The sequence below is a fragment of the Triticum urartu genome, chromosome 7 (assembly GCF_003073215.2).
Source record: "Triticum urartu cultivar G1812 chromosome 7, Tu2.1, whole genome shotgun sequence".
Taxonomy (NCBI): Eukaryota; Viridiplantae; Streptophyta; class Magnoliopsida; order Poales; family Poaceae; genus Triticum; species Triticum urartu.
This window is the reverse complement of record NC_053028.1, coordinates 464,523,923-464,668,101: the sequence shown is the minus strand read 5'-3', so window position 1 is coordinate 464,668,101 and position 144,179 is coordinate 464,523,923.

Sequence of the window (144,179 nt, the reverse complement as noted above, 5' to 3'; positions counted from 1 at the left end):
AAACAAGTCTCGACTTAAACCATTATTATGCAACCTTCATGCAACAATGCCCCCCCAAGTTATATTGTTTATCTCCTAAAATAGCACTCTTGAGAACACTAAGGTCAGGAACACACATGTGACATGCCTCATCCTTACCGTTTATGCATCTACCTATAAATAGAGAAAAATAATGTATAGCAAAAAAATGAATGCTCCCTATGGTAGCTTGTGTTATTTCCCTAGATTTCCCCACAGTGATACTAGCAAGGAAATCTTTAAACTCAGATTTGCGAGGTTCACTCGCACTACCCCACTGCGGAAGTTTACAAGCAGTATTAAAATCCTCTAAGTCCATAGTATAAGATTTACCATATATATCAAATAGGACAGTGTGAGAATTACGTGAAGATGAAAATTTGAACCTTCTCACAAAGGAATCAGTTAGGTGGTAATACTGAGGGCACTTATCTAGCATGAAGCCCTGAGTTCAGCATTACGCACATATGCGTCAAATTCCTCCTTAATTCCTGCTCGAACCATGAAATCTTCTGACGGCCACTCACGAGGCCGCACTTGAGCTTCTCTTGGTGGTTCATAGTCCGGCTCACGCATTGTGGGCCTGGGTCCCTGCTTCCTTGAAGAACCACCTTGGTATATTTTCCTAAACATATTTCTTCCTCTGAAAATTTTAGTAACTCAAAATAAAAGTCAAACTCAACAATATTGATAGCAACTACTCCCACAAGTGCCCAGAGACTATATCATGCATTAGAACTACTTGGGACCATATAAATTTGACATGCAAGCTCAAGAATAGGGTCACCTAGGCAGCAAAAATTTGCAATGAATAAAGCACTCAAACAAAAACTAATTGGACCATTGGAGGAGTCACATACCGAAGAACAATCCCCCAAAGCAGTTTTGTGAGTGGAGCTTTGAGCAAGGATATCGAGAATCGCAGCAAGATGAGCTAGAACTCGTGCTTGAGTTGGTTGGTGATTTTTTCGGAGGAACAAGGAGTGTGTGGTGGCTGGAATAAGTGGAGGGGGGCCACCAGGGGCCCACGAGGTAGGGGGCGCACCCTGGACCCTCGTGGCGAGGTGCTTGCTCCCCCTGATGTGTTCTCGGTGCCAGATATTCTCAAATATTCCAGGAAAAATCATATTTCATTTTCAGGGCATTTGGAGAACTTTTATTTTCGGTTTTTTTTATTGCACGGATAATTCACAAAACTGACAGAAAATACTATTTTTGCTTTATTTAATCTGAATAACAGAAAGTAAAAGGAGGGTACAGAAGGTTGTGCTTTCTAACTTCATCCATCTCATGCTCATCAAAAGGAATCCACTAAAAATGTTGATCAAGTCTTGTTAACAAACTCTTTTCGAATAACATGGAACCGGAGAAATTTCGAATAACACTAGGTTACCTCAACGGGGATATGCACATCCCCAACAATAAGAATATCATATCTCTTCTTGACAGTAGGAAGAGGAAATTCAAAACCTCCGATAATAATTGATGGAATTTTTCCAATAGAATTGATACTGTGGACTTGAGGTTGTTTCCTCGGAAAGTGTACCGTATGCTCATTACCATTAACATGAAAAGTGACATTGCCTTTGTTGCAATCAATAACAGCCCCTGCAGTATTCAAAAAAGGTCTACCAAGGATAATCGACATACTATCGTCCTCGGGAATATCAAGAATAACGAAGTCCGTTAGAATAGTAACGTTTGCAACCACAACAGGCACATCCTCACAAATACCGACAGGTATAGCAGTTGATTTATCGGCCATTTGCAAAGATATTTTAGTAGGTGTCAACTTATTCAAATCAAATCTACGATATAAAGAGAGAGGCATAACACTAACACCGGCTCCAAGATCACATAAAGCAGATCTAACATAGTTTCTTTTAATGGAGCATGGTATAGTTGGTACTCCTGGATCTCCAAGTTTCTTTGGTATTCCACCCTTAAAGGTATAATTAGCAAGCATGGTGGAAATTTCAGCTTCCGGCATCTTTCTCTTATTTGTAAAAATATCCTTCATATACTTAGCATAAGGATTCATTTTTAAGAATATCATTAAAATGCATATGCAAAAAGATAGGTCTAATCATTTCAGCAAAGCGCTCAAAATCCTCATCATCCTTTTTCTTGGATGGTTTGGGAGGAAAGGGCATGGGTTTCTGAACCCATGGTTCTCTTTCTTTACTGTGCTTCCAAGCAACAAAGTCTCCCTTATCATAACATTGATTCTTTGATTGTGGGTTATCAAGATCAACAACAGGTTCAATCTCTACATCATTGTCATTACTAGGTTGAGCACTAACATGAACATCATCATTAACATTATCACTAGGTTCATGTTCACAGATTGTGTCTCAACATCAGAAATAGAAATATCCTTGGGATTCTCAGGTGTGTCAACAATAGGTTCACTAGAAGCATGCAAAGTCCTATCATTTTTCTTTTTCCTCTTCTTAGAAGGACTAGGTGCATCAACATTAGTTCTTTGAGAATATTGCTCAATTCTCTTAGGGTGGCCCTCAGGATACAAAGGTTCCTGAGTCATTTTATGTAGCTACCTGACCTCAAATGGTCAAGTCTCTGTGCTTAAGTGTTATCCCTGGACTGGTATGCTAACACACACAATACTCGTGGATTTATAACAGAGGTAAATCACATGTATAAAGTAACGTAAATACTATTACCTCAATCCAAATAGCGGAAGTAACAATAAGGTCGTGGATTCCCATCAACACCAAAGGCAAAGTTGAGTGTAGAAATTGTAACCCTAACGTATCACTTACTCATCGTAAGATTCCTGCAACATGAGATGTTGCAGCCATAAAGGGTCAGTACATTGAATGTACTGGAAAATTCACACCATAGGATAAATGATGAATAATAACTATCACTACATGCAAATATGGCTGGTGGAAAAGCTTTATGGTTATAATGTTTTTGCGAAAAGCCAATTATTCCCTACAACAAGGAATAAATTTTTATTTAACTACAAAGTTGGTTGATAAATATTGAGAAGGTTCCTCCAACTAAATCCCAAAATAATAATCATTAACCCAATCAATTAATTTAAATAAAGTGTTGAGATGAACATGATAATCCAAGAACCAGATACTCAAGATGTCCATAACCGAGGACACGACTAACCATGATTAGTTTATACACTCTGTAGAGGTTTGCGCACTTTTCCCACAAGACTCGATCTCCTCCATTGTATTTCTCGCACTTCATGGTGTTTGAGAAATGGATGACCGAGACACAGTCTTTCAGAAACATTAACTCTAACCCTGGGTAGACAGTACCAACCTACAACCCCTACATCTGCTAGCCTACCACTGGAAGAGGTCATGCAACTTACTCAACTATGCTAGAGCCCATAATAGCTTGTGGCTGCACACGGAAGTTTCTAGCATGAATAATCTTATTATCCCTTTGAGCCTGGGTGGCGAGCCGTAGGATGGTCACACAGGTCCTCCGGGATATCCTAGGACAACACTGGATTCTCCAGGTACCCGCAACCAAACCAACCAGATGTGTGTTAAAGTAGCCACCTTAAGTTGAACCATTAAGTAAACAATCTCACATCTGTCATGGAATACACTCAAACCCAATCCACGTCTATGAGCATAGCATGGAAATATAAGCATAACGTAATAGTAACTCCCAAGGTTGGAATGCAGGGAAATAGGTTCCTACCTCATCAACTACTTCCCAATACCCACATGTTATCAATCCTACTCATGCAATGTTTGAGGGTGAATCTAATGCATAAAAACTGGGTATGAAAGAGGTATGATCAAATTGTGAACTTGCCTGTAGTATTTATGAAGATGATTCGCACTCAAAACTCTTGATAGTTCTACTCGTCACACTCCGGTCAATCTATCGTAAGCAAGCAATAGTAACCACACATAAGCAATCATGCAAAAAGAATCGAAGAAAAGATCTCGGAGAACTTTGAAATCAAGCAAATGACTCTTGCAACAGAAGACAATTTCTAACAGTACCAAAATTGGGTGAATTTGGCCTTATCAGAAATTTTAGGTCAAGAGCTTCGATTTGCAAAAAGAATCAACTCAAACGGAGTTATAAAACTCAAGTTACGATCAAACAAAGTTCAAATACAAATCTGTTTGAATTCAAATTTTAAAACTATCAAAAATATGGTCATGTTGGTTAACTGGATAGAGGGGATCATAATGAAGATGTGGGCGTTGGTTTCGTTGGACTTGGATAAACGAGTAAAAAGTAGTGATCGTTTGAAAAACAGGGACTAATCTGTAAGAAAGATAATTACGTATAGGTCCCTGACGTAAAGAAATAGAAAACGAAAAGACTAAATAACGAACGTTCGTTTATAAGATTTATACAGTGGACGTTCGCTGTTTAATAAAACCTAAAAAAACAGATCTAGTCTAGGGTTTAAAAAACCAAACTTAAAAACCGGATTGGGGTCGACGGTTTATACCACTTCGGTCGGTTTTCGCTGAAAACCGGCAGCGGCGGTTTGGATCGGGGCGGCGGCTCCGGCGATGAGATGCGGCAGCGGCGGTAGCGCAGCGAGGCGGCGGAGCTAGCTGCGGCGGCGGCGTCAACGGCGCAACGGCGGGCGGAGGTGCGGTGGCGGCGCGAGGCGAGCGCAAGTGGCAGCGGTGACGCGAGGCGCGGCACGTGGCGGTGATCTGCGGCGGCGGAGGGCGGCAGCGGCGGCGACACGACGTCGGGGGCCCAGCTATTTAAGGGGGGCAGGGGGCAAGGTGGCGTGGGGGAGGGGGCACGGCGGCGAGGAGAGCCCGGATCGGGGACGGCTCCCATGGCGGCGCGGCGGCGTACGGCGGACGGAGTCCGTCGCCAGCTCGGGGACGGCGCGAGGCTGGGCCACGGCCTGGCCCGGGTCGGCGGATTGTTTTTTTAAATAAACTTTTTTTTCAAAAAAATAAAAATAAGAAAAATAAATAAATAAAAATATTAAATAGGCATATAATATATCAAAATTTTCAGTAAAAGATTTTCTACGACTTGGACATTTTTTCTGTAGTCAAATAAAATCCATGAAAATTTAAATAAATCAAACAGTGCTACTGCTCTAATAAAATCCAATAAAAATCATTTTAAAAATACCAAAATTAATTCAAATTTATTTCTCTCCAATTTTCTGTAGGGAATCATTTTACCCTAATTTATGCATATTTTATTTTTGGAGAAAAATAATTTGTATAAAACCCAAATAACTCCAAATTTGAAAAAAATAATTTTCAAAAGGGGTTTTCAATTTGATTCTTCGAAACTCCCAACTCATATTTCATATAATTTGAAGAAGTTATTTTATCTTCTCTCATGAAAATCATTGAGTTGCTTAAAGTTTCTGAATTTGAAATATTTTCAAATGAAATTCAAATCTTTGAGGCTAGAAAGAAATAGGTTAGGTTTGGGGTCTTCTGAAAATCCATCGATCGTCTCCGTGTCTCGGGTGCTACCACCCTTAGAAACATGGTTACGGTCCCATCAATACTCATATACTCCATCCTTATTCTTGATAGGGCCGGTCTTCTCAAATTCCCGGGAAAATTCCTTCTCTGGGCTCTTCCGGTAGTGGCATAACCTTTTCCTCAATTCTTCTGTCATTTCATCTTAGTAAGGCTCTTCCATTACTGGGTCTTCTTAGCTGACAGGTCTGGCGCCAACACTAAACAACTATCGATATCTCATGGTGGTCAACCATTTATGGTTTCTCCTGTAGGAAATGGGTCTGGGTTGAACCTCACCGTATATCCTACGATTGGCAACAGCTGCCTTGTACAGGGGGAAAAATTGTCATACCATTCTATGGTTTAACCAAGGTTTTGGTCGTCGTCTCTCTACTATAGGTAAGTCACACAGATTTACCATCCCACATGGCAAGGCGAATAATAAGAGTAAGTCGGTATGGTGATCAATCCATGACGCACCCAAATCATTACCTTGTATACGGTTTAGCGAATCTCGCATTCTAACACTCGGTCATCCTCACAGCATTGCAGAATTTCTCTTATCAATGAACTAAGTTCGGATAAATCCATGGATTCTTCAAGCGAAACAAACATCTATCGTTCCTTCACAACTCTCAGGTTTTGCGTAAACTCCTATAAAATCGTCTATCGATAAAATCGTAACTTCTTCCAGGGTTTATCCTTCAGCAAGAGTGTGCTTGCTTCTTGGCAGGTCCTGGGACCTGTGGGTTATGGCCCATCTCATCACTTGTAAACCTTGAACTCACTATCGAGGCAACTGATCATTACTCCAACATCCAACTTCCTAGCATTTCTTAATTCCATCCAATTGTACTGTCTCCCTTCCTTCTACTGGTACCAAACTAAGATGTGATTACTTCGACTCATCATAGAGTCACCCTTGCTCCGTATTACTAGCATCATACCTCCTTTATATCCAATAGTACTTCATATTTTCATCCTTTTGGGGTATCCCACATACCGAGATAAAATTTATACTTATGAAGTCCACTCTGTGAAACATCATTATCTTTTCCATGGGTCAAATGTCCTCATAGGGTACTACCACCCTTAAAATGAAAAAATTCATCCATAGACCATATTTCTCATATCCTCGAAAATGGTCAAAATCTTTCTCCATAGAGTAACAACTCAAAAAAATCCAAATCGGTACCAACGATGCTAACTTTATTGATTCTCCAATTATTACAATCTCCTGCATTTCCATTACATGCCTCAACTCAACACCTCAATATAAAGGAAAAATGTTCTCACTACTACTACTATACTTGTTTTGTTGCAACTCAACTATTTAGCACAAGCCTCCTTCTCTCTGGGACAATCTCTGGCAAGGTGCCCTGCTTCATTACAACTGAAACATATTACTTCTGACAAGTCTCAAGGTTTCCTTTTTTGGCAACCATTGAAGTAGTGCCCTGAATCCTTGCACCTGTTCTAGGCGATATGACTCAGGTCCATCCTGGTATCCAATCTATTTCTCTTCCTGGACTTTTCCGTTCCAATCAGGGCTTCTATTTCTTGTGGGTCATACTCTACTTCCTCCATCGGGAATTCTACTAGATACCCATTCATACAATTTTGGGAGATATGTCCTTCTTCTCCACATGAATAGCATGACTTGGTGCAGGGTTTAATTGGGTATTCCTTGGGTGTGTCTTCCACCCCTTCTTTCATCACAGGTTCTTCTCGAATTTCCATGAGGGCTCCTTTCATTACTTCTTTCTTCTGCTGGATGGTTCCTTGTACCATGGGGTAAATGTGACACTAAGCAGGGTAGTGGGTAGTCCCTTCACACAAGAAACAAGTAATCTGCCTAGTTGGGCATTCTTCAGCTGGGTGACTTCCTTCACAATTAGGGCAATCATCCTTGTGTTCTTTATGGGTGTGTCCTATTTCTCCACAAATCTTGCATGCACAAGGTTTCTTCATATCCTCTCCATAAGGCTTCAACTTCTGGGACACAAGACGAGATCTTTGCAGAGTCAACTTAAATTCTTCCCAAGTGGTTACTCCTTTCCATCCATTGATGGTTTGTTACATTCTCCACCAAGTAGCAGCACCTCTTTCAAAGCACTGAAGAGCATGCTGGGTCATATCCTTTCCAGCTATGGGTTATTCTTCATATGATCTTCCATGTTCTGAATCCATCGATCTGTCTCCAATTGACTCATCGGTCCAGAAAATACCAGTTCATCTCCATTCATCCTTTATTGGGTCCAAGGGTTTTGGGGTGAGATAAGAGAGATAGAGAGGGATGCACACAATACAAACAAAAGTTTTGAAAAGGGCAGATTTTATTTGTGGCTGTCGGAAAAAATCAATCGAATGACAGCTCACAATCGTCGCATCTAACGTAGGTATAACAGGGGTTTGGTCTTCTAAAGGTCAATAAATCTTCAAAGTCGCCAAACTCTTCAGGTCTTGTTCATGTCTCTGATGGCTTTCTTCCGATTGTGGTTGTCCTTCTCAATATCTTTTGCCAGATCATCTCTGTTAACACGAAGTCTCTCGTGAGGTCCTTTAATATTTCTGGAGTTGCGTTCCAAAACTTCTGGATTTCAACATCCTTGGCATGAACCACGGACCTACTGTCCTTCAGTTCCTGACGGTTCTCCTGTATCTCAAGGTTTTTCTCCTCCAGCTTGGCTGCTTCAGCTCCTGGGTCCTAAGTTCTTCACGAAATGCTTTCCCGTCAAATACGGCTTCCTGCAGGTCCATCTTAGCTTCTGCTTCAGATCCTGGTGATACATCAGCTAAGGTTAAAGCTGCATCCTTTGCTGACAGATGTTCCATCAGCCTTCTACCATCCAATCATTTAGAAGAAATGCATGTTTAACTCAGCATGGTGACCATAGCATCAGTGGGAGATAACATCATGGATAGTCATGTTTCTGCTCTTGTCATTTCCATGAGCTATCATTCCATAGTTGATATCTCCTGCCTTAGGGTTTTCTTGACAAAAATTTGAGTTCTACTGCTCCATGTTCCGGTCTTTCTCTGATGCACCTTGATCTCAGGTATTGACAGCTTCCATAGTCTGCCAAGTTCCATAAGGGTAGCCTTCCTAGGTCATACCAAATCTGGAAATTCTTCATTGCCTTCAAATTCTCCTAGTCTTCAGAGTCTTCAACCGTTGAAGTTTCTGATATTGTAATGATCCGTAAAATCCTCTTCATTCTGAAGTGGTCTTGGTTGTCCGATATCTTGTCCTTCTTGGAGTGGTCCCATCAGTCGAATCCTCGTGTGGTCAAATGGGGAAAGGGGTATAGTCTCACTAAAAGGGAATATTTGATAAAGCTTAGAAAAGAATAGAGGTAAAAGATCTTTTGAAAAATAAGTTGTAGAGAAAATCTTTCCTATGGGATTGCCAGTTTCTAGGGGTCACGTCCTACAGTCAACATGTGCTCTAATACCATCTTGTAGTGACCCGACGTCAGACAATCAAGTCTCTGTGCTTAAGTGTCATCCCTGGATCGGTATGCTGACACACATAGTACTTGAGGATTTATAACAGAGGTAAATCACATGTATAATGTAACTTAAATACTATTACCTCAATCCAAATAGCGGAAGTAACAATAAGGTTGCGGATTCCCATCAACACCAATGGCAAAGTTGAGTGTAGAAATCTTAACCCTAATGTATCACTTACTCGTCGTAAGATTCCTGCAACATGAGATGTTGCAGCCACAAAGGGTCAGTACATTGAATGTACTGGAAAATTCACACCATAGGATAAATGATGAATAATAACTATCACTACATGCAAATATGGCTGGGGGAAAAGCTTTATGGTTATAATGTTTTTGCGAAAAGCCAATTTTTCCCTACAACAAAGGAATAAATTTTTATTTAACTACAAAGTTGGTTGATAAATATTGAGAAGGTTCCTCCAACTCAATCCCAAAATAATAATCATTAACCCAATCAATTAATTTAAATAAAGTGTTGAGATGAACATGATAATCCAAGAACCAGATACTCAAGATGTCCATAACCAGGGACACGGCTAACCATGATTAGTTTATACACTCTGCAGAGGTTTGCGCACTTTTCCCACAAGACTCGATCTCCTGGTTTGGATTTCTCGCACTTCATGGTGTTTGAGAAACGGATGACCGAGACACAGTCTTTCAGAAACATTAACTCTAACCCTGGGTAGACAGTACCAACCTACAACCCCTACATCTGCTAGCCTACCACTTGAAGAGGTCATGCAACTTACTCAACTATGCTACAGCCCATAATAGCTTGTGGCTGCACACGGAAGTTTCTAGCATGAATAATCTTATGATCCCTTTGAGCCTAGGTGACGAGCCGTAGGATGATCACACGGGTCCTCCAGGATATCCTAGGACAACACTGGATTCTCCAGGTGCCCGCAACGAAACCACCCAGATGTGTATTAAAGTAGCCACCTTAAGTTGAACCATTAAGTAAACAATCTCACATTTGTCATGGAATACACTCAAACCCAATCCACGTCTATGAGCATAGCATGGCAATATAAGCATAACGTAATAGTAACTCCCAAGGTTTGAATGCAGGGAAATAGGTTCCTACCTCATCAACTACTTCCCAATACCCACATGTTATCAATCCTACTCATGCAATGTTTGAGGGTGAATCTAATGCATAAAAACTGGGTATGAAAGGGGTATGATCAAAGTCTAAACTTGCCTGTACTATTGATGAAGATGATTTGCACTCAAAACTCTTGATAGTTCTACTCGTCACACTCCGATCAATCTATCGTAAGTAAGCAATAGTAACCACACATAAGCAATCATGCAAAAAAATCGAAGAAAAGATCTCAGAGAACTTCAAAATCAAGCAAACGACTCTTGCAACAGAAAACAATTTCTAACAGTACCAAAATTGGGTGAATTTGGCCTTATCATAAAGTTTAGGTCAAGAGCTTCGATTTGCAAAAAGAATCAACTCAAACGGAGTTATAAAACTCAAGTTACAATCAAACGAAGTTCAAATACAAATCTGTTTGAATTCAAATTTTAAAACTCTCAAAAATATGTTCAAGTTGGTTAACTGGATAGAGGGGATCATAACGAAGATGTGGGCATTGGTTTCGTTGGATTTGGACAAACGAGTAAAAAGTACTGGTCGTTTGAAAAATAGGGACTAATCTATAAGAAAGATAATTACATATAGGTCCCTGATGTAAATAAACAGAAAACGAAAAGACTAAATAATGAAAGTTCATTTATAAGATCTAAGCAGTGGACGTTCGCTGTTTAATAAAACCTAAAAAACAGATCTAGTCTACGGTTTAAAAAACCAAACTTAAAAGATAAACCGGATAGGGGTCGATGGTTTATACCGGTTTGGTCGGTTTTTGCCAAAAACCGGCGGCGGCGGTTTGGATCGGGGCGGCGGTGGTGCGGCGAGGCGGCGGAGCTAGCTGCGGCGGCGGTAGCGTCAGCGGCGCAGCGACGGACGGAGGTGCGGTGGCGGCGCGAGGCGAGCGCAAGCGGTAGCATCGACGCGAGGCCCGGCGCGCGGCGGCGATCTGCGGCGACGGAGGGCTAGAGCTGCGGCGAGACGGCGGCAGGGGCTTGGGGCCCGGCTATTTAAGGGGGCCAGGGTGGCAAGGTGGCGTGGGGGAGGGGGCACGACGGCGAGGAGAGCCCAGATCGGGGACGGCTCCCATGGCGGTGCGGCGGCGTACGGCGGACGGAGTCCGTCACCAGCTCAGGGACGGCGCGAGGCTGGGCCGCGGCCTGGCCTGGTTGGCTGGGTCGGCCCGGTTCAGCGGATTGTTTTTTTAATAAACTTTTTTCCCAGAAAAACAAAAATAAGAAAAAACAAAATAAATAAAAATATTAAATAGGCATATAATATATCAAAATTTTCAGAAAAAGACTTTCTACGACTTGGACATTTTTCTATAGTTAAATAAAATCAACAAAAATTTAAATAAATCAAACAGTGCTACTGCTCTAATAAAATCCAATAAAAATCATTTTAAAAATACCAAAATTAATTCAAATTTATTTCTCTCCAATTTTCTGTTGTAGGGAATCATTTTACCCTAATTTCTGTATATTTTATTTTTGGAGAAAAATAATTTGAATAAAACCCAAACAACTCCAAATTTGAAAAATAATAATTCAAAAGGGGTTTTCAATTTGATTCTTCGAAACTCCCAACTCATATTTCATGTAATCTGAAGAAGTCATTTTATCTTCTCTCATGAAAATCATTGAGTAGCTTAAAGTTTCTGAATTTGAAATATTTTCAAATGAAATTCAAATCTTTTCAAAACCCTTTTCATTTATTTAAATGGAAGAAGTCATGTCATCTTCTCTCTTGGGTTTTGTGATGAAAATAATTTGAATTCATGGAGATCATAAAAGCAAGATGAAAGTTTGGGAAAGTCCTTTTATTCCCTCTCATTTAACTTTCAGAAGTTTCGAATTTCACTCAATCAATCAAACAATCAAACCAATCTATCTATTTATTATAACATTCCAAAACTTAGAATTTTGGGATGTTACATTTTACCCCCTCTAGTCATAACTCTAACAACACTATCATTCTTCTTATTATTTAATTCATTGAGCAAATCATTTTGAGCTTTAAGCACTTGTTCTACTTGAGTGGTAACCATAGAAGCATGTTTACTAATGAGTTTAAGTTCACCTTTAACTCTAGACATATAATCACTCAAGTGTTCAATCATATAAGCATTGCGTTTCAATTGTCTTCCAACATAAGCATTCAAGTTTTCTTGTTTAACAATGAAATTATCAAGCTCATCCAAGCATTGGCTAGCAGACTTCTAACGAGGGATATCACCTTCATCAAATCTATAGAGAGAATTTACCTTTACTACCTGTGTCAGGTTATCAAGACCTTGTATTTCTTCAACAAGTGGCAAATTAAGACCATGTATTTCTTCAATAGGAGGTAAATTCTTAATATCTTCCGCTTTAATACCTTTTTCTTTCATAGATTTCTTTGCCTCTTGCATATCTTCAGGACTGAGAAATAGAATACCCCTTTTCTTAGGAGTTGGCTTAGGAGTTGGTGCAGGAAGTGTCCAATTATTTTCATTAGTCAACATATTATTCAATAGCAATTCAGCTTGATCAACTGTTCTTTCCCTGAAAACACAACCAGCACAACTATCCAGGTGGTCTCTGGAAGCATCGGTTAGTCCATTATAAAAGATATCAAGTATTTCATTTTTCTTGAGAGGATGATCAGGAAAAGCATTAAGTAGTTGGAGAAGCCTCCCCCAAGCTTGTGGGAGACTCTCTTCTTCAATTTGCACAAAATTATATATTTCCCTTAAAGCAGCTTGTTTCTTATGAGCGGGGAAATATTTAGCAGAGAAGTAATAAATCATATCCTGGGGACTATGCACACAACCAGGATCAAGAGAATTAAACCATGTTTTAGCATCACCCTTTAATGAGAATGGAAATAATTAAGGATATAGTAGTAGCAAGTTTTCTCATCATTAGTGAATAGGGTGGCTATATCATTTAGTTTAGTAAGATGTACCACAACAGTTTCAGATTCATAGCCATAAAAAGGATCAGATTCAACCAAAGTAATTATCTCAGGGTTGATAGAGAAATCATAATCCTTATCAGTAATGTAGATATGTGAAGTAGCAAAAGCAGGGTCTTATTTCATTCTAGCATTTAAAGATTTTTCTTTCTGCTTAGCTAATAATTTCTTAAGATCATTCCTATCATTGCAAGCAAGAAAGTCTCTAGCATTTTCTTCATCCATAACATAACGCTCAGGCACAACAGGCAATTCATATCTAGGGGGAGAATCTTCATCATCACTTTCATCAATATTATCAGTTTCAATAATTTCATTCTCTCTAGTCCTAGCAAGTTGTTCATCAAGAAAATTCACCTAGTGGCACAGTATTATCAAGCATAGAAGTAGTTTCATCATAAGTATCATGCATAGCAGAAGTGGCATCATCAATAACATGCGACATATCAGAATTAATAGTAGAAGCAGGTTTAGGTGTCGCAAGTTTACTCAAAACAGAAGGTGAATCAAGTGCAGAGCTAGATGGCAGTTCCTTACCTCCCCTCATAGTTGAGGGATAAATTTTGGTTTTCTCGTCTTTCAAGTTCCTCATAGTGACCAGCAGATATAAATCCCAAGTGACTCAAAGAATAGAGCTATGCTCCCCGGCAATGGCGCCAGAAAATAGTCTTGATAACCCACAAGTATAGGGGATCGCAACAGTTTTTGAGGGTAGAGTATTCAACCCAAATTTATTGATTTGACACAAGGGGAGCCAAAGAATATTCTCAAGTATTAGCAGCTGAGTTTTCAAAAACCCACACCTGGATAACTTAATATCTGCAGCAAAGTATTTAGTAGCAAAGTAGTATGGAAGTAACGGTAACGGTAGCAGAAGTGACAGTAGTAGCTTTGTAGTAATCGTAAAATTGGCAACGGAACAGTAACTAAGCAAAGAGCAATATGTGAAAAGCTCGTAGGCATTGGATCGGTGATGGAGAATTGTGTCGGATGCGATTATTCATGCAACAGTTATAACATAGGGTGACACAGAACTAGCTCCAATTCATCAATGTAATGTAGGCACGTATTCCGAATATAGTCATACGTGCTTATGGAAAAGAACTTGCATGACATCTTTTGTCCTACCCTCCCGTAGCAGCGGGGTCCTATTGGAAACTAAGGGATATTAAGGCCTCCTTTTAATAGAGTACCAGACCTAAGCATTAACACTTAGTGAATACATGAACTCCTCAAACTACGGTCATCACCGGTAAGTATCTCGATTATTGTCACTTCGGGGTTAACGTATCATAACACATAATAGGTGACTATAGACCTGCAAGATAGGATCAAGAACTCACATATATTCATGAAAACATAATAGGTTCAGATCTGAAATCATGGCACTCGGGACCTAGTGACAAGCATTAAGCATAGCGAAGTCATAGCAACATCAATCTCAGAACATAGTGGATACTAGGGATCAAACCCTAACAAAACTAACTCGATTACATGATAAATCTCATCCAACCCATCACCGTCCAGCAAGCCTACGGTGGAATTACTCACGCACGGCGGTGAGCATCATGAAATTGGTGATGGAGGAAGGTTGATGATGACAACAGCGACGGATTCCCCTCTCCGGAGCCCCTAACGGACTCCAGATCAGCCCTCCCGAGAGAGATTAGGGCTTGGCGGCGGCTCCGTATCGTAAAACGTGATGAATCCTTCTCTTTGATTTTTTCTCCCCGAACCTGAATATATAGAGTTGGAGTTGAAGTCGGTGGAGCACCAGGGGGCCCACGAGGCAGGGGGCGCGCCAAGGGGGGGGGGGTAGGCACGCCACCCACCCTCGTGGACAGGGTGTGGGCCCCCTGGCCTTGATTCTTTTGCCAGTATTTTTTATTAATTCCAAAAATATTCTCCGTGAAGTTTCAGATCATTCTGAGAACTTTTATTTCTGCACAAAAATAACACCATGGCGATTCTGCTAAAAACAGTGTCAGTCTGGGTTAGTTCCATTCAAATCATGCAAGTTAGAGTCCAAAACAAGAGCAAAAGTTTTTGGAAAAGTAGATACGACAGAGACATATCAATTACATCTTGTAGTTGATTATTATATGGTTTGTTTGGTGGAAGATTATATGTTCAGATCCAATATGCTATTTAGTACCCCTCTGATTTTGAGCATGATTATCATTTGTGAGTAGTTACTTTTGTTCCTGAGGTCACGGGAGAAATCATGTCGCAAGTAATCATGTGAACTTGATATGTGTTTGATATTTTGATAGTATGTATGTTGTGATTCCCTTAGTGGTGTCATGTTAACATCGACTACCTGACACTTCACCATATTTGGGCCTAAGGGAATGCATTATGGAGTAGCAATTAGATGATGGGTTGCGAGAGTGACAGAAGCTTAAACCCTAGTTTATGCGCTATTCCGTAAGGGACCGATTGGATCCAAAAGTTTAATGCTATGGTTAGAATTTATTCTTAATACTTTTCTCGTAGTTGCAGATGCTTGCGGGAGGGTTAATCATAAGTAGGAGGTTTGTTCAAGTAAGAACAACACCTATGCACCGGTCCACCCACATATCAAATTATCAAAGTACCAAATACGAATTAAACCAACATGATGTAAGTGACTAAATGAAAATCCCCTGTACCCTCAAGAACGCTTTCCTTATCATAATAGACCGTTTTGGCCTGTCCTTTGCCTCAAAAGGATTGGGCTACCTTGCTGCACTTTTGTTACTATTATCGTTACTTGCCCGTTACAAATTATCTTGCTATCAAACTATTGTGGTACTTACAATTTCAGCACTTGCAGACATTACCTTACTGAAAAGCACTTGTCATTTCCTTATGCTCCTTGTTGGGCTCGACACTCTTACTTATTGAAAAGAGCTACAATCGATCCCCTATACTTGTGGGTCATGAAGGGGCATCATCGCCAAGAATATCATATCACCACCTCTGAAGAAAGAGACATAAATACATGGGTATGGGCACTCCCCTTGGCAACTGCCAAGCTTGGGGGAGGTGCCCCGGGATCGTATCACCATCACATCTTTACCTTTATCATTTTTCTTATTTCGATCCTTTTGGTTATATCTTGATCTAGCAGAATAAAGTTTTTAGTACGATCTAGCTTTGTGAGTTCTATCTATGTAATCGAGTCCATGAGTTATATATAATAAATAGTAGTTTTGAGTTGAGGGCTTTGCTATGTTGCTATGATCTTGAGGGAAATTAAATAAAAGAGAGAATAAAAAGAAATAAAAAGATCATGTATTGATCTTATGAAGAGTAATGACTTCACATATAAAGAGTATGATGAATAAAAGTTGTTGAGGGTTGACAAACATAGTTTTGGTCATTGTTGCAATTAATAGGAAGTAATAAAGAAAGAGAGGCTTCACATATTAATATACTATCTTGGACATCTTTTGTAATTGTGAGCACTCATTAAAATATGATATGCTGAAAGGTTGGACAAGGAAGACAACACAATGGGTTATGTTTCCTTATATCCGAAAAGAAGTTATATTGTGATGGATCATCCAACATGTTCGGCTTGCCTTTCCCTCTCATGCTAGCCAAATTCTTTGCACCAAGAAGAGATACTACTTGTGCTTCCAAACATCCCTTAAACCAGTTTTGCCATGAGAGTCCACCATACCTACCTATGGATTGAGTAAGATCCTTCAAGTAAGTTGTCATCGGTGCAAGCAATAAAAATTGCTCCCTAAATATGTATGATCTATTAGTGTGAAGAAAATAAGCTTTATATGAACTTGTGATATGGAATAAATAAAAGTGATGGACTGCATAATAAAGTTCTTTATGACAAGCGGCAATGTAAAGTGACATTCTTTTGCATTAAGGTTTTGTGCATCCAACCATAAAAGTGCATGACAACCTCTGCTTCCCTCTACAAAGGGCCTATCTTTTACCCTTATACAAGAGTCATGCTGATCTTCACCTTTTCTTTTTACACTTTTTTCCTTTGGCAAGCACTATGTGTTGGAGAGATCCGGATAAGGGCAGCACCCAAGCACCGGTCCACCCACATATCAAATTATCAAAGTAACGAACGCGAATCATATGCGCATGATGAAAATTAACTTGACAATAATTCCCATGTGTCCTCGGGAGCACTTTGGTTCATATCAGAGTTTGTTCAGGCTTGTCATTTGCTACAAAAAGGATTGGGCCACCTTGCTGCACCTTGTTTACTTTTGTTACTTGTTATCCGTTACGAATTATCTTATCACACAACTATCTGTTACCGATAATTTCAGTGCTTGCAGAGAGTACCTTGCTGAAAACCGCTTGTCATTTCCTTCTGCTCCTCGTTGGGTTCGACACTGTTACTTATCGAAAGGACTATGATAGATCCCCTATACTTGTGGGTCATCATCCACATAAGAAGAAAAAGAAAACTGATAGGACTTTGCATGCTTCTAGTGAATCTGTTATTAACAGACCTAAGAACCCAAATGATATTTTTATTTCTGATGCTCAAACACAATCTGGTGATGAACATAAACCTAGTAATAATGATAATGATGATGTTCATGTTAATTCTCAACCTAGTAAAGATAATAATGTGGAGATAGAACCTGCTGTTGATCTTGATAACCCACAACCCAAGAATAAAAGATATGATAAGAGAGACTTCATTGCTAGGAAACATGGTAAAGAAAGAGAGCCAAGGGTTCAGAAACCCATGCCCTTTCCTCCTAAACCATCCAAGAAAAAGAATGACAAAGAATCTGAGTGCTTTGTTGAAATGCTTAGACCTGTCTTTTTGCGCTTATGTTTGACTGATATTTTGAAAATGTCTCCTTATGCTAGGTATATGAAAGATATTGTTACTAATAAAAGAAGATACCGGAAGCTGAAATTTCCACCATGCTTGCTAATTATACATTTACGGGTGGAATACCAAAGAAACTAGGAGATCTAGGAATTCCAACTATACCATGCTCCATTAAAATAAACTATGTTAGAACTGCTTTATGTGATCTAGGTGTTGGGAAACGTTGCATGGAAAACAAAAGAATTCTATGCAAACTCAATGATCTATCCATGGATATGTGTAGCAACGAGGGGGAGAGTGTGTCTACGTACCCTCGTAGACAGTAAGCGGAAGCGTTTTACAACGCAGTTGATGTAGTCGAACTTCTTCTAGCTCCGATCGATCAAGTACCGAACGTACGATACTTCCGAGTACTACACACGTTCAGCTCGGTGACGTCCCTCGCCTTCTTAACCCAGCAGGGTGTCGAGGTAGTAGATGAGTTCCGTCAGCACGATGGTGTGGTGACGGTGATGGTGAAGTGATCCTCGTAGGGCTTCGCCTAAGCACTACGAAAATATGACCGTGGGACTAAACAATGGAGGGAGGCACCACACATGGCTAGGCAATTGTCTGGGGTGTGCTAGGGGTGCCCCCCCACATATATATAGGTGGGAGGGAGAGGAGAGGCAGCCAGGGGGTGCCCCAAGTAGGATCTGAATCCTACTTGGGGTTTCCCCAAGTGGCGCCCCCTTGTTTCACCGGAGAAGAAAGGGAAGGGGGAAGACAGAAAGGAAAGGGGGGGGCGAACCCCCTTTTTCCTTCTGCCAATTTGGCCTCCTGCCATACGCGCGGGGGGGGGGGGGGGCCCCTTGGGGGGGGGGGGGGGGGGGGGGACCCCTTGTGGGCTGGTGTGCTCCCCTCTCATGGCCCATATATTTCCCATGGGGGTTCCGGTAACCCCTCCGGTACTCCGATAAATACCCGATACACTCCAGAACACTTCCTGTGTCCGAATACTATCATCCTATATATCAATCTTACTCCTCGTCATGTCCTTGATCACATCCAGGACTCTGAACATAATTCGGTCACCAAATCATGTAACTCATATAACACTATATCGTCAACGGACGTTAAGCGTGTGGACCCTACGGGTTCGAGAACTATGTAGACATGACCGAGACACCTCTCCGGTCAATAACCAATAGCGGAACCTGGATGCTCATATTGGCTCCTACATATTCTATGAAGATCTTTATCGGTTGAACCATTATGACAACATACATTATTCCCTTTGTCTATCGGTATGTTACTTGCTCGAGATTCGATTGGTGGTATCTGCATACCTAGTTCAATCTCGTTACCGGCAAGTCTCTTTACTCGTTCCGTAATACATCACCTTGTGACCAACTCCTTAGTCGTTTGCTTACAAGATTATGATGTGTATTAGCGAGAGGGCCCAGAGATACCTCTCCGATACTCGGAGTGACAAATCCTAATCTCGATCTATGCCAACTCAACAAACACCTTCGGAGATACCTGTAGAGCATCTTTATAATCACCCAGTTATGTTATGACGTTTGATAGCACAAAAGGCATTCCTTTGGTATCCGGGAGTTGCATAATCTCATAGTCGAAGGAATATGTATTTGACATGAAGAAAGCAATAGCAATAAAACTGAACGATCATTATGCTAAGCTAACGGATGGGTCTTGTCCATCACATCATTCTCCTAATGATGCGATCCCGTTATCAAATGACAACTCATGTCCATGGTCAGAAAACCTTAACCATCTTTGATCAACGAGCTAGTCAAGTAGAGGCTCACTAGGGACACAGTGTTTGTCTATGTATTCACACATGTATTTAGGTTTCCGATCAATACAATTCTAGCATTGTTGGATTTCATGTTCCGGCAAAACCCTTAAGGTTCGAACACTGGGGTGCGTGCGAAGATCTCCCCCTCACCGATCACGCCCTCACACACTTCGCGATCTCTAGGCTAGGCACGATGAACTCGCAACACACAAGACACAAGATTTATACTGGTTCGGGCCACCGTTGTGGTGTAATACCCTACTCTAGTGTGGTGGTGGTGGATTGCCTCTCGGGCTGAGGATGAACAGTACAAGGGGAAGAACAACCTCCTGAGGAGAGGTGTTCTTGTGCTTAGTGAACTTGTGGGTGTGAGGATCGAAAGTCCCGCCTCCTAATGTGGTGGCTAGTCCAATTTATAGAGGCCCGGGTCCTCTTCCCAAATATTGAGCGGGAAGGGATGCCACAACGACCAATTTGAAAGGGGACAACTAGTACAACTTATCCTGACAAAAGTAGTCTTCGCCCGCCAAAGGCTCTGGTGGTGACGCTATCTTGGGCTCCATGATGACCTCCGTCTTGCCGTCCTGCTGGTCTTGGTCTCGTTGCACCGATATGGAAACCTTTGCTTCACGCCTCGGTACTCCTCACCTGCGCTTGCCTCCTTAGCACCAAAGAGGAAACAAGGACACCCTGTGCGCGTTGGCGCCCGCCTGGCCTTTGTCGTCATGGCTCACGTCATGAGAACCTCGCGAGGTTTTCCTTGCCTTGATCTCTCCGCCCCTCGCGAGGCAGCCTGGTGAGGCCGTTCTCGAGGAGGTCTTGCGTCGTCCGCCTCGTGAGGCTTGGCCCCTCGCGAGGGTCTTGAGTGCTTGCTGGTGAAGATGGGCCGTACGGGCCCGCTTGTGGAGCCACGCCATGGGCCACAGGCAGGCAAGTCTGGGGACCCCCATTCCAAGAATGCCGACAGTAGCCCCCGGGCCCAAGGCACACTCGGACTTGGCTTCGAGGCGAAGCCAAAGGGCAAGTGCGGAGCGCCGCGGGCCCCATCAGCCTGCGGCCATAGTCAACGCATGGTGGTTGATTGGACATGGGCGTCTCCGCTTCCCTACGCTGCCTCGGCAACTGCCCGACTAACAAAAGGCTGGTGTGAGCAACGCTTGCCTTCATTGCCTCCTTTCGCCTTGCTACAGATCCCCTTTCTCGCCCCTTGCTTCTGAAATCTCGAGATCTGCTCCCATCCCCTTCTGCACTGGCGACCAATGGCGCCCCAGAAGGTCAAGCTTGCCTCGTCGTCGGCTTGGTACGAGCCAGCTCTCGACGCGCCCAACGTCTCGGAGAAGAGCCTCGCTGCCACCCGCCTGCTGACGGCGGGGGAAAGCAACGAGAGGGGGAAGACCGAGCTCCGGGCGGGCTCCGTTGTGCCGGAGCCCGAGGGAAGAACCTTCTTCCCTTTCTTCACGAGCAGCATCGCCGCGGGGCTGGTTCCTCCTTTTTCCGACTTCTTCTACGAGGTCCTTGGCCACTATGGGCTTCAGGAGTTGCATCTTCATCCCAACTCTATCCTTCTCTTGTCGATCTTCGCCTACTACTGCGAGGCATACCTTGGCGTGATGCCGTCCGTGGCTCTTCTGCGCCACTTCTTCTTCCTCCACATCAAAGAGGGTCATACCTCCGGGTGTGCCAACTTCATCGCTACCGGCAAGGCCAACTCAATCTCGAAGGCTGGGAAGAAGGCCGACGGCTTCAGGAGCAAGTGGGTCATGATGGACGCCAAGTGCGTCCACCCACGCTTGGTGCTGCCAACGAAGATGTCCCAGTCTGACAAGGGGTGGTCTTACGCGAAGCTCACTGATGAGCGGGCGACGTTGGTGCTGGAGAAGATGAGCGTCAATCTGAAGCCGGGAAAAACGAAGGCGGCAAAGGTGACAGGGGCCATGCTCCTGAGGGAATTCCTGATGTTGCGTGTGGCCTCGCTTTAGGCGCGCACGCGCCCCTTGTGGAGGCTTGGGGATGAAGAGGACAAGGTTCGCCTGAGTCCGGAAGCCCTTCCTGACGATGAGCTGGCTGCTGCTCTCCGCCTCCTGGTTGGGGACGACCAAGAGTACTCTCCGAGCGTCTTCGTTCCCTTGTTCTGCCGCAAGGACAGGATGCAGGTCATGGCCGCCAGGCCGACCTTCGATGGATGCGGGCTGGTGCCGTCGGCACCCACCGGGGCCCCTGTGGCACCGACGCCGGTGGAGCTGTCTTCTGGCGAGTCCCGCAGGGAGGAAGAGGAGGAGGAGGACTCGGAGGTGACCCCTGAAGGGATGGGGGAGACCTCCCATTTGAGCAAGGCCGACATCCTCTACACCTTGCCAGATGATGACGAGGCCAGTGCCCGTCAGGAGAAGGGGGAGCCGCCCGCGGTCCCGATGAGGGGTAGGTTGGCGCTGGTCTCCCGTGATGCTGCTCCTTCTCTGACGGTGCCTGGGGCTGCCTCCGACCCCTCCGCTGGTCCGTCATCTGCTCCCGGAGCCCACGCGCCCGCGCCTCAAGCTTCGAGGCTCTCAGGCTTCAAGCTCAGCAAGCGGAGGGTGGACTACACCACGGTGGACCAGTAAGTGCTCGAGCTTTGCCTTGTTCTTGCTTATGCTGCTGCTCCTTGATGTTCATCGTTGGTTGGAAGGATGCAGCGACCCCGCCTGGGGCGGAACCATCTGCAGCAGCTGCACTCCCCTCCGTGAAGAAAGGGAGCGATGGCACTCGCACTTCCCCGACCCGTTCGTTCTCGCGAGGCCTGGAGGAGCATCCTCATGAGGGGTCAGCCCCCGTGGCCCCGCTGGCTCCGGAGGTGCTGGTGTCCGGCCCAGCCGCTGGGGTCATGAAAGCTCAGGAACCCTCGGTCCCCCAAGCTGTGGTGACGATACCTTTTCCTCCTCCTCCCGCTGCACCATTGGTTACAGGTCCTTCTCCCTCCCCCGATGTCTTGGAGCGTGCTCTTCTTGAGATGACCCGGTTGTGAGGGGATCTTCAGGGCGCCGACCCCCATTTGGTGGCTGGGCGCCTGGAGCTGGTCTCTGGCTGGCTCCATTCTGACGTGTCCGTTTGGGCAGCGCTGAGCCAGGCCTCGGTGACCTCCGAGAAGGAGAGGCAAGCCGTCGCCCAAGCAGCTGCTGCTCGCAAAGCCGCGCTGAAGGATGCCGAGATCGCCCAAGATCGCTGCCAGGCGCTGGAGGCCAAGCTGAAGAATCTGCGTGATCTGCGCGTAGAAGAAGCTCGTGGATGCCAGGCAGAGGAGGAGAGGATGAGGGCCCGGGAGGACGCCATCAAGGATCGCGACGCTGAGCTGGGAGAGCTGGCGGAGGCATAGGCCACGGAACGCAGCCGGCTGGAGGAGCTCGAGTGGAAGGCGGAGGCAGAGAAGGCCGATCTTGGCGCCAAGGCGAAGGTCCTGGCCGAGGACCGCGCGGCCTTCATGCTCCTCAAGAAAAGGTCCCGCGTGGCGCTGAAGGCACTCTACGAGAAGGGCTTGGAGAGGCCACTGACCACCGACGAGGACGGCCCCGCTCAGCTGCTTCCCTACTTGGTTGACGCGCTTGAGGAGGTTGTGGTCGGCATTGATCCGATGGTGGAGGAACAAGCCCGCGTACTTTCCACAGCCGCATTGATGCGTGGCTTCATCCACCTTCATCTTCGCAATCCCGCCGCCTGCCTTGATGAGCTGCTGGAGCCTGTGGACGACGAATGCTACGCGGCCACCACCGCGCCGTGACGGGTCAGGTGGAGGCCCTGCTGAAGAAGTTCCGCGCCTTCGCTCTCGCGCCTTCGACCGGCATCGCCAGTGCAGCCTCGGCCAGTAGTACAGGTGAAGGCGACGCCACCAAGGGAGGAGCACCTCTTGCGGGCGATGATGATGTCCAGGGGTGACCTGCTTTTGGCTGTTTTCCCGTTTTACTCCTGCAACATGCATCATGCCTCGTGGAGGTGTTTAAACTTGCGTTTGATATTTGGGAGAACAATATGTCTTGTAATATTTGCTTGAGATTTTGCGATTTTCTTCCTATTTTCTTTAAGTTCTACGTCGGCAGAGCCCGGCCCCGCGCATACCTCAGCCGCCGTTGGGTCGTCCGGAGACCAGGACGAGTCCAAGGAGTGAGGGTGCAACATGACCAGTTAGGCTCCTGAGTCGTGATGCTCAGGAGTCCCCCTTGATGCGCAAACAACTTATAGGAAAGAGACACGGGGATAGGTCTAGTGTTCTACGTCGGCAGGGCCCGACCCCGCGCATACCTCAACCGCCGTTGGGCCGACTAGAGACCAGGACAGAACCAAGGAGTGAGGGGCTACGTGACCAGTTAGGCTCCAGAGTCACGATGCTCAGGAGTCCCCCTTGATGCGCAAACAACCTTCATACCTTTGCCCTCGCCAAGGCTCGGCTCAGGAGGGGCGCACAGCGACCAGGTCCAGGGGACTTGGTTGGGCGGCGTACGCTTGGGCGTGACCCGAGCGCAGCCCCCGTGCCCAGCCCCTCACGCAACTCTCCCGAGGGGAGGTGTTGCGGTGAGGCCAGACACTGAGCTCAGGGGCTCCCTGAGGTTGATGCGTCCATGGGGCCGCCCTCAGTTGTTTATCACCAGCCTGGAGCATACCACTTCTGCACTTGCATGGGCATAGCCGCTCCTCGGCAGTGTCGACGACCAGCGGGGAGCATGGTGCTTCCACTGGTACGTGGGAGGGGACTCCCTACTACGGAGAGCCCCCGGGGTGTGTACAGCCCCGCCCTGACATGTGGCTTGCATGGCAGGGCTAGACGAGGTGTGTCTGGGCACTCATGAGCCAGCGGGGGACTCATGAGGCCCTACCATAAGGCGGGTTGCGCCTGGTCTTGATTCTTGTTCACTGTGTTGGTCCTGCGAGGTGGTCAGACAACCTGCGCCGAACGAATCTCCCGAGGTCATCGCGTGAGAAAGCCAAGCACCAACGGCCCCAGGAGGTGACGTGAACGGGGCCGACCCGCCAGACAAAGCTCAGCAGTTGGATTTATCGATGCTGCAGGGACGGGCCCGAACACAGATGCCGTGCCTAACCCTCTCACACGAAGGGTCCTGAAGAAAGACGACTGGCGAGCGGCTCCCGTGGTGGGTGACAATCAAGCAGGTGATAGTCATAGATAGATTAAGCATGGAAAGCAAACTAGCTTAGGTAAATGCATGAACGACACATGCCACTGGGTCAGGTGCGAGCGGCTTGGGGATGATGCAGCCCAAGGGGCGCCCCCAACAAGGTAAGCTAAAGGCATAAAAAGGGGATACATGCCATAGGGACGGACCCACGCGGCCTGGGAATGATGCAGCCCTGGGGGCACTCCTAGGTAAATAAACTTGGAAAATGTCACCTGGTTCCGTTGTAGAAGGGATGCTGGAGTAGCTGAAGATGCGTGGCGAAGGAGTTGCTTCTCACGAGCCACCGGGGCCCTGAGCCTCAGGAGGCTCCGGGGGTCCGGGCGGTTCCTTGAGGACCGTCTCCATCTCTGCCAAGGTGGCGTGGTGCCTGGCCTCCTGAGCCGCTTGGATGCTCCGCAAGCTGCGCTGGAAGGCAGGTACCACGCTCGGCAGGTCGAATGGCATGTGAACGTAGCTGTGCGGTAGGTCCTCGCAGCGCCCCACGCGCGAAGGCCAGAAGAGCAACTGAGATGCGGCCCTGTTGAGCCCTGGGACGTCGATGCAGACGCGCAGCCCGGCATCCTCGCCTGGATGGGGAGCTGCGCCCGTTGAGTGGTGGTCGCCGCGCGTGGCTCTCGTGTCTTGCAGTTCCTGAGTGGTCTTGGCAACGAACTCCTCAGCGTTGGGCGCCCCTCGCCCTGTGTCCTCCTGAGGGAGACGTGCCGCGAAGCACGCCCCCAAGTGGTGCTCGAGTGCCTCCCTCATGACGTTGGCAAGGTCTGAGGCCCTCCAAAAGAGATCCATCGAGCCCTGCCCGAGGAGGGCGTCGGGCGTGCCTTCCTATGCGAGGGAGGGAGGCGCCCCAGGTGCGGGCGCTGATCCTGACGAGGTACCACTCGCGATGCCGCCCTCCTCAGGTCCGGCACGGAGTAGCTGCTTCTTCTTCTTGGGGACAACCTTAGGAGGGTACCGATCTGCACTGTTGTCGGGGTCTTCAATTGATGCTGCATGGAAGGTGCGATCGCGGGAGAACACCACATATCTTTCTTTGCAGGGGACTGTGATGATCCCGCCGCTCCCTGGCATCTTAAGGACGTTGTAGCCGTGGTGCGTCACTGCCATGAACTTGGCCAGGGCTGGATACCCGAGGATAGCATTCTATGGCAGACGGATGTGGGCGACGTCAAAGTCGATGAGCTCAGTGCAGTAGTTGTTGCATTCTCCAAAGGTGACAGGGAGGCGGATCTGCCCTATCGGTGTGGTGGAACCATCGGTCACTCCTAAGAAGGGCTTAGTGGGCTAAAGCTGGTCGTAGGGCACTTGGAGACTGTCGAACGTGTCGAAGGACAAGACGTTGAGCCCTGTGCCGCCGTCGATGAGGGTCTTGGTGACTTGTATGTTGCTGATGACGGGTGAACAAAGCACCAGGAGAGTGCCAGCGGTAGCCACGCACTTGAGCTGATCTGCCGAACTGAAAGTGATGGCGCACTTGGACCACCTGAGCGGGCGTGTGGCCTCGAGCTTGGGGAGGACCACGTTCACCTCGCGAGCAAACTGCTTGAAGATACGCTGTGAGGCTGGGGCTTGAGCTCCGCCCAAGATGCAGGCGATTGCACGCGGCTCCTGGAAGCCCCCAGCACCCTTGTCTTGATGGTGGTCGTCATTCCTTCTTGGTGGTGGTGGCAGCGGAGGAATACCGGGGTTGCCCTGAGGGCGATCCTTGCGAGGCTGATCCCTCCAGGCGCCCTCACAAGGCTGATCTTGCCAGCAGTCCTCACGGGGTCGGTCGCGCCACTCCTAGCGTGGACCACAGTCGTCCCAACGTCCTCCGCCACGTCCTCCTCCTCGGACCTCCATCGCGAATTTCCCTGAGCTCTTGAAAGTCGTTGGTGTTGTGGCTGTGCACGTTGTGGAAGGCGCAGAATGGTCGGCTGCTCTTGGATGACTCAGGCTGGTCCCTGCCGCGCTTCACATCCGGCTCCGCCGCGAGCACGGCGACTCCCTTGCGCTTCACGTCCTTGGCCTTGGCTTTCTTCTCCTCCGGGTTGGCAGCTGGGAGCTCGAGGAGGGAAAGGCGCCCTTCCTCAGCCCTTGCGCACTTGGTTGCCAGGTTGAACAGCTCCAGGGATGTGCACAACTCCTCGTGGATGGCGAGCTCCTCCTTCATCTTGACGTCATGGACACCATCAGAGAATGCCGAGATGATGGCCTCGTCCGTCACCTTGGGGATCTTGAGGCGGATGTTGTTGAAGCGCTGGATGTACTTCTGGAGGGTCTCTCCCGATTGTTGCTTGACGCGGCACAGGTCACCCGCGGCCGGGGGCAGTCGCGAGTGCCCTGGAAGTTGGCGACGAAGCGGTCACGCATCTCGTCCCAGGAGGAGATCGAGCCCGGAGGCATGTTCAGGACCCACGAATGGGCGCCGTCTTTGAGCGCCATGGGGAACCAGTTCGCCATGACTTTCTCGTCACCATTGGCCGCCTCGATGCTCAGCTCGTAGAGCTGCAATAACTCTGCGGGGTCGGGGGTGCCGTCGTAGCGAGGAGGCACATCCGGCTAGAACTTGCCCGGCCAGGCGATGCTACGCAGCTCGGGTGTGAAGGCGCGGCAGCCGGCCGTGGTCACCGGGGCCCGCCATGGAGGTGGAGCTTAATCTTGGCACCCGCGTGCCGCCACGGCAAGCGGTGCAAGGCCCTACCGTGGCAAGCGATCCTGATGTGGCGGTGCAGGGAGCGGTGGAGCGTTCTCTTGCGGTCGAGGAACTTCTTGACAGCTTCTTTCTTCACGCGCGGGTGCTTGGCGCAGCGGGTCGCACCGTGGAGCTGCGCGCCTTGGCGCCAGGGCGCCGTCTTGGTGCAAAGGACGAGGCAGCGAGAGGGACGGTGCAGGGGAGCCCCCTGCGGGGCTGACAAGCTCGGCGATGTGATCCAACCAGTCCTCATAGAGGTCGTCGACTGGGCGTTAACGCAGCAGCTCGTGCGCCATGAGTAGCATGGCCCACGCGTCCGTGGGAGCGCGACGAGCGTGAGACGACAAACCAGCAAGGGTCAGCGACGGGGTGGCGGTGCGGCCGTCCCACCACACCAAGGTGTGCAAAGAGGATGCCTGCTGCTCGTTTCCCGCCGGGCCGGTGGCGGCGTTGGCGGCGGGTGACAGAGAACGACGGGGAGGCCCGCCGACAAGAGCCGTCTGGGCGACGCGGGCGGCGAGGGTGGCCCGGTGCTCAGCGCGGGCGCGACGAGTGTCCGACATGGTTGCGCCGAAGCGATGGGACGCGGGTCAGCGAAGGAAAAACTCCGGCGCACCCCTACCTGGCACGCCAAATGTCAGATTTCGGGTTCCGGCAAAACCCTTAAGGTTCGAACACTGGGGTGCGCGCGGAGATCTCCCCCTCACACACTTCGCGATCTCTAGGCTAGGCACGACGAACTCGCAACACACAAGACACAAGATTTATACTGGTTCGGGCCACCGTTGTGGTGTAATACCCTACTCCAGTGTGGTGGTGGTGGATTGCCTCTCGGGCTGAGGATGAACAGTACAAGGGGAAGAACAGCCTCCTGAGGAGAGGTGTTCTTGTGCTTGATGAACTTGTGGGTGTGAGGATCGAAAGTCCCTCCTCCTAACGTGGTGGCTAGTCCTATTTATATAGGCCCTGGTCCTCTTCAAAAATATTGAGCGGGAAGGGATGCCACAACGGCCAATTTGAAAGGGGACAGCTAGTACAACTTATCCTGACAAAAGTAGTCTTCGCCTACCAAAGGCTCTACTGGTGACGCTGTCTTGTGCTCCACGATGAACTCTGTCTTGCCGTCTTGCTGGTCTTGGTCTCGTTGCACCGATATGGAAACCTTTGCTTGACGCCTCGGTACTCCTCGCCTGCGCTTGCCTCCTTAGCACCAAAGAGGAAACAAGGACACTGTGTGCGCTGGCACTCGCCTGGCGCCCGCCTGGCCTTGGTCGTCATGGCTCACGTCATGAGATCCTCGCGAGGTTTGCCTTGCCTTGATCTCTCCGCCCCTCGCGAGGCAGCCTGGTGAGGCCGCTCCCGAGGAGGTCTTGCGTCGTCCGCCTCATGAGGCTTGGCCCCTCGCGAGGGTCTTGAGTGCTTGCTGGTGAAGATGGGCCATACGGGCCCGCTTGTGGAGCCACGCCATGGGTCGCAGGCAGGCAAGTCTGGGGACCCCCGTTCCTAGAATGCCGACAAGCATGAATAATAAACATTTATCATGAATAAGGAAATATAAAATAACAACTTTATTATTGCCTCTAGGTCATATTTCCTTCAGTCTCCCACTTGCACTAGAGTTAATAATCTAGATTACATTGTAATGATTCTAACACCCATGGAGTCTTGGTGCTAATCATGTTTTGCTCGTGGAATAGGCTTAGTAAACGGGTCTGCTATATTCAGATCTGTATGTATTTTGAAAATCTCTATGTCTCCCTCCTTGACTTGATCACGGATGGAGTTGAAGCGTCTCTTGATGTCTTTGGTTCTTTTGTGAAATATGGATTCCTTCGCTAAGGCAATTGCTCCAGTATTGTCACAAAAGATTTTCATTGGACCCGATGCACTATGTATTACACCCAGATCGGATATGAACTCCTTCATCCAGAATCCTTCATTTGCTGCTTCTGAAGCAGCTATGTACTCTGCTTCACACGTAGATCCTGCCACAACGCTCTTCTTGGAACTGCACCAACTGGCAGCTCCACCATTCAAAATAAACATGTATCCGGTATGTGACTTAGATTCATCCGGATCAGTGTCAAAACTAGCATCGACGTAACCATTTACGACGAGCTCTTTGTCACCTCCATAAACGAGAAACATATCCTTGGTCCTTTTCAGGTACTTCAGGATGTTCTTGACTGTTGTCTAGTGATCCACTCTTGGATTACTTTGGTACCTCCCTGCCAGACTTATGGCAAGGCATATATCAGGTCTAGTACACAGCATAGCATACATGATAGAACCTATGACTGAGGCATAGGGAATGACTTTCATTTTCTCTCTATCTTCTGTAGTGGTCGAGCATTGAGTATGACTCAATTTCGCACCTTGCAACACATTCAAGAACCCTTTCTTTGACTGATCCATTTTGAACTTCTTCGAAAACTTTGTCAAGGCATGTGCTTTGTGAAAGTCCTATTAAGTGTCTTGATCTATCTCTATAAATCTTGATACCCAATATATAAGCAGCTTCACAGAGGTCTTTCATTGAAAAACTCTTATTCAAGTATCCTTTTATGCTATCCAGAAATTCTATATCATTTCCAATCAACAATATGTCATCCAAATATAATACTAGAAATGCTATAGAGCTCCCACTCACTTTCTTGTAAATACAGGTTTCTCCGAAAGTCTGTGTAAAACCATATGCTTTGATCACCTCATCAAAGCATATATTCCAACTCCGAGATGCTTGCACTAGTCCATAGATGTATCGCTGGAGCTTGCACACTTTGTTAGCACCTTTAGGATTGAAAAAACCTTCTGGTTACATCATATACAACTCTTCTTTAAGAAATCCATTAAGGGATGTAGTTTTGACGTCCAATTGCCAGATTTCATAATCATAAAATGCGGCAATTATTAACCTGATTCGGACAGACTTAAGCATCGCTATGGGTGAGAAAGTCTCATCGTAGTCAACTCCTCGAACTTGTCGAAAACCTTTTGCGACAAGTCGAGCTTTGTAGACAATAACATTACCATCAATGTCAGTCTTCTTCTTGAAGATCCATTTATTCTCTATGGCTCCCCGATCATCGGGCAAGTCCACCAAAGTCCACACTTTGTTCTCATACATGGATCCTATCTCAGATTTCATGGCCTCAAGCCATTAATCGGAATCTGGGCTCATCATAGCTTCTTCATAGTTCGTAGGTCACCATGGTCTATTAACATGACTTCCAGAAAAAGATTACCATACCACTCTGGTGCGGATCGTACTCTGGTTGACCTACGAGGTTCAGCAGTAACTTGATCTAAAGCTTCATGATCATCATCATTAATTAGCTTCCTCTCTAGTTGGTGTAGGCATCACGTTAACGATTTTCTGTGATGAGCTACTTCCAATTCGAGAGAAGGTACAATTACCTCATCAAGTTCTACTTTCCTCCCACTCACTTCTTTCGAGAGAAACTCCTTCTCTAGAAAGGTTCCATTCTTGGCAATAAAGGTCTTGCCTTCGGATCTGTGGTAGAAGGTGTACCCAATTGTTTCCTTAGGGTATCATATGAAGATGCACTTCTCCGATTTGGGTTCGAGCTTATCAGGCTGAAGCCTTTTGACAGAAGTGTCGCAACCCCAAACTTTAAGAAACAATAGCTTAGGTTTCTTGCCAAACCACAGTTCATACGGTGTCATCTCAACGGATTTAGACGGTTCTCTATTTAATGTGAATGCAAATGTCTCTAATGCATAACCCCAAAATGATAGTGGTAAATCGGTAAGAGACATCATAGATCGCACCATATCTAATAAAGTATGGTTACGACGTTCGGACACACCATTACGCTGTGGTGTTCCAGGTGGCGTGAGTTGTGAAACTATTCTTCCACATTGTTTTAAATGAAGGCCAAACTCGTAACTCAAATATTCGCCTCCGCGATCAGACTGTAGAAACTTTATTGTCTTGTTACGATGATTCTCCTCTTCACTCTGAAATTCTTTGAACTTTTCAAATGTTTCAGACGTGTGTTTCATTAAGTAGATATACCCATATCTGCTCAAATCATCTTCGAAGGTAAGAAAATAATGATACCCGCCGCATGCCTCAACACTCATCAGACTGCATACATCGGTATGTATTATTTTCAATAAGTCATTGGCTCGCTCTATTGTTCCAGAGAACGGAGTTTTAGTCATCTTGCCCATGAGGCATGGTTTGAAAGTATCAAAGGATTCATAATCAAGTGATTCCAAAAGTCCATCTGCATGGAGTTTCTTCATGCGCTTTACACCAATATGACCTAAACGGCAGTGCCACAAATATGTTGCACTATCATTATGAACTTTGCATCTTTTGGCATCAATATTATGAATATGTGTATCACCACAATCGAGATTCAACAAAAATGGACCACTCTTCAAGGGTGCATGACCATAAAATATATTACTCATATAAATAGAACAACCATTATTCTCCGATTTAAATGAATAACCGTCTCGCACTAAACAAGATCCAGATATAATGTTCATGCTCAACGCTGGCACCAGATAACAATTATTCAGGTCTAAGACTAATCCCAAAGGTAGATGTCGAGGTAGCGTGCCGACGGCGATCACATCGACCTTGGAACCATTCCCAACGTGCATCGTCACCTCATCCCTGGCCAATCTTTGTTTAATCCATAGCTCCTGTTTTGAGTTACAAATAGGAGCAACCGAACCAGTATCAAATACCCAGGCACTACTACGAGCATTGGTAAGGTACACATCAATAACATGTATATCAAATATACCTTTGTTCACTTTGCCTTCCTTCTTATCCGCCAAATACTTGGGGAAGTTCCGCTTCCAGTGACCAGTCCCTTTGCAGTAGAAGCACTCAGTTTCAGGCTTGGGTCCAGCTTTGCGTTTCTTCTCGGGAGTGGCAACTTGCTTGCCATTCTTCTTGAAGTTACCCTTATTTCCCTTGCCCTTTTTCTTGATACTAGTGGTCTTGTTAACCATCAACACTTGATGCTCCTTCTTGATTTCTACCTCCGCACCTTTGAGCATTGCGAAGAGCTCGAGAATTGTCTTCTCCATCCCTTGCATATTATAGTACATCACGAAGCCTTTGTAGCTTGATGGCAGTGATTGGAGAAATCTGTCAATAACACTATCATCTGGAAGATTATCTCCCAGGTGAGTCAAGTGATTATGATATCCAAAAATTCTGAGTATGTGTTCACTGACAAAACTATTCTCCTCCATCTTGCAGCTAGAGAACTTGTCAGAGACTTCACATCTCTCAACTCGGGCATTTGCTTGAAATATTAATTTCAACTCCTGGAACATCTCATATGATCCATGACGTTCAAAACGTCTTTGAAGTCTCGATTCTAAGCTGTAAAGCATGGCACACTGAATTATCGAGTAGTTATCAGATCGAGCTTGCTAGACGTTCAAAAACATCAGCATCTGCTCCTGCAGCAGGCCTTTCACCTAGCGGTGCATCAAGGACATAATTCTTCTGTGCAGTAATGAGGATAATCCTCAAGTTACAGACCCAGTCCGTGTAGTTGCTACCATCATGTTTGAACTTAGCTTTCTCAAGGAACGCATTAAAATTCAAGGGAACGGTAGCACGGGCCATTGATCTACAACATAGATATGCAAATACTATCAGGACTAAGTTCATGATAAATTAAGTTCAATTAATCAAATTAATTAAGAACTCCCACTTAGATGGACATCCCTCAAGTCATCTAAATGATACGTGATCCAAAGCAACTAACCATGTCCGATCATCACGTGAGATGGAGTAGTCATCAATGGTGAACATCTCTATGTTGATCATATCTACTATATGATTCATGTTCGACCTTTCGGTCTCTAGTGTTCCGAGGCCATGTTTGTACATGTCAGGCTCGTCAACTTTAACCCGAGTATTCCGCATGTGCAAAACTATCTTGCACCCGTTGTATGTGAATGTAGAGTCTATCACACCTGATCATCACGTGGTGTCTCAACACGACAAACTGTCGCAACGGTGCATAATCAGGGAGAACACTTTTACCTTGAAATTTAGTTAAGGGCTCATCTTATAATGCTACCGCCGTACTAAGCAAAATAAGATGCATAGAAGATAAACATCACATGCAATCAAAATATGTGACATGATATGGCCATCATCATCTTGTGTTTTTGATCTCCATCTCTAAAGCATCGTCATGATATCCATCGTCACCGGCTCAAAACCTTGGTCGCCATCATTGCGTTGTGGTCGTCTCGCCAACTATTGCTTCTACAACTATCGCTAATGCATAGTGATAAAGTAAAGCAATTACATGGCGTTTGCATTTCATACAATAAAAAGACAACCATAAGGCTCTTGCCCGTTGCCGATAACTTTAACAAAACATGATCATCTCATACAATAACATATATCACATCATGTCTTGACCATATCACATCACAACATGCCCTACAAAAACAAGTTAGACGTCCTCTACTTTGTTGTTGCAAGTTTTAAATGGCTGCTATGGGCTTCTAGCAAGAACCGTTCTTACCTACGCATCAAAACCACAACGGTGTTTCGTCAAGTTTGCTGTTTTAACCTTCTTCAAGGACCGGTTGCAGTCAAATTCAATTCAACTAAAGTAGGAGAAACAGACACTCGCTAGCCACCTTTATGCAAAACTAGTTGCATGTCAGTCGATGGAACCGGTCTCATGTACGTGGACATGTAAGGTTGGTCCAGACCGCTTCATCCCACAATACTGCCGAATCAAAATAAGACATTGGTGGTAAGCAGTATGACTATCACTGCCCACAACTCTTTGTGTTCTACTCGTGCATATCATCTACGCATAGACCTGGCTCATGATGCCATTGTTGGGAAACATTGCATGGAAAACAAAAAAATTCTACGCACACGCAATGATCTATCCATGGAGATGCATAGCAACGACGGGAAGAGTGTGTCTATGTACCCTCGTAGACCTTAAGCGGAAGTGTTTGACAACGCGGTTGATGTAGTCAAACTTCTTCTAGCTCCGACCGATCAAGTACGGAACATACGACACCTCCGAGTTGTGCACACATTCAGCTCGGTGACGTCCCTCGCCTTCTTGATCCAGCAAGGCGTCGAGGATGTAGATGAGTTCTGTCAGCACGATGGCATGGTGACGGTGATGGTGAAGTGATCCTCGCAGGGCTTCGCCTAAGCACTACGAAAATATGACCGTGGGAGTAAACGGTGGAGGAGGCGCCACACACGACTAGGAAATTGTCTGGAGTGTGCTAGGCCCCCCCCATATATATATATATATATGTGGGAGGGAGAGGGGAGGTAGCCAGAGGGCACCCCAAGTAGGATCTGAATCCTACTTGGGGTTTCCCCAAGTGGCACCCCCCTTCCTTATTTCACCAGAGAAGAAAGGGAAGGGGGAAGAGAGGAAAAAAGGGGGGCCGAACCCCCTTTTTCCTTCTCCCAATTCGGCCTCCTGCCACAAGGGGGCGCCACCCCTTGTGGGCTGGTGTGCTCCCCTCTTGTGGCCCATATGGCCCATATATTTCCCCCGGGGGTTCTGGTAACCCCTCCGGTACTCTGATAAATACCCGATACACTCTGGAACACCTTGGGTGTCCGAATACTATCGTACTATATATCAATCTTTACCTCTCGACCATTTCGAGACTTTTCGTCATGTTCGTGATCACATCTAGGACTCTGAACAACATTCGGTCACCAAATCATATAACTCATATAACACTTTCGCGATGATTTTTCTTGGACCACAAGACACCCAGGAGACTTGGAGTGCAAGTCAGAAGAACCATGAGGCGGTCACAAGGGTGGAGGGCGCGCCCACTGACCTTGTGGGCCCCTCGGTGACCCCCTGACCTAGATCTTCCTCCTATATATTCTCAAATACCCCCAAAACTTCCAAGGGAGCCACGAAACCACTTTTCCACCGCCGCAACCTTCTATACCCGTGAGATCCCATATAGGAGCTTTTTCCGGCATCCTGCCAAAGGGGGATTCGATCACGGAGGGCTTCTACATCAACACCATTGCCCCTCCGGTGAAGCGTGAGTAGTTTACCACAGTCCTACGGGTCCATAGCTAGTAGCTAGTTGGCTTTTTCTCTCTCTTTGATTCTCAATACAAAGTTCTCGATGTTCTTGGAGATCTATTCGATGTAATACTCTTTTGCGGTGTGTTTGCTGAGATTTGATGAATGCTGGATTTATGATCAGCTTATCTATGAATATTATTTGAATCTCCTCTGAATTCTTATATGCATGATTTGATATCTTTGCAAGTCTCTTCAAACTATCGATTTGGTTTGGCCAACTAGATTGGTTTTTCTTGCAATGGGAGAAGTGCTTAGCTTTGGGTTCAATCTTGCGGTGTCATTTCCCAGTGACAGTAGGGGCAGGAAGGCACATATTCTATTGTTGCTATCGAGGATAACAAGATGGGGTTTTCATCATATTGCTTGAGTTAATCCCGTTACATCATGTCATCTTACTTAATGCGTTACTCTATTCTTATGAACTTAATACTCTAGATGCAGACATGAGTCGGTCGATGTGTGGAGTGACAGTAGTAGATACAGAATCGTTTCGGTCTACTTGACACGGACGCGATGCCTATATTCTTGATCATTGCCTTAGATATCTTCATAACTTTGTGCTTTTCTATCAATTGCTCGGCAGTAATTTGTTCACCCACCATAATAATTTCTATATTGAGAGAAGCCTCGAGTGAAACCTATGGCCCCCCAGGTCTATTCTCCATCATATAAGTTTCTGATCTACAATTTTAGTTTCAGATTTACTTTCTTTGCAATCTTTTACTTTCTATTCCATAAACCAAAAATACCAAAAATATTACTCTATCGTTTATCCTTCTATATCAGATCTCACTTTGCAAATAACCGTGAAGGGATTGACAACCCCTTTATCACGTTGGGTGCAAGTTGGTGTTTGTTTGTGCAGGTATTCGGTGGCTTGTTGCGTTGCCTCCTACTGGATGGATACATTGTTTCTTGAAAGCTGAGGGAATACTTACTCTACTTTGCTGCATCACCCTTTCCTCTTCAAGGGAAAAACAAACGCAAGGTCAAGAGGTAGCAGGAAGAATTTCTGGCGCCGTTGCCGGGGAGATCTATGCCAAGCCAAGACATACCAAGTATCCATCATAAACTATCATACCTCACATTACATTATTCTCCATTCGCCTCTCGTTTTCCTCTCCCTCACTTATAAAACAATTTTCTAAAAGATTCGCCCTTTCTTTGCCTCTCTTTCGTTCGTCTTCTTTGCTTGCTTTTTGCGTGCTCATGTGTTGTATTGCTTGCTTTGTCACGATGGCTCAAGATAATACCAAATTGTGTGACTTTTCCAATACCAACAATAACGATTTTATTAGTACTCCGATTGCTCCCGCTACTAATGCGGAATCTTGTGAGATTAATACCGCTTTGTTGAATCTTGTTATAAAAGATCAATTTTCCGGCCTTCCCAATGAAGATGCCGCATCCCATCATAATAACTTCGTTGATTTGTGTGATATGCAAAAGAAAAGAGATGTGGATAATGATATTGTTAAATTGAACCTATTTCCATTCTCACTTCGAGATCGTGCTAAAACTTGGTTTTCATCTTTGCCTAAAAATAGTATTGATTCATGGAACAAGTGTAAAGATGCTTTTATTTCTAAGTATTTTCCTCCCGCTAAGATCATCTCCCTTTGGAACGATGTTATGAATTTTAAGCAACTTGATCATGAACATGTTGCACAATCCTGGGAGAGGATGAAATTAATGATTAAAAATTGCCCTGCTCTTGGTTTGAATTTGTGGATGATTATACAAAAAAATTATGCCTGATTGAATTTTGTTTCTAGAAATCTCTTAGATTCAGCCACTGGAGGTACTTTTATGGAAATTACTTTAGGAGAAGCTACTAAACTCGTAGATAACATTATGGTTAATTATTCTCAATGGCATACCGAAAGATCTTCCACTAGTAAAAAAGTGCATGCTATTGAAGAAATAAATGTTTTGAGTGGAAAGTTAGATGAGCTTATGAAATTTTTTGCTAGCAAGAGTGCTCCTATTGATCCTAATGATATTCCCTTGTCTACTTTGATTGAGAATAATAATTATTGTATGGATGTGAATTTGATTGGTAGGAACAATTTTGGTAATACCGCGTATAGAGGTAATTTTAATCCTAGGCCGTTTCCTAGTAATTCCTCTAATAATTATGGTAATTCCTACAACAATTCTTATCGAAATTATAATAAGATGCCCTATGAATTTGATAATAGTGTTAAAGAATTTATAAGTTCGCGAAATAATTTCAATGGTTTGATTGAAGAAAAATTGCTTAAGATTGATGATTTGGCTAGGAACGTGGATAGAATTTCTCTTGATGTTGATTCTTTGAAACTTAGATCTATTCCACATAAGCATGATATCAAGGAGTCTCACAAAGCCATGAGAATTTCCATTGATGAGTGCAAAGAAAGAACCGCTATGACGCGTGCTAAAAAAGATTGGTTTATAAAAGCGTGTTCTTCTAGTTTCCGTGAAAATAATGATGAAGATCTTAAAGTGATTGATGTGACTCCTATTTAATCTTTGTTTTCCAAAGTGAATCTTGATAAATATGGGACTGGAGATGAGTCAACTTTAGTTAGAACGCGTCCCAATGATTCGGAGTTTTTAGATCTTCATGCTAAAATTGATAAGTGGGATTTGAGAGGTCAAAACTTTAGGTAGCAATGAACCCACTCTTTTGGATTTCAAGGAATTTAATTATCATAATTTTTATTTAATATATTGTATTTCCTTGTTGCAATCCATGTTGAATTCTCCGCATGCTTATAATCAAAACAAAGCTTTTACTAAACAAATCGTTGATGCTATGATGCAATCTTTTGAAGAAAAGCTTGAATTGGAAGTTTCTATCCCTAGAAAACTTTATGATGAGTGGGAACCTACTATTAAGATTAAAATTAAAGATTATGAATGCTATGCTTTGTGTGATTTGGGTGCTAGTGTTTCCATGATTCCAAAAACTTTATGTGATGTGTTAGGTTTCCGTGAATTTGATGATTGTTCCTTAAATTTGCATCTCGGGGATTCCACTATTAAGAAACCTATGGGAAGAATTAATGATGTTCTTATTGTTTAAAATAGGAATTATGTGACCTTAGATTTCATTGTTCTTGATATAGATTGCAATCCTACATGTCCTATTATTCTTGGTAGACCTTTCCTTAGAACGATTGGTGCAATTATTGATATGAAAGAAGGAAACATTAGATTTCAATTTCCGTGAAGGAAAGGCATGAAACAGTTTCCAAGAAATTAAATTAAATTGTATTATGAATCTATTATGAGAGCCACTTACGGATTGCATGCCAAAGATGATAATACTTAGATCTATTCGTGTTTTATGCCTAGCTAAGGCCGTTAAACAATAGCGCTTGTTGGGAGGCAACCCAACTTTATTTTTATTTTTGCTTTTTAGTTCCTGTTTTCCAATAAATATTTCATCTAGCCTCTGGTTAGATGTGTTTTTGTGTTTTAATTAGTGTTTGTGCCAAGTAAGACCTTTGGATAGCCTACTGTAATAGTTGATTTGATCTTGCTGAAAAACAGAAACTTTTGCGCTCATGAAAACAATTCTCATTTTCAGCAGGAGCGTGATAAAATACTGATTCATTTTGCAGAAGATTAATAGACAAATTTTCTAGGACTTCCTAAGTTATCAGGATTTTTGGAGTTACAGAAGTATTCGAAATATCCAGATTACTACACACTATTCTGTTTTTGAAAGATTCTGTTTTTCACATGTTGTTTGCTTATTTTGATGAATCTATGCCTAGTATTGGGGGGAATGAACCATGGAAAAGTTGTAATATAGTAGATATTACACCAATGCATGACATATTGACATGTATTCCCTCCATCCGGAAATAAATGGATGGGTCTAGGCGTATTTCAGTTCTAGATTCATCTAGTTTTATCCATTTTTGCGACATTTAATACGGACGGAGGGAGTGTGATGTAAGAGCTAGGGATACGACAGGACAACACAGTAAAAAAACACTGAAAAACCCACTGCAGAACCAAAGTATTCAAACCCACTAATATGAGATAGTACACTCATGCAGCTTAGGATGCAAAACTACCAGGCAGTTTTCCTTGCAAAAATCAACATTGTGGCCTTTAATCATACATTTTGCTACAACTAAATTTAGATCAGATAAAGGTTGGATTCACGCCGATTAACAAAATACATGCTGATGTAAAAATATAGTGATATACAACTGGTACTTACATCTACATTGGAGCACAGAGAATTCCTGCAAGAATCTTTCCTCATAAACGATACCATTGCAGAAAATCTTCTATCTGTTAAGCTTATTTTCTAAAAGAGAGATGGGTAAGAAACATGTAGAAAATATGATCAGCGTGCTATAAAATTTCATGATGCAAGGATACACACACGCTTCTTAGAATTGAGTTGACATATTTTTTGCTGGACTGGAGTGGACTAGTTCTTTGGCCAGTGGAATCTGCTTATTATCAGTAGGAGCTGGGTTTCTCTGTGCTGGAGCAGTATCTATAAAAACTGGAGCTGGTTTATTATCTCCTGGCGTTTGGATCTTTTGCAAAGGCCTTGTTTGTAACCCTTCAGATTCTAACATAGTCGTCTTCCCCTTGCATGCCAGGTATAGAAGAATGGTGCTTTAATTATAAAACATGCGGCAGCAGAGAGATGGAATAGGTACTGAAGAATAGAAAGGCATGACATATTTACATGTATTCCCTTCATCCGGAAAAAAATGGATGGGTCTAGGCATATTTCAGTTCTAGATACATCCTTTTTTATCCATTTCGGCAACATGTAATCCGGACGAAGGGAGTATGGTGTAAGAGCTAGGGATATGACAGGACAACACAGCAAAAAAACACTAGTTGAATGTAAAACTGTATGCTAGCGGAATACGTACAGAAATAACTAAGGCAACATACACGTGTATGATTGGGAAAATAAGATGGCATTGCAACAGAGCACTAGAACATCACTTCAATGTAAAAAAACATGGTATGGTAGATAGATGAAGTACATACTGATGAATAACAATGCATAAGATATTCAGAAGCATGATGTCCAAATTAAGTAGATGGCATTGCGATAGAGTAGAATGACAGTACTTGAATTTGAAAACATGTTATCATGAATGGAATAGGTACTGAAAAATAGGAAGGCATGACATATTTACATGCATGATCAGCATGCTAAGCACATGGCATTGCAACAGAGTAGATACACTCCAGGACATTATATGCATGTTGTACCCATATCACAGGCCAAGTTAGAGCAAGGATCTTGTGGGGTGAAGAGGATTCATCATCTTTCTGCAAGTCTTCTGAAGAACTGCCTTTACATGTTCCATCATATTGGGTATCATTGACATCAAGTTTATTGGCCTTTACATTGCTCCGTGAGGTTCTTGTGGATATATCAGTGTGTGCAATTATATCTGACATGCATGGAAGACAACTAGTAGTTAGATTTATGTAATGAGTTCCTGTAGGAGATGACATAAATAGTAGGACTGGGGTTAACTAGCAGCAACAAGTCTCATAAACTAAAGGGAGAACACAGATGAAAGCTACAGAATATGTATCGTTTGTACTCAAGATTAACTAGATGGCACACAAAAGTATTAAAGAACAACATAGGTAATAATAGAAGTGGTATAATACTATAATCACCAGCCTGTGGGATAGCATTGGCTGATGGATGATAACTATGGAACAACGTTACCTAAAGAACAAGTATCTTAGCTGAACTATGGGACATCGTTAACTCCTGAATGAGACCCGTAAGAGATCAGCATGAATATACAGTGAAATGTGATGAACTATTTTCCATGCTTAGATGAATAACAAAGCCATAAATGTTGCACACAAGTAAGATGAGGGTACAACCTATCTGGCTGCCATCCATAGGAGTGAGCATCATGTGCTGACTTGTCGATGGCCCTGCAGTTGTTGTGGCTGTCCATGTCGGGCACGCGCATTCGATGCAGGGAACTGTTGAGTGGGGACTATAGCTCCCTTCTGGTGTATGCTTCCCTTGTTGGAGCAGCTGCGGTGAGTCGGAAGACGGTGTGTCTGAAGATGCAGATAACGCATAAATTTAAGAACTACATATCTCTTTGATCTGAAGAAATACACTAAAAGATCAACAGCAAGGTAAGAGAGTGGTCACACGTTTGTTGACTGAAGACTAAATTGGGGTCACACGATTTTATTTTATTTTGGTACTATCCGATCTACGCCGGATGGCTGGCCGTCTTGTGCCTCCCTGATGACCCAGAAGTATAGGGTATCTATCATAGTCCTTTCGATAAGTAAGAGTGTCGAACCCAACGAGGAGCAGAAGGAAATGATAAGTGGTTTACAGCAAGGTATTCTCTACAAGTACTGAAATAAGTGGTAACAGATAGTTTTGTGACAAGGTAAATTGTAACGAGCAACAAGTAACAAAAGTAAATAAAGTGCAGCAAGGTGGCCCAATACTTTTTGTAGCAAAGGACAAGCCGGAACAAACTCTTATAATAGGAAAAGCGCTCCCGACGAAACATGGGAATATCGTCAAGCTAGTTTTCATCACGTTCATATGATTCGCGTTTGGTACTTTGATAATTTGATATGTGGGTGGACCGGTGCTTGGGTGCTGTTCTTACTTGAACAAGCATCCCACTTATGATTAACCTCTATTGCAAGCATCCGCAACTACAACAAAAGTATTAAGGTAAACCTAACCATAGCATGAAACATATGGATCTAAATCAGCCCCTTACGAAGCAACGCATAAACTAGGGTTTAAGCTTCTGTCACTCTAGCAACCCATCATCTACTTATTACTTCCCAATGCCTTCCTCTAGGCCCAAATAATGGCAAAGTGTTATGTAGTCGACGTTCACATAACACCATTAGAGGCTAGACAACATACATCTTATCAAAATATCAAACGAATACCAAATTCACATGACTACTAATAGCAAGACTTCTCCCTTGTCCTCAGGAACAAACGTAATTACTCACAAAGCATATTCATGTTCATAATCAGAGGGGTAATAATATGCATAAAGGATCTGAACATATGTTCTTCCACCAAATAAACCAACTAGCATCAACTACAAGGAGTAGTCAACACTACTAGCAACCTACTAGCACCAATCCCGGACTTTGAGACAAGAATTGGATACAAGAGATGAACTAGGGTTTGGAGATGAGATGGTGCTGGTGAAGATGTTGATGGAGATTGCCCTCTCCCGATGAGAGGAGCGTTGGTGATGATTTCCCCCTCCCGGAGGGAAGTATCCCCGGCAGAACAGCTCTGCCGGAGCTCTAGATTGGTTCCGCCAAGGTTCCGCCTCGTGGCGGCGGCGTCTCGTCCCGAAAAGTTCCTTCTTATTTTTTTCTCATCGAAAGACTTCATATAGCAGAAGATGGACGTCGGAGACCCACCAGGGGGCCCACGAGGTAGGGGGGCGCGCCCTAGGAGGGGGGGGGGGGGGGCGCCCCCCACCCTCGTGAGCAGGGTGTGGGCCCCCTGGACTTCATCTTTGGCGAGGATTTTTCTTTATTTATTTTAAGATATTCCGTGGAGTTTCAGGACTTTTGGAGTTGCGCAGAATAGATCTCTAATATTTGCTCCTTTTCCAGCCCAGAATTCCAGCTGCCAGCATTCTCCCTCCTTATGTAAACCTTGTAAAATAAGAGAGAATAGCCATAAGTATTGTGACATAACGTGAAATAACAGTCCATAATGCAATAAATATCGATATGAAAGCATGATGCAAAATGGACGTATCAACTCCCCCAAGCTTAGACCTCGCTTGTCCTCAAGTGAAAAGCCGATAACAATAAATATGTCCCTCATGTTTAGAGGTAGAGGCGTCGATGAAAATAAAATACGGACATGAAGGCATCATGATTATTCTCATAACAGCAACATATATAGATTTTGTCATATGATTACTTATGTTCAAGTGATGATCTATTCACAAAGCAAAAGTATAAATCATAAACCTTATTGGGCTCCGACAAACTATAATCTCAGTCGCTGAAGCAATTGCAATTTATCATAACATCGGAAAGAGTCTATGTCAGAGCTAAAAAGCAAGTCCACATACTCAACTATCATTTAGTCCTTCATAATTGTTAACACTCACGCGATACTTGTGGTTACAGAGTTTTAATCAGACAAAGAGAAAGATAGGGGCTTATAGTTTTGCCCCACAACCTTTTACCTCCAGGGTAATGTCAACAATAATGGTTCATGCTCCCCTACATCCAATTAGATATATATATATATATATCATGTTCTTTCCAACATGCTAAGCTTGCCAAAGGATAAAATGAAAAAGTAAAGGTGAAGATCACCGCGACTCTTGTATAAGGTAGAAGATAATAATAAAAGATAGGCCCTTTGCAGAGGGAAGCAGAGGTTGCCATGCACTTTTATGGTTGGATGCACAAAATCTCAATGCGAAAGAACGTCACTTTATATTGCCCCTTGTGATGTGAACCTTTATTATGCAGTCTGTCGCTTTTATTACTTCCACATCACAAGATCGTATAAAGCTTATTTCTCCAACACCAATCAATCATACATATTTAGAGCAATTTTTATTGCTTTGCACTGATGACAACTTACTTGAAGGATCTTACTCAATCCATAGGTAGATATGGTGGACTCTCATGGCAAAACTGGTTTAAGGGTATTTGGAAGCACAAGTAGCATCTCTACTTAGTGCTGAGAATTTGGCTAGCATGAGGGGGAAAGGCAAGCTCAACAAGTTAGAGGATCCATGACAACATACTTTATCTCAGATATAAGAAAGACATAACTCATTATGTTGTCTTCCTTGTCCAACATCAACTCTTTAGCATGCCATATTTTAATGAGTGCTTCCAATCATAAAAGATGTCAATGATAATATATCTATATGTGAAATCCTCTGTTTCCTTATTACTTCCTATTAATTGCAATGATGACCAAAGCTATGTCTGCCAACTCCCAACAACTTTTAATCATCATACTCTTTCTATGTGAAGTCATTAGTCTCAATAAGATCAATATGAACTTTTTGTTTCTTTTTATTCTTTTTCTCTTTTCTTTTATTCACCCAAGATCATGGCAAAATAATCAAGCCCTTGACTCAACACTAATCTTTATTATATATAGCTCACGGACTCGATTACAAAGAGAGATCATAAAGCAAAACTCAAAACTAGATCATGCCATAAACTTTATTCTACTAGATCAAGATACTACTAATAGGATCGAACTAAGAAAAACGGTAAAGATAGGAGTTGTGATTGTGATACGATACCGGGGCACCTCCCCCAAGCTTGGCAGTTGCCAAGGGGAGTGCCCATACTCATTTGGTTATATCTCCTTTGTCGGTGAAGAAGGTGGAGGTGACGGATAATCGCACATCGAGCGTAAGAGGTCCTCCAGCTTGCGAATAATGCCCTTGAGTGCGACAATATGCTCCTTCAACAAAATATTTTCTTGTGTGAGATACTTGTTTTGTATACGAGCTAACTCAATCATCTTGAAAGCTTCAATCTCAGTTGGGGTAAGAAGGTTATGATAAAGTTGAAGGATGTCTCTTGCTGCCGGAGCTTGATCTTTTGTGGCCTTCTTGATCCTTTCATCCTTGTTGACCTTCATGGGTTCTTCCCTCTTCAGATATATCTTCATTAGCCAAGCATCTTTGTCACCATTGTTGGAGGAGGGGGCCGACATGATGCCTAGCCTTGAAAACCCTCATAGAAAACAGCTCAAAACAAGAACAGAGGAGATTGGCGTGATACGGGAGTCAAAACCTTCGGGAGAATATATAATGAATTTTTACCGACCAAAATACGTATCTTGCATGAAAACGGAGTCCGGAGGGCACACGAGGTGCTCATGAGGTAGGGGGCGCGCCCACCACCCTCGTGGGGCCCTCGTGTCCTTCCCGGACTAGTACTTATTTTTATATTTTTTTAAATATTCCAAAACGGAGAAATGTTGCCTTGAAAATTGTTTTGGAGTCGGTTTACTTACCGTACCACATACCTATTCCTTTTCGGAGTCTAAAACGTTCTGGAAAGTGTCTCTTATGTATTCCTCCGGGGTTACGGTTTCAATAATATTGGTTTCAACATTTATGGGATTACCTGAGATATAATGTTTGATTCTTTGACCGTTTACCACCTTCGGGTTTGTGCCTTCGAAGTTGTTGATTTTTATTGCACTGGAACGATAGACCTCCTCGATAACAAAGGGGCCTTCCCATTTAGAGAGATGTTTTCCTGCAAAAAATCTTAAACGAGAGTTGTATAGCAATACATAATCACCTACATTAAACTCACGCTTTTGTATCCTTTTGTCATGCCATCTTTTAACTTTTTCTTTAAATAACTTGGCATTTTCATAAGCTTGGGTTCTCCATCCATCAAGTGAGATAATATCAAATAACCTCTTCTCACTGGCAAGTTTGAAATCATAGTTGAGCTCTTTAATAGCCCAATATGCCTTATGTTCTAGTTCGAGAGGTAAGTGACATGCTTTTCCATATACCATTTTATATGGAGACATACCCATAGGATTTTTATATGCAGTTCTATAAGCCCATAATGCATCATCAAGTTTCTTGGACCAATTCTTTCTAGACCTATTAACAGTCCTTTGCAAAATTAATTTGAGCTCTCTATTGCTCAATTCTACTTGACCACTAGACTGTGGGTGATAAGGAGATGCAATTCTATGATTAACATCATATTTAGCAAGCATTTTACAGAAAGCACCATGAATAAAGTGTGAACCCCCATCAGTCATTAAATATCTAGGGACTCCAAACCTCGGAAAAATAACTTCCTTAAGCATTTTAATAGAAGTGTTATGATCAACACTACTAGTTGGAATAGCTTCTACCCACTTAGTAACGTAATCAACAGCAACTAGAATATGTGTGTATCCATTAGAGGCAGGAAAAGGTCCCATATAATCAAAGCCCCAGACATCAAACAGTTCAATAACAAGAGAATAATTCATAGGCATTTCTTGACGTCTACTAATATTACCAATTCTTTGACATTCATCACAAGACAAAACAAACTTACGGGCATCCTTGAAGAGAGTAGGCCTATAAAAACCGGATTGCAATACCTTATGTGCAGTTATGTCTCCCGCATGATGTCCTCCATAAGATTCAGAGTGACACTTGCGTAGGATCTGTTCCTGTTCATGCTCAGGTACACAACGTCTAATAACACCATCTACTCCTTCTTTATAAAGATGTGGGTCATCCCAAAAGTAATGTCGTAAATCGTAGAAAAACTTTTTCTTTTGTTGGTATGTGAAGCTAGGTTGTATAAATTTAGCAACAATATAATTAGCATAATCAGCATACTAAGGAGTACTACGGGAAGTACTTATAACATTTAATTGTTCATCAGGAAAGCTATCATTAATAGGTAGTGGGTCATCAAGAATATTTTCTAGCCTAGATAAGTTATCTGCAACGGGGTTCTCAGCTCCTTTTCTATCAACGATATGCAAATCAAATTCTTGTAGTAGGAGAACCCACCTAATAAGTCTAGGTTTAGCATCCTTCTTTTCCATAAGATATTTAATAGCAGCATGATCAGTGTGAATAGTTACTTTAGAATCAACAATATAAGGTGTGAACTTATCACAAGCAAATACAACTGCTAAAAGTACTTTTTTAGTAGGAGCATAATTTCTTTGAGCATTGTCTAGAGTCTTACTAGCATAATGGATAACATTTAATTTCTTATCAACTCTTAGCCCTAGAACAGCACCTACAGCATAATCACTAGCATCACACATAATTTCAAAGGGTAAATTCCAATCAGGTGGCTGAACAATAGGTGCAGAGACTAATGCTTTCTTAAGTATTTCAAATGCTTCTACACAATCATCATCAAAGCAAATGGTATATCTTTTTGCAATAAATTAGTCAGAGGCCGAGAAATCTTTGAGAAGTCCTTAATGAACCTCCTATAAAATCCAGCGTGACCAAGGAAACTTCTTATACCTTTGACGTCCTTGGGACATGGCATCTTTTCAATAGCATCAACCTTGGCTTTATCAAATTCAATACCTCTTTCAGAAACTTTGTGCCCCAAGACAATACCTTCATTAACCATAAAGTGGCACTTTTCCCAATTCAAGACAAGATTAGTTTCTTCACATCTCTGCAAAACTCGATCAAGATTGCTCAAGCAATCATCAAAAGAGGAACCATAGACGGAAAAATCGTCCATGAAAACCTCAGAAATCTTTTCACAAAAGTCAGAGAATATAGCCATCATGCATCTTTGAAAGGTAGCAGGTGCGTTACATAAACCAAAAGGCATACGTCTATAAGCAAAAGTACCAAAAGGGCATGTAAAAGTAGTCTTTCATTGATCTCTAGCCGACACAGGTATTTGAGAGAAACCAGAATAACCATCTAGAAAGCAGTAATGTGTATGTTTGCATAATTTTCTAGCATTTGATCAATAAAAGGTAAGGGGTAATGATCTTTCTTAGTAGCTTTATTTAATTTATGGAAATCAATTACCATCCTATAACCTGTGATAATTCTTTGTGGAATCAATTCATCTTTATCATTAGGAACAACAGTAATACCTCCCTTCTTAAGGACACAATGGACAGCACTTACCCACTGACTATCGGCAACGGGATAAATTATACCTGCCTCCAGAAGCTTGAGTATTTCTTTTCTTACCACTTCTTTCATTTTAGGATTCAGACGTCGTTGAGGATCACGAACTGGTTTGGCGTCCGCCTCCAAATTTATTTTATGTTGACATAGAGTGGGACTAATGCCCTTAAGATCATAAGAGTATATCCAATAGCAGCACGGTGCTTCTTCAGAGTTTTCAATAATCTTTCTTCTTCATGCTCTGAAAGGTTAGCACTAATAATAACAGGATATATCTTCTTTTCATCAAGATAAGCATATTTAAGATTATCAGGCAACGGTTTAAGCTCAAACACGGGATCACCCTTGGGTGGTGTAACATCCCAAATTTTCAATTTGGAATGTTATACACTAGATCATCATGCATATCATATTTTCTTGCATTTTGGTTGATCCTAGAAATTTCACGCAACTCAAGGACCCTCGGAGAGAGTTGGAGATTTCGTTATTTTCATATTTGAGTTTTCTCAAATTTTGAAAAGGGGATCATTTGATTTATTTATTTTATCTTCAATAAATTTTCCGGTGTCAAAATATATAAGAGAGGGAATAATATGACTTTCCCAAAATTTAGGAAAATGAAGATCTAATGGATAAATCAATTTTTTTGCTTTCCGGAGTTTATTTGCCTTTTATTTGGATAGGGAAAAATGCGCGTTTTCGAAAATTGCATTTTAGGCCCGGAGAAAAGTTCATTTTGTTCGGCTCATTTTTAGGAGTCGAGGAAAATTTACTTTAGATTTTTCGGAGTTCGTTTAGATCTCTTTTTGTTTTTTTTCTGCGCGCTGAACCGTTTATATATAAAAAAAAAGACTTACCGCAGGCCCAGCCGGGCCAAGGCCCAGGCCGGCCACAGCCCCAGCCACCGCTGCGCGCAGGCGCGCCAGCGCAAGGCCAGGAGGCCGCCGCCTCGCCTCTTGCTTCTACCGAATCCTGTAGGATTCTTAGCCTTTTTCCTTTATTCCGTTTTTCTTTTTCATCTAGGATTCCTATTCCTAGTCTAATTCCTTGCCCCCTACCCCAAGTCTCCTCACCCCTCCCCAATATAAATACCCAAGCACCCCCCCTCTAAATCATCAAACCCAAAGCCTAGAGCTCCACCACACCCCACGCCGCGCCGCCCCTCACCCGCGTGCCGCCCTAAGCCGCCGCCCGCGCCCTGCATCACCGCCGCCGCCGCGCCCACACGCCGCACCTCGCCCACGCCGCCGCCGCCTTACGCCGCCGCCGCCGGAGCCCCGTTCGGCGAGGTTGCCCCGCGTCTCTTTTCCTCCGATCATTTTCTTCTAATCGTTCCGATTCTTTTCTTCTCTTCCGATTCGTTTTCTTTCCGGTTCTTTTCTAAACCGTTCCGGTTTTCTAGATCGGTTTTTTGATCGGTTTTCTTCTCCGAAACCCTAGATCGGATTAGTTTTCTTTTCCGATTTAGTTGCCTTTGGACCGTTCGCCGGACCGTTCGTCCTAACGAACGTGATCATCGGATTTTTCTAGGTTAACGAACATCCGTTCGTCTAACCGTTCTTCTTTTTTTTCTTCTCGTCGGATTTATTCCGCATCTTTTCCGCGATCGCGATCTCAGATCCGATCTTCTTTCTAGTCTTTCTTTTTGCTCATTTATCGGAATCAGGTGATTCAAGCGCCTGGAGTTTCGTCTCGAAACCGCCGTTCCATCTAATCAACTTAAACAAGTTTTTGCCCCGGTAAAATTTGACCTAGTTTCAACTTGCTAGAACCGAGTTGTTTTCTTCCGCCGTTTGTTTCTTTGTTCGGTTCTTTCTTTCTTTGCAACCGGAGTTCTTAAGTTGAACTACCTGGTTCGTTCTCTTGTTCGAGTTTTACCTGTGCATTAGATGAGTACTTATTGTATGCTTGTTGTTCGTCTGTGATAGATTACCCGGATTGCGCCGCCTGTTACTTCGAAACCCTAGGACTCGCGGATCATCAGCAAGGCAAGTAACACTTTGATCATACCTTTTCTACAACCCATGTTTTATTGCATTAGATAAATCCTCACACATTGCATGATTAGGATCTAATTAAATTGTGGGATGGGAAGTAGATGAGGTAGTACCTATTACCTGTATTATTATCAAACCCTTGGGAGTTACTTCTACGTTTGCTTATTATGCCATGCTATGCTAGTAGACGTGGATTGGGTGAGTGATATCCATGACAGATGTGAGTTTATAATTTTAATGGTTTATCTAAGGTGGCAACTTAAACACACATCTGGGTGGATTGAGGCACCTGATGTCTATCAGGACTTGCCTGTTTTTTTGGACCGCCACCCAGGCTCAAAGGGATCATAAGATCTTTCATGCTAGAAACTTCCGTGTGCAGCCACATGGTACTATGGGCTCTGGCATAGTTGACTAAGTTGTGCGAACTCTTATGGGGTGGACTAGCAGATGTAGGGGTTGTAGGTGGTATGGTCTACCCCACATGTAAGGTGCTAGCGCTTTTGAAAGACAGTGTCTCGGTCATCCGTTTCTCAAACACCATGTAGTACGAGAAAACAAACGGAGGCGATCGAGTCATGTGGGGAAAAGTGCGCAAACCTCTGCAGAGTGTACAAACTAATCATGATTAGCCGTGTCCCCGGTTATGGACAACTTGAGTATCTAGTACTTGAATATCCTGTGAATCTCAACATGTTACTTCTAATTAATGTTGTTGGGTTTTAATTATTTTTAATTGGGATTGAGAATGCTGCCAACCATTCTCAATGTTTCACAACCACCATGATAGTTAAATAAATTTATTCCTTTGCAGTAGGGAAAAACTGGCTTTACGCAAAACTATAACCATAGAGCTTTCCACCAGCCAAATATGCATATAGTATAGCTGTTTCATTCCATTACTCTCTATGTGTTACTTTGCCAGCATATTCCATGTGCTGGCCCGTTTTTGGGCTGCAACGTTAATGTTGCAGACTTTTCAGACGACGATTGAGGTGTTTTTAGGTCGTGGCCCTATACTCAGTGATGCCGTTGGAGTTGATGGACCCATTTATCTTCTGAGTCTTCCGCTGTTATCGATATTAGATGGCCTTCAGCCATATTTATTGTAATAAGTTCTTTTTGAGCCATCGATGTAATAAGTGTGTGATTGCAACTCTGCTATAAATCCTTCGATGTACTGTGTGGTGTCAGCATTACTGATCCAGGGATGACACCATAGCACAGTAGACGTGATCCATTCAGGTCAGGTCGCTACAGAGATGGTATCAGAGCACACGCTGACTGTAGGACACGACCACTAAGTTAAAGCCATAGATCACTATTCTCTTCTCATTTTCTAACTCCTCATCTTTTCTACTCTATTAGGATGATGAACGCGAAGATTAAGTACGCTCAACCGGATGAAGGCACACCATTTGGATTGCACTTGAAGGAAGTCACCAAGTACCTGAACATTGGATTAACAAGCTTCACGGGAACCTTCAACGCCACTCTGCCTGAAGAGGAGCGCTGGAAGATTCAAGCTCACGTTCCGGGAAGGACATTCGCGCCAATCACGAAGCCTATAGATAGTGTTTTCAATGCACCAACCTGGAGTCTGGTAAGGAGCATGGCAGCTCATATCACCATAGGACGCATTGGAGAAGTTTATCAAGAAGACCTCAAGGACACTATCTACCAGATTTGCGAACGCCGAGATGAACAATGGGAGTTAGTCAGCACAAAGAAGGATAGATCCATTGCATCATTCATCCAGGAGTTAAACCAGCACATTCGACGCCATGAGAACCAGATGTGCAATGATATGATAGAGTTGAAGAATGCAAAGGCAAGGATCATGGAGCTAGAAGGAGAACTGAAGTCTACACGCAAGGACTATATGGACGAGATCGTAGCTCTAGCAAGGCACAATTGCGATCTTAAGCAGGAGATTGAAGAACTCACGAGGAAGTTAGCATCCCAGGAGGACGACGAGTACGTCGCATGTCCGGACAACTACGTCATCATCGACGACACCGATTCGGATCTAAGTGAACCCAACTTTGAAGACGAAGCTGGAGCAGATATCATGGAGTCTTCCACCGGTTCAAATTTCTAGTTGACCACCAGATAGTAGTAGTATTCCCCCATGTAATCATTATAGTCGAGCACTTTTCGTGATAGTTTTAGACCGATTGTAAGCCCTTGTTTGATTGATTGAAGTGAATTATGTGCTTTTGTCACATGTGCATATGGGTAGTGTTTTCCCTTTAGACCCCCTCTATTCTTATATCTCGTCTTTTCTAAACCCTCAGATGCCTCCGAGACGTGACAATGGATTCCCACCGGAGCTCACTCAGTTGATCCAGCAATAGAACCAGTTGATGCAGATGTTAGTCCAGAACCAGCAGAACAACAACAACCCACCACCACCACCACCACCTGTTGACCACTTAGCCCGTTTTCTTAGGCTAAATCCGCCGGTGTTTTCCAGTAGCACCGAGCCAATAGTAGCAGACGATTGGCTCCGTAAGATAGGAAGGGAGTTGACCACTGCAGGATGCACGGATGGTGAGAAAGTGAAGTTTGCCGCTCACCAGCTTGACGGACCCGCGGCAGCATGGTGGAATAATTTCACAGCCACTTACCCAGTTGACACTGTCACATGGGATCAGTTTCAGCAAGCTTTCCGCACTGCCCATGTTTCAGCAGGAGCTATGGCCATAAAGAAGCGTGAGTTTCGCAACTTACGCCAAGGAGGAAGGACAGTTGGCCAGTATGTGGAGGAGTTTAGTAAGCTAGCACGTTATGCCCCAGATGACGTTGCTACGGATGCAACTAAGCAGGAGAAGTTTCTGGAAGGATTGAATGATGAATTAAGCATGCAGTTGATGGTAGCAAGTTTCAACAACTACCAGGAGTTGGTAGATCGTGCCATCATGATTGAAGGGAAGCAACAGCAGATTGAGAACCGTAAGAGGAAGTATGGACAGGGGAAGTATAACTCTGGAGCCCAGCAGAAGCCCCGTTTTGCCCCTAAACCGGGATTTAAGTTTCAGCACACCCATAGAGGAGGTAGCTCGCACAACCATAATGGCCACAAGAATGGAAATGGGAATGGAGGAAGCAACGGCCAGAACCGGACCATCCCATCTACCCCAACCAAGAGAGACCTGAATCAAGTCACTTGTTTCAAGTGTTCCAAGACCGGACATTGTGCCAATGAATGTCCTGAAGGCCAGAATGGAAATGGCAATGGAAGCTCTGGGAAGAAGCCGAACCCTTTTAATAGGGGACAGGTGAACCACGTTAATGTGGAGGAGGTTGAAGATCAGCCCGATGCAGTAATCGGTAAGTTTTTGGTTAAGTCATTTACTGCACTCGTTCTTTTTGACACTGGTGCATCACATTCATACATCTCAAGGGGATTTGTGGATAAGTATAACCTGCCAACCCAAGCCCTTAGGTCACCCATGTTAGTAACCTCGCCAGGAGCAGAGTATGTGGCAAGTTTGTGGTGTGATCGGTTACCATTAAGGATTGGTAACTATGTATTTCCCTCAGACCTAATAGTATTGGAATCTCAAGGACTGGATGTGATATTAGGCATGGATTGGTTATCAAAGTATAAAGGGAATATTGAGTGTGCTAGTAAAACAATTTTGCTTACTACACCAGAAGGGAGAAGGATCAAGTATGTATCCCGGCATGTACCAAAAAGGACACAAGTGAATTGCCTAACAGGAGTCATGCAGGAGGAAGTACCAGTGGTAAAGGATTTTCCTGATGTATTTCCTGAGGAATTGCCAGGCATGCCACCGGATAGAGACATTGAGTTTTTGATTGAGTTATTGCCAGGCACAGGCCCAATATCGAAGCGTCCATACCGAATGCCAGCAAAGGATTTGGTAGAAATTAAGAATCAGATTAAGGAGTTATTGGATAAAGGTTACATTCGCCCAAGTTCTTCGCCTTGGGGATCACCCGTACTTCTAGTGGAAAAGAAGGATGGATCATTAAGGATGGTTGTAGATTATCGTGGATTGAATGAAGTAACCATCAAGAATAAGTACCCACTGCCAATGATCAATGATCTGTTTGATCGGTTGCAAGGAGCTAAAGTGTTTTCCAAGATCGATTTACGATCAGGGTACCATCAGTTGAAGATTCGAGAGCAGGACATACCTAACACAACATTCACCACGAGATATGGACTGTATGAGTATACCGTTATGTCATTTGGATTGACTAACGCACCTGCCTATTTTATGAACCTGATGAACAAAGTGTTTATGGAGTTTTTGGATAAGTTCGTCGTAGTGTTCATTGATGACATCCTGGTTTATTCAAAGAATGAAGAGGAGCATAAGGAACATTTGCGTTTGGTTTTGGAGAAACTAAGGGAACATCAGTTATACGCCAAATTCAGCAAATGTGAGTTTTGGTTGAAGGAAGTTGGATTCCTCGGACACGTTATATCCGGAGAAGGTATAGCAGTTGACCCCACAAAGGTCGAGACCGTAACCGAATGGGAATCACCAACGACAGTTGGAGAGATCCGGAGTTTTCTTGGACTCGCAGGATATTACCGGAGATTCATTGAGAACTTTTCAAAGATTGCAAAGCCTATGACTGAATTGTTGAAGAAGGATACTAAGTTCAATTGGACTGAGGAGTGTGAGGCTAGTTTCCAGGAGTTGAAGAAACGTTTGGTCACCTCACCAGTATTGATTTTGCCAGATCAGACCAAGGATTATAAGGTGTATTGCGACGCTTCACGTCGAGGACTTGGAGCAGTGCTTATGCAGGAAGGAAGAGTTGTTTCGTATGCTTCACGACAACTGAAGCCTCATGAGTTGAATTATGCCACGCATGATTTGGAGTTAGCAGCCGTAGTGCATGCATTGAAGACATGGAGACATTTCCTCATTGGAAATCATTGTGAGGTGTACACGGATCACAAGAGTTTGAAGTACATTTTCACGCAGAAGGAGTTGAACCTCCGACAAAGGAGATGGTTGGAGCTCATCAAGGATTATGATATGAGATTGCATTACCATACCGGAAAAGCTAATGTAGTAGCTGATGCATTGAGCCGTAAGAGCCATGTCAATACCCTAATAACGGGGAAAATACCCAAGGAGTTAGCAGAAAACCTTCGTGAGCTATGTTTGGAAATAGTTCCGAGAGGCTATGTAGCAGCATTGGAGATTCAGTCAACATTGATGGATAAGATTTGAGAAGCTCAGAAATCTGACAAGGAGATTGCTGCTATAAAGGAGAAACTAATCAAAGGAAAAGCGAAGGGATTTCGTGAGGATGAGCACGATACCCTATGGTTTGAGGACCGTGTGTATGTGCCCAATGACCCGAAGATCAGGAAGCTGATTTTGCAAGAGGCACATGATTCACCCTATTCGATTCACCCAGGAAATACCAAGATGTATTTGGATTTAAAGGAAACATTCTGGTGGACCGGAATGAAGAAGGATATTGCAGCATATGTAGCAGTTTGTGACGTATGTCAGAGAGTAAAGGCAGAACATCAGAAGCCAGCAGGATTGTTACAACCATTGCCGATACCCGAATGGAAGTGGGATAACATAGGCATGGATTTTATCACAGGACTACCCAGGACGAAAGCAGGATATGACTCGATATGGGTAGTAGTTGATCGTTTCACGAAGGTATCACATTTTATTCCAGTTAAGACCACTTACACCAGTGCTAAGTTGGCAAAGATATACATGACTAGAATCATTTGTTTGCATGGAGTTCCGAGGAGTATCGTATCAGATAGAGGAACCCAATTTACTTCAAAGTTTTGGAATCAGTTGCATGAAACTTTAGGGACCAGACTAGAGTTCAGCACAGCTTTTCACCCGCAGACAGATGGACAGACCGAGAGAGTCAATCAGATTTTGGAAGATATGCTGAGAGCTTGTGCACTAGATTATGGATCTAGTTGGGACGATAACTTGCCGTATGCGGAGTTTTCTTATAACAACAGTTACCAAACCAGTTTGAAGATGGCACCTTTCGAAGCTTTATACGGAAGGAGGTGCAGGACACCGTTGTCATGGAATGAAGTTGGAGACCGTCAATTCTTTGGACCAGATTTGATTAAGGAGTCTGAACGGAAAGTTAAGTTGATTCGCGATAGGCTCAAGGTAGCCCAGTCCAGGCAGAAGAGCTACGCAGATGCTAAACGCAAGGAGACAGTTTACGAAACCGGAGACAGAGTTTATCTTCGAGTATCCCCACTTCGAGGAGTTAAGCGCTTTGGAGTTAAGGGAAAGTTAGCACCGCGTTTCGTTGGACCATATAAGATCTTGAAACGTATGGGAGAAGTCGCTTATAAGTTGGAATTACCAGAGGGACTGTCAGGAGTTCATGACGTATTCCATGTCTCTCAATTGAAGAAATGTCACGCCGAGATGGCAGAGATACCGTTAAGAGATACCGTGCCACTCGAAGCGATTCAGTTGAAGGACGACTTAACATATGAGGAGAAGCCAGTCAAGATTCTCGATTATGCCAGCAGAGTTACTCGCAGCAAGGTTATCAAGTTTTGCAAAGTTCAGTGGAACCACCACTCAGAAGATGAAGCCACCTGGGAAAGAGAAGAAGATTTGCTCAAGGACCACCCTCACCTATTTTCTAGCCAACCCGAATCTCGAGGGCGAGATTCATCTTAAGGGGGGTAGGTTTGTAACATCCCAAATTTTCAATTTGGAATGTTATACACTAGATCATCATGCATATCATATTTTCTTGCATTTTGGTTGATCCTAGAAATTTCACGCAACTCAAGGACCCTCGGAGAGAGTTGGAGATTTCGTTATTTTCATATTTGAGTTTTCTCAAATTTTGAAAAGGGGATCATTTGATTTATTTATTTTATCTTCAATAATTTTTCCGGTGTCAAAATATATAAGAGAGGGAATAATATGACTTTCCCAAAATTTAGGAAAATGAAGATCTAATGGATAAATCAATTTTTTTTGCTTTCCGGAGTTTATTTGCATTTTATTTGGATAGGGAAAAATGCGCGTTTTCGAAAATTGAATTTTAGGCTCGGAGAAAAGTTCATTTTGTTCGGCTCATTTTTAGGAGTCGGGGAAAATTTACTTTAGATTTTTCGAAGTTCGTTTAGATCTCTTTTTGTTTTTTTTCTGCGCGCTGAACCGTTTATATATATATATATATAAGACTTACCGCAGGCCCAGCCGGGCCAAGGCCCAGGCCGGCCACAGCCCCAGCCGCCGATGCGCCCCTGCGCCCAGGCGCGCCAGCGCAAGGCCAGGAGGCCGCCGCCTTGCCTCTTGCTTCTACCGAATCCTAGTAGGATTCTTAGCCTTTTTCCTTTATTCCGTTTTTCTTTTTCATCTAGGATTCCTATTCCTAGTCTAATTCCTTGCCCCCTACCCCAAGTCTCCTCACCCCTCCCCAATATAAATACCCAAGCACCCCCCTCTAAATCATCAAACCCAAAGCCTAGAGCTCCACCACACCCCACGCCGCACCGCCCCTCACCCGCGCGCCGCCCTAAGACGCCGCCCGCGCCCTGCATCACCGCCGCCGCCGCGCCCACACGCCGCACCTCGCCCACGCCGCCGCCTTACGCCGCCGCCGCCGGAGCCCCGTTCGCCGAGGTTGCCCCGCGTCTCTTTTCCTCGGATTGTTTTCTTCTAATCGTTCCGATTCTTTTCTTCTCTTCTGATTCGTTTTCTTTCCGGTTCTTTTCTAAACCGTTCCGGTTTTCTAGATCGGTTTTTCGATCGATTTTCTTCTCCGAAACCCTAGATCGGATTAGTTTTCTTTTCTGATTTAGTTGCCTTTGGACCGTTCGCCGGACCGTTCGTCCTAACGAACGTGATCACCGGATTCTTCTAGGTTAACGAACATCCGTTTGTCTAACCGTTCTTCTTTTTTTTTCTCGTCGGATTTATTCTGCGTCTTTTCCGCGATCGCGATCTCAGATCCGATCTTCTTTCTAGTGTTTCTTTTCGCTCGTTTATCGGAATCAGGTGATTCAAGCGCCCGGAGTTTCGTCTCGAAACCACCGTTCCGTCTAATCAACTTAAACAAGTTTTTGCCCTGGTAAAATTTGACCTAGTTTCAACTTGCTAGAACCGAGTTGTTTTCTTCCGCCGTTTGTTTCTTTGTTCGGTTCGTTTTTTCTTTGCAACCGGAGTTCTTAAGTTGAACTACCTGGTTCGTTCTCTTGTTCGAGTTTTACCTGTGTATTGGATGAGTACTTATTGTACGCTTGTTGTTTGTCTGCGATAGATTACCCGGATTGCGCCGCCTGTTACTTCGAAACCCTAGGACTCGCGGATCATCAGCAAGGCAAGTAACACTTTGATCATACCTTTTCTACAACCCATGTTTTATTGCATTAGATAAATCCTCACACATTGCATGATTAGGATCTAATTAAATTGTGGGATGGGAAGTAGATGAGGTAGTACCTATTACCTGTATTATTATCAAACCCTTGGGAGTTACTTCTATGTTTGCTTATTATGCCATGCTATGCTAGTAGACGTGGATTGGGTGAGTGATATCCATGACAGATGTGAGTTGATAATTTTAATGGTTTATCTAAGGTGGCAACTTAAACACACATCTGGGTGGATTGAGGCACCTGATGTCTATCAGGACTTGCCTGTTTTTTTTGGACCGCCACCCAGGCTCAAAGGGATCATAAGATCTTTCATGCTAGAAACTTCCGTGTGCAGCCACATGCTACTATGGGCTCTGGCATAGTTGACTAAGTTTTGCGAACTCTTACGGGGTGGACTAGCAGATGTAGGGGTTGTAGGTGGTACGGTCTACCCCACATGTAAGGTGCTAGCGCTTCTGAAAGACTATGTCTCGGTCATCCGTTTCTCAAACACCATGTAGTACGAGAAAACAAACGGAGGCGATCGAGTCATGTGGGGAAAAGTGCGCTAACCTCTGCAGAGTGTACAAACTAATCATGATTAGCCGTGTCCCCGGTTATGGACAACTTGAGTATCTAGTACTTGAATATCCTGTGAATCTCAACATGTTACTTCTAATTAATGTTGTTGGGTTTTAATTATTTTTAATTGGGATTGAGAATGCTGTCAACCATTCTCAATGTTTCACAACCACCATGATAGTTAAATAAATTTATTCCTTTGCAGTAGGGAAAAACTGGCTTTACGCAAAACTGTAACCATAGAGCTTTCCACCAGCCAAATATGCATATAGTATAGCTGTTTCATTCCATTACTCTCTATGTGTTACTTTGCCAGCATATTCCATGTGCTGACCCGTTTTCGGGCTGCAACGTTAATGTTGCAGACTTTTCAGACGACGATTGAGGTGTTTTTAGGTCGTGGCCCTATACTCAGTGATGCCGTTGGAGTTGATGGACCCATTTATCTTCCGAGTCTTCCGCTGTTATCGATATTAGATGGCCTTCAGCCATATTTACTGTAATAAGTTCTTTTTGAGCCATCGATGTAATAAGTGTGTGATTGCAACTCTGCTATAAATCCTTCGATGTACTGTGTGGTGTCAGCATTACTGATCCAGGGATGACACCATAGCACAGTAGACGTGATCCATTCAGGTCAGGTCGCTACAGGTGGAGGGGGATCCCCTAAAATTTCAACAGGAAAATTGTGTTGCAGAATAGGTTCCTGTTTAAATAATACTTCATCTATTTTCCTTCTTTCATTCATGAACATGTCATTTTCATGGTCTAGCAAATAGTGTTCTAAAGGATCACTAGGAGGTACGGCAATAGAAGCAAGACCAATAATATCATCCTTACTAGGCAATTCTTCCTCACGATGTTGTTTACTAAATTTAGAGAAATTAAACTCATGAACCATATCATCCAAACCAATAGTAACAACATTCTTTTCGCAATCTATCTTTGCATTTACAGTGTTCAAGAAGGGTCTACCAAATATAATGGGACAAAAGCTATCTTGTGGGGAACCAAGAACAAGAAAATCAGCGGGATATTTAGTTTTCCCACACAAGACTTCAACATCTCTAACAATCCCAATTGGTGAAATAGTATCCCTATTGGCAAGTTTAATTGTAATATCAATATCTTCTATCTCAGCAGGTGCAATTTCATGCTTAATTTCTTCATATAAGTCAATGGGTATAACACTAGCACTAGCACCCATATCACATAAGCCATGATACAATGATCTCCTATTTTAACAGAAATAACAGGCATGCCTACCACAGGTCTATGTTTATCTCTATCACATGGTTTAGCAATTCTAGAAGTTTCAGCGTTGAAGTGAATAACATGCCCATCAATATTATCAGACAAGAGATCTTTAACAATAGCAATATTAGGTTCTACTTTAACTTGCTCAGGGGGTACATAAGTTCTGATATTGCTTTTACGAACAACAGTTGAAGCTTTAGCATGATCCTTTACTCTAACAGGGAAAGGTGGTTTCTCAACATAAGAAGTAGGAACAATAGGATCATTATAAGTGACAGTCTTTTCTTCAACTTTAATAGGTGAAGCTACTTTTACTTCTATTGGAGGATGATATTTAAACCACTTCTCCTTAGGGAGATCAACATAAGTAGCAAAAGATTCACAGAAAGAAGCTACTATCTCAGAGTCAAGTCCATATTTAGTGCTAAACTTACGGAAAATATCGGTATCCATAAAAGATTTAACACAATCAAACTTAGGTGTCATACCTGACTCCTTAGCTTCGTCGTGGTCCCAATCTTCAGAGTTGCGTTTAATTCTATCCAATAAATTCCATCTAAATTCAATAGTCTTCATCATAAAAGAGCCAGCACAAGAAGTATCGAGCATGGTGCAATTGTTTTCAGAAAGCCGAGCATAAAAACTTTGCATAATTATTTCTCTCGGGAGCTCATGATTGGGGCATGAATATAACATTGAATTAAGCCTCCCCCAAGCTTGAGCGATGCTTTCTCCTTCGCGAGGCCAGAAATTATATATATAATTGCGATCACGATGAACAAGATGCATAGGGTAATACTTTTGATGAAATTCCGATTTCAATCTTTTATAGTCCCACGATCTCGTATCACATAGCCTATACCATATCAATGCATCGTCCTTCAAAGATAAAGGGAAGACCTTCTTCTTAGCAACATCATCGGGTACACCTGCAAGCTTAAATAGTCCACAAACTTCATCCACATATATTAAGTGCTCATCAGGATGCTTTGTTCCATCTCTTGTAAAAGGGTTAGCTAGCAGATTTTCCATCATACCCGAAGGAAATTCAAAAGGAGTTTCATTTTCAATAGGTTCAATAGGTTGAGGAGCAACTCTTTGCTCTACTGGACGGGGCGAAGATACCCCGAACAAGCCCCTTAGGGAATTACTTTCCATAGTAACAAGTGACAGTAAATTTCAGCACACTATATAAATTTTTCCTTACCAAATTCCACCTACCAAAGGCGCTACACTCCCCGGCAACGGCGCCAGAAAAGAGTCTTGATGACCCACAAGTATAGGGGATCTATCGTAGTCCTTTCGATAAGTAAGAGTGTCGAACCCAACGAGGAGCAGAAGGAAATGATAAGCGGTTTTCAGCAAGGTATTCTCTACAAGTACTGAAATAAGTGGTAACAGATAGTTTTGTGACAAGGTAAATTGTAACGAGCAACAAGTAACAAAAGTAAATAAAGTGCAGCAAGGTGGCCCAATCCTTTTTGTAGCAAAGGACAAGCCGGAACAAACTCTTATAATAGGAAAAGCGCTCCCGGGGACACATGGGAATATCGTCAAGCTAGTTTTCATCACGTTCATATGATTCGCGTTTGGTACTTTGATAATTTGATATGTGGGTGGACGGTGCTTGGGTGCTGTTCTTACTTGAACAAGCATCCCACTTATGATTAACCTCTATTGCAAGCATCCGCAACTACAACAAAAGTATTAAGGTAAACCTAACCATAGCATGAAACATATGGATCCAAATCAGCCCCTTACGAAGCAACGCATAAACTAGGGTTTAAGTTTCTGTCACTCTAGCAACCCATCATCTACTTATTACTTCCCAATGCCTTCCTCTAGGCCCAAATAATGGCAAAGTGTTATGTAGTCGACGTTCACATAACACCATTAGAGGCTAGACAACATACATCTTATCAAAATATCAAACGAATACCAAATTCACATGACTACTAATAGCAAGACTTCTCCCTTGTCCTCAGGAACAAACGTAATTACTCACAAAGCATATTCATGTTCATAATCAGAGGGGTAATAATATGCGTAAAGGATCTGAACATATGATCTTCCACCAAATAAACCAACTAGCATCAACTACAAGGAGTAATCAACACTACTAGCAACCTACTAGCACCAATCCCGGACTAGGAGACAAGAATTGGATACAAGAGATGAACTAGGGTTTGGAGATGAGATGGTGCTGGTGAAGATGTTGATGGAGATTGCCCTGTCCCGATGAGAGGAGCGTTGGTGATGACGATGGTGATGATTTCCCCCTCCCGGAGGGAAGTATCCCCGGCAGAATAGCTCTACCGGAGCTCTAGATTGGTTCCGCCAAGGTTCCGCCTCGTGGCGGCGGCGTCTCGTATCGAAAAGTTCCTTCTTATTTTTTTCTCATAGAAAGACTTCATATAGCAGAAGATGGACGTCGGAGACCCACCAGGGGGGGCACGAGGTAGGGGAGCGCGCCCTAGGAGGGGGGCGCACCCCCCACCCTCGTGAGCAGGGTGTGGGCCCCCGGACTTCATCTTTGGCGAGGATTTTTCTTTATTTATTTTAAGATATTCCGTGGAGTTTCAGGACTTTTGGAGTTGCGCAGAATAGGTCTCTAATAGTTGCTCCTTTTCCAGCCTAGAATTCCAGCTGCCGACATTCTCCCTCCTTATGTAAACCTTGTAAAAGAAGAGAGAATAGCCATAAGTATTGTGACATAATGTGAAATAACAGTCGATAATGCAATAAATATCGATATAAAAGCATCATGTAAAATGGACGTATCACTCCCAGCTGACACTGTTCAGGATCTTCCCCGAAGAGCTAGCGACCAACGGCAGAGCAGCCTGCCTCCGCCGTCCGTGGCCCCGGCCAAAACCCTGCTCCCCGCCCCACCGCACTACCGTGGTTGCGCCGCCCCCGGGCCAATCCACAAAGACTCCCCGTCATCCAGATCCGGCGGCGGCAGTACCTTCAACCCATGCAACTCTAAAAGATAGCCATCTAAGCGCTGCTTCCGCGGCAAACTTGCGGCCCCGCACCCTTACGTTAGACACCAGCCAATCGGCAGCCTAGGAGCTCTGCCGCCTCGAGGGGTGCTGCTTCCCATTGGGAATCAATTGGCCCAGAATAAAAATTCAGACAACTGACGCCTAAATAAAGTGATTTGAGATGAGGGTGCGACCTATCTGGCGGCATGGTGAAGTAGGCAGTTCCAGCTGCCGAGTCGGTGAGGCCGGCGCGGTTGCGGTGGCGACCAGCGGCAGGGAAAGAGCGATGTTGCGACGGTCGACGGCTACGCCGAAGCAGCGCCAGGACTCTGGATGGATCCGAAGTTGGAGCCGCTCCGGCGCTGTGAACAACGGCGGGGGTGAATCGGCTTCGGTACGGTTCACGCGGCCGTCGTCGAGGCAGCACCAGCAGCACGGAGTAAGAGGCACACGGCCCAGTGCACGATGGCAAATGGACAGCGTCTCCGGCATTAGGGAGGAGGGCGGCTGTGAAATTGGTGCGGTGGGGGCGCCATGGAGATGGGGCTGAGGTTTCGCGGCTCGGGAGAAGGGAGCTTCCTGGGGAGAAGGTGATTAGGCGCCAACGAGGTATGAATGGGGGCGGGCGGGGGGGAATTGGGAGGGGAGTGGAACCATGTCTTATGGACGCATTTGTCTGAAATGTGAGGGGGAGTTACAGTTCTACCCTTGCCTATAGGCTTCTCGGCTTGGGTCTGTGTACTGAGGGTCGGGGATAGTAGAGTAACTTTGCTTCTCCCCAAATAGTGGGCGGGAGAGATTTCGGGCGAGAAGGGCGTGTTTTGAACTATAGCGGGCGCGAGCGATTTCGGGCGAGGAGAGCGTGTTTTGAAATAGTGGGGGCCAGCTATTTTGGGCGAGGAGAGCGTGTTTTGCCGACCATGGTTTATGAATTATTCGGCACATGTCATTTCGGCAGAGGAGAATGCGCGCTTGGATGAAGTTACGAACCTACCCTCGATGTACAACGGGCCAATTTATGTGTGTCCCACATAGGACGGTAATTTCGCGTCTCCCATTTATTTGCTCGGGCGAATTCCACCGAGCATAGTGGATGTTTAACGGTTCGTTCAAATTTTGGGAGAACGAGCATCCACGTCTACCTTACCAAGTCGATTCGGATCAAATTTTGAAATATTAGCTTGCCACTTCTTTTTTAGATGCAGAGATGATGCTCGGGAGTAATGTGTTTTTACATGCTCGTTGCTAGCGATTTACTATATGACAAATAGTTTACCCACTCAAAAACGTGAATCAAACCCAAAATGAAATATCTCGATTCAATGAAATAGCTCGTTCAGTAGGTCAAAATAGTGAACTAAATCCAAAATTGAACACCTCAATCGAGTAGCATGTTGTACAGTATTATAGTACTCCATAAACATGTTGCAAGTCAAATTAATGAACTTGTTTGATATACGCATATATCTGTTCATGTGTGGATTGCAGACAACATGTTCTCCAATTTAAATATTTGAATGCAAGTTTATATCGAAACATGGTTTATATCAGTCTTTGATGCATAAAACGCGACCTCCCCCTCTCCCGGACTCCTGTTCTCTCTCTCTCTCTCTCTCTCTCTCTCTCTCGCCGACAATCTTCAATTTTGTCGCACACATCCGACACAGAAACCTTGTTGGTCCCTCTCCCTTTCTCTCCATCTCTCTCTCTCTATCTCTCTTTGTGTGTGTGTGTGTGGGGGGGGGGGGTCTTTCTAGTTCGCATGCATATATACACCATCTATAGGTCTCTCTCGCACACTATGTATGATACTCTAGCTAGTCCAAGCTAGATATCTTGGGTGCACTCATCGTACGCATACAAATTCCTTGGCTCTTTGCCCGTAACTCTCTCACGCACCACTATGTCGTCTCGGAGCTCTTCCCCCCCTCTCTCTCAAACTCTCCATCCACCTGGGTCACACATACACATGCATATCTCACTCGCACTCGATAGGCCCATCTAAAACTCTATCTCTCCCCCTCGTTCTCTCTCCATCTCACATGCGCACACACACAATCTCATGCCCAGCTAGCCAAGTATGATGGTCTCTCACTCAATTGTAGGCACACGCAGTCCCCCCTATATGTATATGACTAGCTAATCTTAGTCTCCATCACAAACATGTGCATGGTCTATCTCGATTTCTCTCGGGGCATCTTTCTATCACGCACGCACTCCCTCGATCTCCCACCCATATAGTCCCCTCACGATCAAAACGGGATCTCTCTATCACAAACACACCCTCTCTCCCTCCCCATGTGTCCATGCCATCCATGTGTCCCTCTCGACCTTTGTTCCTTGTTGGCCAGACCTCTATTGAACATGTGCTACAGGGGTGTCTCTCTCCGTTGCAAACAATCACACACTAGCTATCTTCGTGTGTCTCCTCGCCTCGCTTTTCCATCTCGGAGATGCATGCGTGATATGTTCGCATAAGAAACGAAAAAACACACACTCTCTCTCTCTCTAATTTATCGTTTGTTGTCACTTTCTCTTTCACACACATACTCTTTTTGCACACTTACTCATTCTCCTTCACACGCACTTGATCTGTCTCGACTGAGGCACTCTCCTCGGTCCATAGCATATAGATTTATTGAAAAGTCAAACATCACAAAGTTTGACCATGTACGTGGAGAAAAAGAATTACATCTAGTACGGCAAACATATACCATTAGATTCACCATGAGATGTAGTTTTGTATGATGTATCTTTGGTATTGTAGATATAAATAACATTTGCGTAAACCTAGTTTCCAAAGTTCGACTTCTAAAAAATTTACATGCACTGCATTATCGAGAGGATGGAATATCTCTTTCCCCCTCTCAGCTATCTGACACACCACTCAGCCTTATCGGGGCTCCTCAATCTCTCTCAAACTTTATAGGTCAGTTTGGTTCGTGACCTGACCCTCATGCCTTGATGGCCGGTAGTGCCTGGTGTGGACGTGAGATGTAAAATATTTCTGCCTGGCCAGGCTTGTGTGGTGTTGAAGCGTTTGGTTCATGCCTAGGCCAGGCAAAGCATCAACGTCCCATCAATCAATCCATGCATCAATTATTTAATGCTAATATCCATCCATGTTGCTATTAGCCTCGTGGCCACACGACCAGGCACGGCCTGGCATTCGAAATCGGTCGCCTGGGCCAGGCTACTTGCAGTGTCTGGAGTTTAGCTAGGCTAATTAAAGTGCAAGGGAACCCAGGCCAGCCGGGCTTTCTTTTTCACAGGGTAGCAACCAAACAAGCGTGCATGAAATCCAGCCACAACCCGAGGCCAGGCAAAAGGTGCTCAGGACACAAGACAAACTGACCTTATATCTCCCTGGTTCACATATACACATGTCTCGCTCGCGCTATACATATAGACCCATCCAACACTCTCCGCCCTTGTTCTCTCTCCATGTGACACGCACCCCCCTAAGTACCATAATCCCTTACTCCATCATAGGCGCAAGCACTCCCCCATCCTAAGTATGATTATCTCTTACTAGCCATCAGGAACACACGTATTGTCTCCTTCCATCCATACGTCTATCTCGATATCTCTCGGGGCATCTTCTATCGCGCACACACCTTGTCACTCGATCTCCCACCCATGTAGTCCCATCACAATCTCCAGGGGATCTCTCTATGACAAACATACACTCTCTCCTCCCCATGTCTGCATTTTCTCCGTACGTCTCTCTCGACCTCTCTCCCTTGTTTGTCAGACCCCTCTTGGCCACGTGCTAGGGGTCTTGCTCTCTCGATTCCAAACAACCACACAATATCTCCTCACCTTGCCTCCATTGTTGAAGATGCATGTGTGATATGTTTCCATAAGACACGCACGCTTTTTCTCTACTTTTATCATGTGTTGTCCATGTCTCTTTCACACACGCACACACACTTTTTTCACTCTCTCTCTCTCTCTCTAGTTAGGGACTCTGTCACGTCCATAAGCATATGGATGTTTTGAAAAGTCAAACCTCAGAAAAGTTTGACCAGGTATATGTGGAGAAAAACATTTACATATGGAACGATCATTAGATTCATCACAACATATACTTACTTCATACTATCATTTATCTTTGGTATTGTAGATATAAGTAATTTCTTTATAAACTTGGTCAAAGTTTCAAAAGTTTGACTTAAAAAAATGTTTGAACTACATTATCGAACAGAGGGAGTAGCTCTTTCTCTCTCTCTCTCTCTCTGCTATCTCTCACGGACCTCCCCTCTCACTCGAACTCTCTATACCGACGGATTATACGCTCACTGTGTCAGCGTATAGCTCCGTATATTGTTTAGTTGACCGGTCAACCAATCCACATGCTGCCTTGTCAGCTCGAGTTCTGTATCTTTGTGTGCTGGACCATGTGGCAGTGGGTGAAATAAGTAAACTAGAGGCCCATCTGACACGCGGTGAAGTAAACAAAGTTGAAACCACTCAGGGTAGCACCCCACACGCTAGTAAATTGAAGGCGCATTGAGGAGAAACTTCTTGTGCGTGAAGGACGCACTCGCACACAATTCACCACTGCGCGGTGGCATGCACAGAAGGATGCACTTGCGCACACCCAGCACACAACACACACCAGCACACGTGTACACCGGCGTCGCCGCCGGTTGAGATGGATGGCGAGGCAGCCAACAAGCAGAGGCGGCTCGAGCCAAAACCGCATCTGGTGAGCCTGGACTTCATCAGCAGCCTCCCCGATGGCATGCTGCTCGTCATCATCGGCCTCCTCCCCACCAAATCTGTCGTGCGGACCGCCCTGCTCTCCCGGCGCTGGCGCCCCCTCTGGCGCTGTGGCCCCCTCAACCTCACCGTCGACAGTTGCCTCTGCGACGGGGATTGCAAACGCATGGCCGCAGTATCCAAGATCCTTTCATCGCACCCTAGGCCAGCCAGACGCCTTGACATCTGCATGTTCAGTACCAACTGCAAGGTCCAACCCAAGTTCGACGAGTGGTTCTTATCCCCCGCCCTAGATCAGCTCGAGGAGCTCAGCTTTGAAGCTAGACGATGTCACTTTCTTCCGCCGTCCGTGCTCCGCCTCACGCCAATGCTGCGCTGTGCCAGATTCAGCTCCTGCTATCTTCCCCAGATTAATGTCACGCCCGCCCTTCTTCTCCCTCAACTCAAGCAGCTCGACCTCTTCGACGTTGTCATCTCGAAGAAGGCTATGGAGCACCTGCTCCGCAGCTGTACTGTGCTCGAGTACCTTCGTCTTGAGCAGATCCACGGGTTCATTAGCCTCCACATCGCCTCGACGAATCTCCGATGGATTTATGTGTCTTGCTGGCCCGGCAACAAGACATCAATTGGGAAGAGATCACTCCACCTGTTCCACGTTATGGTCATTGAGAATGCGCCTTTCCTTGAGAGATTGCTTGTATCGGATCTAGAAGGTCCAACGAAAATCAGGGTCATTGATGCGCCGAAATTGACAGCGTTGGTGTACTCGTCTGCCAAATTATCCGTACTCTATTGGATCCGTAATCGTTCAGGTACATCACTCATCTTCTTCTCTGTCTTCTTGAAATTCACATTTTTAAATTTCTTCTTGATGTATTTACGACCGTATTCCAGAAAATGATTCCCACAAGCTTGACCCAGTCCATGCGCACAGTGAAGATCTTAGCACTAAAATCTATCGGCCCCAATCTGGATCAAGTTGTTGGATTCCTTACATGCTTTCCGTGCACAGAGAAGCTACTCATCGAGGTGAAACTTCTTTCCTATAAGTAAACGGTAATCACAACGTAGCTCAATTTTTTTCGTAATTTTCCCAAATTACGATGACAAGTGTAGTGTTCAAAACTGCATCTACGCACTGCACCGAAAGAAATGTTTTTAGTATTTTTTCTCACGTGATCACCTGCATCGTTTTTATGTTGTACCACTATAGTAGCCTAGGCTAGTCATAGTGGAAAGTAACTTAGACTACTCCAGTAACTCTATGGTTACCCTAAAAGCATGTACTACCTCCGTCCTGGTTTACTCTTCCAATTTTGTAGTATCAAAATTTGACCATAGATTTAACTGACAAAATGTTAATGCATGTCACTAGGAACTATATCGTTGGATTCGTATTAGAACATAATTTCGAATGGTGTAATTTTTAGTGACATGCATTGGCATTTTCTTAGGTAAATCTATGGTCAAAATTTTATACTAAATACGAGGTAGTATTCCCTCTGTCCCAAAATTCTTGTCTTACATTTGTTTAGATACGGATGTATCTAACACTAAAATGTAACTAGATACATCCGTATTTAGACAAATTTAAGACAAGAATTTTGGGACGGAGGGAGTACAAAAGTGGGCTATGTAAGCCAAAACATGTGCCAAATTCACTTGTGATGCATTTGGCATCGATGCCCCTCCATTGCTCACCTGGTGTCCCAATCTGGATCACCTACTTTACCCCGGTGCCAAATTAACTCACGCAATGAAAAAACACTGCATGGGAGAGAGAGAGGACCGAGGCAATAAAAAAACACTTGTTTGTGAGAGTGAGAGGCTGGTGTAGTTGGTTTGATTGATTTGTTTATACATGTGGGTCTGTATGCACAGTGGTGCCAACTCTCTCACATCGCGAGAGCGGTGCTAAAATCTTTTGATTTGACATTGATGTGTATTATGTGGCATACTTTTGCGAAATATGGCATCGACCACATAGTGGAAGGCAACAAATGCCCAAGCTCTTCACGTGCTCCTAGTTAAATGAGAGGAAACAGAAAGAAAGAGAGAGAGAGAGAGAGAGAGAGAGAGAGAGAGTGAAAAAATATCACTAGCCAGCCAACCCTATCGTATGAGCGAATGATATTGGTACCTCTTGATGACACGGCAATCTTATGCAGCCAGCTACTCTAATATGTTCTCTTCTTTTGCAGATAAAAAAAGACCCGAAAGTGAAAAATGTGCTGCACTATAACAATCTCATCGAATGCCTTGATCTCCATCTTACAAAAATTGATTTGATCGACTACCGAGGCAGCACATCTGAGATTAATTTGGCCAGGTTCTTTGTTTTGGAGGCAAGTGTGCTCAAGGTAATGAGGTTTGGCGTTCTCTGGCACAACAACGAATGGCGTGTTGATCACCGCAAGCCTCTAAGCCTAAATGACAAAGTCTCCGCAGAAGCTGAATTTGTTTTTGAAACATCAAGTGGCCAGAGACTCGAAAACTTATTTGCCCATTAGTGACTTGTCAGGGCGGTGGATTTTAGTTTGTACCATAATGCTGCATCCACCTAAAGTAACGAAATTTCTTACGTAAACTTCCTAGTAATTCCCTCTTTGTAGGTGCAGCATTACTCCTAACATTTCTAATATCAGTTTGAAACTTGTAATATTGTTGTGTCCTATTCCTTCGTTTTCAAAATCCTGCGAATCAAACAGGTCCTGAGTTGGTGATGATGTTGTGCCTCCCATCTTTCACCAATAGCCGTCGGATCTAGATCTGACGCATACAAACCAAGCTTCTCCATTTTTGCAAAAAGATGCCCGCACTTGTTCCCTATTTACAAACAACTCCTTGTCTCTCACAATCAGCCTTATCTCCTCCCCACCACATCTAGAAGGCCGTGGAAAAATCTGGCGCGATGGCCGCTGCCGGAGCCGTTCACCCCCAATCTTGGTGTCCCGTGCAATGCACGGGCATCTACGCATGGGAAATTATGTCGAACAGGGCTAGTTGTAAGCAGGCTAGCTCTATAGTCATGATGATAGTGACTGCAGACGGTGAGGCTGACTATGGTATGCCGAACACAGCGCCTATACTCAGGTGTCATCTCCGGCGCAGGGTCTGGTCACTTCAGTATGACGAGCAGCACGTAATAATTTGACCAACGACACTGTTCAGAAGCACGTTGAGCTCACCACCAACGTCCCTGCTCCTCACACGTCGGTTGGTGACCCGGCGCACTAGGGCGTGAGGATGTCGTTGAACGTCGATGGATCCGTATGTATTTTTATCTTTCTGTCAAATCCATGTAGCAGTATATGATAATACAGTAATTATCTTACCTTTCGCATCAACTTCATAATTTTCATACGTACTCCATGCATGAACGACGCAAGAACCAAACTTCTCATTACTCTACGCAAAATCGTTATTTTCTATCTATCGGTCGCGCCATGGAGCAGAACCAAATTTTACAAGTTACGAGTTCAAAAGGAAAAGCCTGCCGTGTTCGCGTCGCACCCCCACACGGTTGGTCCGGCACGCCGCTCAAGCGGGAATGCGTGCGGTGTTGCATTTTCACTTACAAGTGGGACCGCAGTTGAGCAAACCGACTATCGGCAAAGCCCCACCCCGCCCACCGCGCGATGGCTGAAAAAACAGGAGGGAGAAGAGATGGCCGTAGCACGGACTCCAAGAAAATTGGTGTCGGATGGGACTCGTGTGGGTGGCGTGTGTCGTACTGCTAAACGTGAATGCTAGTTATGGCCCATGCCACCCCACTATATCGAGCCTATATCGAGGTACGTAGAACAAATTGCATGCAGTCCGTGCTCAGCCCTCCTCTATCTCTCTTCTCAGCCAGCCAGCGGACGCGCGGAGCCCATCGTCTGTTTTCTCACATGCGGCTCCACATGTCAATGAAAACGCAAGAGGACCCACTGAACCTGCACATCTTTCACCTCGACGTGCTGGTGATGAAAAACAAATCCAATAAAGATCTTCGGTGGCCGCTTTTGGAGTTACTCAAGAGTAGTAAGATTCTATTTACAGTTTAACCCAAGATGCACATCTCATGGCTTCAACTACCACTCTATTTTCTTTCATGACACGACCTGGATGCTGGATGTCCCACGTGTCGGCAAAAGGAGGAAGAACCCGACCAAATCTTCGGTTGTGCTCTCGGATTAGACTAGTTGTGCTAACTTAAAAAAATTATTGTATACTCCCTCCGTTCCAAAATACTTGACTTCCATTTGTCCAAAAATGGATGTACCTATATACTAAGACATGTCTAGATACATATATATTTTGACAAATAGAAGGCATGTATTGTGCAACAGAGGGAGTAGAATGGATGCAAGTTTTTGTATTGGGAAGAAGAGTACATCCATATATTGATAGAGCGCAATTTAGTAGATGTTCTATCACTTTTAGCTAGTAGCACAGAGGCTAGAGATGAGATTAGTGCACTTGTTGATACTCCTACTAGAATAGAGGCTAGACATGAGACTAGATGCGAGGAAGCAACGTCTACTTATTTAAACTCGAAGAATAAAGAAGCACGCAAGATCGAGCCTCCGCAGATCAACAATGAATGCACTGAGAAGGCACTAATCCAACTTACAGGAGTAGTAAAATGTATTCTTGTGGTTCTTGTTTTCTTTGGTCTTGCTTTTATTGTCAAAATTATCGTTGGAGTTCGTGCAAAACGGAGGTCCGTTTGGGGTCGTGCGTTGGAGTTGGCCTTACAAGTGGGACCGCAGTTAAGGAAACCGACTATCGGAAAACCCCCACCTCGCCCGCCGCGCGATGGCTGAAGTTAGAGAAACGACGAGGTTGAAGAGATTGCTCTAGCACGGACTCCAAGAAATAATATGGTGTCAGATGGATGTCGTGGTGGTGGCGTGTGCCGTACTCCTGGACATGAATGCTTGTTCTGGCCCATGCCACCCTACTACTCCTACTACTTACTCCTACTATATAGTACTAGTATCGAGGATTCAAGGTGCTGGTTACGTACAACGAACACATTAACATATGGCTACACTAAAAACACCCGCCCGACGCGCGAAGCATGTGAAGCTAGTACAAATAGTGTACTACTATTGTTGATTGGCCTCATCCGATAACCTGTTGCAATGCACATACAATTATGTATTCGGAAAATATTTTTTGCCTCGTCGCACCACTCATTCAGAGAAGCGACTCGAAAGCCATTCATAAATTTAGTAAGTTTATCACAGGCATATCATTTTATTACATACAATAGGTCATCAACCCACATCGACAACGAGGATACATTATAAATACTAAAGTTTTCACCACACAAAAAATAACAAGCCATGAAATGAACTTCAACTCAACCATTCCGGGGCGTTGGAAACGCTTGCTTTGAACCACAAGGGATTCTTTGGGACGGGCCATCCATTGTCGATCTGGAGACCAATGCAGGACTGATCATCCAGGCTGAAGCGGCCTACTATATCAGTACCAGGGTAGGGAGCCACCCAAATGTCTGAGGTATAGACACAGTTGCTTCTCATAAATGGTTCTAGTAACGTTGTGTCAACAACACTTGGATCGCCTTTCACCATCATCGGATAGTTTTGTCCAAGGAAGAGCGAGTTTTCTCCAAGACTATCAATTCTGTGCCAGGGAGAAGGAGTTGGCGCTATCACACTAGTATCCATCCCGAATACCATGCAACGGGTGTTGGAATAGGTCCGGAGAGTGCGACCATGGGAGACACCTGCTTCCTTAGCAGTAACATCATCAGTGGGCTGTATACACACAAGAAGAGGTGATCCATCGGAATTAGTTGCCAGGCGCCACAGAGTATATGGGCGCTGCTCGTGATCATCACCATCGGCATCTCCCCCTTGGTTATAAAAATTTTCAAGTATAGGTGGTGGGATGTTCACAGGACCTTGGAAACACAAGAAGAAGGTTAATTAGTAAAGGGAAACTTGCTAACCCACATGCATGTGGATGAAACAATTATAATTATGGTGGAAGACAAACGTACCGAAACAACGAGGATCCCATGCAAAAACAGTGCCACGAGTGGTGGTAGCAAACACAAGGTCCTCGTATTGAATTGCATCACAGTACCCATCCGTGTACAAAAACTGATTTTTGAGCAATATCCATCGAGTCAAACCATCAATGACGGCAACAAGCTTGTCGAGGATAGCAACAACTTCGTAGTTGTCGTAATTCCAAGAGCGGTTGGGAACTCGACAAATTGCTATCTTCCATAGAAGACAGTCACCATGATCAGATCTGAACATGCGTACATTACCGGTGTGCTCAACCTCTGGGCAGTGTGCTGAGATTTTTGGAAGTGGAACCCGGTCATGAGTGTACACATTCACAAGTTCCCACTCGCAGTTGGACCCAATGTAAACAACCCAATCTCCATTTGCGCCCGCCCAAGCCTTGCCCTCAAGCGATGGCATCTTAACATCATACGTATCATTATCAAGCGGCATCAACTTGCACAGGGCGAGGCCTCCGTCGTGTCGGCGCCAGTCATCAGGGTCACAGAGAAGAAGATAGGGGAGATCAAACCGCTCCTTGACTCTTGGGTTCCTTGTAACAATGTTATTAGTTGAGTCGAGAATGGGCTTGAACGAACCTGCCATGCTAGCCGAGGTGATGACGTCGCACCGATCAATGAGTTCCTGCACCATGTCATCTTTCAGATCGGGGCAAGAATAACGGGGTCGTTTCCGGCCTGTTTCCTCCATGGAGAAGACGATCGAACAATGGCAGAAGAAAGGGTGAAGGGCTGAAGGAAAATGGAGGAGGGCGAGGAAGAGCGTGCGGCAGTAGTTCCAAATCGAGAGGGAAAGGCAAAGAGTCGCTGGACGGTTGCGAGTTTGCCAAGGTTCACGAAGAGGCGCCCGGCCTACACGTCCGTTCGGAAATACTCCTACTACTCGCCGTCGTCTCAATGATATGTTGGAATGGGACCACATGTCAACGAAACATCGTGTGTAATTTCTCGTGCAAAATGCGATCTGGCCGCGTTGGCCCGAGGTGCCGCATTAGTTATTGACCTTTATTTTTTTAATGGCGTGCCGATCAGTTTTGAAGCACGACTAACTGGTACTGTACGCAGAAAAAATATAAACTACTCTACCACTACTCCACCTCTAGTACTAGTAGTATAAAAAAGATATATAGGCTGGAGCTTCAGCGCTTTCTTGCTAAGGGCTGCCCACTTGCTTCTCACACTACCACCCTCTCTCCAGATCTAAAAAAGACGGCTCCTCTCTCCCTCCTCATCGGTGTTCACAGATCCACCGGGGAAGAAAAGGACGTGCAGCGTTGACGCAATCGTCGTCGGCGAGCGAGGTGATGCACTGACGACAAGGTCGTCCTCTCAGACCTAGCGCCCGCGCGGGATGGCCTCCGTCCCCAAGCTCGCTGCCGTAGTGTGAGGCGGAGGATGACGACCACGAGCGAAGCCACATCCTGCCGACCCTTAGGTATGCTACCTCTTTTCGAACCATAACCTTGTTCTATTTCCCCATCGGCCACGTCGTTGCATGTGGATCTTTTTCCACTCCACCATCTTCCCAATTTGCTATCCTCTGCTCTGCTGGCCACGCAGACAAAAACCATAATTTGCACTATTAAAGGAAACCCTACTTCATGCAGACTAATCCATGTCTGGGTTGAATAAGGAAAGGAAGGGAGACTGAACTGTCCAAGAGAGTAGGCATCGAACCCGCATCTAGGTTGAAAAGGGTAAAATCAGTAGCTAAGGAACGAGTCTCGTGTCTCTTGGTTGAAGAAGGGTAGAAAGGCATGACAATGCAATAGAGAATGACCAGGTCGATCGGTTTGTTGTCCTCGCATAGGAAAAAGGTGGCTAAAGAGAACAAAATGGGACGTAATCCACATATGCTGCCTGGATATTTGTTGCTCTGGGCAACCATACCTCCCTCACCACTCTGCGTCCGTGGAGGTACATCGTACTGGTGCGCCCACTGTCCGAATGGGCCTCCCATGCTCTTATTGCCACTTTTTTTGCTGTTAGTATAACGCCAGCAGTCAAGTCAAGCAATGCTACTACTAAAGTGATGCCACATTTAACTAATGCCGCTCTCAGTCTAATGCCACCCATAAATTTAAGCAATGCCATTTAATGTCACTGGATTATTTCAGGGTTAGCTGTTCATTGTGGATGTATTAAAGATTTTTCAGCTAAGACATTCTAATGTTGTTGCACAACCAGTATACCAACGATGAAACTTGTTACTACCTTCATATTTTTGCACTGTTAATGCTTATAGATTACATACCTCACTTTCTTGAGATAAGTAAATTTTTTTGTACAGTGTCACCAAAATGCCAAGGCGCTGATGTCATTTTATTTTGGTTAAACTGCACAGACAATTATGAAGACAAGAGGAAAGGTCAAGAGTGGGCACCTCCTCCTCCGGCTGTTCTCTTGATTCGTTCGATCAAGTTTTTATGTTTGATCGATTATCAAGATTGAGATAGCAATTTTTAAGGTCCCCCTGAGTTCGAAATGATATTTGCCTTGGAGGTACATGGTTTGCAACTTTTTTATACTATCATTAGTTAATAATGATAGTTACTTTCAGACTTTTGTATTTGGTTTAATGCTCATGCACAGCTAGTATACCAATGCTGAAACTTGTTACCTTTGCATTTTGTATTGTTAATTCTTATAGAAACCTTCCAGTGCTAGAGTTTATTGAAATTTTTTCAGTAAAACCATTGTACTGTACCCTGTAATAAACTAACTACTCTACTGTTGCACTAGCCACTGGATTACTGTATATTTGTAGTATTCGAATGGTATTGCATTAGCGTATGGACATAAATAATGTGTGGCAAGCTTTCCCAGATATGTGCTCAAGAAAACTACTACCTGTTTTTCTAAATACTAGATGTTTGGGTACTTTAAATTGAACCGCGAAAACATCTTATATTAAGGAACAAAGGGTGTAGAGTTCACTCAAATATCCCAGTAAAGCTAGTCACACCTTTGTTAAAATTAATGTTCATTATGTTATCGGAGGAGGTCTGTATGTTTGTCTCTAATGCCTGTCGACTACATACCTAACATCATGATGTAATGTTAAGTCATTTCCTTTTGTACAGTGTCACTGAATTGTCAAGGCGGTGATGGCATTTTATTTTAGTAGAACTGCACAAAATTTGCTTAAAAGAAGAGGAAAGGTCAGGAATGGCTCACTTTTCCAGAAAAAACTATGTATGCCTTCCTGACATCAGCCGCTGTTACTTTATTTATCCCTTCAAACAGGTGGTTAGAAACAGTCTTGCTACCTTTTCCCATTAAGAAATTGGAATGCTTATATTTTGTGAGTCTATGCTTCAACTAGTGCCACTTTTAGAGTAATAAAACTTTCAATATCTATTCAAACAGGGATGCTCGATTTTAGTGGAACTGCACAAAAAGTCCAACTGGTTCAACATTAGGAGCATGTTTTTTTAAACCTTTATATCCAATTGGTAGCACTATGAGCTGTTCATTACGAAGGTACATGGTTTGCTACTATCTTGCTACTCTTTTTGTACTGTCATTAGATAGTAATACTAGTGGTTTGCATGTGAATTTATTGGCAGGGTGGACCTACATTGGAGGTGCAGGACAGGATTCAATGATTGGATGCTCAATTTCGGTTGTATCGATTTCACCTCTTCCATCACTGCGAACATGGATATCCTTGGTCTGATGAAGAATAGGCACTATATTTCTGCTCTGAACCAGCAAATCAATTCAGTATGAAATTGTCCAGGGTAAAACTTAACTGTATCAGATTGTCCAGTGCAGAACATGACAGATGCTAAGCGAAAGAGACATGTTTAAACCGAAAATACAAGGTGTGGTATATGTTTACTAGCTGCTTGATATTTGTGCAGACAGAGATGTCTGCCCGTTGCTATTTGGCAAACAAACAAAGTGTCCGCAATTTTGGTTGAACTGCACAAGAGAATAGTATAGTCACTGCATGGCCATTTGAAAATAGACACAAAAAGATTGGATAGTCACTTCATGGACTACAGAAAAGTAGTATTGTACTATTTATTGGCCAACACTAGGTGCTTCTGCTTTGGTTTGATTATACAATGGGCATCATTTTGCCTAAGTTAAAGTTTGTATTCCGAAAATAGTCTCACGGTGTGATCGAGAGAAGACCAAATCATATTGCAGTGGATGTTCCTCCATCATGTGTGGTTCATTCTCGTGGTTCCATCTGTTGGTGAAACCACTTACGTTTGCAAGAGGTATTGTAGACTTCACAAATAAATTTGTCTTTCATTCTGTACTGAATGTTGGCCAAGAGAAGCATCCATGTTAGTAGGAAGAACAGATGTTTTTTCTAGATCTTTGCTTTTGGAGCTACATATTTGTATATGATCTGTGAATCATTGAGATGCATTAACATGTTGATCTTATGTATGGGAATCGTACTAGTTAGTTTTAGTTGCGACGCAAGATCCAAAGTGGTTGATCTTTGCTTTTGGAGCTACATATTTGTATATGATCTGTGAATCATTGAGATGCATTAACAATTACTTATTTATGTTCGGTCAGTGTTTACAAGTTACTGATCGATCACTAACTAGCCTACAAATGCGCTCCTTGCAGTTTTATTTGCGACGCAAGATGCGAAGTGGCAGTTTTTTGAATAAAAATGCCTACCTTTGAAGAAACTGAAAAGCTACACTATCGATCCTACACGGATAAAAATGCCTACCTCTGAAGAAACTGACAAGCTACACTATCGATCCTACACGGATAAATAGCGGATCACGCATGTACTACCTCCTTTCCGGTTTGCAGGGCTCAATTCAAGAAACGACCTACTCGATCCTACACGAATAAATAGCGGATCATGCACATACTAGTACCTCCTTTCCGGTTTGCAGGGCTTAATTCAAACATCTCACCAACCAAGGTACTCCCTCCATCCGGGTTTATTAGTCCCGTGAGCGAAGTAGCAAGACCAAGGCATGGCAATAATTAACAGCATGCAGAAGTTTAAGCCTAATTAATTCCAGCGATTTAAGTGGCTGCATGCATGCCCTCGGCTGCGAGTCGTTGCATGCTGCTTCGCGTACTACCTGCGAGCGATTATGAGTGCCTGCATGCAGCTGGCTGTAATTAAGGCAGCTAACTGATGCGAAAAAAGATACGCTTTAAATCCATGGAATCATTATTGACAAGGAGGGAGATGATTCGAGTGCACTCGTTTGATCGCCATGCCGGCGTGCGACCCAGACGGGACTGGACGGCACAGTCATAATTTCAGTTTCTCTAGTTTTCCACGGCAAGCTGGCACGCTAAGCCATTATGCATTGAATTCCGATGACCATCGCGCTACCTTCCGCCTATAAGTACTGTTTCCCGGCCTTCTCCGGTGCCACCGTGACCCAACTCGCCATATCCTCATAAGCCCCCATCGGCCCGACGTCGCTCGCCACATCCGCCATGCCCCCGCCCGTCTGCGGTAGGCGACGCCGGAGGCGGTCACCGCCGGAACTAGTGTTCGGGTTTTCACCGGAAGGCAGACGGAGGAAGGAGGCATTCTATCTGTCTTTAGATCGCAATGCGGAGATCGAGGAGTTGTTGGAGCACGACCGCATGGCGAAGGAGCAGGAGTTGCTGGAGCGCGACCGCCTGGCGGAGGAGCAGCGTATCGCCGATTTGCGCCGCCAGCGGGACATGGAGCAGCAGCGCACCGACGCTCTGAGTCGCGAGCAGAGCGCCCGCAACTGGGCCGACTACATGGAGGCCAGCGCCCGGCAAATAGCCCTGGAGGCTGTCGGGCACGCACGTGTTCGCGACGCCGATTTTTACTACCAGCTCGTCAGGTAGGTTTCCTGCTTGGAAGCCGAAGCTTTGGTGGACCATGCCGGCATGGAAAGGGCCAACGCGCGCGAGCAACGCGCCCTATCGCACCTTTGGCAAGTCCGAGGCAAGGTGGAGGACGCCGGTGCCGGCGTTTAGCATGGACAGCAGATGGCGATCGGCGTCATCTAGTTAGCTAAGAGTAAGTTAGTAATTGTATGCTACTAAAGTGTTAGTGGGAATAGATAGTTAACTTGGCTATGATTGTTGTCAACGTGGAAGTTCAGTACTCTATATGTGGATCAGACCTGTTACTTTGCTCTGAATGTTGAACTTTCCGTTTGAACGTATGGAATGGGTTGTTATTTTTTTAAATGGGTTGTATTTGTCCTCCACGGGTTTAGAGGCTGACTTGTGGCCCTAGCAAGTTGACGCGTACACAATCAGGAGATGATTGTACGCTGAGAGGATGACAGCAGGGACCCGCCAAGGTCATGGCAGTACGGAAGCAAGTGCCTCCTTATTTCAAGCCAATTAAAAAAATGGCTCCTCCTAGTGGATTTCTGACATCTGGGTCCCATGCCATTGTCAACATAGTCAATAAACGAGAGAATTGCACAACGAGCGGCTGACACGAGGGACCCAGCAGCTCGCCCAGTTATTTTTGTTTTGGGTTAATTTGATAAATGCCACTCCAAATCTGGTGTATCCGAGAAATGCCACTGCAATTTCCAAACTTTGAAAAATGCCATTTCATGCCATTTCTAGTGGCATTTTTCAAAGTCTGGAGTGGCGTTATTCAAAGTTTGCAAACCGCAGTGGCGTTTTTCAAAGTTTGCAAAAATTGCAGTGGCATTTTTCAAAGTTTGGAAATTGCAGTGGCATTTTTATGAATCACCATAATTGGAGTGGAATTTATCTAATTTGTTTTTGAGATGGAAGCAGGGTGTCAACTGGGCTGTGTGGGACACTCTGGCCTGTCTAGACAGCCTTTTCTTTTATGTTTACCACAGACCAGCCCAGTAGTTTTTTTTCTTTCTGAAAATGGCTAGCCCAGTTTTTTTGTGATTTGTCAAGTAAGTCGCTTTATGAGGCCTGTTGGGCTGCAAATCTTTCATGACGAGGAGAGCTTCATTCGGCTGGCCGAGAAAATGGCCTATCAGTAATGAGAAATGGGCTATACATTTTTAAAACACATCAAACCGGCAATTATTTTCGAATATCTTTTTTTCATTTTGAGATTTTAAATTGCATTGATTTTTATGCTTGGACAATTTATTGGATTTTATATTGATATACATTTATTTTTAAAATCAGTCTGAATGTGACTCAAAATTTCGGGATTAAAAACAGTTCAGACCGCACCGACATATGCAAAAGTTCGTATAAATTTTTAACCGTGGCCACAATATGGGCTGTAATGCTAACAAAAAGAATATGGGCTCCAAAAAACACGTAAGAATTAGCAAATGGGCTGGAAATTATTTGAAATAATGGCAGATGGGTTGTATGCTGTTTTCCACAGATTTGAGGCTTTCCACAGATGGCCTGTATACTGTTGGATGTCCATCCAACGGCCGTCTTGCTTCTTCAATCCCTGCTCTTCCTGCTCCAGCCACTCAAACAAGCGCCGGCGGGACTGCCTGCTCCCTCCTCCCCGCGGCCGGTTGTGCAGCCGCGCAGGCCTCACCGCCCCACCGTACTCCCATCGCTGGCCTAGCCATCCCTCTACTCACCCACACCTGCTGTTATTCTCCAGCGACGGCAGACGAACCAGTAAACCCTCGTACAGTCGTACTCCCCTCCGCGTGGGAAACAAAAACAACGGCCGAGTCTTCCCTGCCTCCGTGTCGTTCCCTTCCTACACCTCGCCGTCGTCCACCGCCCTGGTGCTCTCGGCATGGTGTGGTCAGCGTGGTCAACGACCGACATGCATCTGAAGTGGACTGTACATGGAGAGGCTGACAGCTGGATCCACGGCCGCACGCAAGGAAATGCCTCCTTATTACGCGCAAAATAATGATTCCTCCACCTGACATCTGGGACCCACCGAAAGAGCCTCTGTATTTCTCGAAAAAAACGTTACCGCCGCTGATAGCTCGGATCCACCAGCTATATCTTCGCACGCAAGGAAGTGCCTCCTTATTACGCACAAAAAACTGAATACTCCCCCTGCTAGTTGGGACACATTATAGTGGGCCTACTAAGTTGACGGGGACGAAGAGCTTTGTCAACTTAGTGAATATGCACGATTCTAGCTCGACTGACCGTACGATGTCCATCCAACGGCCGTAGTGCTTCTTCAACCTTTGGTCTTCTTGCTCCAGCCGCCCAAAGCAGCGCCGGTCGTGCCGCCTGCTCCTGCCTCCCGTGGCCGGCTGTGCTGCCGCGGAGGCCTCACCGCCCCCATACTACTCCCACCGCTGGCCAGGCCATCCCTTCACTCCACTCACCCACACCCCCTGTTATTTTGCGGCGACGGCAGCGCAGCCGAACCAGTGAACCCACGTACTCCTCTCCGCGTGGGCATCCACTGCCGCGTCTTCCCCGGCTCCGCGTCGTCCCCGGCTCCACGTCGTCCCCGGCTCCGCATCGTCCCCTTCCTAGGCCTCGCCATCGTCCACCGCCGTGGTGCTCTCGGTGCGGCATGGTCAATGTGGTCAACGACTGAATTCCATCGGAAGAATACTGTACGTGGAGAGGCTGACAGCTGGGTCCACGGCAGCCGCAAGGAAGTGCCTCCTTATTACGCAGAAAATAATTATTCCTCCACCTGATAGTAGGGACCCACCGGACGCCCACCAGTATATCGTGAAAAAAACGTTTGCCCCTGACTGCTGGGACCCACCCGACGGGCCACCGTATTTCGCAAAAAAAACGTTCCCCCTGCTGTCAGCTCGGACCCACCGGAAGTGCCTCCTTATTACGCACAAAAAAATGAATACCCCTGCTAGCTGGGACCCACCTTGGTGGGAGGCTGACTTGTGGGCCTACTAAGTTGACGGGGACGGAGGGCTTTGTCAACTTAGTCAATATGCACGATTCTAGCTCCAGTGACCGTACGATGTCCATCCAACGGTCATAGTGCTTCTTCAACCTCTGGTCTTCTTGCTCCAGCCGCCCAAACCAGCGCCGGTCGTGCCTCGTGCTCCTGCCTCCCGTGGCCGGCTGCGATGCGGCGGAGGCCTCACCGCCCCCTACTACTCCCACCGCTGGCCAGGCCATCCCGCTACTCACCCACACCCCCTGTTATTCCGCGGCAACGGCAGCCTCACACCACAGCGAACCAGTGAACCCTCGTACTCCTCTACGCGTGGGCATCCACTGTCGCGTCTTCCCCGGCTCCGCGTCGTCCCCTTCCTAGGTCTCGCCGTCGTCCACCACCCTGGTGCTCTCGGCGCGGCATGGTCAACATGGTCAAGGAACGGCTTCCATCGGACGTGGACTGTATGTGTAGAGGCTGACAGCTGGGTCCACGGCCGCATCAAGGAAGTGCCTCCTTATTACGTGCAAAATAATTATTCCTCCACCTGACAGCGGGGACCCACCGGACGGGCCAACATATTTCGCGAAAAAAACGTTTGCCCCTGACTGCTGGGACCCACCAGCTACATCTTCGCACGCAAGGAAGTGCGTCCGGGCAAAAAAAACGATTCGCCCCCTGACTGCTGGGACCCACCAGCTACATCTTCGCAGGCAAGGAAGTGCCTGACAGTCGGGACCCACCTGGTCGAAGCGTACGTAGCGTTGTCATTCTGGTCGCGAACGTGTACGTACATATATACTGGTGGATGTAGAGGCGCGCACGTGTCGTAGTAGAGGCGCGTACGTGTCGTAGTAGAGGCGTGCACGTAGCATGTACACGTACGTACAGCGGCCAGGGTGCAAGAAAGAAAATACGGCCACGTATGTGTACATACGGGCGGGGTCTCAAACACCTACTCGCGCATACGTACGGCGAGGGCTCGTGTACATGGCTGGGTCGGAACGGAGAAACAACGTCGTCGTCGTGTTCATGGGGAGGCAACAGAATGCATCGTGTTCATCAGGAGGCAATGGAACGCATGGGAGCCAACCAGCTGGGTCGGAACGGAATGTGTGGTCATGTTCATCGGGAGGGCTTGGACGGAACAGGCGATGGAAACGAGGCCTGGCGTACCGCACAACGGAGGAAACAGCCTTGTGTTCGACCGGCCACGTTCGAAACGGGATCCTGTTCATCGGGAGGGGTCTGGCGTACCGCAAAACGGAGGAAACGGACCTCCTACGGTCGAAACGGGGGTCCTGTTGATCGGGAGGGGTGTGGCGTACCGCAAAACGGAGGAAATGGACTTGTGTTGGAGCGCTACAGTCGAAACGGGGTCCTGTTCATCGGGAGGGGTGTGGCGTACCACAAAACAGGACTCCATGGGATACTGTTCATCTCCACCGTCGACCCCCTCCAGCCTCCATGGGCTACTGTTCATCCACCGTCGACCTCCTCCAGCCTCCACCTGCGACTGTTCATCGACGGGCTCCTGTTCATCCAGCCTCCACCACGCGCTACTCCACCGGCTACTGTTCAACCACCCCTCCACCGTCTACTGTTCATCCATCCCTCCACACCACGGGGTCCTGTTAAACCACCCCTCCACGGGCCCCCCCTCCACCATCTACTGTTCATCCAGCCCTCCACACCACGGGGTCCTGTTCAACCACCCCTCCACGGGCACCCCTCCACCGTCTACTGTTCATCCAACCCTCCACCACACCACGGGGTCCTACTCATCCAGAGGCAACGCCACCGCTCACTGTTCGTCCAAACCACCCCGCAACGCTCACTGTTCATCCCATCGATCGGCTTCAGTTAGCAGCAGTAGCGAAGGAATCGCTCGATCGGGTTCAGTTAACAGCCATCGATCGATCGCTAGGGTTCAATAATGCGTAGCCTATAGTGCAATCGCTCGGTTTCAGTTAGAGCCCAACGCCTCGCTTGGGTTCAGTTAGAGCCAACGCCACGCGCGTACGTGTACGAGAGAAACGCGCATCGCTCAGCCCCCGACCTCCCACCATAACCGGGAACTCCCCGAAATTTTCCTCCCCCTTGCTTCTACCATGGTTTTTTCCGTCATGGACGGCCCAAAGAATGTCATGCAGCTGCGTCTCCGGCCCGCCTAGGACGAAAAGCCCATTTTCTGTCATGATTTTTTGTCATAGAAGTAGGAGCCCACCACATCTTTGATGATACCGGGTTTTGTCACAATTATTTTCATAGAAGTGTCATATGTATGACAGAAAAAAAATTTGTTCAGCCCAAAATGTCACAGATGTGTCTTTTTTTTGTAGTGAAGGGAATCACAACATACATATTATCAAAATATCGAACACATATCAAGTTCACATGATTTCTCCCGTGACCTCAAGAAAAAAGTAACTACTCACAAATGATAATCATGCTCAAGATCAGAGGGGTATTAAATAGCATATTGGACCTGAACATATAATGTTCCACCAAATAAACCATATAGTAATCAACTACAAGATGTAATCAACACTACCAGTCACCCACAAGCACCAATCTATAGTTCCGGTAACAAGATTGAACACAAGAGATGAACTAGGGTTTGAGAGGAGATGGTGTTGTTGAAGATGTTGATGGAGATTGCCCTCCCCAAGATGGGAGAGTTGTTGGTGATGATGATGACGATGATTTCCGCCTCCGGGAGGGAAGTTCCCCTGACGAAATCGCTCCGCCGGAGGGCAAAAGTGCTCCTGCCCAAGTTCCGCCTCGAGACAACGGCGCTCCATCCCGAAAGTCCTCTCACTATTTTTTCTAGGTCAAAATGACCTATATACCAGAAGATGGGCACCGTAGGTGGGCCTGGGTGGGCACAACCCACCAGGGCGCGCCTGGACTCCCTGCCGTGCCCAGGTGGGTTGTGCCCACCTGGTGGGCCCCCTTTGGTAGTTATTTGCTCCAATAATTCTTAAATATTCGATAAAAAATCTCCATGAAGTTTTAGCTTGTTTGGAGTTGTTCAGAATAGGTAGCCTAACGTAACTATTCCAGGTCCAGATTTCCAGCTACGGAATTCTCCCTCTTTGTGTATACCTTGCATATTATGAGAGAAAAGGCATTAGAATTACTCCAAAAGGCATTATTCTGGATAAAAACATTATAAATAGCAGTAATAAAACACGATGCAAAATGGACGTATAAGTGGTGCTGATGGTTTCGGTGTGGCTGCTCCTGCTCGTATCGCCGCCACGACGGTGGTCACCGCCGAGCACTTGCCTAAGGTCATCAAAAGGCAGGTGTACTACGGATCCGAATTGTCCTGTCAGGTTCCAATCTATCCTGATCTTTTTTAGCATGTACAAAGTAGCTCCTTGCTGAATACGTCCTGAATGAAACCCCCCCAGGAAAGCGATCTGCCACCGGATCCGGAGAATGACTCCAGACTCCCGCAACGCGAGATCGACTCCGAGTTTTGCGCCACCGAGAAGTACTAAAAGCTGAGTTGTGTGCACGGGAACACACCCGCTCGACGTGTATGCACGGAGGGATTCAACATTGGCAGGCGGTTTCTCAATTGCCCCTTAGAGGTTAGTGCTAAGTACATCATTTTACTTCAGTTAATGCCACCGCTCATCTGAATACTATTTGACATTGGCAGGGATATGAGGCTTGTGCTTGTGTTAAATGGCTGGATGAAGAATGGCATGGCAGGACTCGGAGTGTTATCACCGAGCTCACAGAAGATAACGTAAAGCTGAAGAAGAAACTGGCTGGTCTGGAATGTACAATCAGTACGATGAAGCAAGAAAGAATCAATCACAGGCAACAGATGAAAGCAAGAGACAAGAAGGAACTAGCATGTGTAGTTTTGGTTGTCACATTAGCCATGTTCTATGCGCTGTTTGCAATGATGATTAGGGGTTTTGTTTGACAGTATTGCTAAAGCACATCTAGATGTGCTCTAAGTAGTGCACATCTAGGTCATATGCCATTGATGTTACGCGAAGATTCGTGCAGATATTTTCCTCTGTCTTTTTTCTTTCCCTTTATAGTTTGACTATTACTGGCTTTATCAATAAGAAGAGCTCAATGTATTGCTTACCAACTGTCCTACTCCATTCGTACCGGTACCGGTGCACAATCCCAAAACTCGTTCCTTGTTTTTGTCCTGAAAAAAGAAACCAGCCAATAGGAGTCTTGCGCAACCCCAGGAATTTGGAGCGACTGGGTACAAATAATTGCGGTTGATTATATCAATGGTTAGATAATACGTCAACCCCCGCTTCAATTTGCATTTCCTCTTCTCTGCATACCCAGCTTAAGTGTCCACCATCTTCACCGTCCCTGGCAGGCCGCGCTACACACTGGCACACACTCTGCAGCCATGTCGAGTGACAGCGAGGACGACAATTTGGCCAGGAGTCTGGCGCCCGATGATAGGTCAACATCAGAATCATCCCGATCGTCTTCCATGAGTCCAGCGTCAAGCCCAGACCTAGAATATATTCGGATCATGGAATGGACGCTGCCTCTGGAGTCATCAGATGACAACTAGATGGACGAGGAGCCATCGGAGGATGAAGAAGAGGACAACGATGCTGATGAGGAGGAATGGTCGAACGAGGAGGAGGACAACGACGATGACAACGGCGGCGACGATGAAAAGCCAATGGTCAACGGCAAGAAGCGTCCTCGCCAAGACGATGTCGTGGGGCCATCCAACAACAACAACAAGGACTAAATTAAGCAGACTGTATATATCTCTGTTTCCGTTCGCTCATATTAATTTGTTATCTCTGTTTATCTTGTCAATCTCATCGCATACGGTTAGTAATACATATTGGACAGAGATCTTCTACATTATCGCCCACAGGTTGGTTTGTTGAACTATGTGCCCTGACGAGCACACAATTCAAAAAAAAGACCATATGGGTTGTCTATAATGATCGTACACAATTCTGATTACCGACCTATTTGTCGAGTATCATACACATCTTGTTATGCCGAATCATTTGTGTTCACCTCGATCATCACAAATAGTTCATCAGAGCAAACTATATGTCGTATATCGCACACACCTTGATCTGGCTGCCCGTTTCTGTTGTTCTGTCTCATCGCAAACGGTTCGTATGGATCAACCATATGCCCATCATCGCACACGCAACTAAAATCTGAACAGTGTTTGATGTATCATTCATCGCAAATGTTTTGCATCTTTTAGACGGTTTTTTTACATCACCGTTTGTGATTAATGCATCGCACACAATTTTGTCAAAGGGTCTCTGATCGTATTGTCGCGTTAGCAGCATCCTGCAGTAGTGTTTTATAGTTTGGGGAAACAATAAATTGAATTGTTATTTGAATTTTGAATTTAAATTAGTTTGAAACAAGTGAGGTTTAGCAAAATTTTAACTATTGGGGTGTCACATATATGGAGTTGCCATGTCATATATAGTCAACCTAATAGCCAACATGTATAGTACTAGCCAGTTGCTAATTAGTACTACTTTATTAATGCATGGCCCACTGTACACTCTCACAATGTTTATTGGAGTCTGTGCTACAGCCGGTTGTTAATCTACAACCCGCTTCCCTTCTCTCTCCTCTTCTTTCTCATCCAACTCAACACAAATATAATTGTTTAATCATTATAGCCTGCTGACTGTACCTTATTACACTTGCTCTTCCAGTACATGCAAAGCAGGTAGGAAACAAAATACAACCAAGATTTTTTTCGGGCGATGTCTCTCTTTTTCAGTCAATATATTTATGAATAAAATGATGGGGGAGGGGGCATCAATGAAGCAATGTGGCACATGTGGAGGTGTTGTTTGCCAGCTTCTTGCATGGATTGATCACACTAACATGTTGATGCTTCCAAAAGAACGTAGACACTGGTGGGTACAATGAGGTTACTGTAGATGCGAATCCCAGGCACTTAGACGATCGCATCAACATCAATGAACGGCTAATATCGTGTCACACGTGAAATTGAGAATTTCTAAACTGGTTATAGAAATAGCCAACATCGGGCTACTCATTTTTTGCTCTGAGAGGTTGTGGGCGTCTGGCTCCGCCACGATGGCCTTTGAGAATGCGGGCGCACATACGCGTCCGAGAAACGTATGTAATGTGGATTTCTGGCGATCGATCTCGTTAAGGAGCAAAAGCAAGTGTTACCCTTTATAAATTAAGTTAGGCAGTAAACTTATAGCCCGTCGCACTGGCATCGCCCCAACACACGGTTGGTCCGACTCGATGCTCACTGAAGGGACACGCATCAGCTTGGTGTGTCACTGTTATGTGTGACCGCATGTAAGAAGTAACACTGATACGTCTCCAACGTATCTATAATTTTTGATTGTTCCATGCTGTTATATTATCATTCTTGGATGTTTTATAATCATTTTATAGTCATTTTATATCATTTTTTGGTACTAACCTATTGACATAGTGCCAAGTGCCAGTTGTTGTTTTTTGTATGTTTTTTACATCGCAGGTAATCAATATCAAACGGAGTCCAAACGCAGCGAAACTTTTTATGGATTTTTTTAGACCAAAAGACATCCAATAGGCCGGAGAAGCGCCCTGGTGGATTGTGCCCACCTCGGGTGCCCCCGGGACCGCCTCTTTGCTCTACAAATATTCCAATATTTAGAAACCCTAGGGGAGTCGACGAAAATCAATTCCATCCGCCGCAGAGTCCAGAACCACCAGATCCAATCTAGAACCCATCATGGAGGGGTTCACCACTTCCATTGGTGCCTCTCCAATGATGCGTGAGTAGTTCTTCGTAGACCTTCAGGTCTGTAGTTAGTAGCTAGATGGCTTCCTCTCTCTCGTTTGATTCTCAATACAATGGTCTCTTGGACATCCATATGATGTAATTCTTTTGCAGTGTGTTTGTTGGGATCCGATGAACTTTGAGTTTATGATCAGATCTATCTCTTTTTATCCATGAAAGTTATTTGAGTTTCTTTGATCTCTTATATGCATCATTGCTTATAGCCTCGTATTTCTTCTCTGATATTTGGGTTTTGTTTGGCCGACTTGATCTATTTATCTTGCAATGGGAAGAGGTGCTTTGTAGTGGGTTTGATCTTACGGTGCTTGATCCCAGTGACAGAAGGGGAACCAACAAATGTATCGTTGCTACTAAGGATAAAATGATTGTGACGCCCCCGATTCAATCGTACACTAATCATACATGCAAACGTGTACGATCAAGATCAGGGACTCGCGGGAAGATATCACAACACAACTCTAAAATAAAATAAGTCATACAAGCATCATAATACAAGCCAGGGGCCTCGAGGGCTCGAATACAAGTGCTCGATCATAGACGAGTCAGCGGAAGCAACAATATCTGAGTACAAACATAAGTAACAAGTCTGCCTTAAGAAGGCTAGCACAAACTTGGATACAGATCGAAAGAGGCGCAGACCTCCTGTCTGGGATCCTCCTAAACTACTCCTAGTCGTCGTTAGCGGCCTGCACGTCGTAGTAGGCACCTCCGGTGTAGTACGAATCATCGTCAACGGTGGCGTCTGGCTCCTGGGCTCCAGCATCTGGTTGCGACAACCGAGAGGAAAGGAAATGGGGAAAAGAGGGAGAAAAGCAACCGTGAGTACTCATCCAAAGTACTCGCAAGCAAGGATCTACACTACATATGCATGGGTATCTGTGTAAAGGGGCAATATCAGTGGACTGGACTGCAGAATGCCAGAATAAGAGGGGGATAGCTAGTCCTGTCGAAGACTACGCTTCTGGCAGCCTCCATCTTGCAGCATGTAGAAGAGAGTAGATGGTAAGTTCACCAAGTATAATCGCATAGCATAATCCTACCCGGTGATCCTCCCCTCGTTGCCATGTGTGAGAGTGATCACCGGGTTATCTCGCACTTGGAAGGGTGTATTTTATTAAGTATCCGGTTCTAGTTGTCATAAGATCAAGGTACAACTCCGGGTCGCCTGTTACGTGGACACGGCTATTCGAATAGATCAACTTCCCTGCAGGGGTGCACCACATTACCAGACATGCTCGATCCCTCTAGCCGGGCGCACTTTCCCGGGTCATGTCCGGCCTCGGGAGATCAACACGTCGCAGCCCCACCTAGGCTCAATAGGGAGGTCAGCACGCCGTTCTAAATCCTATGCGCGCAGGGGTCTGGGCCCATCGCCCATTGCACACATGCATGTTGCGTAAGCGGCTGGCGAGCAGACCTAGCCTCCCTTATACAAGGGCAGGCGTTCCAGTCCAACCCGGCGCTGTCGGTGGGAACGACACCGATGGGATCACAGGAATCCCTACTACGGTTGCGGGGCGCGGGGTCGTGAGAAGAGCGGATCAAACAGATAGCACGCGGTTCATTTATCTAGGTTCGGGCCGCGAGGATGCGTAAAACCCTACTCCTACTTTGGTGGATTGTTTATCTGTGTTCTTGAACTAGCTATGGGGCGTCAGGAGCTCCAAAAAGCCGAATCCTCTTCCTGGTCGCCTTGGGCCTCCTTTTATAGGGAAAGGGGTTGCCAAAGTGGCACACAGGAGGTGGAAAGGGTACAGTGGTGCGAGGTTATCCCTCGCATTACATGACAAGGCGCATTTAATGCGTCTTGCTTAGGTGTCCTTGCTTTATCGGGACGAGGGAGAGCCCTGCCTCGTCCGTCGCCGCTCCCTCTTGTGTCGACATGCGCCCTGGCCAGCGGTGCTTGCGATGCCATGTAGGCAGGCAGGCAGCTGAGGTGGCGCAGTGGTGGGTCTCCACGAAGATCTGTACGCCGCCACGCAGGTGCCTGCCCAGCTGGTTGGGTCGGCAGTTGCATGCGAACGGCGGTGGACGTGTGACTGGCGCGGGCCTGATGGTGGCCCCACGGGTGTCCTTGGCAAGGGCCTTGCCGGGGCCCCGGCAAGGGTCTTTCCATGGCGCCTGCTGTCATCCCAAGCAAGGCTCTTGCCGGGGGCCTTGTGGTCCTCCTTGGTTCGGATCCCGCCAAGGATCGTCATTTTCCAAAGTGTGTATCTGATCTTGAATGTCTTCACAAAGATCTGCATGCCACCACGGGGATGTCTCCCTAATCCTTGCCCCATGGGGGCAGTGGACTCAAGGGTGACTCGCTCCGTAGGTGTGGGGCGAGCTCCCACGGCAAGGGTCTTGCCGGGTTTGCTAGAACCGCCTCCCTGCAAGGATCTTGCCGGGGGGTCCGTTTCGTCCCCTTTGCTCTTTGTGGTCTTGGTCTTGGCGTCGTTTTGCTTCTCCTGAGCTTCGGCCTTACCTTGGCTCACCTCCCTTGCCTTGCTCAGTGTGGTGGTGCCCGTGGCTCAGACTTCCCGTGCACAGTTATAGGGGTACAAAAAGTGTACCCCTCTTTTTGTACACCGACAGGAGCCCCCCGGGCCTGGGCCACACGTAAGTGCAATCGCGTCGTTGGGCTAGGCCCAAAAACGGTGCGCGGGCAGGCGGGGCGGTTTTTACCGCGGTAAGTCTCTTCGCGCGCCGCGCTTCCCATGCTTCCCGTGCGTGGCACGGCGTGGGGAGGCGTGTGTGACGTGGGCGGCATGCGTGGGGCTGAGCTCTGCACGCATGCGTCATGTCATAGTAAAGGGGGCGGTTCGCACCTTCCCCATAAACGGAGGGAGGCGTGGAGGCGCGGCCCATTTACTAAACGGGGCCGAGGCTTGGTCTTCAAGGCGTCCACTCCCCACGATCACGGGGTAGGGAGAGGTCGCCTCACCCGTCGCCTCGGTCCTGCACGCCTGCCACGTGGCTCTCATGCGCTTGGGGTGGATAACGGTGGAGGCGGGAAAGCGGGCCGCCGCGGGCTGGGGCAGCGGGTCGGTCCTAGTTCCCTGCGCCTTCCGTGTCTTGATTGGCTGAGCGGGGCGGTCGAGCCCCCACCCCGTTCCTTTATAAAGAGCGGGAGAGGGGGGAATGGCGTCCCACATTCTTTCATATCCTCCTTCCTTCAGCTTCTGCTTCCCCCTTCCATCCGCCATGGAGAGAGGGAATCTTGGTCCTTCAACGGTGGCGCGAGGGTCGCCACTTGACAACGCGTCCCTCCCTCTCCTGCACCTACGGTGGTAGAGCCAGCCGCGAGGGGAAGGGGGAGGGGGCGAGGCCGTGGGCGAGGCCGAGGCGCTCGGGGAAGAGGAGGACGGGGCGGTGCGCCGGCCTCGCCTCCGCCAGCAGTTCCTCCCCCCATGGAGGGCCATGTTGGGGATGATCCTTGCGAGTTCTTCGTCAGGCTGCGCCGGCCGCCTTGCCGTCGCCTTCATCTCCCGACTCCATTCGCGCAGGAGATGGAGTTGGATCCGCCGGAGTCATTGTGGCTGCACATGAGGGGCTGCGGGATCAGCGACACGCGGGTTCGCGTTGACTTCCCAGCCCCTCACGTGAGGTATCTTCGTCGGGGATGGAAGACGTTCGCTCATATCCACTGCTTGACGGAGGGGCTCACTCTCCATTTCAAGCTGATGGAGGGCGGCCTCCTCTCCGTCAAGGTCTTCGGGCTCTTCGGGACCCGTGCAAGGTGCTGCGTGGAGAGCTCTTCTGATAGCGAAGACTCCTCCTCGGGCGAGAGTGACGAGGAGGACTGCGGCAGCGACGATGTGGGTAGTAGGCGGCAGGATGACGGGTCCGACTAGGTGTCGGGCGCCGCTCCGTGCGGCACCGGCGACCCCATCATCCGTGTCGCCGGCTCCCTGAACTTCTCGGGGCCGTCTCCTTGGGCGGCTGGCGTTGGGAGGCTACTGAAGAGGAAGAGGGCGGGCGGCAAGGCCGTCAAATCGGAGTACGCGGGCACCGATGCCTTCGACGCGTGCTGACGTCCTGCCGCATCGTCTTCGAGCTCTGCTTCCGGCGCTGCCAACACCATCCAGCCTTCGGACGGCCACCGAGATGTTCTCTTGGTGTCTTCTGCCACCCGTAGCTCGCCTAGGCGCCCCTTTTGCCCTTTTCGCCTCCTTGACCTGCCTCCTGAGGGGAGGGACAAGAAAGGGGTTACGGGCACCTTATCTCTTTTTAGTTTGTAAGCCTTCGGGCCTTAGCTGAATTTAAAACTTGTAATCCCATCATTCATGTTTTTCATTCCCTATGGACTCTACCTGAGTGGAATGTTTTTAATGAAAAAGGGATGCTTGCCGGGTCATTTGTTTGTGGGTAGAACCCACGACAAGGAGTAAATCCTTGATATCTCTAAGATAAACATTTCCTTGCCCGGCAACAGGCCTTGCCATCTTCCCACTTCGCTCGACCTTTCTCACGCTTTTGGCGGAGGCAGGGATTAGGCGGGTTTAGGCTCCTTGTTTTATCCTTTCACTGTCGCGACTATGACCAAACCTGGCCCCAGGAACGAGCTCTAGGGCTTAGAGTTAGGGGAGCAAGGTAGCTTTAGGGAAAATGAGGTTTCACATACCTCAGTCCATAAGGGAATGCACGATAAGGGATGAAGAACTTATCTGAAGCTGTAGCCCCCGGCAACTCCGATTTGCCGTGGGTGAATCTTAGCTCTTGCAGCCCCCGGCAATACTGGCCTGCCGGGGTCTAGATGCTGGTCTGTCCCTCTTCTCTTTTTCATCCTCAAGTGGTCCGGCAAGGATATCTGTGAGTCCTGCGAACCAAAGAAGACAAAAGAACGGCAAAGGGACGCACACTCGACCTCTAAGCTAGGGGTTAGTTGCCGCTAAGCACTATCAACCCTAACCAAGGACGAGACTCGACCTAGCATGCATGCTATAACTTAGGGCACCAACGCTCCATTTATTTATGCTCAGGGTCTACGCCTGGCTTTGTACAAAGGGTTACATGCATCATCGGCAATGCTTGTACAAAAGGTGGCTTGCCGGGGGGCCCGGCAAGCCGCGCCTCACGGGTAAAACTTGCGAAGATGCTCAATGTTCCAGGAGTTACTCACCGAAACGGCATCTTCGGTCTCCAGGCAGACTGCGCCAGCCTGGTGACTCGTATTACCCGATAAGGGCCTTCCCACTTTGGCGTCAACTTGTTGGAATTCTTGGCTGATTGAACGCGCCGAAGGACAAGGTCGCCTTCCTCAAGGCTTCGGGCATGAACCTTGCGGCTATGGTAGCGGCGCAAGGCTTGCTAGTAGCATGCTGCTCTCACAGCCGCCCGAAGACGATCTTCCTCAAGGAGCATTGCGTCATCTTGCCGCAGTTGCTCTTTCTCAAGCTCATCATAAGCGAGCACTCAAGGTGACCCATGTATGAGTTCAGTGGGGAGAACTGCTTCTGCCCCGTATACTAGGGCAAAGGGTGTCTGGCCGGTGGCTCAATTTGGTGTCGTTCTAATCGACCAAAGAACCGTCGGCAACTCATCAATCCAGCGCCTTCCGCTCTTGTGCAGCCTATCAAAGGTATTTGTCCTTAAGCCCCACAGTACTTCAGCATTTGCCCTCTCAGCTTGACCGTTGCTTCGTGGGTGGGCAACGGAGGCGAAACAGACTTTGCTGCCGAGGTCTTGGGTATATTGCATGAAGGTGCGGCTTGTGAACTGTGTGCCATTGTCGGTGATGACCCTGTTGGGTACACCAAAATGGCACACTAGCCCCTTAAAGAACTTGACGGCTAACTGAGCTGTGACCTTCCTCACTGCCTCCACCTCCGGCCACTTAGTGAACTTGTCGATTGCAACGTACAAGTACTCAAAGCCCCCGACAGCGCGGGGGAAAGGGCCCAGTATGTCGAGCCCCCAGACCGAGAAGGGCCAGGAGAGAGGAATGGTTTGAAGGGCTTGAGCTGGCTGATGAAGCTTCTTTGAATGGAACTGACACACTTCACACCTGGTGACTAGTGTCGTCGCATCCTGGAGGGCGGTGGGCCAGAAGAAGCCTTGCCGGAATGCCTTGCCGGCAAGGGCCCTTGACCCGATGTGGGATCCACATATGCCTCCGTGTATCTCCGCCAACAGCTCCAGTCCTTCCTCTCGAGGGATACACTTCAATTTCACACCGTTCGTCCTCTTTCTATACAGGACGTCATCGACGAACTGGTACATGGTAGAGCGACGGGATACTTTTTCCGCTTCTTCCTGCTCCTCAGGAAGTTCCCCTGTTTGGAGGAATCAGACGGTATGTTGTGCCCACGCTGGAGCCTGGGGCTTGACGGCGAGTACTAAAGGCATTTCCTCTGCTATAGGAGTGGCTGTCTCGACGACAAGAGCTTGACGCTCCGCCGGAGCTAGCCCTCCCATGGCGGGCTCAGCGTCCCCGGCAACATCCTTGCCGGCGGCTCCGGGGAGCTCGGCGGGAAAGTACTTGCCAGGCCCTGATTTCCTCCTCTTGTTCTGCTCTGTTGATGGATCAACGGATGGCTGAGTTAGCTGAAGCACAAAGGTACCTGGTTCCACAGCTAGCTTGAGGGCAGCGCGTTTTGACAGGTAATCGGCGATATCGCTCTCCGCTCGGGGAACGTATTCAGCCTGTATACCGTCGAAACGCTCTTCCAGCTTTCTCACTTCATCGACATAGGCCTTCATCAACGGGCTCTGGTAATCCTTGTTGACTTGCTTGACGACAAGCTGCGAGTCTCCCCTGATGATGAGTTTCTTGATTCCAAGGTCTGCTGCGATCCTAAGACCGGCAAGCAGCCCTTCGTACTCTGCCGTATTGTTTGTTGACACCTCCCTGGGGAAGTGCATCTGGATCACGTACTTGAGGTGCTCTCCGGTGGGGGCGACAAGCAGTACGCCAGCCCCGGCGCCTTGTAAGGAGAAAGCTCCATCAAAGTACATGATCTAATTGCAACTTGCCTCCTTGCCGGGGAGAGCAGTCTCTTGGGTTTCTTCGTCAGGCGTTGTGGTCCATTCTACAATGAACTCTGCCAGGATTCGGCTCTGAATCGTCGAAGTACTTTCAAACTTGATGCCAAAGCTGGACAGCTCCAATGCCCATTCCACAATTCTTCCCGTTGCATCTGGATTGTGCAATATCCGTTGCAGAGGGAGGCGAGTGACGACAGTGATCTCGTGTACCTGGAAGTAGTGACGCAGCTTCCTCGAGGCCATAAGAAGGCCGAAGAGCAGTTTCTGCATGCCAGAGTACCTTGATCTAGCCCCCTGCAGGAGGGAGCTAACAAAGTAGACCGAGTGCTGCATCATTTTCTTCTTCGGCGGCACTTCAACTAGCTATGTCGTCTCTGCATTGGTGGTGTCGGGCTCTGTTGCTGCCACTACCTCGTCGTCAACCTCTCTCTGCGCCACTAGTGCGGCGCTGACCACCTGGTTCGTTGCCGCCAGGTATAGCAGCAACCGCTCCTGTGGCCTAGGCACAACTAGTATTGGCGCGGAGGAGAGGTACTTCTTCAAATCTTGCAACGCTACTTCGGCTTCTGGCGTCCACTCCATCAGGCCCACCTTTTTCAGGATCTTGAAAAAGGGAAGGGCGCACTCGGCAGACTTGGAAATGAATCTGCCCATGGCGGCGACGCAACCAGCAAGCCGACGCACATCCTTGATTCGCTTGGGTGCTTTAATCTACTCTATAGTTTTGATCTTGTACGGATTGGCCTCTATCCCACGTTGTGACACAAAGAACCCGGGAAGCTTGCCGGATGGGATGCCAAAGACGCACTTCTCAGGGTTCAGCTTGAGATTGATCTCGCGCAGGTTCGCAAATGTCTCTTGCAAATCTGGTATGAGGGTTGCCCTGTCCTTGGTTTTGACCACTATGTCATCCATATAAGCTTCCATATTTCTATGGAGCTGGGGATTAAAACCAATCTGGACCGCCCTTGCAAACGTCGAACCAGCACTCTTCAACCCGAAAGGCATCCGCATGAAACAATACGTACCACATGGGGTGATGAATGATGTTTTCTCTTCGTCTTCTCTCGTCGTGAAGATCTGGTGGTAGCCGGAGTAGGCATCGAGGAATGACAACAGATCACACCCAGCTGTGGAGTCAACAATCTGGTCGATGCGCGGCAACGGGAAGGGGTCTTTAGGACAGGCCTTATTGATATCTGTGTAATCAATACACAGCCTCCACTTCCCATTTGCCTTGCGCACTACGACCGGATTGGCCAACCACGTTGGATGGAGCACTCCTCTTACCAAACCCGCTGCTTCCAGTTTCCGAATCTCTTCTGTGATGAACTCTTGTCGTTCCAAAGCTTGCTTTCTGACCTTCTGCTTGACGGGCCGCGCATGAGGACAGACAGTAAGGTGGTGCTCAATCACCTCCCTGGGAACGCCGGGGATGTCGGAAGCTTGCCATGCAAACACATCGACATTCGCCCGCAGGAAGGTGACGAGCGCGTCTTCCTATTTGTCGCCAAGGGTGGAGCTTATCGTGAAAGCTCCTCCCGTGCCGTGCTCATTGACAGAAACCTTCTTGGTTCCCGGCGGTATGGCCCTGGGCTTCTTGTTTCCGCCGGTGGAGCTCTCTGGCACGTCCTCGACGGGAGCGCTACACTCCAAAGAGGTGCGCTTGCCGGAGTGGGTGTCCGAGGTCTCACCGGTCTTCTTCTTCTTCTTCCCTCCCGGGGTCCCAGCGGCAGGAGCAAGTGCCCTAGTGGCGGCAGCTGCTGCAACTGCTTGCTGGTATAGTTGGTCAGCGCAAATCAGCGCATCTTTCTTATTGGAGGGGATGGTGATGATCGTCACGGGCCCTGGCATCTTCAGGGTGTTGTAGGCGTAGTGTGACACCGCCATGAACTTGGCCAGCATTGGGCGGCCAAGGATCCCATTGTAGGGCAAGGGGATCCTGGCAACATCAAACACGATCCTCTCCGTCCTGTAGTTCAGATCGCTTCCAAAAGTCACGGCAGCGTGACCTTTCCCTTGGGTTGGCTTCTTCCCGGGTTGACCCCCTGAAACGTGCCCGTCTCTTCGAGGTCTCCATGAGGAATCTGCAGTTTCTCGATCACGGCAGGCGAGATTAAGTTCAGATCGGCCCTGCCATCGACTAGCATCTTTCTCACCTTGAGGTTGCGTATTGTTGGTGAAACCAACAATGGCAAGCACCCGACCGCAGTAGTGCGATCAGGGTGATCCTCAGTGTCAAAAATGATAGGTGTGCTGGACCACTTCAGCGGCCTCTCGGCATCAAACGACGGCTCTGCCGCTGTAATCTCTCGCGCCCACTATTTAAGACGGCGGTGAGAAGTATGCAGTGAGGCGCCACCGTCGACGCACATGGCCTCTGTAGCTTTCTGAAACTCTTGGTCGCCGGATTCGTCGTCCTCTTCGTGATCGTCGTCTTCTGGCTTCCTGTCACGGCCCCGGGCGGGCCTCTCCTGTTGTTTATCCTTGCCGCGACGGCCCGCCTGGCTGTCACGCTTCTTGCCGGACCCCTCAGCACCGTCTTGGCCCTTCTCCTTGTCCCGCCTCTCATATTCAGCCCTCTGCTTCTCAGCGAGGAGCTCAACCTGTCGGCAGTCTTGGAGAGCATGGCCTTTGGCGCGATGGATCTTGCAGTATCGCTTGTCGGAGTTTCCTGGCTTCTCGGTAGCCACCAAGGCCCGGCAGGCGACACATCCGGCAATTTCCTTGCCGGGGTCATCTGCCTTAGTTTTCTTGGTGGAGCCGGTGTCATCAGATCCCTCAACGGCAAGCACGTCTTTACCTTTGCGCTTCCTGTTGCGGCGCCGGCCCTTCTTCGCCGGGGCGGCAGTATCCTCATCTAAGGAGTTAGTTTCCACGCCGGCATCTTCGCCGGGGTACTTCCTTCCCTCTTCAGCCTGGGCACATTTGTCAGCAAGAACATAGAGTTCTGCTACATCTTTCACCTTGTTCATTGCCAGCTCTTCGCGCATCTTGCGGTTACGCACGTTTTGATGGAATGCGCTGATGATGGCGGCAGGGTGAACATCAGGGATATTGTACTGTATCCGGCTGAACCTCTGTATATACTTGCGGAGGCTCTCGCCTCCCTTCTGGGGAATGACGTGCAGATCGCTCGCTTGGCCATGGGCTTGGTGGCCTCCATTAAAGGCGCCCACGAACTCATGGCACAAATCCGACCAGGAGGAAATGGAGTCTACCGGCAAGTGCATCAACCATGACATGGCGTTGGGTTTAAGAGCCAACGGAAAGTAATTCGCAAGCACCTTATCGTCGCGGGCTCTGGCAGCTTGCATCGCGATGGTGTAGATGCTGAGGAACTCGGACGGGTGGGTCTTGCCACTGTACTTTTCGCCCATGTCAAGTTTGAAAGTGCGGTGAGTGGGCCACTGGAACTGCCGCAGCTCACGGGTAAAAGTCGGACAACCTACCTCGTAAGGTAGGCCTCCAGGGCTCTCCGGTGTCGAGTGGTTCACAGCAGGCCCTACTCGCCTGTCTGATTGGTGGCGCGCCCCGCGTGGGCGCTCGATAGTGGTTCGAGCGTCTTCATGTTCTCGTTCCCGAAGAACTTGGTGCTGGTCACAGTGGGTCCGCGGGTCGGACGACGCGATGGAGATTTCGTCGCCCGTAACGTCGCGACGGGCTGGCGTCCGCGGTACCGGGCGAGGAGGAGGCAAGTGCACCGTGGTCGCGGCGTCGCCGGCTTTCCTGCCACTGGTGTGTGGGACTCCGTCGGAGCGTCGACCCGGGGGCTCCACCGGACTTGGTTTGTCTTTGTTGGCCACCGCAACAAGGCTTCGAATAGTGGCTCTCCATTCATCTAGTTTCCCCGTAGTGGGAGGAAAATCGAGGAGCAACTGCGCGCGCGCCAGGGCTTCTACTGGTGTTGGTGGCAGCGAAACCTGCACGGATCGCGGCGCGCTTCGACTTCTAACCATGTCACAAGGAGCTCTATCACGACCCCGCGGTCGCATGCCATCTTCGCCAGTGCCTTGGCGAGCGGGCAGGTCATCTACATCTCGGGAGTGGCGCTCGGGGCTCTTCCCGCGGCGACGCCCAGGGTCTTCGGTGTGATTACGCCGTTCATCGCGCGCCGCTTGAGAGGAGCGCGCCGTCGGCACCGGCGTGGGAGTCTGCGAAGCCCTCGCGTCGCCTTCGGGCGGGGTGGCAGCGATCTTGGAAGGCCCCGCGCCACCCGCGGAGGGCCTGGCTCCGTCTTTGGATTTGGCAGCATGCGGCCCATTACCAGGCGCACGAACATCGCCGCCTCCCAAACTCCGGCTGCTGGGACGGTGTTGGTGTTCGCGAACAGCGCCCCGGGTCCTTTCTGCGACCGGTCCGCTGCTCGCCCGCGTCGGGACGAGATGTCCGGCTTCCGACGGGCCAACCGCCACTGTCGTCTTCTTCTTGGGCGCCATGACGATGAAGGAGCGTTGAACTAACTGCTAAAGCCGATTCTCACACCTGCGCACCCCCTACCTGGCACGCCAAAGATGTCGGTGGGAACGACACCTATGGGATCACAGGAATCCCTACTACGGTTGCGGGGCACGGGGTCGTGAGAAGAGCGGATCAAACATATAGCACGTGGTTCGTTTATCCAGGTTCGGGCCGCGAGGGTGCGTAAAACCCTACTCCTTCTTTGGTGGATTGTTTATCTGTGTTCTTGAACTAGCTATGGGGCGTGAGGAGCTCCAAAAAGCCGAATCCTCTTCCTGGTCGCCTTGGGCCTCCTTTTATAGGGAAAGGGGTTGCCACAGTGGCACACAGGAGGTGGAAAGGGTACAGTGGTGCGAGGTTATCCCTCGCATTACATGACAAGGCGCATTTAATGCGTCTTGCTTAGGTGTCCTTGCTTTATCGGGGACGGGGGAGAGCCCTGTCTCGTCCGTCGCCGCTCCCTCTTGTGTCGACACGCGCCCTGGCCAACGGTGCTTGCGATGCCATGTAGGCAGGCAGGCAGCTGAGGTGGCGCAGTGGTGGGTCTCCATGAAGATCTGTACGCCGCCACGCAGGTGCCTGCCCAGCTGGTTGGGTCAGCAGCTGCATGCGAACGGCGGTGGAGGTGTGACTGGCGCGGGCCTGATGGTGGCCCCACAGGTGTCCTTGGCAAGGGCCTTGCCGGGGCCCCGGCAAGGGTCTTGCCATGGCGCCTACTGTCATCCCTAGCAAGGCTCTTGCCGGGGGCCTTGTGGTCCTCCTTGGCTGGGATCCCGCCAAGGATCGTCATTTTCCAAAGTGTGTATCTGATCTTGAATGTCTTCACAAAGATCTGCATGCCACCACGGGGATGTCTCTCGAATCTTGCCCCATGGGGGCAGTGGAATCAAGGGTGACTCGCTCCGTAGGTGTGGGGCGAGCTGCCACGGCAAGGGTCTTGTCGGGTTTGCTAGAACCGCCTCCCGGCAAGGATCTTGCCGGGGGGTCCGTTTCGTCCCCTTTGCTCTTTGTGGTCTTGGTCTTGGCGTCGTTCTGCTCCTCTTGAGCTTCGGCCTTACCTTGGCTCACCTCCCTTGCCTTGCTCAGTGTGGTGGTGCCCGTGGCTCAGACTGCCCATGCACAGTTATAGGGGTACAAAAACTATACCTCTCTTTTTGTACACCGACAGGCGCGCGCCGCTCAGTCGCTGACGTCAAAAAGAGCTTCGGCTGATACCACGACGCCAGTTGCCCATATGTTGTCCCACATGGCGGTTAGTGCGTATAAGGTCAACGACTGTGACGCCCCCGATTCAATCGTACACTAATCATGCACGGAAACGTGTACGATCAAGATCAGGGACTCACGGGAAGATATCACAACACAACTCTAAAACATAAATAAGTCATACAAGCATCATAATACAAGCCAGGGGCCTCGAGGGCTCGAATACAAGTGCTCGATCATAGACGAGTCAGCGGGAGCAACAATATCTGAGTACAGACATAAGTTAAACAAGCTGCCATATGATGGCTAGCACAAACTGGGATACAGATCGAAAGAGGCGCAGGCCTCCTGCCTGGGATCCTCCTAACTACTCCTGGTCGTCGTCAGCGGGCTGCACGTAGTAGTAGGCACCTCCAGTGTAGTACGAGTCGTCGTCGACGGCGGCGTATGGATCCTGGGCTCCGACATCTGGTTGCGACAACCAGGTAGAAGGGAAAGGGGAAAAGAGGGAGAAAAGCAACCGTGAGTACTCATCCAAAGTACTCGCAAGCAAGGAGCTACACTACATATGCATGGGTATATGAGTAAAGGGCCATATTGGTGGACTGAACTGCAGAATGCCAGAATAAGAGGGGGATAGCTAATCCTGTCGAAGACTACGCTTCAAGCCACCTCCATCTTGCAGCATATAGAAGAGAGTAGATTGAAGTCCTCCAAGTAGCATCACATAGCATAATCCTACCCGGCGATCCCCTCCTCGTTGCCCTGTTAGAGAGCGATCACCGGGTTGTATTTGGCACTTGAAAGGGTGTGTTTTATTAAGTATCCAGTTCTAGTTGTCATAAGGTCAAGGTACAACTCCGGGTCGCCTGTTACCGTGGATAGGGCTATTCGAATAGATCAACTTCCCTGCAGGGGTGCACCACATTACCCGACACGCTCGATCCCATTTGGCCGGACACACTTTCCTGGGTCATGCCCGGCCGCGGAAGATCAACACGTCGCAGCCCCACCTAGGCACAACAGAGAGGTCAGCACCCCGGTCTAAACCTAAGCGCACAGGGGTCTGGGCCCATTGCCCTTAGCACACCTGCACGTTGCGTACGCGGCCGAAAGCAGACTTAGCCTAGTGGCGTTCCAGTCCAATCTGGCGCGCGCCGCTCAGTCGCTGACGTCACGAAGTGCTTCGGCTGATACCACGACGCCGTTTGCCCATATCTTGTCCCACGTGGCAGTTAGTGCGTATAAGGTCAACGACCCAACTCAGATCAAATACCCAGATCTCGTTAAGTGTGTTAAGTATCTGCGAACGCCGACCAGGGCCAGGCCCACCTCTCTCCTAGGTGGTCTCAACCTGCCCTATCGCTCTGCCTCAAAGTAACAGTCGGGGGCCGTCGGGAACCCAGGCCCACCACTACCTGCGTGGAACCACCTGCCCCTTCAGCCCCCATCTCCGAACAGTATCACAGGTAATGTAACAGTGTAAAGTATATAGTATATGCCCGTGATCACCTCCCGAAGTGATCACGGCCCAGTAATATAGCATGGCAGACAGACAAGAGTGTAGGGCCACTGATGGAACACTAGCATTCTATACTAAGCAGTAGGATAGCAGGTAAAGGTAACAAAAGTAGTAGCAAGGGCAGGCTATGCAACAGTATAGGATTAACTGAAAACAGTAACATGCTACATTACTCTAATGCAAGAAGTATAGAGAAGAGTAGGTGATATCTGGTGATCAAGGGGGGGGGCTTGCCTGGTTGCTCTGGCAAGAAGGGGTCGTCAACACCGTAGTCGATCACAGGGGTACGGGCAGCGGTCTTGGGCTCTTACAGGGAAAATAACGGAGGGGAACACAATAAATAACAGAGCAATCAAAACATAACATGACAAACGCGGTGCTAGAGGTGATCTAACGTAGGGATAGGTGATACCGGCGAAGGGGGGAAACATCCGGGAAAGTATTCCCAGTGTTTCGTATTTTCAGATAGATGAACCGAAGGGGGAAAGTTGTGTGTTTGCTATGCTAGGGATGTGTGGCGGACGAACGGGTTGCGTATCCAGATTCATTTCGTCATTCTGAGCAACTTTCATGTAGAAAACATTTTCATCTGAGCTACGGTTTATTTTATATGATTTTCTAAAGTTTTAAATTATTTTTAGAATTTATCTAATTAACTTAATCAAACATTATCCAGAATAGTGAATGCTGACGTCATCATGACGTCAGCAGTCAACGGAGGTGTTGACTGGTCAAACTGACGTGTGGGCCCAAGGGGACCCACCTGTCATACTCTGTTAGGTTGATTAGGGTTTAGGTCAAACAAAATACTATTTAATTAAACTAACAGGTTAATTAGATTAATTAAGTAGGATTAATTAACTTAATTAGTTAATTAATTAATTAAATTTTTATTTTTATTTATATTTTTTTGACAACGTTCTGGGGCGGGGCTTGGCTGTCAATGGGACGAAAGGCCTTAACAGGCACGGACATACGAGATGGGTTAGCGGGCGCCCGGGCATCGGAGCCCCGGGGCGAACCCGTGTGTGCGCGCTTGCGCATGGCGGGGCAGCGGCGCTGTGGCAGGGGGAGCGGGCATAGCCCCCCGCGAGGCAGCAGGCGCCGGCGGCGCGGAAGCCAAAGGCGGGCGCGTGGGGCCAGGCTGAGTAGCAGCGGTGAGGTAGTAGTGGGACGCGGCTCGGCAGCTAGGCAGCAACGGAGGAAGAGTGGTGGACGCACGCGTGAGGCACACGGTGGGGGGTTTTGGCAGAGCGCAAAGTAATCGCGGTGAGCGCACGCTCACCGCGAGCGCGGGTCCGGCAAGGTCGGCGACCTAAGGCATCGGGGAGGGAAGGAGAGACAAGGGGAGAGGCCACAGAGGACCGGGAGCTCACAGTGAGCTCGGGAGCACGCCCGACGGAGACGAGGAAGCAGTGGTGGTGGTGGGTTGACGATGACGACCGGCGGGGCAGAGGAGGTAGACGCGGCCGATCCGACGGAGCCCCGACGAGGTCCGGCGGTGATGAGGAAGCCGGTGATGGGCGACGGCCGATGAGCGCCAAGGCGGCGAGCCTAGCCCCGGCACGGCAGGCGCGCGGGCAAGGGGGAGTAGTAGCGGGCGCAGTTGGGCCGGCCTGGCGGCCCAGTAGCCTACTGGGCCGAGGCCCAGCTAAGGGGGGTCCTTTTACTTTGTTTTGTTTTTTTAATCATGTTTAGTCTTTTTTATTTATTTTTCTCTTTACTGCTTTATTTTTAGTCTCATCTTATCTGAGTTTTATAGAAACATAAAAGCTGTACCAAAATTTGTATTACTAATTATGCCTCTGTTACCATTGTTTAAACCCCTAGATGAAATAGTTTAACATTTTATTAATTATAATTTCATTTAAACATTTGTTTTTTCTACCGTTTTAATCATCTAAGAGTATTTAAACATTTTATAAAAGTGTGGTTCCTCCACCGTAATTACTTCTGCATCATTGGGCACAACCCGAACATTTTAGTTTTAAAGTTTGAAAATTTTAATGTTTGCCTTTTATTCAATTTTGAATTTGAATTGGTTTTTTAACTAACGCGGGATTATCAAGAGTAACTGCGGTGACGTGGCATCATTAATGGGGGATTACTGTAGCCTAATTATCCGGGCGTCACAATTCTCCTCCACTACAAGAAATCTCGTCCCGAGATTTAAGAGGGGAGTAAGGGGGAAAGTTCTGGTTAGGATATTCTAACGGATCTTCTCGAAGAAGTTAGTCCCTTTCGTTGATGTCTTCAATTCTTTATTCCAATGTATCATGATAAAGTTGTCGCCCTTTCTTCGGGAACTCCATCATACTTACGAAAGGATAAGGGGCAGCTCAGCTACGACAGAATGCTTTTGAGGGAAACAATCTGGGGTTAACCTATGAAATGAGCATAAGATTATCTCTCGAGTTGAACATATAAAATACATCGAGAGTAAGGTACGAAGGTAGATTAAGGGGTTCCAAGCGGATAGATAGTTGCTCTAAGTCTGAACCAGAGTGAGAAAGGGGTTCAGAGCAGCGGGAGTAAGTATTGCGTCTAACACCAGAATAGAGCACTAGGAAGGTGGTGAATGAATTAAATACAAAGCCAAGCGTGAAAAAAAACCCATGAGAAATAGGGTTATACAGGAGAGTCAGGTTTCGATCCTGTGGAACTGTGGGTTATGGTCCCACCATGTGGGTTAAAAGTAGGAAGAGGGGTGACGTCTTGCACGATCATGTAAGCAAGGCATGTCAAAGAATAACCGGCCAGTTATGTTGGCAGCATCGTTGGTACCAAGGGCGAGGGACGAAGAGAACTATTTTCCTGCTCGTTGGAACGAGGCGGACCAATAGGCAAAGTTCTCGTCCATCGGTGGTTACCGAAATGTCATCAACAATAGTAACACAGTCTTACTGACACAGTTGTACACCAAGGTGTTTACATAAGCAGAGAATATTACTGCTTAGATCATATAGATCACAAGGAAGGTTAAACAAATCAATGGAAGGAAAATGTGATTATCAGATCAAACAGAACAATGGAAAGGAAAATGTGTTTGACACATATTCCAGGGGTATACCCTTCCCAAGGACAAGCAGAGCATGATATCCATGGCAGGATATAAGGTAGAAAACTTTTTAGGTAGGGGAGAGAAATTTCATGACATTACCCATACAACGTTTTTTGGATAATTGAGCAGGAAACATTTAGCATTGGGCTTCAAATGTTCTTGTTGAAAATCGGAGTACCATAGACATGCTTCGAGATAGCATTGACATGGTCTTCAAGCAAAGGTCGTACTTTGGATATACGAAGGATTCATCAGGAACAACTTATAGAATAAGTCTTACAGTTTCCTCATGGAAGAATGGATAACATTGCTAAAGGGAACTATAACAATAGGGCCTCCGGCCAGATGGGCTAGGTATGACACCACCTTACCGGGTCATATAAAGACCATCGTTATAACTCTTGGAATTATGTTCCAACCATCATATCAGACCGAGATTCAGTTCTGATAGGTGGCAGGATACCTCGGACTCAGGATGCCTGAGAAGGAAAGGTGCAACACAAATTGATGAGACGACATTGTAAGATTCTCGGTAAATGAACTATGGAAGCGAGTTCCGAAACAAGAGTTCATCATTAAACCAAGGATAGGATGAGAGGGTGGCTGATGAACTAAACGACAATTCATCGAGATTTCCAAAAGATGGATTTCCGCAATCATGTGAACAAAGAGATAACATTTGTTAGATGAAATGATATAAGGGGATATGCTCAAGGAAAACATACCCAATTCAAACATTGGTTGAAAGGTGCACCCAAAATATGGGCTGGGTTGCACGACCAATGTCAGAATGGTGATTCAATAATCAATAGTCTAAGAATGAACGGTCGGCCATTATCTTCAAAGCAATAGGGTTGCTAGAAGGGCAGAATCCAAACATCGCTGTTCACTTGTTGGAATCAACACGGGGACCAAGAAAGAATGGTGATGGTGATAATTATCACTTGTATCAAGAATTCCCAGCGGTGGTGAAATTCTCACGACATTCTTGACATAAAAGATGGTAATACTCCAAGGTAAAGAAGAACAAGTGCTGGATAGCAAGGATCCCAAGGCATAACACAAAACATGAACAAGTTTGTGTCGGAGGGAAGGCAATAAAGTGGCCGATAATAACACGACTCATCGAGGGCAAGGATGGTATTTCTCTTCATGAATCCGATTGATATTCTGGAAGAGCTTATAAGGTTGATGATGATCACGACACATTTGTCGAGAGATTTCATGAAGATGTAATTAATCAGCGACGACATCGAGTCAAAGGAATGATGAAGTGAAAGGTTATTGGAACCATGGGTACGACACAAACTCAAAATCAAGTCTGTTCAAGGAGAAATTATATGATGAGGAAGATCACGTAAGATTAGCTTACCATCTAAATCTGTGCTCCGGAAAGAGGGGCCAGGTAGCACAGTTAAAAAGTTGCATGATAATGATATAGCCGATCAGGCTAGCAATGACTTGAAGGATTAATAAACTCATAAGCAATGAAGATTACTTAGAGTTATTGAATCGAAGTGCGGAATTGATTCACTTATCAGAGTTCTCGGTTGACGACAACCCAGAACCCAGGAAAATTGGAATCAGTGAGAAATAACAGTTGATGAAGAACCCATAAGAAGTTATGCAATTTCATGATATTCTCGAGATACCAGAGTGTGATACTCGACGATAGATCAAAGTAAAGGTTGGAGTGGGGTATTGATCCGCAGAAGACAAATACTTAAACTTGCCTGAGAAATCGGATCAAAGTAGAACAATATGGTCAGAACTACAGCTACATGGGATCCAATTTAATAACACCGAAGAATTACCCAAATGATTAAATATTTTGCAAGAAGCTTTCATGATAAGTTCCACATCGGGTGCATGGGCATGAACACAAGGTTCAAGGTCGACTCCCACTTCTTTAATGCATAAACTTTCATTCACTTCTCGACTTCGAAGAAGTTTGAGTGTTGAAATTTTATCTGGCGAAGCACCAGAAAAGTATGACTCGTGAAAACTTTCGGGCTCACACGGTTTTAGAGAAGGTATAGGTTCAACCCATCGGGGTCTTAGAAACATATACCACAAGCTTCGGAGTAAATAATACAAGCTCGAAACTAGAGTATGGTTATCAAAGTAGAGGATACAAATTGCCAAAGGCATTATATACCCATGGAAAGGCTCACAAGGTTATTGAATATGAAAGAAACTGTCGGATGATAAATTCAACAAAGGATCTGGTGGTCCATGAGGGATCTGATGTGAGCAGCGGTACTCAACCAGAAGAAGAAGGAATGCAAGGGCATCAGATTATAGAACATATGAATAATTGGATGCTTAGGTAACAAAGGAATTATGATTTCCAAAACGAAGGATCAGAAGCAGACGCTCTGATCAAGGATGGGTAATTTGAATAGACTAGAGACACAATCGACGACAAATAGTTTGGTCGAGAACTAGCTCATGTTTAAAATGACGTCTGAGCCGGAAGGATGAATTCTAGGATCTAATTGAGGGTGGCGAGCATTCGCAATATTTTGAGTCAACGGACTCAAAATGATAATGACAAGGGATGCCAATAAGATTATAGACTTATGGGATTAACCATGATGCAAGCAAGTAAGAATTTCAAGAGTAATAGGCTACTCAGGATTTTTGAAAGTTCAAATAGTATTTTGAAGACTTTTGTGAAATACATGAATAACTTTGGACGAACGGATACTCGGTAAGAGCGAGGAATTATCCGTAGGGGTATTCATGTGGCAAAGAACTGCAAGGCAGTAGGCACAAAGTATTCTTGAAACAATAGAGAGAATTTCGATGTATCTTGTAATAACAAGATCAACTGGGAAGCATTGTATGAATGGCGAGTATATGTGGTTATCCATAGGGGTTTATTGATGGAGAGGAATAGCAAAAGCGATGCCATAAAGTCTCAAGAGAACATCAAAGAGTATCTTCGGATTCTTCTGGTGCAGCAGACGATCATCTGTAATAAGGGGCTCTCCGGGAGAAAGTATTATTGAGAACCTAGAGTCAGAGTTAGTAAAATTGTTTAACCCGAATAGAAGAGATGTCAGAGTCCTAGAGTATAGGTCGAGGAATAAAAGATCCTACTACCACGCAATGGCGACGTGTGCCCGTAAGACACACAGCCATGTTAGTAAAAGTTTTGTATTGACTAGACTCAACTTCGGCCAAGGAGTATGGAAGGGGGATTCCTACAGGCAGTCGGCTCTGATACCAACTTGTGACGCCCCCGATTCAATCGTACACTAATCATGCACGCAAACGTGTACGATCAAGATCGGGGACTCACGGGAAGATATCACAACACAACTCTAAAACATAAATAAGTCATACAAGCATCATAATACAAGCCAGGGGCCTTGAGGGCTCTAATACAAGTGCTCGATCATAGACGAGTCAGCGGAAGCAACAATATCTGAGTACAGACATAAGTTAAACAAGCTGCCATAAGATGGCTAGCACAAACTGGGATACAGATCGAAAGAGGCGCAGGCCTCCTGCCTGGGATCCTCCTAACTACTCCTGGTCGTTGTCAGCGGGCTGCACGTAGTAGTAGGCACCTCCAGTGTAGTACAAGTCGTCGTCGATGGCGGCGTCTGGATCCTGGGCTCCGGCATCTGGTTGCGACAACCAGGTAGAAGGGAAAGGGGAAAAGATGGAGAAAAGCAACCGTGAGTACTCATCCAAAGTACTCGCAAGCAAGGAGCTACACTACATATGCATGGGTATATGAGTAAAGGGCCATATCGGTGGACTGAACTGCAGAATGCCAGAATAAGAGGGGGATAGCTAATCCTGTCGAAGACTACGGTTCAGGCCACCTCCATCTTGCAGCATATAGAAGAGAGTAGATTGAAGTCCTCCAAGTAGCATCGCATAGCATAATCCTACCCGGCGATCCCCTCCTCGTTGCCCTGTTAGAGAGCGATCACCGGGTTGTATCTGGCACTTGAAAGGGTGTGTTTTATTAAGTATCCGGTTCTAGTTGTTATAAGGTCAAGGTACAACTCCGGGTCGCCTGTTACCGTGGACACGGCTATTCGAATAGATCAACTTCCCTGCAGGGGTGCACCACATTACCCGACACGCTCGATCCCATTTGGCCGGACACACTTTCTTGGGTCATGCCCGGCCACGGAAGATCAACACGTCGCAGCCCCACCTAGGCACAACAGAGAGGTCAGCACGCCGGTCTAAACCTAAGCGCACAGGGGTCTGGGCCCATCGCCCTTAGCACACCTGCACGTTGCGTACACGGACGGAAGCAGACCTAGCCTAGTGGCGTTCCAGTCCAATCCGGCGCGCGCCGCTCAGTCGCTGACGTCACGAAGTGCTTCGGCTGATACCACGACGCCGGTTGCCCATATCTTGTTCCACGTGGCGGTTAGTGCGTATAAGGTCAACGACCCAACTCAGATCAAATACCTAGATCTCGTTAAGTGTGTTAAGTATCTGCGAACGCCGACCAGGGCCAGGACCACCTCTCTCCTAGGTGGTCTCAACCTGCCCTGTCGCTCCGCCTCAAAGTAACAGTCGGGGGCCGTCGGGAACCCAGGCCCACCAATACCTGGGTGGAACCACCTGCCCCTTCAGCCCCCATCTCCGAACAGTATCACAGGTAATGTAATAGTGTAAAGTATATAGTATATGCCCGTGATCACCTCCCGAAGTGATCACGGCCCAGTAGTACAGCATGGCAGACGGACAAGAGTGTAGGTCCATTGATGGAACACTAGCATCCTATACTAAGCAGTAGGATAGCAGGTAATGGTAACAACAGTAGTAGCAAGGGCAGGCTATGTAACAGTATAGGATTAACTGAAAACAGTAACATGCTACACTACTCTAATGCAAGCAGTATAGAGAAGAGTAGGCGAGATCTGGTGATCAAGGGGGGGGGGGGGCTTGCCTGGTTGCTCTGGCAAGAAGGGGTCGTCAACACCGTAGTTGATCACAGGGGTACGGGCATCGGTCTCAGGGTCTACTGGGAAAAAGTAACGGAGGGGAACACAATAAATAACAGAGCAATCAAAACATAACATGACAAACGCGGTGCTAGAGGTGATCTAACGTAGGGATAGGTGATACCGGCGAAGGGGGGAAACATCCGGGAAAGTATTCCCGGTGTTTCTTATTTTAGATAGATGAATCGAAGGGGGAAAGTTGCGTGTTTGCTATGCTAGGGATGTGTGGCGGACGAACGGGCTGCGTATCCGGATTCGTCTCGTCGTTCTGAGCAACTTTCATGTAGAAAACATTTTCATCTGAGCTACGGTTTATTTTTATATGATTTTCTAAAGTTTTAAATTAGTTTTAGAATTTATCTAATTAACTTAATCAAACATTATCCAGAATAGTGAATGCTGACGTCAGCATGACGTCAGCAGTCAACGGAGGTGTTGACTGGTCAAACTGACGTGTGGGCCCAAGGGGACCCACCTGTCATACTCTGTTAGGTTGATTAGGGTTTAGGTCAAACAAAATACTGTTTAATTAAACTAACAGGTCAATTAGATTAATTAAGTAGGATTAATTAACTTAATTAATTTAGTTAATTAATTAATTAATTATATTTATATTTATATTTTTTTAACAACGTTCTGGGGCGGGGCCCGGCTGTCAATGGGATGAAAGGCCTTAACAGGCACGGGCATACGGGATGGGTTAGCAGGCGCCCGGGCATCGGAGCCCCGGGGCGAACCCGGGGCAGCGGCGCTGTGGCAGGGGGAGCGGGCATAGCCCCCCGCGAGGCAGCAGGCGCCGGCGGCGTGGAAGCCAAAGGCGGGCGCGCGGGGCCAGGCGGAGCAGCAGCGGCGAGGTAGTAGTGGGACGCGGCTCAGCAGCTAGGCAGCAACGGAGGAAGAGTGGTGGACGCATGCGTGAGGCGCACGGCGGGGGTTTTTGGCGGAGCGCAAAGTAAGCACGGGTCCGGCGAGGTCGGCGACCTAAGCCATCGGGGAGGGAAGGAGAGACAAGGGGAGAGGCCACAGAGGACCGGGAGCTCACAATGAGCTCGGGAGCACCCCCGACAGAGATGAGGAAGCAGTGGTGGTGGTGGGTTGACGATGACGACCGGCGGGGCAGAGGAGGTAGACGCGGCCGATCCGGCGGAGCACCGACGAGGTCCGGCGGTGATGAGGAAGCCGGGGATGGGCGACGGCCGACGAGCGCCAAGGCGGCGAGCCTAGCCCCGGCGCGGCAAGCGCGCGGGCAAGGGGGAGTAGTAGCGGGCCCAGTTGGGCCGGCCTGGCGGCCCAGTAGCCTGCTAGGTCGAGGCCCAGCTAGGGAGGGTCCTTTTACTTTGTTTTGTTTTTGTTTTAATCATGTTTAGTCTTTATTTATTTATTTTTCTCTTTACTGCTTTATTTTTAGTCTCATCTTATCTGAGTTTTATAGAAACATAAAAGCTATACCAAAATTTGTATTACTAATTATACCTCTGTTACCAAAGTTTAAACCCCTAGATGAAATAGTTTAACATTTTATTAATTATAATTTCATTTAAACATTTGTTTTTTCTACCATTTTAATCATCTAAGAGTATTTAAACATTTTATAAAAGTGTGGTTCCTCCACCGTAATTACTTCTGCATGATTGGGCACAACCCAAACATTTTAGTTTTAAAGTTTGAAAATTTTGATGTTTGCCTTTTATTCAATTTTGAATTTGAATTGGTTTTTGAACTAACGCGGGATTCTCAACAGTAACTGCGGTGACGTGGCATCATTAACGGGGGATTACTGTAGCCTAATTATCCGGGCGTCACAACGACCCAACTCAGATCAAATACCAAGATCTCGTAAAGCGTGTTATTTTAAAGTAACCGCGAACGCCGACCAGGGCCAGGCCCACCTCTCACCCAGGTGGTCTCAACCTGCTATGTTGCTCCGCCACAAAGATCCACCCAGAGGGCCGTCGGGACAAAGGTCCTTTCAGCCGCCAATCCGTGCATCACTCGCAGGTACTCTACGAGCCGACCCGACTTTAGTCACCACAAGTGTCATACATTATGTATAATAGTATATACCCGTGATCACCTCCCGAGTGATCATGGCCCAATAGTATAGCATGGCAGGCGAACAAGAATGTAGGGCCACTGATGGAGTACTAGCAACCTATACTAAGCATTTAGGATTGCAGGTAAAGGTAACAACAGTAGTAGCATAGACAGGTTATGCAGCAGAATAGGATTGACCGAAAGCAGTAACATGCTACACTACTCTAATGCAAGCAGTAGAGAGAACGAATAGGCGATATCTGGTGATCAAGGGGGAGCTTGCCTGATTGCTCTAGCAAGGAGGAGGGGTTGTCAACACCGTAGTCCTACTCAGTGGCATCAACGCCGGTCTCGGGGTCTACCGGAGAAGAAGGGGGAAGAAATAGTAAATACGGAGCAAACAAAGCATCACAAAAAAAATAACAAGGCAATAAGTGGTGCCAGGGGTGAGCTAACGCAGGGATAGGTGATACCGGCGAAAGAGGAAAACATCCGGGAAAGTATCCCTGGTGTTCAGCGTTTCCGAACAAGTGAACCAGAGGTGGATTGTTGCATGTTCGCAATGGTAGGGACATGTGGCGGACGAACGGACTGTTTATTCGGATTCGTCTCGTCGTTCTGAGCAACTTTCTTATAGAAAACATTTTCATCCGAGCTACGGTTTACTTTTTATGATATTTCAAAGTTTAAAATGATTTTCTAGATCTTCTTATTTTTTAATTCAAAAATCAGCAGTTAGAAAGTACATGCACCTGGTGCAGTGCACCAGTGAGGCTGACCAGTGGGTCTAGTCAACTGCTGACTCAGCGGCTGACTGGTCCACGGTTGACCAGTCAAAGGTCTTGCGAGACCCAATTGTCATACTTTGGAATATTTTAACAGTTAATAGGCTTATTAGAGGGCGGCCCACCTGTCATAAAGCTATATCTAATCTAATAAAAAATAACTTAATCAAATGGGGCCCATATATCATAGTGTAGCAACTAACATAACTAGTAGTACTACTAATTAGTCCCTGATCTAATTTGCACGCCCGACCACTGGTGGCTGTGCACACCCACGCACACAGCAAGGCCGCTGTGGCCATTAGCAGCAGCAAGTAGCGCACAACAGCGGCAGCAGCTAACAATAGCAGCATCGGCAGAAGCTAAGCAGCTAAGCAACAAAGGGCAGCAGCTAAGCAGCGGCAGAAACAAAAGGCAACAACAGGGGCGGCGCTAGGCGGCGGGCGGCAGCAGGGTGGCGCTAGGCGATGGCCGGCGAGCAGCTGCAAGCGGAGGCGAGGCCAGGGGCGGGTGCGCGCTGGCAGCCGTATGCAGCAGCAGCTCACGTACACACGTATGTACGCGTACGCGCAAGCTCGGATGTGCCCGGGGACGGCAAACGGCGATCGAATCGAAGCGGGGGAAGGATGGATCTGGAGGAGTTGCTCACCGTGAGACCATTGACGCACTCGAGGAGGGTCGAGGTGGACCGAATAGGCGTTGGTGATGGCGAGACGGCGACACAATCGTGGGGGAGGTGTCCACGGCCGTAGGGGAAGAAGTGTCGCGGGCGTCGTCGAGGTGGCCCTCTGGCTCCAGATCGTCGGTGTGGAGGAAGCCGCAGGCGGCGGCGGTCCTCCTGGACGTCTTCGGGCAGCGCGGGGTGGCTGGTGGCCGTGGGATCAACGGCGGTACATCGGCGACCGCGCTCGGGCGAATGAGACGGAGAGGGAGAGGGGTGAACGAGGGGAGTAGGGAGGGGAACGGGCACGCTAGGGTTCGATGAGGGGGCTCGGGGGCATCAAGTAGGCGTCGTGGGGGAGGGCGGATGGTTGCCACGGTAACATGCCTCGGCTACAGCAGGGGGATCTCTGCCATGATCCCCCCTGTGAACAGGAGGAAGGGGACGGTAGCTAGATGGGCCGGCCTGGTTGGCCTGATGGCCAGCTGGGCCGAGGCCCAACGGGGGGGGGGGGGATATTTTTGTTTTTATTTTTGCTCTATAATTTCCTTTTATTTATTTATTTTTCCTTTACAGTTTTATTTTATTTTTTTTATAAAACATAAAAGTTGTACCTAAATTAGTAGCACTAATTATACCTCTGCTTCAAAAACTTTAAACCCCTATAATAAATTAGATTAGTATTTTGTAAAATATCAAAGGCATTTATTTAATCATTTTAACTACAGATTTAATCACTTTGGAGTATTTAAGCATTATATAAAAAGTGTGGTTTCTGCGCCATAATTACCTACGCATTATTTGGCACAACCCGAACATTTTAGTTTTATTGTTTGAAAACTTTTGTGGTTTGCCTTTAACTCAAATTTGAATTTGAATCGTTTTGAACTAACACGAGATTAACAACAGTAACCACGGCGATGTGGCATCATTAACAGGGAATTACTGTAGCTTAAATATTCGGGCGTCCAATTCTCCTCCACTACAAGAAGTCTCGTCCCGAGATTTAAGAGGGGAAGTGACGGGGAAGGGATTTGGTTACAAAATTCTAACGAGCGTTCTTGATCTTGGTTGCTCTTCTCGAAGCAGTCGGTCCATTACATTGATGTCTTCATTTCTCTGCTTCAGGTCATCATGATGAAGTCGGCATCCTTTCTTTGGGATCTTCACCGTACTTACGAAAGGATAAGAGGGGAAACTCTATAAGGACGGATTCTAACAAAATTGAGCATCGAACGGCTAACTCAGGGGAAGAAGCATAAGTATCTCTCGAATTGAAACTTAAGAAGATATCGAGAGCATAGTAAGAAGGTACCATGAGAAATTTCAAACGGATAGGAAATCGTTCGATGCCTAATCAAAATGTGAAAGGTTTTCAGGGCAACGAGAATAAGTATTGTTTCCGATGCCAGAACTGATGATCTCTCGGAAGTTGGCTCGTCAATTACATACGAGGCCAAGTGCGAGGAACAACCTTGAGAACAAGGGGGTGTATAGGAGAGTCAGGTTTCGATCCCGTGGAACTGTGGGTTATGGGCCCACCATGTGGGTTAAAAGCAGGGATGGCGTTGTCATCTTGCACGATCATGAGAGCAAGGCATTTCAGAGGGTAGTCTGTCGGTTATGTCGGCAACAACATCGGTACCAAGGGCGAGGGACGAAGAGAACCATTTTCCTGCTCGTTGAACGAGGCGGACCAATAGGCAAAGTTCTCGTCCATCGGTGGTTACCGGAATGTCTTCACTAGTAGAAACAAGGTCTCACTGACAGAGTTGTATACCGAGGTGTTTACATAAGCAATGAATTATTACTGCTTAGATTATACAGATCACAAGAAAGGTTAAAGAAACCAATGAAAAGGAAAATGTGATCATCAGGTTAAACAGAACAATGGAAAGGAAAATGTGTTTAAACACATATTTCAGGGGTATATCCTTCCCAAGGACAAGCGGAACATGATATCTATGACAGAATAGAAAGTAGAAAACCATTTAGGTAAGGGGGGAGGAATCTCATGATATAACCCATACAACGGTGTTTGGATAATTGATAGGGAAAATTTAGCATTGTGCTTCAAATGTTCTTATTGAAGATCAGAGTACCATAGACATGCTTCAAGATAGTATTGACATGGTCATCATGTAAATATCAGTCTTTGGATACACAAAGGATCCATCAGGAACGGCTTATAGAAAAAGTCTTAGAATTTCCTCATGGAAGAATGGCTAACACCTTGCTAAAAGGGAAACTAAATCAATAGGTCCTCCGGCCAGGTGTGCTAGGCATGACATCACCTTACCGGGTCATATAAAGACCAATGTTATGACTCTTGGACAGAGTTCCAACCATCATATCTGCTCGAGATTCAGATTTGATTGGTGCCACGATATGTCAGACTCAGGATGCCTGAGAAGAAAAAGGTGCAACACAAATTGACGAGATGACATTGTAAGATCCTAGGGAAATGAACTATGGAAGCGAGTCCCGAATCAAGAGTTCATCATTAAATCAAAGAGATGGTGAGTGGGTGGCTGACGGACTCAGTGACAATTCATCTAGAACAAGGAGATAACATTTGTCGGATCAAATGATATAATATAATGATGTATGTTCAAGGAAAACATACACAATTAAACATTGGTTGAAAGGTGCACCTGGAATATGGACTTATGTAGCATGATCAATGTTAGAATGGTAATTCAATAACCAATAGTCTGAGGATGAAGTATTGGCCATTAACTTCAAAGCAACAGGGTCGCTTGAATTATAGAGTCCAAGCAGCATCGTTCACTTGTCGATATTCCCGGTTAGGCAATATGGGGATCAAGAAAGAATGGTACTTGTGAGAAGTATCACTACACCAAGAATTCTTAAGAGGTGGAGCAATACTCACAACATCCTTGGCATAAGAGATGGTAATGTTCCAAGGTAAAGAAGAACAATTGCTGGATAGCAAGGAACTCAAGGTATAACACCAAACATGAACAAGCTTGTGTTGGTGGGAAGGCAATAAAGTGGTCGATGATAATACAATTCATCGAGGGCAAGGATGGTATTTCTCATCATGAATTCAATTGATATCCTAGAAGATCTCAGAATGTTGATGATGATCACGACACATTTGTTGAGAGATTTCATGAAGATGTAATCGACGAGTGATGACATCAAGTCACAGGAATGATGAAGCAAAAGGTTATTGGAACCAAGGGTACGACAAAAACTCGAAATCAAGCTTATTGTTCAAGGAGAAATGATATGACGAGGAAGATCGATGTAAGGTTAGCTCATCATCAAAACTTGTGCTCCGGGAAGAAGGACCAGGTAGCACAGTTAAAATTAGCACGATAATGATGTAGCCAATCAGGCTCGGAATGACGTGATGGAGTATTAAACTTCTCAACAACAAAGTACTGGAAGTACTGAATCACAGTGTTGATTTGATTCAGAAATCAGTGTTCTCGGTTGACGACAGTGACCATGACGGGGAAAGTTCCTACTTCATCAGAAATTCATAAGATGTAGTGTAATGGGTTGATATCCTTGAGACACCAGGGGGTAATACTCGAAGGTAGATCAAAATTGAGGTTGGGCAGACGTAATGATCTGCAGAAGGCAAGTACTTTTAACTTGTCCGAGAATGGGATCAAAGAAGAACAATCACGGTCGGAACCACAATTGCAAAGGACAAAATCATAGATACAAGATCAAATAATGCCAAGTGAATAATTATTGTTACGAGAAGCTATCATGATAAGCTCAACATCGTTTCCATAGGCATGAACACAAAGTTCAAGGTCTACTCCCACTTCTCCAATGTATAACCTTTCAATCACTCCTCGCCTTCGACGAAGTTGTAGTGTTGAAATTTATCTGGCATAACACCAGTAGAGTATGACCGGTAGAAGTTCCCGGGTTCATACATATTAGGGAAGGCATTGGTTCAACCCATCGGGGCATCTTAGGAACATAGAACAAAACCTTCAAGAGTAATAAACAGAAGCTCGAAAGCAGAGCATGGTTGACCAACGGAGAGGATATAATTTACTAAAGGCATTATGTATCGGAGAAAGAACTCACAAGGTGATTAATTATGAAGGACATTGTCGGATAATAATTTAACAGCGAATATGGCGATCCACAACGGAGCTGATGTGAGTATCAGTACCCAATACGAGAAAGAAAGAATGCAAATGTATCAGTTTATAGAACATCTGAATAATTCAACGATTAAATAACAAAGGATCAGGAGCAAACGCTCTAATCAAGGATGGATACATTGAGTAGGCTTAGGGGTACCACCGATGGTAACTCGATTGGTCGACAACCAGCTCCTGTTCAAAATGACGTCTGAGCCGAAAGGATGAATTTTAGGATCTGATTGAGGATTGCGAGCATTCGCAACATATTGAATCAAGGAATTCGAAATATTAGTGACAAAGGATGTCAACGGAGATTACTAGAAATATGGATTTAACCATAATGCAGGAAGGCAAGGAATTCAGGAGCAATAGGCTGCTGAGGATTTTCCGAAAACTGGGTAGTATTTCGAAGAATTGTGTAGCACAAGAACAACTAGGAAGGAACAAATCCTCGACAAGTGTGAGGAATTATTTGTAGGTGCAATCATGCAGAAAAGAGTTGCAAGGCAGTAAGCACAAAGGATTCTTGGAATAGCGGGAAGTAGTTCAGGGTATCTTGCACTAACAAGAGTAATCAAGAATAAACATATGGATGGCAAGTATAAGTAGTTATCCATAGGGATGTCTCGGTGCTAGGGAATTGCAAAAATGACAGGCACAAAGTCTCGAGAGAACATCAGAGGGTATCTGTTGGTGAACATAGTAATTTCAACAAAATTCCTACGCACACGCAAGATCATGGTGATGCATAGCAACGAGAGGGGAGAGTGTTGTCTACATACCCTCGTAGACCGAAAGCGGAAGCGTTAGCACAACGCGGTTGATGTAGTCGTACGTCTTCATGATCCGACCAATCAAGTACCGAATGTACGGCACCTCCGAGTTCAGCACACGTTCAGCCCGATGACGTCCCTCGAACTCCGATCCAGCCGAGTGTTGAGGGAGAGTTTCGTCAGCACGACGGCGTGGTGACGATGTTGATGTTCTACCGACATAGGGCTTTGCCTAAGCACCGCTATAGCATTCTCACCCATCTATTATGTAATGTTGATGTAATGATATCCACCTTGCAAAAGCGTCTTCAAGATGCGCTTCTATCCTTGGTGGGACCTTCGAGTTCCTTTAGGATAGGGTCGCATCTTGGGCATGACATTTTAGCATTGCGAAGAGCTCGGGAATCGTCTTATCCATCCCTTGCATGTTATAGTTCATCACGAAGCTCTTGTAGCTTGGTGGCAGTGATTGGAGAATTCTGTCAATGACGCTATCATCCGGAAGATTAACTCCCAGTTGAATCAAGTGATTATTATACCCATACATCTTGAGTATATGCTCACTAACATAACTATTCTCCTCCATCTTGCAGCTATAGAACTTATTGGAGACTTCATATCTCTCAATCCGGACATTTGCTTGAAATATTAACTTCAACTCCTGGAACATCTCATATGCTCCATGACGTTCAAAACGTCGTTGAAGTCCCGGTTCTAAGCCGTAAAGCATGGCACACTGAACTATTGAGTAGTCATCAGCTTTGCTCTGCCAGACGTTCATAACATCTGGTATTGCTCCAGCAGCAGGCCTGGCACCCAGCGGTGCTTCCAGGACGTAATTCTTCTGTGCAGCAATGAGGATAATCCTCAAGTTATGGACCCAGTCCGTGTAATTGCTACCATCATCTTTCAACTTTGCTTTCTCAAGGAACGTATTAAAATTCAACGGAACAACAGCACGGGCCATATATCTACAAACAACATAGACAAGCAAGATACTATCAGGTACTAAGTTCATGATAAATTTAAGTTCAATTAATCATATTACTTAAGAACTCCCACTTAGAAAGACATCCCTCTAATCTTCTAAGTGATCACGTGATCCAAATCAACTAAACCATAACCGATCATCACGTGAAATGGAGTAGTTTTCAATGGTGAACATCACTATGTTGATCATATCTACTATATGATTCACGCTCGACCTTTCGGTCTCAGTGTTCCGAGGCCATATCTGCATATGCTAGGCTCGTCAAGTTTGACCTGAGTATTCTGCGTGTGCAAAACTGGCTTGCACCCGTTGTAGATGGACGTAGAGCTTATCACACCCGATCATCACGTGGTGTATGGCACGACGAACTTTGGCAACGGTGCATACTCAGGGAGAAAACTTTTATCTTGAAATTTAGTGAGAGATCATCTTATAATGCTACTGTCAATCAAAGCAAGATAAGATGCATAAAATATAAACATCACATGCAATCAATATAAGTGATATGATATGGCCATCATCATCCTGTGCTTGTGATCTCCATCTCTGAAGCACCGTTATGATCACCATCGTCACCGGTGCGACACCTTGATCTCCATAGTAGCATCGTTGTCGTCTCGCCAATCTTATGCTTCTTACGACTATCGCTACTGCTTAGTGATAAAGTAAAGCATTATAGGGCGATTGCATTGCAAACAATAAAGTGACAACCATATGGCTCCTGCCAGTTGCCGATAACTTCGGTTACAAAACATGGTCATCTCATACAATAAAATTTAGCATCATGTCTTGACCATATCACATCACAACATGCCCTGCAAAAACAAGTTAGACGTCCTCTACTTTGTTGTTGCAAGTTTTACGTGGCTGCTACGGGCTTCGCAAGAACCGTTCTTACCTACGCATCAAAACCACAATGATAGTTTGTCAAGTTGGTGTTGTTTTAACCTTCGCAAGGAACGGGCGTAGCCACACTCGGTTCAACTAAAGTTGGAGAAACTGACACCCACCAGCCACCTATGTGCAAAGCACGTCGGTAGAACCAGTCTCGCGTAAGCGTATGCGTAATGTCGGTCTGGGCCGCTTCATCCAACAATACTGCCGAACCAAAGTATGAAATGTTGGTAAGCAGTATGACTTATATCACCCACAACTCACTTGTGTTCTACTCGTGCATATAACATCAACGCATATAACCAGGCTCGGATGCCACTGTTGGTGAACGTAGTAATTTCAAAAAAAAAATCCTATGCACACGCAAGATCATGGTGATGCATAGCAACGAGAGGGGAGAGTGTTGTCTACGTACCCTCGTAGACCGAAAGCAGAAGCGTTAGCACAACACGGTTGATGTAGTCGTATGTCTTCACGATCCAACCGATAAAGTACCAAACGTACGACACCTCCGAGTTCAGCACACGTTCAGCCCAATGACGTCCCTCGAACTCCGATCTAGCCGAGTGTTGAGGGAGAGTTTTGTCAGCACGCCGGCGTGGTGACGATGTTGATGTTCTACTGACGCAGGGCTTCACCTAAGCACCGCTACAGTATTATCGAGGTGGACTATGGTGGAGGGGGGCACCGCACACGGCTAAAAGATCAAACAGATCAATTGTTGTGTCTATGGGGAGCCCCCTGCCCCCGTATATAAAGGAGCAAGGGGGGTGCGGCCGGCCAGGGGAGAGGGCACGCCGGAGGAGTCCTACTCCCACTGGGAGTAGGACTCCCCTCCTTTTTCCTAGTTGGATTAGGACTTGGGGGGAAGGAGGAGAGAGGGGAAAGGAAAGGGGGGGGGGGCGCCGCCCCCCCCCTCCTTGTCCAATTCGGACTAGGGGGGAGGAGCGCGCGGCTGCCCCTTGGCCGCCTCTCCTCTTCCTCCACTTGGGCCCATAAGGCCCAATAGCCTTCGGGGGCTTCCGGTAACCCCTCCGGTACTCCAGTAAAACCCGTTTTCACCCGGAACACTTCCGATATCCAAACATAGGCTTCCAATATATCAATCTTCATGTCTCGACCATTTAGAGACTCCTCGTCATGTCCGTGATCACATCCGGGACTCCGAACAACCTTCGGTACATCAAAACATATAAACTCATAATATAACTGTCATCGTAACGTTAAGCGTGCGGACCCTACGGGTTCGAGAACTATGTAGACATCACCGAGACACGTCTCCGGTCAATAACCAATAGCGGAACCTGGATGCTCATATTGGCTCCTACATATTCTACGAAGATCTTTATCGGTCAAACCGCATAACAACATACGTTGTTCCCTTTGTCATCGGTATGTTACTTTCCCGAGATTCGGTCGTCGGTATCTCAATACCTAGTTCAATCTCGTTACCGGCCAGTCCCTTTACTCGTTCCGTAATACATCATCCCGCGACAAACTCATTAGTTGCAATGCTTGCAAGGCTTAAGTGATGTGCATTACCGAGAGGGCCCAGAGATACCTCTCCGACAATCGGAGTGACAAATCCTAATCTCGAAATACGCCAACCCAACAAGTACCTTCGGAGACACCTGTAGAGCACCTTTATAATCACCCAGTTACGTTGTGACATTTCGTAGCACACAAAGTGTTCCTCCGATAAACGGGAGTTGCATAATCTCATAGTCATAGGAACATGTATAAGTCATGAAGAAAGCAATAGCAACATACTAAATGATCGTGTGCTAAGCTAACGGAATGGGTCATGTCAATCACATCATTCTCCTAATGATGGGATCCCGTTTAATCAAATGACAACTCATGTCTATGGTTAGGAAACATAACCATCTTCGATTAACGAGCTAGTCAAGTAGAGGCATACTAGTGACATTCTGTTTGTCTATGTATTCACACATGTATTATGTTTCTGGTTAATACAATTCTAGCATGAATAATAAACATTTATCATGATATAAGGAAATAAATAATAACTTTATTATTGCCTCTAGGGCATATTTCCTTCAGTATCTTCGGAATCTTCTGGTGCAGCAGGCGATCCTCTGTTATAGGGGGCTCTCCGGGTGGATGCGATCACGAGATCCTAATGTCAGAGTTAGCAAATTCAGTTAACCCGAATAGTAGAGAGATCAGATTCCCAGAGTAAAGGCGAGGAATAAAAGATCCTAATACCACCCAAATGGCGACGTGGGCTCGTAAGCCACACAACCATGTTAGTATGACTAGACTCGACTTCGGCCAAGGAGTGTGGAAGGCGGATTCCTACAGGCAGCCGGCTCTGATACCAACTTGTGACGCCTCCGATTCAATTGTACACTAATCATACACGCAAACATGTACGATCAAGATCAGGGACTCATGGGAAGATATCACAACACAACTCTAAAATAAAATAAGTTATAAAAGCATCATAATACAAGCCAGGGGCCTCGAGAGCTCGAATACAAGTGCTCGATCATAGATGAGTCAGCGAAAGCAACAATATCTGAGTAGAGACATAAGTAACAAGTTTGCCTTAAGAAGGCTAGCACAAACTGGGATACAGATCGAAAGAGGCACAGGCCTCCTGCCTGGGATCCTCCTAAACTACTCCTGGTCGTCGCCAGCGGCCTGCACGTAGTAGTAGGCACCTCCGGTGTAGTAGGAGTCATTGTCAACGGTGGCGTCTGGCTCCTGGGCTCCAGCATCTGTTTACGACAACCGAGGGGAAATGAAATGGGGAAAAGAGGGAGAAAAGCAACCGTGAGTACTCATCCAAAGTACTCGCAAGCAAGGATCTACATTACATATGCATGGGTATCTGTGTAAAGGGGCAATATCGATGGACTGAACTGCAGAATGCCAGAATAAGAGGGGGATAGCTAGTCCTGTTGAAGACTACGCTTCTGGCAGCCTCCATCTTGCAGCATGTAGAAGAGAGTAGATGGTAAGTTCACCAAGTATAATCGCATAGCATAATCCTACCCGGTGATCCTCCCCTCGTCGCCCTATGTGAGAGCGATCATCGGGTTATATCTGGCACTTGGAAGGGTGTGTTTTATCAAGTATCCGGTTCTAGTTGTCATAAGGTCAAGGTACAACTCCGGGTCGCCTGTTACCGTGGACACGAATATTCGAATAGATCAACTTCCCTGCAGGGGTGCACCACATTACCAGACATGCTCGATCCCTCTGGCCAGGCACACTTTCCAGGGTCATGTCCGGCCTCAGGAGATCAAAACGTCGCAGCCCCACCTAGACTCAACAGAGAGGTCAGCACGCTGGTCTAAATCCTATGCGCGCAGGGGTCTGGGCCCATCGCCCATTGCCCACCTGCACGTTGCGTACGTGGCCGGCGAGCAGACCTAGTCTCCCTTATACAAGAGCAGGCGTTCCAGTCCAACCCGACGCGTGATACGTCCATTTTGCATCATGCTTTTATATCGATATTTCTTGTATAATGGGCTGTTATTACACATTATGTCACAATACTTATGCCTATTCTCTCTTATTTTACAAGGTTTACATGAAGAGGGAGAATGCCGGCAGCTGGAAATAATAAAAAAATATTGAGCGAAAGAAATACCAGAGGGCCCACACCCTGGCCACGAGGGTGGGGGCGCGCCCTACCCCCCTGGGCGCGCCCCCTACCTCGTGGGTCCCCTGGTGGCCCTCTGATGTCCATCTTCTGCTATATGAAGTCTTTCGTCCGAAGAAAAATTACAAGCAAGCTATCGGGACGAGACTCCGTCGCCACGAGGCGGAACCTTGGCGGAACCAATCTAGGGCTCCGGCGAAGCTGTTCTGCCGGGGACACTTCCCTCTGGGAGGGGGAAATCATCACCATTGTCATCACCAATGCTCCTCTCATCGGGAGGGGTCCAATCTCCATCAACATCTTCACCAGCACCATCTCCTCTCAAACCCTAGTACATTTCTTGTATCCAATTCTTGTCTCTAAGTCTGAGATTGGTACCTGTAGGTTGCTAGTAGTGTTGATTACTCCTTGTAGTTGATGCTAGTTGGTTTATTTGGTGGAAGATCATATGTTCAGATCCTTTATGCATATTAATACTCCTCTGATTATGAACATGAATATGCTTTGTGAGTAGCTACGTTTGTTCCTGAGGACATGGGAGAAGTTTTGCTATTAGTAGTCATGTGAATTTGGTATTCATTCGATATTTTGATGAGATGTATGTTCTCTCTCCTCTAGTGGTGTCATGTGAACGTCGACTACATGACACTTCACCATTGTTTGGGCCTAGAGGAAGGCATTGGGAAGTAATAAGTAGATGATGGGTTGCTAGAGTGACATAAGCTTAAACCCTAGTTTATGTGTTGCTTCGCAAGGGACTCATTTGGATCCATATGTTTCATGCTATGGTTAGGTTTACCTTAATACTTCTTTTGTAGTTGCAGATGCTTGCAATAGGAGTTAATCATAAGTGGGTTGCTTGTCCAAGTAAGGGCAGCACCCAAGCACCGGTCCACCCACATATCAAATTATCAAAGTACCGAACGCGAATCATATGAACATGATGAAAACTAGCTTTACGATTTTCTCTATATAAGAGTTTGTCCAGGCTTGTCCTTTGCTACAAAAAGGATTGGGCCACCTTGCTGCACTTTATTTACTTTTTTTACTTGTTGCTCGTTACAAATTATCCTATCACAAAACTATCGGTTACCTATAATTTTAGTCTTTGCAGAGAATACCTTGCTGAAAACCGCTTATCATTTCCTTCTGCTCCTCGTTGGGTTCGACACTCTTACTTATAGAAAGGACTACGTGGACCCCCTATACTTGTGGGTCATCAAGACTCTTTTCTGGCGCTGTTGCCGGGGAGTGAAGCGCCTTTGGTAGGTGTAATTTGGTAAGGAAAAATTTATATAGTGTGCTGAAATTTACTGTCACTTGTTACTATGGAAAGTAATCCTCTGAGGGGCTTGTTCGGGGTATTTTTGCCCGGACTAGCAGAGCAAAGAGTTGCTCCTCAACCTACTGAACCTACTGAAAATGAAAATGTCTACTTTGAAATTCCTTCGGGTATGGTAGAAAAACTGCTAGCTAATCCTTTTGTAGGAGATGGAACATTACATCCTGATGAGCACCTAATCTATGTGGATGAGGTTTGTGGATTATTTAAGCTTGCAGGTATGCCCGATGATGTTATTAAGAAGAAGGTCTTCCCTTTATCTTTGAAGGGAGATGCATTGACATGGTATAGGCTATGTGATGATATGGGATCATGGAACTACAAACGATTGAAATGTGAATTTCATCAGAAGTTTTATCCTATGCATCTTCTTCATTGTGATCGTAATTATATATATAATTTTTGGCCTCGTGAAGGAGAAAGCATCGCTCAAGCTTGGGGGAGGCTTAAATCAATGTTATATTCATGCCCCAATCATGAGCTCTCAAGAGAAATGATTATTCAAATTTTTTATGCTCGGCTTTTTGATAACAATCGCACCATGCTCGATACTTCTTGTGCTAGCTCTTTTATGATGAAGACTATTGAATACAAATGGGATTTATTGGAAAGAATTAAATGCAACTCTGAAGATTGGGACCTCGACGAAGGTAAGGAGTCAGGTATGACACCTAAGTTTGATCGCGTTAAATCTTTTATGGATATCGATGTTTTCCATAAATTTAGCACTAAATATGGAATTGACTCTGAGATAGTAGCTTCTTTCTGTGAATCTTTTGCTACTCATGTTGATCTCCCTAAGGAGAAGTGGTTTAAATATCATCCTCCCATAGAAGTAAAAGTAGCTGCACCTATTAAAGTTGAAGAAAAGACTATCACTTATACTAATCCTATTGTTCCTACTGCTTATGTTGAGAAACCACCTTTCCCAATTAGAATAAAGGATCATGCTAAAGCTTCAACTGTGGTTCGTAAAAGCAATATTAGAACTTATACACCTCCTGAGCAAGTTAAAGTTGAACCTAATATTGCTATTGTTAAAGATCTCTTGGCTGATAATATTGATGGGCATGTTATTTATTTCTGTGATGAAACTGCTAGAATTGCTAAACCTTGTGCTAAAGATAAACATAGACCTGTGGTAGGCATGCCTATTATTTCCATTAAAATAGGAGATCATTGTTATCATGGCTTATGTGACATGGGTGCTAGTGCTAGTGCAATACCTATTGACTTATTCAAAGAAATTATGCATGATATTGCACCTGCTGAGCTAGAAGAAATTGTTGTCACAATTAAACTTGCCAATAGAGATACTATTTCACCAATGGGAATTGTTAGAGATGTTGAAGTCTTGTGTGGAAAAACTAGATATCCTGCTGATTTTCTTGTTCTTGGTTCCCCACAAGATAGCTTTTGTCCCATTATATTTGCTAGACCCTTCTTGAACACTGTTAATGCTAAAATAGATTGCGAAAAGGATGTTGTTACTATTGGTCTAGGTGATATGTCTCATGAGTTTAATTTCTCTAAATTTCGTAGACAACACCGTGAAGAGGAATTTCCTAGTAAAGATGAAATTATTGGTCTTGCTTCTATTGCTGTGCCTCCTAGTGATCCTTTAGAACAATATTTGCTAGACCATGAAAATGATATGTTTATGAATGAAAGAAGGGAAATAGATGAAGTGTTCTTTAAATAGGGTCCTATTCTGAAAAACAACTTGCCTGTTGAAATCTTAGGGGATCCTCCTCCACCCAAGGGTGATCCCGTGTTTGAGCTTAAACCACTGCCTGATACTCTTAAATATGCTTATCTTGATGAAAAGAAGATATATCCTATTATTATTAGTGCTAACCTTTCAAAGAAGGAGGAAGAAAAATTATTGAAAACTCTGAAGAAGCACCGTGCTGCTATTGGATATACTCTTGATGATCTTAAGGGCACTAGTCCCACTCGATGCCAACACAAAATAAATTTGGAAAAAAGATGCCAAACCAGTTATTGATCATCAACGACGGCTGAATCCTAAGATGAAATAAGTGGTGAGAACAGAAATACTAAAGCTCCTTGAGGCAGGTATAATTTATCCCGTTGCTGATAGTGAGTGGGTAAGTCCTGACCATTGTGTCCCTAAGAAGGGAGGTATTACTGTCATTCCTAATGATAAAGATGAATTGATTCCGCAAAGAATTATTATAGGTTATAGGATGGTAATTGATTTCCGCAAATTAAATAAGGCTACTAAAAAAGATCATTACCCCTTACCTTTTATTGATCAAATGCTAGGAAGATTATCCAAACATACACATTTTTGCTTTCTAGATGTTATTCTGGTTTCTCTCAAATACCTGTGTCAGCTGATGATCAAGCTAAGACCACTTTTACTTGTCCGTTCAGTACTTTTGCTTATAGACGTATGCCTTTTGGTTTATGTAATGCACCTGCTACCTTTCAAAGATGCATGATGGCTATATTCTCTGACTTTTTGTGAAAAGATTTGTGAGGTTTTCATGGACGATTTCTGCGTTTATGGATCCTCGTTTGATGATTCCTTGAGCAACCTTGATCGAGTTTTGCAGAGATGTGAAGAAACTAATCTTGTCTTGAATTGGGAAAAGTGCCACTTTATGGTTAATGAAGGTATTGTCTTGGGGCATAAAATTTCTGAAAGAGGTATTGAAGTTGATAAAGCTAAAGTTGATGCTACTAAAAAGATGCCATTTCCCAAGGACATCAAAGGTATAAGAAGTTTCCTTGGTCATGTCGGGTTTTATAGGAGGTTCATTAAGGACTTCTCAAAAGTCTCTCGGCCTCTGACTAATCTATTACAAAAAGATATACCATTTGTCTTTGATGATGATTGTGTAGAAGCATTTGAAATACTTAAGAAAGCATTGATCTCTGCGCCTATTGTTTAGCCACCTGATTGGAATTTACCTTTTGAAATTATGTGTGATGCTAGTGATTATGCTGTAGGTGTTGTTCTAGGGCAAAGAGGTGATAAGAAATTAAATGTTATCCAATATGCTAGTAAAACTCTAGACAATGCCCAGAGAAATTATGCCACTACCGAAAAGGAATTCTTAGCAGTTGTATTTGCTTGTGATAAGTTCAGACCTTATATTGTTGATTCTAAAGTAACTATTCACATGGATCATGCTGCTATTAAATACCTTATGGAAAATAAAGATGCTAAACCTAGACTTATTAGATGGGTTTTCTTGCAACAAGAATTTTATTTGCATATTATTGATAGAAAGGGAGCTGAGAACCCCGTTGCAGACAACTTGTCTAGGTTGGAAAATGTTCTTGATGACCCACTACCTATTGATGATAGCTTTCCTGATGAGCAATTAAATGTCATAAATGCTTCTCGTACTGCTCCATGGTGTGCTGATTATGCTAATTACATTGTTGCTAAATTTATACTACCTAGTTTCACATACCAGCAAAAGAAAAAGTTTTTCTATGATTTGAGGCATTACTTTTGGGATGACCCACATCTTTATAAAGAAGGAGTAGATGGTGTCAATAGACGTTGTGTACCTGAGCATGAATAGGAACAGATCCTACGCAAGTGTCACTCCGAGGCTTCTGGAGGGCACCATGCTGGAGATAGAACTGCGCATAAGGTATTGCAATCCGGTTTTTATTGGCCTACTCTCTTCAAGGATGCCCGTAAGTTTGTCTTATCTTGTGATGAATGTCAAAGAATTGGTAATATTAGTAGACGTCAAGAAATGCCCATGAACTATTAACTTGTTATTGAACCATTTGATGTTTGGGGCTTTGATTATATGGGACCGTTTCCTGCCTCTAATGGATATACACATATTCTAGTTGCTGTTGATTACGTTACTAAGTGGGTAGAAGCTATTCCAACTAGTAGTGCTGATCATAACACCTCTATTAAGATGCTTAAATAAGTTATTTTTCCAAGGTTTGGCGTCCCTAGATATTTAATGACTGATGGTGGTTCACATTTTATTCATGGTGCTTTCCGTAAAATGCTTGTTAAATATGATGTTAATCATAGAATTGCATCTCCTTATCACCCACAGTCTAGTTGTCAAGTAGAATTGAGTAATAGAGAGCTTAAATTAATTTTGCAAAAGACTGGTAATAGATCTAGAAAGAATTGGTCCAAGAAACTTGATGATGCATTATGGGCATATAGAACTGCATACAAAAATCCTATGGGTATGTCTCCGTATAAAATGGTTTATGGAAAAGCATGTCACTTACCTCTCGAACTAGAACATAAGGCTTATTGGGTTATTAAAGAGCTCAATTACGATTTCAAACTTGCCTGTGAGAAGAGGTTATTTGACATCAGCTCACTTGATGAATGGAGAACCCAAGCTTATGAAAATGCCAAGTTGTTTAAAGAAAAAGTTAAAAGATGGCATGACAAAAGAATACAAAAGCATGAGTTTAATGTAGGTGATTATGTATTGTTATACAACTCTCGTTTAAGATTTTTTGCAAGAAAACTTCTCTCTAAATGGGAAGGTCCTTACGTTATCAAGGAGGTCTATCATTCCGGTGCCATAAAAATCAACAACTTCGAAGGCACAAATCCGAAGGTGGTGAACGGTCAAAGAATCAAACATTATATCTTAGGTAATCCTATAAATGTTGAAACCAATGTTATTGAAACCGTAACCCCGGAGGAATACATAAGGGAACTTTCCGGAATGTTTCAGACTCCGAAAAGGAATAGGTATGTGGTACGGTAAGTAAACCGACTCCAAAACAGTTCTAATAGCAATTTTTCTCTGTTTTGGAATATTTAGAAAATTAGAAAAATAAGAAGCAGTCCGGGAAGGACATGAGGTCTCCACGAGGGTGGAGGGCGCGCCCTACCCCCTGGGCGCGCCCCCTGCCTCGTGGGCACCTTGTGCGCTCTCCGGACTCCGTTTTCTTGCATGTTACGTATTTTGGTCGGTAAAAATTCATTATATAATCTCCCGAAGGTTTTGACTCCGGTATCACGCAAATATCCTCTATTTTTGTTTCGACCTATTGCTGCTGCAGATTAGAGCAAGATGTCTTCTCAAGAGTCAGTCGGGGAGAGCCGGGTGTCTCATCTGGCATCGAGATCAAGCACAAACAGCGATGCTGACCACTTTGGGCCAGCAACGGAGGAAGAGATGGAGACTGATTTGAAGAGGGTAGACGCCATGGAGGAGGATCAGGAGGACACTTCTCGCTTCCAAGCTGGATTCACAATGGGGGAACTACAGAGCTCGGCTATTCCAAACTCGGTTATCCCTTCCAATGTTAGATTTCTTTCTTATGAAAATATGAAGAATAGTGTCACTTGTTCTCCCGCAGCTATGCAACACCCTTGGGTGCAAGGAGCTCTGGCCGTTACAGGAAAGCTTCGTAAGGAAATAATTGACCTCAAGCAGCAAGTCAATAAGCTCGAGGAGGAGAATCGTATCCTGAGGGGCATCATCGCTAAGAATATCTCATCACCATCTCTGAAGAAGGAGACATAATCACGTGGGTATGGGCACTCCCCTTGGCATCCGCCAAGCTTGGGGGAGGTGCCCCGGTACCGTATCACCATCACATCTCTATCTTTACCGTTTTTCTTAGTTCGATCATTTTAGTAGTATCTTGATCTAGTAGAATAAAAAAATTTGGCATGATTTAGTTTTGAGTTTTGTTTTATGATCCCTCTATGTAATCGAGTTCGTGAGCTATATAATAAAGATTAGTGCTGGGTCAAGGGCTTGATTATTTTGCCATGATCTTGAGTGAATAAAACAAAACAAAATAATAAAAAGAAACAAAGAGATCATATTGACCTTATGGAGAGTAATGACTTCACATAGAAAGAGTATGATGATTAAAAGTTGTTGAGAGTTGACAAACATAGCTTTGGTCATCGTTGCAATTAATAGGAAGTAATAAAGAAAGAGAGGTTTCACATATAAATATACTATCTTGGACATCTTTTATGATTGGGAGCACTCACTAAAATATGGCATGCTAAAGAGTTGATGTTGGACAAGGAAGACAACGTAATGGGTTAAGTTTTCTTATATCTGAGATAAAGTATAGTGTCAAGGATCATCCAACATGTTGAGATTGTCTTTCCCCCTCATGCTAGCCAAATTCTTTGCACCAAGTAGAGATACTACTTGTGCTTCCAAATACCCTTAAACCTAGTTTTGCCATGAGAGTCCACCATATCTACCTATGGATTGAGTAAGATCCTTCAAGTAAGTTGTCATCGGTGCAAGCAATAAAAATTGATCTCTAAATATGTATGATTGATTAGTGAGGAGAAAATAAGCTTTATACGATCTTGTGATGTGGAAGAAATAAAAACGACGGACTGCATAATAAAGGTTCATATCACAAGTGGCAATATAAAGTGATGTTCTTTCGCATTAAGATTTTGTGCATCCAACCCTGAAAGTGCATGGCAACCTCTGCTTCCCTCTGCGAAGGGCCTATCTTTTATTATTATATTCTACCTTATGCAAGAGTCATGGTGATCTTCACCTTTTATTTTTACATTTTATCCTTTTGGCAGGCACAGTGTGTTGGAAAGATCCTAATAGATATATCTAATTGGATGTAAGTTAGCATGAGCTATTATTGTTGACATTAACCTTAAGGTAAAAGGTTGGGAGGCGAAACTATAAGCCCCTATCTTTCTCTGTGTCCGATTGAAACTCCGTAACCACAAGTATTGCGTGAGTGTTAGCAATTGTGAAAGACTAAATGATAGTTGAGTACGTGGACTTGCTAAAAAGCTCTGACATAGACTCTTTCTGAAGTTATGATAAATTGCAATTGCTTCAATGACTGAGATTATAGTTTGTTAGTTCTCAATAAAGTTTCTGATTCATACTTTGCATTGAGAATAGATTATTACTTGAGCATAAGAAATCATATGACAATATCCATATATGATGCTGTTATAAGAATAATCATGATGCCCTCATGTTCGTATTTTATTTTATCGACACCTCTACCTCTAAACATGTGGACATATTTATCGTTATCGGCTTCCGCTTGAGGACAAACGAGGTCTAAGCTTGGGGGAGTTGATACGTTCATTTTGCATCATGCTTTTATATCGATATTTATTGCATTATGGGATGTTATTACACATTATGTCACAATACTTATGCCTATTCTCTCTTATTTTACAAGGTTTAAATGAACAGGGACAATGCCGGCAGCTGGAATTCTGGGCTGGAAAAGGAGCAAATATTAGAGACCTATTCTGCACAACTCCAAAAGTCCTGAAACTCCACGAAAGTTATTTTTGGAAATAATAAAAAATATTGAGCGGAAAAAATACCAAAGGGGGCCCACACCCTGGCCACAAGTGTGGGGGCGCGCCCTACCCCCTGGGTGCGCCCCCCTGCCTCATGGGTCCCCTGGTGGCCCACCAGTGTCCATCTTCTGCTATATGAAGTCTTTCTTCGAAGAAAAATAACAAGCAAGCTTTCGGGATGAGACTCCGCCGCCACGAGGCGGAACCTTGGCGGAACCAATCTAGGGCTCCGGCGGAGCTGTTCTGCCGGGGACACTTCCCTCCGGGAGGGGGAAATCATCGCCATCATCATCACCAACGCTCCTCTCATCGGGAGGGGGCCAATCTCCATCAACATCTTCACCAGCACCATCTCCTCTCAAACCCTAGTTCATCTCTTGTATCCAATTCTTGTCTCTAAGTCTGAGATTGGTACCTGTGGGTTGCTAGTAGTGTTGATTACTCCTTGTAGTTGATGCTAGTTGGTTTATTTGGTGGAAGATCATATGTTCAGATCCTTTATGCATATTAATACTCCTCTGATTATGAACATGAATATGCTTTGTGAGTAGTCACATTTGTTCCTGAGGACATGGGAGAAGTCTTGCTATTTGTAGTCATGGGAATTTGGTATTCGTTCGATATTTTGATGAGATGTATGTTGTCTCTCCTCTAGTGGTGTCATGTGAACGTTGACAACATGACACTTCACCATTGTTTGGGCCTAGAGGAAGGCATTGGGAAGTAATAAGTAGATGATGGGTTGCTAGAGTGATAGAAGCTTAAACCCTAGTTTATGCGTTGCTTCGTAAGGGGCTGATTTGGATCCATATGTTTCCTGCTATGGTTAGGTTTACCTTAATACTTCTTTTGTAGTTGTGGATGCTTGCAATAGGAGTTAATCATAAGTGGATTGCTTGTCCAATTAAGGGCAGCACCCAAGCACTGGTCCACCCACATATTAAATTATCAAAGTACCGAACGCGAATCATATAAACGTGATGAAAACTAGCTTGACGATAATTCCCATGTGTCCTCGGGAGCACTTTTCTCTATATAAGAGTTTGTCCAGGTTTGTCCTTTGCTACAAAAAGGATTGGGCCACCTTGCTACACTTCATTTACTTTTGTTACTTGTTTCTCGTTACAAATTATCCTATCACAAAACTATCTGTTACCTATAATTTTAGTGTTTGCAGAGAATACCTTGCTAAAAACCACTTATCATTTCCTTCTGCTCCTCGTTGGGTTCGACACTCTTACTTATCGAAAGGACTATGATAGACCCCCTATACTTGTGGGTCATCAGCGCGCGCCTCTCAGTCGCTGACGTCAAAAAGAGCTTCGGCTGGTACCACGACGCCGGTTGCCCATATCTTGTCCCACGTGGCGGTTAGTGCATATAAAGTCAACGACCCAACTCAGATCAAATACCAAGATCTTGTTAAGCGTGTTATTTTAAAGTAACCACGAAGGCCGACCAGGGCCAGGCCCACCTCTCACCCAGGTGGTCTCAACCTGCCATGTCGCTCCGCCACAAAGATCCACCCAGAGGGCCGTCGGGACAAAGGTCCTTTCAGCCCCCAATCCGTGAATCGCTCGCGGGTACTCTACGAGCCGACCCGACTTTAGTCACCACAAGTATCATACATTATGTATGATAGTATATACCCGTGATCACCTCCCGAGTGATCACGGCCCGATAGTATAGCATGGCAGACGGACAAGAATGTAGGGCCACTGATGGAGTACTAGCAACCTATACTAAGCATTTAGGATTGCAAGTAAAGGTAACAACAGCAGTAACAGGTTATGCAGCAGAATAGGATTAACCGAAAGCAGTAACATGCTACACTACTCTAATGCAAGCAGTAGAGAGAACGAATAGGCGATATCTGGTGATCAAGGGGGGCTTGCCTGATTGCTCTAGCTAGGAGGAGGGGTCGTCAACACCGTAGTCATACTCAGTGGCATCAACGCCGGTCTCGGGGTCTATCGAAGAAGAAGGGGGAAGAAATAGTAAATACGGAGAAAACAAAGCATCACAAATAAATAATAAGGCAATACGCGGTGCCAGGGGTGAGCTAACGCAGGGATAGGTGATACCGGCGAAAGAGGAAAACATATGGGAAAGTATCCCTGGTGTTCGGCGTTTCTGGACAAGTGAACCGGAGGAGGATTGTTGCATGTTCGCAATGGTAGGGACGTGTGGCAGACAAATGGACTGCATATTCGGATTCATCTCGTCGTTTTGAGCAACTTTCATATAGAAAACATTTTCATCCAAGCTAGGGTTTGCTTTTTATGATATTTCAAAGTTTAAAATGATTTTCTAGATTTTCTTACTTATTTTTAATTTCGAAAATCAGTAGTTAGAAAGTACATGCACCTGGTGCAGTGCACCAGTGAGGCTGACCAGTGGGTCCAGTCAACTGCTAACTCAGCGGCTGACTGGTCCACGGTTGACCGGTCAAAGGTCCTGCGGGACCCAATTGTCATACTTTGGAATATTTTAACAGTTAATAGGCTTATTAGAGGGAGGCCCACCTGTCATAAAGCTATATCTAATCTAATAAAAAAAATAACTTAATCAAATGGGGCCCATATGTCATAGTGTAGCAACTAACATAACTAGTAGTACTACCAATTAGTCCCTTATCTAATTTGCACGCCCGGCCACTGGTGGCTGTGCACACCCACGCACACAGCAAGGCCGTCGTGGCCATTAGCAGCAGCAAGTAGCGCACAACAACGGTAGCAGCTAACAATAGCAGCATCGGCAGAAGCTAAGCAGCTAAGCAACAAAGGGCAGCAGCTAAGCAGCGGCAGAAACAAAAGGCAGCAACAGGGGTGGCGCTAGGTGGCGGGCGGCAGCAAGGCAGCGCTAGGCGATGGCCGGCGAGCAGCTGCAAGCGGAGGCGAGGCCAGGGCAGGCGTGCGCTGGTAGCAGTACGCAGCAGCAACAGATGGCAGTTAAGCAGCAGCAACTCACGTACGCATGTATGTACGTGTATGCACGAGCTCGGATGTGCCCGGGGACGGCAAATGGCGATCGAATCGAAGCGGGGGAAGGATGGATTCGGAGGAGTTGCTCACTGCGAGACCATTGACGCACTCGGGGAGGGTCGGGGTGGACCGGATAGGCGTTGGTGATGGCGATACGGCGACGCAATTATCAGGGAGGTGTCCACGGCCGTAGGGGAAGAAGTGTCGCGGGCGTCGTCGAGGTGGACCTCCGGCTCCAGCTCATCGGTGTGGAGGAACCAGCAGGCGGCGGTAGTCCTCCTGGACGTCTCCAGGCGGCGCGGGGTGGCTGGTGGCCGCGGGATCGACGGCGGTACGTCGGCGACCGCGCTCGGGCGAACGAGACAGAGAGGGAGAGGGGTGAACGAGGGGAGTAGGGAGGGGAACGAGCACGCTAGGGTTCGATGAAGGGGCTCGGAGCGTCAAGTAGGCGCTGTGGGGGAGGGCGGATGGTTGCCACGATAACATGCCTCGGCTACAGCCGGGGGATCTCTGCCACGATCCCCCCTGTGAACAGGAGGAAGGGGATGGTAGCTAGATGGGCCGGCCTGGTTGGCCTGATGGCCAGCTGGGACGAGGCCCAGCGGGGGGGATATTTTTGGTTTTCTTTTTGCTTTATAATTTCTTTTTATTTATTTATTTTCCCTTTAGTGTTTTATTTAATTTTTTTATAAAACATAAAAGTTGTACCTAAATTAGTAGCACTAATTATACCTCTGCTACAAAAACTTTAAACCCCTATATAAATTAGATTAGTATTTTGTAAAATATCAAAGGCATTTATTTAATCATTTTAACTACTATTTTAATCACTTTAGAGTATTTAAGCATTATATATAAAGTGTGGTTTCTGCACCATAATTACCTACGCATTATTTGGCACAACCCGAACATTTTACTTTTATTGTTTGAAAACTTTTGTGGTTTGCCTTTAACTCAAATTTGAATCATTTTGAACTAACGCGAGATTAACAACAGTAACCGTGGTGATGTGGCAGCATTAACAGGGAATTACTGTAGCTTAAATATCTGGGCGTCACAACGATGGGGTGTATTTCTACATAAATATATCTTGTCTACATCATGTCATTGTTCTTATTGCATTACTCTATTTCTCCATGAACTTAATACACTAGATGCATGCTGGATAGCGGTCGATGCGTGGAGTAATAGTAGTAGATGCGGGCATGAGACGGTCTACTAATCTTGGACGTGATGCCTACACAATGATCATTGCCTAGATATCGTCATGATTATTTGAAGTTCTATCAATTACCCAATAGTAATTCATTTACCCACTGTTTGCTATTTTTCTCGAGAGAAGCCACTAGAGAAACCTACGGCCCCAGGTCTCTTTCTCATATTATACGCCACCACTCGTACCGCTTCGGGCGCGACTAGAGTGGCTGAGAGGGAGGGGAGAGGAAAACAAAGGGCGGCGAGGCTCCGTCAGAGCACACGCCGACGAGGAGGGCTCCTTGGCCCGAGCTAGAGGGATGGATCAAAAGAGGGGACAAAGGCGCACCTGCCCGTACCCGTAGGTTAGCTAGGGGTGGTCGGACGGCGTCGGAAATGGCCTCTCCAACGGTGACAGAAAGCAGAGGTCGCCGGAGTTGGAGATGACGGTGACCAGAGGCAGCACCAGGGGCTCCAACCAGGCGGAACGGCACCATCGAGGCCCGGCAGAGGCCCCGGAAGGGTGGCCCGAGCCTGGAAGGGCTGGAGCTGCTGAGACGATCCGAGGGGATCGCCGACGAGCTCAAGCTCGGGGATGGCGGCCCGCGGCCTGCCCGGCCGGGCTATGGCCTTCTACTGGTTTGTGGAGGGTGTGTGAGGAGTGGATGATGCTCGAGGAGACTGGGAAGGGCTGTATTTATAGCCGAGCGAGGTGAGGGGTTCGGGCTCCGCCGGAGGACACCTGGACACGGCGCCCGGTGACGAACGGCATCAGTGAGCGAGGGGGAAGGCGACGCAGCTCAAGCGGGCACTGTGGGTGAGCGGAGACGAGCACAGGAGCAAGGGGTAGCGACGAACACAGTGCGCAACACATTGTTGGGTTGGCCGGACCGCGTCCGTGCTCGCTGCGGTGAGCTCCGGCGTCGGCGAGCGCCAGGAGGGAGTTAAGGGGGTCGGGACAATGATCGTGGCGAAGTTTGGGAAGGCGCGGCAGGTGGGGAAGAGAGCACGCGAGAAACAGAGGCTCGGGCGCGTCGCAGAGCACGTCGGCCACATGCCAGCACGCCTGGACGAACGCGGTCACCGCGTGAACTATGACATCAGGCCGCGCTAAGCCTAAACTTCATGTTTGGCGCGTAGTCCTTTTTGGTTTGAGTGGTTACAACACTTTGAGTTGAGCTCAGGCGCAGTAAGATGGATTTTAACTTCCTGGTAAGTTTCTGGACAGTAACTTTGAGCACTTACTGAGGTCAAAATACTAAGAGTTGGGAGCTAAGCTTTGGAGGTTAGCAATCATCTACGAGGGTAGTGATGCACAACAAAATTCAGCCACATTTGAGCAATTAAAATGGTCGTTGATGTAGAAACTACCATTTCTGTCCCGAACAGAAAATATTTTCTATAGCAAAAATATTCCAAAGTGATGCAATATTTTTGCTCAAGAAGGTGCCCTAGGGTTCAAAGAATATTTGGGAATTTTCTCAGATTTTTGTGGGCAAGAAAAATTGGGGTTGCTTTGAAACACAATGGGCTAGTTAGGGTTTTAGAGGGAAAATGAATATTTTTTCATTTAAGAAAAATTATTCATAATATTATTTTGAGATGGATCAGAGAAGAAATGATGGCTAGAGAGAGAAATAAGTCACTTGGGTGAAATTCAAGGTGGTACCCAAGTGTTTAAGTCCATCTGAAGTGATTCAAAATTTCAAATTCAAATCCAAACCAACTAAAAATGAGACAGAGAGAAATGGGCAAAAACCAGGTTGTCACATGTACTACTTTGTGTCATGCATGACAATTAATAAGGAAACATAAGATATACTAACCTATGATACTATGCATTATTGAAGTAGTATTATACACTAGTATTATATGCATGATACTACTATATGATACTCCCCACTACAATCAGCCTCATACTACCTCATGCCTCTTTTTCTTCATTAATTACTTGCCACATCATCTATTTTTCCTAGATATATATGATGTTACCATCTATGTTTACTCCCACTGTGGGTAGTCTTAGAAAGTTTTACCATCACATATTCATACTTTAAAGTGCATTAAATCAACACATGCAAGGATCAAAAGGAAACTCACAGCATGCATGCATGCATGCATGCATTGTAATTAATGCATCGGTAAACACAAACTTTTGAAATACTCGAGTGCACTGCTTTGATGTGTTGTGTCAAACCATACAACAAGGAGAAGCTTGATTACAACACCCTCTCCCTCGCCCATGAGCATGGTCGCTCGCAGGGCGAGGAGAAGCTTTTGCTACATGTTCTCCCTCCCGCATGCGGTGGACATGTATCAGTTCAGTCGGTGTCAGATGGCTAGAAGCATACTGTAGTAGTACCATCATTATTCGACTTCCCGAAGAGGCGAAGAGCCAAGCGTGATACGTCCATTTTGCATCATGTATTACTACTGTTATTTATAGCTTTTTTAATCAATATAATACTTTGTAGAGCAATTCTAATGCCTTTTGTCTCTTAGTATGCAAGATATACATGAAGAGAGAGATTGTCGGCAGCTGGAATTCTGGACCTAAAAAAGCTATGTCGGAGATACCTATTATGCACATCTCCAAATGAGCTGAAATTTTACGAAGAATTATTTTGGAATAAATAAAAAATACTGGAGCAAAGAAGTACCAGAGGGGGACACCCAGGTGCCCGCCCTGGTGTATTGTGGGGCCCCTAACCATCCTCTGGTGCCCATCTTCTGGTATATAAGCCCATTTGCCCTAGAAAAAATAAGGAGAAGAATTTCATGACAGAGCGCCGCCGTCTTGAAGCGGAACTTGGGCAGGAACACTTTTGTTCTCCAGCGGAGCGATTCCACCTGGGACACTGGGAAATCAAAGTCATCGTCATCACCAACAACCCTCTCATCGTGGGAGGACCAATCTTCATCAACATCTTCATCAGCACAATCTCATCTCAAACCCTAGTTCATCTCTTGTATTCAATCTTTGTATGAAACCTCATATTGGTACCTGTGGGTTGCTAGTAGTGTCGATTACATCTTGTAGTTGATGCTAGTTGGTTTATTTGGTGGAAGATTATATGTTCTGATCCATTATGTCATTCAATACCCCTCTGATCTTGAACATGAATATGATTTGTGAGTAGTTGCTTTTGTTCTTGAGGACATGGGTGGAATCTTGGCATAAGTAATCATGTGAATTTGGTATTCGTTCGATATTGCGATGATGTATATGTTGTGATTCCCATAGTGGTGTTATGTGAATGTCAACTACATGACACTTCACCATGAAACTCTTACTTATTGATCCCCTATACTTGTGGGTCATCAAGCGCAACCCGAACGCTCGCTTGGAAGTTTCATGTGTACAGGAGGTAGTAACATAGTCTACGATAGCGTGTAGTACTATGTTACTAGTGTAAAGTTACTCTCCATTTTTAGGGCCGGTTAGAGCATCCACAGTGTGATGCTGCCAAATTCATGTATTAAACGGGATGTGGCATCGGCACCAAATTTTGCCTTGGGCTAATTTGACATTGGCTAACATAGAAGCATCAGTTCCCACTTTCTTCAATTTAGCACCACCCTCCATAATGGATCAAACCGATGCCAAAAGCTATTTTAGGATTTGGCACCACCAATTTGGCATACATTGTGGATGCCCTTATACCACCCGCTATGGAGGAGGAGTAACATTGCCTAGGGTACCGTGTATGTTAGGGATGCTGCCTCTAAAGCATTAGAAGTCGGTGCCATACACTACAGACCATGCCTCTAAGCATAAAATCATTGGAGTCGCCTCCATGCCAAGAGGCCATCTCCAAGCATTTTTTCTGATTAAAATAACTTCTGGCCCTACCTGTCATCTTGGTGATTGAGGTTTGCACACTGATCTGCTAAATAGTGGAGAAAATCGAGTGCACTGCTTTGATGTGTCATGTCAACTTGTACAACAAGGAGAATGTCGGGGGTTGGGTGCGACATATGCCAAGGGATGGCTTATCATGGTGGGGGCAAGTAGAACATCGCCGGTGCCTGGAAACGGGATAAGGCGAAGACATGCACGCCGGTGAATCTTACCCAGCTTCGGGGCTCTCCGTGGAGATAACACCCCTACTGCTGCTCTGCAGGGTCTCCGCATGATCACTATGGCAAAGTGTGTACAAGGTTGCTCCTTGAGCTGTTTCCCGGAGGTAGGAGAAGGCAAGGCTAGCTCTCTCCTTCCTATATGATCTAGTCTAGTGCTAATGGATTCGAACCCCTTCGCATGGGCGCCCCGGGGGGTTTATATAGGCCTATCCCCCGGGGGTACAATGGTAATCCGGCTGGGCGCGGGTCCCAGCCGTCTGTCTCTCTGGCGCCGTCTTCTCCGCCGACTGCTGGGGCCCGCCGACTGGTGGGCCCCTCCGACTGGCTCGGTATGGGGCCGACAGGCCGTGTCCGCCGCAGGCGGGTCTTGCCGGCTACAGATTACTGTAGTCGTGCTTCTAATGACGCAGGCTTGGTCGTGGGGTCGTGGCAACAGTACCGCCGCATGACGGGCGATCACTGTTGCCATTCCTCATCTTGTCTGGTTAATGGCGTGCGGGGCCCGTGGGAGGGGCTGGCCGACTCCTGGGGGCCGACTCCCACCGGGTCCGACTGGTGGCACTCTTGCCGTCTTCTGGACTCCCGCTGACTGGTGGGACCCGCCGTCTTTGGGTCGTATAGACAGGCCATCGTGGGTACAGGGTTCCGCCCACTGGGGCTGATGTCAAGGCTTGCATGGCAACAGTGCTGCGCCGGACAGAGATCTCCGTCGGTTCGGCGCACTATGGCCATGCCTGCCCTTGGAAAAGGGGGCGGAGTGGACCTTACTGTGGCCACTCCCCGTCCCGTCCCTCCTTACGAGGGCATGGGGTGGTTGGAGTTGCGGGCCGACTACCCATAGCCGGCTTCTCTGGAAGTCGCCAGTTAAAGAGTCGGCTCATCTCAAAGTCGTCCCCGGGACTCGGCCGCGAGTGGGTAGTCGGCGGCCTTGCTGCCGACTCTCAGAAGGCGGCTCTTTGTCCTGGGGTCTTGAGGGGCGCAGCTCGCCCGATGTCTTGAAAGGTTTAGGGCTCGGGTTAGCCTACCCGTGGCCCATTACTCCGACTGTAGTCCCCGAAGCTGGTGAGGCACCGAGGGCAACATGTCGAGGAGCCTCAAAAGTTTCTTCCCTCTGGTGGTTGAATCTGGGCCTTGCTCGCCGTCTTCCTTCAGGCCGACTAGCTCGAGCCGGACTCGCAGAAAGCCGACTTGCCCTCAAAGAGTTTGAACGTCGTAACGGGATCCAGGCGGCGTGCCTGTTAAGCTTCCAGGCTGCCGCCCGTTGCGGACCCGTCGCGACGCACCACGTGGCGGGGCCAGTCTGCCCACCCATGCGCGCG